We start from the raw sequence: 144,179 nt of genomic DNA on the forward strand, positions 1-144,179 counted from the left end.
CATCTTTGGTGTTTTTTTTCAACTAGCACATGACACCTTACAAGGGCTTGACAGTGATTGCTGTGTCTCAGCATCACCCCCTCCGCCCCCCACTCAGCTCAGCCCAGCTTGCTTACCTTCCTTTCCATCGACGTTGCTTTATCTCTACAGTGCTTGAGGTCCCCAACCAGAATCTTTTCGTCTCAACCAGGGCCAGTTGCTGCTCCTCTGCTACTCTAGATAAGTTCTTCACTATGCGTCGCAACTCTTGACCACTGAATCCAATGTCTTGGAGAAATCGGGGTGTGGAGTGTGCCACAAATCCTCGACAACCTACCTCCACTGGGTTTTGCATTTTATAGGAAACACGTATATACCAATAATTGCAAAGGTAACAGCTTTGTATAAACAATTTTTAAAACTATATGGGGCATTAAACCTTGAAATGGATTGAGGATGCCCTGTCTAAAGATACCAGCCAAGTATCTACTGGAGTCAATTTGGGTTAAATAGACAGGGCAAGGTCACATGGCAGTCACACATTAATAACAGGAATTCCTGTTCGCTTACACTGATCCATTAAATTAGGTGTACTTATCGTGTGCTGCTTAATTTCATTTATATATTCTTTATACAGCACAGCTCTGCTTTATTTCTCCATTATTATTATATATACGATACACTGTAGGTTGGTTATCTGAATATGACTTTTACCTAGAACCAAAGCTGGGTTAATATCCTTAGGTTAATTAAATACACAAAGTAGAAAGAAGCACCTTGACACACAAGCAGAATAACAAAGAAACTACTGACAGACAAAAATGTAGCATTTCAAATTAAAACGTTATTTAAAAATAAATAAATAAAATTGATTTAAAAAAAAAAAAACTCAATAAAACCAATCACAACAACCACTAGAGCTATTTTTTTTCTTTCTTTTAATAGACAAAAAAATGACATCAGACCCCAGTCCCTTCTGTGATCTGATTAGACTGGTTGTTTGATTAATTTCTGACTTAGCAGCACAACAGCTGTTTTATATCAAGCCAGGTTTGAGGAAGTTAGGAATCTAGAGTTGTGCTAATTTGCATATTGTTAATAAAAAGTGTTGGAAAAGATGGAACACCCTTCTGGCACTTCTGGCAGATGGAACAAAATCCTAACATTGAAGCACACATTTTCTCTATTATGGAATCCACCAACATATGTCATGAATGTATTGAGTTTTAACAATTTGTGCCCTGCACATTTTATTTTCAGACCACAATTGTTTCCCTTAGAAGTCTCAAGAGACATCGCTCCAGGCACATTATATAGATGGGATTATTAATTTTGTAGACCTACACTTAGCAATGCTTTTGCATCCAAAAATCAAAATCATTTATTATTAGGAGAGAAGTAATTTGATTTATAGCTCTATGAATTATTTAGATACACACGTGAATCCTATATCTGATTTCATTTAGTAGACCCTAAATATTAATGCAAAAGACTGGCTGGATGTCTGAGGCATCTCAGACAAGCAAGGGTGAGACATGCCCTCTTTCTGCTCTGTGCTCAACCTGCTCACAATTTCAATGTGCCTGCGGTCGCCATTGAAAAACTTACATACTTCTTAAAGGAATTCTGAATTTGACGCCCCCCTTATACTTTATTTGGATCCCCATCATGACTGCTGCAAAATTAAAATGTTTTTACAACAATTGCAACAATGTTGCTCTTTACTTTACTTTGAGCTTTCCAGGATTGTGTTTGATCAGTCTTCTCAATTTTCCAGATTTAAAGTTGCTCCTGTCAATAACACACAATTTTCACGTATCCTATATTTGTCAGTGAGAGGAGGGGGTTAGCTTTCTGTTGCATTTAAAGAGTGATTTCCAGAAGGTGGATGTTAACATTTGATAATGTATTTGAAACCTTTGAGGATAGAAATCTGTCATTGACAAAATGGTGAATGAACCATTGATCTTAATAACCTTTCTTCACCGTTTTTAAAACCTAGAGTTAATTCCCATGTTCCAAAACACATTTTAGCCTCTTAACAGGATCGAAGATTAGTGTCCTGGCTGTGTGAAGTTGCAGATCTTCGATGGGGATCCCACATTGACTGGCGCTGCTGCGGGTTAGAGAAATCGAATCATCAGGAACTGTTTTCTCATCACATTTCTCACTCAAACGGCCAGGTGTCTGGTGAGCTCAAACAGCGAGAAACTCAACATAAAGTTCAATCTACTGGGGAAAAAAAATAAATAAATCACAACTCACACCACCACAGACCCAGTACAAATACCACTGCCTTCCAATAATGCCCACAGGATACTGATAATCCTATTACTAAGAAAACCTTTGGTTAAACAAGGTCAAGTACACAACACACAGGATTTGCTTTTTTTCTGCTTGTTTCACAGATCATATTGTGTAGAACTTGGTAGGCCAAATGAAAAATTAAAATGATATTCCTACAAATCTGTAACCATTTAAAGTTACAAACTTTACGATATCGATACGGCATTTACGACACGGCGAGACACAAGCCACGCGTCACATGCGCACGCTCGGTGTCCGAACTTCAGTACCTGTTGTGGTCACCCTGACTCAGTATAGCGTTTGTTGGGTTTTTTTTTTTGGTTTTTTTATGCAGGTAACTGTTTTTTTTTTAGAATTTATTTGCCCTTAACAATGTCTGATAAGAGCAATTGACTCAAAATGAAACCTAAGCTGTGAACTCTGCCACATGATGAGGGGTTTAACTTCAGGTGGTCGTAGTTCCGGCTATGAGTACCACATACACACACTGAATACGTCATTGGAAAGCCCCTAGTCTGTTCTTTTACACAAGCCATATAGATGCCTGAGTAATATGCGTGTAATCACCATGCTAGGTGTAAAGATTTAAAAAAATATTTGCATGAGTACAATATAACAGGTTATTTTTGTAAAAAGATATTATCTGACCAGAGAATCAGGAATGTAACCCCAATTTATAACATTGTTCCTATGGGAAAATGTGCTTCGACTTACAACGCGACTTTCAGGAACCAATTGTGTCGTAAGTGCGAGGACTGCCTGTATCCCTTTAGTCCTCTCCTCCTTCTCTTATTAATGCAATTTATAAAACTGTAAAAATTCAGCGGCTATAATCCTGTTAGATAATACCTTGTTACGTTCAGTGATCAACATTGGTTTATTAATACAGTGACTGCCCGGTAAAGCCCCGCACTTGTGCACTCAGGGTAGTGTTCATGTTAAGATAAGCCAGTAGGACTGCCGCTACTGAACTTAGTAAATAATATTGGAGTGGGTAAGGTGACGAGTCCATCTCCCGCAAAAAATCTGACATGAGCAGAAAATTAAGCTACTCCTTTGGCTTCATATTTATGCATCTGTCAGAATATAACTGAAGGTCAGTGCAAACGGATTTGTAAAAGATTCTCCTTATGAAGTGCCATTTTCCCTACAGTTAACCTCCAGTTACTTTCGACCAAAAAGTTTAAAGAAAACACAAATGAACAACAGTTGTAAACTTATCTTAAACACTTTATGCTTTTTAAAGATTTCCACAGGTTTGATTATTTTAAATGCTGTCAAAATTAGACATAAATACAATGTTCCAAATAAAAATATATATATAAAAAAAATAATAATAAAAAAGCACATAAAGCATAATGTGCAATAAATCCACACAGAGCAAAAGCCTCTGATGAAAGCGGAGTCGTGGAGCAGGGAGCTCCACAATGTTTGAAATCAGTCAGTCTCTGCACTGCACAAAGAATCACGTCTCCTGCAAGTTTTTCTAAAGGAGTTTTCCCCCATTTCTTTTGTTCGAGGGCTCAACAAGTTGCCTGTTAGACTCTGACTTTCTCAACGTCCATTTCTGCTATGTGAACCTCTTCTCCCTGGACAGCCACTGCTGTTGTTGCTGTTGTTGTTTGCTGGCAGCAAATATGCTGGTGATCCTTCCAGTCCTATTGGTAACGAAAAAGGAGACACCATTTCAGAAAGGAGACGTCTACAAGTAGTTGAATGCTCTGTTTATTAGATGCTGTGATACTGTCACGTGGCATGAATACATTACTGCATTTTGACCCACGGCCTCCACTGAAGCGCAGTGGCTGCCTCTCTTATAAATTATGTTGTCATTACAAGCCAACCACAGCATTTCTATGCAACAGAAAAATTGTATACAAGTGTTGCATCATGATACTGTAGAATCCAAATAAATGGCGCTGCAGCAGAGTAAAAGTACTGTGAAACAGCATCTGGACTATACCAAACTAGTCAGAAGGCTATTGTGTGAAAACTGTATTACATCCGGCAGTACACAGAACAGAGACAGCACTGTAAAACCCACTAGAATTACAGACACGGACAAATAAAGGAATGAGCAAAGATTGAAAATGTAAAAATAAGTTTGGATTTTGAGGGTCTATTTATATAAAAATCTAGATTAGTAGAATCTCAGGAAAGAACAACCTTGTTTATTTATTTTTAAAAAAAGAAAATGTTTAAAGGTTATGTATCCTGAACTGCTTGTTGCCAATGATGCAAGAGTCAGATAATGAGACAGTTGCACTGGAATTTCACTGTGAGACCAGCAAAATGGCCAACATTACACTAGAATAATATTATGGTAAAACAAAGGCATTAGGTACATATTTATCTCATTTATTATTTAATTTAGATGATGTAAAAATACTCCTAATTTGTAGTTTTCTTTCTCATTATTTATGCAAGTGTCTTTGCTTGTTGTATTAATTAGTTGTTTCGAGTTTTCAAAAGGCATCACTGTTTTTCTTTTGATTATAGGAGGCTGTGTGGTCCCGTGGTTAAAGAAACAGGTTCAAATCCCAGCTCAGCCACTGAATCACTGTGTGACCCTGAGTCACTTAACCTCCTTGTGCTCCGTCTTTCGGGTGAGACGTTGTTGTAAATGAGCAGCTGATGCACAGTTCACACACCCTAGCCTCTTATCTTGTAAAGCGCTTCGTGATGGTGGTCCACTATGAAAGGTGCAATATAAAAATAAAGATTATTATTATTATCATCATCATCAGGCGTGAAGTACCAGTTGTTGTTCTTCAGGGTCTGTTCTAGTGGAGGTGTTGGCTTGAGATAGTGATCAACAGACTGCATCTCTCTCTCAGCATATGGGCTTTTATCGCATCCTAAGTTGTACAGAGGGCATTCTCTATTAGTTAAAAGGCACTTAGAGGTGTACAAATATATTTTTGCTAAATAAAGCTGTATGATGTACAAGGCTGTCTTTGAGGACCAATTAAGAATCAACAGCCAATATCCACATGTGACAGAGACGGGGGATTTGCATGTGTTTATTTTTGTAAATGATCTGAGAGCCAGGTGCGCTTCCAGGCGATTTCTGTGTCTCTCCATCTGTCAGTACATCACCCACACCTCAATCACACCACTGAAGAAAGGTAGTTAATTAATGGCATCATCCACACAGTCTGTATGCAATAATTGCATACTGAAACCTCACAAAGGCTCCAATTTATACACCCATTAGGCAGACTAACACAGACCAAAATCATCCATCATTTTTTCCCCAGCTACATACCCTGCTTGTCCCTGTACACATCAGCGAACCTGCATTCAGAATGTAAAACATGCCACTTTTAGAAAAAAACTAATTTAAATCCATATGGTCACCTTAAAGGTTTATTATTATTATTATTATTATTATTATTATTATTATTATATTATTAATTATTATAATATAAACAAGAGGGAACATCTACTTTTTTTTTTCTCTAATTCCACCCACCACCTGAGCTTCTATTTTTTAATAATGTGTACATTTTTATGAACTACACCTGATTGGGGTTTACATATTCATGAAATAACAACAGGTAATTTCAGTCGCAAGCAAAATGCTCACGATAACTAACACTCCATATCAAACAAAAAATATATAATAAAAGTAAAACATCATTTTGGACAATAGTAAAACATAATTTTGGAAAGAAAATCTGTTCCCTAGTTTCAGACACCACAGGGCATCAAATAGCTTTAAATAGAAAATCAAAACGCAGGCTCCTTTTTTCTGTTGAGATTGAGTTTATTCATGGTGACCCTATCCTACTGCATGACACTGCATGATACTGAAAAACCTACGAAACAGAGTTCAACCTTGTCTCCCAAACAGTGCTACTGTACAGGGCCAACCTGGGCACAGCGTTAAAGGAGACATTTCAGTACAACAACAGAACCAAACTGCACTATAATGTGTCACTCTACACACAGTAGAAGAGGGTCATCCTGAATAGAAATACTTTATTACACTCGTAACACTTGAAATCACAGTTCAACTGAATCCTTTTAAATAAATTATAATTTGTGGATATCCTGCTGCATTGTGTACGGAATTTGCTAGCCCCTAAAACGAGGCGAGTTAACAAGCAGAAGTAGAATCTGTAAGTACCTTGCGCTGGCAAAAAGTTGAGCAGTAATTGACCTTGTGGCAGCCGGTACACTCATTCATTGCTTCTCGACCACAGTTAACACACATTTGCTGCAAGATCAATGAACAGAAAGAACACAATTAGTTAAACACAGTGGGGGGGGAGACCACAGGTTAGAGCAACACTTCCCCTATTAGTCTTGGAGGACCTGCAGTTTAACTGCAATTACAGTTACAGTTAATTATTTCATGATTCAATAATTAATTTAATCCTGTTAATTTAAGGTGTGGCTGTGTTGACAGTAAATTGTACCTGGACTATCCTTACTGTGTAGACCATTCACTAATTCACTGCCCTTAATATTTCACTTTTTTTTTTTTTTAGGTACAAGGAAATAGTACTTTTCTAGATAGCAGCTTCTTTACAAAAGGTAACTTTTGTAAAGAAAAACCTACAGTAACTGGAAGAAAGACCATGCACCTATACAGGATTGCCACCCCCCTAATGGTGATCCAAGCTATCTAACACCCATTAGGTTACTATCGGAAAATCGTGCAACTAGGCAGATGGGTTTATACATGGGTATACACATTGTTATCTGAGGAAATGTATACAGCCATGCTTTTGTCTCAGCACAGTAAGTTGTGTGAATGAAATTGATAAAAAGCCGGATGGGTGTATTTCTAATATAGTCTTACTTTTTTTCTTTCTCTTCAACACTTCTCAAAAACAGTTCCAAATACAAGAGGCTGCAGATCGGAAATCATTCCATTAAGAAATCGAAATCAAATCAACATGTACACATTGTACTTTGATTTAATATAATGTGCCAAAACAAGACATTACCAGTGTTTAACAAGACATGACATCCCCCCAGGTGTCTTGCTAGAGAGAATCTGTTCTCACACACAGTCCCTGGAACAAACAACCTGCTAAAAAACTAGCCAGACACTGCATATGACCCCCACGCGCAGCACATTAGGAGCAATTCTCCTGTCAATTAGTTATAAATGAATGACGGCAGTGTGGGAGTTCACTGTTTTGAAGCCAGACAATGTTTGTTAAAGATGCAGTGCCCCTCACTCTTGCATTGTATTCAATAGCGCTAGAGTTTGAGCCACTTGTGATGCGACCTTGAAAAGTAGCCATGACAAGACACTGATAAAGACTTAATGGTGAAACAGTTGTTAAAGACTTTTTTCTAATCAGTACTCCTAGCTACAAACCTGGATAGTCAGTTAAATGTGATATTTGGATTGTTTCTAGTGACCTGAAAGTGTTGTACGCTGTGTTGATGGACCCAGAATTCTATAGTACAAGCAGCATTTTTTTTTTTTTTTTTTTACACAATTGTTTATGTCTATGAACAGTATTTGACTTGTGTGCAACTGCCATTGACATACATTCCCCCTCAAATACAAAATGAAGCGATATCAGCAAGATGAACAAATAAAATGGACCACAACCTACATACACTGTATGTAGTTGCAACAATGCAAGTTTGACATAGAGGCACCTCCATACACCCCCAAATGCTGATACACTCAGTCATGTGCTATAGAATGTCCTTACCAAGTTTCATTCCAATTGCACAAGCAGTTAAATGTACAGATGGCTGCCTGCTCTATACACTGTCTCAGGAATATGCATCTCTGGCAGGGGATTGTGTGTTTGTATGCACTTACAGTGCCTATAGAAAGAGTTTTTCTTTTTATTTATTTTTTATCTACACATCCTACCCCACAACTTCCAATATTCTAGAAATGTATAGAAAATTAATTAAAAATAAAAACGGAAATAGCTTGGTTGGATAAGTGTCCAACCCCACACCTTGTAATAGCAATCCTAAATTAGCTCAGGTGTAACCAATCGCCTTCAAAATCACACACCAAGTTAAGTGGCCTCCATCTGTGTTGTAGTGATTCACATGATTTCAGGATAAATTCAGAAGTTCCTGTAGGTTCCCTCTGCTGGGTAGTGCATTTCAAAGCAAAGACACAACCATGAGCACCAAGGTGCTTTCAAAAAAACTCTGGGACAACGCTGTTGAAAAGCACAGATCAGGGGATGGGTATAAAAAAATATCAAAGGCCTTGAATATCCCTTGGAGCACGGTCAAGACGATTATTAAGAAGTGAAAGGTGTATTGCACCACCAAGACCCTGCCTAGATCAGGCCGTCCCTCCAAACTGGATGACCAAGCAAGAAGGAGACTGATCAGAGAGGCTACCTAGAGGCCAATGGCAACTCTGCAAGAGCTACAGGCTTTTATGACCAAGACTGGTCAAAGTGTGCATGTGACAACAATATCCCAAGCACTCCACAAATCTGGCCTGTATGGTAGGGTGGCAAGAAGGAAGCCATTACTCAAGAAATCCCACATTGAATCCTGTTTGAAGTATGCAAAAAAAACACTGTAAAAAAAAATTCTATAGCCATGTGCAAAGCACTATGTTTTGCGCAAACCCAACACAGCGCATGTCCCAAAGAACACCATCCCTACTGTGAAGCATGGTGGTGACAGCATCATGTTATGGCGATGTTTCTCATTGGCAGGGACTGGGGCACTTGTCAGGATAGAAGGGAAAATGAATGGAGCCAAGTACAGAGAAGTCCTTGAGGAATACCTGCTGCCCTCTGCAAGAAAACTGAAACTGGGACGGAAGTTCACCTTTCAGTATGACAATGACCCAAAGCACACAGCCAAAGCTACACTGGAGTGGCTAAGGAACAAAAAGGTAAATGTCCTTGAGTGGCCCAGTCAGAGTCCCGACTTAAATATTGAAAATTTGTGGCATGACTTGAAGATTGCTGTCCATCAACACTTCAGGGAGCTTGACAGAGCATGGATAGTTTTGTAAAGAAGAATGGTCAAATATTGCCAAATCTAGGTGTGCAAAGTTGGTAGAGACCTATCCCAACAGACTCATAGCTGTAATTGCTGCCAAAGGTGCTTCCACCAAGTATTAACTCAGGGAGTGGAGACTTAACCAATTATGATCTTTCAATTTTGTATTTTTAATATATAATTTTTTTCAATAAAAACTTTTTCCCCCTTAACAGTGTGGAGTATGGTGTGTAGATAAGTGGAAAAAAATCCTCATTTAAAAGCATGAAACTGAGGCACTGACACAACAAAATGTGAAAAAAGTTCAAGGGGGTGTAGACTTTCTATAGGCACTGTACATGCTCACTGCAATGCAGAAAATGCTGAGAAGATGAAAGCGCTTCTAGTTACATCAGCCCTGTTTCTTCATTTCCTGTACTGTATCTCCACTGCTCCTTATGCAACACTTCTATGATGGATGGCAACTTAATGTATTTTTGCTGCAGTCATCTATAACAGCTACTATTTCCTGTATCGCCCGACAATACAGTAAAAGCACTCCCACAAGCTAACTCTTCTATTAACACAGTATCTATTAGGGTCAAGATTTATCTACCATTAATGCCTCATGCGCAAATCACAGTTAGAATGACTTACTTATTCTCCATATGGAGAATTAATACAACCAAGAAGGATACTTCCATAGCTTCAAGAATACCCAAGTATAGGAATTATTTGGTCAATTTTCCCCCATTCTGTTCTGTAATGATAAGGCATGACTTACTTAATTTAAGCAAGTTTTAAAAAATTAATGAAATTGTAAATCACACTTTCTGCAATTACACCTGAATTACATTTTCCTTTTACCGCTTCATTTATTTCCATACTGCATGAGTTAAAAACGAAAAGGCATTTTCAACACAACTTATGAGGGAAAAGTGGAAAATCCAAGCCACTACTACCATAAAGTTGTGTAAGGTTTTGCAACTGGTCAGATTTTTTGCTGAAACTATGTTACCTTACTACATTTCATTCTAGTCCTGCTGTATTAAGCACTGCATTCTTTATGCACCCAATATCACAAACAGCTATTGCCAAACGTTTGGCATCACCTAGAATTTTACGGTCAAGATGTAATTTAATAAATAAATAAATAATAAATAACATCATTTACATATTTTATTTTAAATCATGTAATCAAACAAACTCCAAAATGATATTGCAAACGTCTACGAGAAGCCATAATAGTAGTACAATATTTCATGTTAGATTTTGAAATGTCACATTTTTCAAATGTTATCGCTTTTTTTTGTTAAGTATATGGAAAAATACAAAGCAGTACGTAATTCAACATGTTAACGTAACATTATTCAGCAGGTTTCATTCGACTTCATGAAGCAAAATGAGTTAATTCTATAGGGTGATGGAAAACCTTTGGCCATAGTTGTAGATTAAACACAGAGAGACTTGTCTTCTCTTTTTTCTTTTTTTTTTTTTTTTTTTTTTTTTTTTTTTTTTACTCATTTTTGTTTAAGAGCTTGCTGCCTACTTGCCTTAATAATGATTTCCGTTTTCCCATCTGCATCTTCTGTGTGTTGAAATGAGATTTGATTCTGAAAGGGCTGCAATGAGAAAAGCCAGGTAAAGGAAGGGGTTAATGGACAAATCCGCGTACTTTAAGCACCTATAGAAATCAAAACACTAGAAACCAATTAGATGGCAACGGCTATTTTTAAAAAGTAGTAAAGCGGGTTTATCTGCTATTTGAATCAATTTTAAAATGAAATCCAATTTGAAGCTTAGCGCTCACTCAAATCCAGCTTTAAACATCTGGTGTCAAGCCCTGCTTTCCTGTAAACCTGCATCATTAAAAGAAGCATGAATCATACAGTGTAATCCCTCTGAATGGGATAAGCTAAACTCTCAATGAAAGCAGCTAGGCTATAATTTTCTTTCCATTTCCCCTTTGGCTATCTGGTAAAGAGCCATCTTGGTTTAAGTAATCAATAACAACAACTAAAACTTTACTTTGTATTGGGGCTTTGGTTCCACTGAACTCCACAGCAGAACTTCACAAAATAATTCAAAAAGCAGTAATCATGAAAATAACATTATTCAAAAGTAAGCGAATCATAGTCGACATTTAGACTTTGAAGCTACATCTCCCTGTTGCCATAGTGGTCCTACACTATTGACAATTATATGGTGAGTGTTTCTATGATAAGGGTACTGTCCAAATAGTTGGTCTACATGCAAGTTTTACCACAGAATGTGACTGAGTGTTTATGAAGTCCTGTATTGCTGTATATATGTAAGAATAGCATAATAGCCTGGCCAGAGGTCAAGAGCTGAACTCTTGAAATATCTCCTTCTATCCTCAAAAGGGAATGATAAAGCCAGCAAACTGAATGACCCTTCTCACTAAATCCTTGTCTTATAATTTCTAGAGGAGATTAAAGCTGGAATTACAACATGAAAGTAACAAAAAAAAAGAAGTGTCTAAAAGCATAAGCACTTCCAAAGTTCTAGTAACTGTCCTTAAAAAACAATCCTGCTGCTTAAATCACCTTCACAAGCAGCCACCTTAAAATAAAACTTAACTTATACTTAATAGGACTTGACCACATTGTTTGCTGTTCCATTAACAAAAAAAAAAAAATACACCAATACACCATTGGAGTGCATAGCTGTTAGTTCAAATCTTATTGAAGGCCTCTGATACTGTTTAGTGTCCAGACACAGGTAGAAGGCTTTATTATAATGTGCCCTCGCTTTCCAGAACCAGCCCTCGCTTTCCAGAACCAGCATGGGACAGCTTGCCAGAATAGCATGCCTACAGGTGGGCACAGCAAAAGGCCTCCCCCGTGCAATACTGGAGATAGGGGCACTTTGCGCCAAATAGCACAGATGCTTGATAAGCCCAATTGCCACCTTTGGAACCAGTATTTAAAAGGGAAAAAAATCACAAGGAAACAGCTTTTTAAAATGCGTTTGATTCATGGAATATTGCACTGTACCCAATTAATCACCGAGAACTCTCCCATTCCTCAACTGGTCTCCAGATGTCCTTAATCAAAGGAGCAATCTCAATACAGGTCCCAGCTAAAAATATATGAAATCCCAGGAGTTTCCCCCTCCTCTTTTTCACCAGCTATATTAAACAGAAAATCACCACATTGTTCTAGTTCCCTCTCCTAATTGTGAGGTAGTTAACGTGTGGCTTTTAGAAAATGCAATTAATGTGAATTAATCAAGCATTTATATTTTATACTGTATACAGTAATTCTCCAAAGGTCTAAAACTGGGTAATGACTTAAACCAGATACAGCAAACTAACATTTTGCAGTGCAAAGCAAATGCGGAAGATTGCATAATGTATGCTTTTTGGGGGGTTTTTGGTCTGGAAACACTAAGAGATCAGGCAGTACAATTTAATGGAAATGAAGAATTCTAAATACTAAGGAAAGGGATCCATTATTGTGGTTGGGCATTAAAATCAAGTTAAAATGCATTTTAATGAACAGTATTGTAAAGTTGGAGAGCAATCAAAGTCACATCTGAATCTTTCCACTCCGCTAATGCAGAGGTACGGCATAACTGAACAGGGCATTAGCCTAAACATTCACCTTCATGACTTGCTATAGTTTTATAGAGGAGTATCAAATGCACCCCAAGAGCACTTCACAAATTGGTATTCATAAGTACAATGAAGCAAGACCATTTTTTTAAATCATCTGTTTAAATGTCTTTGCAACAGCATCAGGTAAGCAGTAAACATGACTTTCAGCAGTACTAAGTCACATTCTAACATGCTTATTTTACCTGGATATCACCGCAGTGGTTTTGAAATTACTCTCCGATAAGACTCTGTTCACACTGTAATTCTAAACCTTGTCTATCTGTAGTTCCGCACTAACAGAGTTCTACTGAAGACATCAAGCCAACTTCAACCATAGTGGTACCCAGACTAAAAAGGGTTAAACGCTCTCTAATATCCCATATCCCAAATGACACTACAGCCAGTGACTGCACTCTTGCACCAACAGAATGGTACTGAATCATTAGAATATAGGAATATGCAGATGGCTTGCGGTGCTAAATTCAACATGCTTCATCTGATAGCTAATTTCCCTTTATTATTATTATAATTTTTTTTTTTTTTGAGCAGTATGATATTTGTAACGTGTATATCAAATCTTAGAGGTAAAGTCATAATGCTACTGTTCAAAAGCATGTATTTAATTACATTCATGATAACACTGTATATTGTATTGTGGTAAAAAACTTCCAATTTACTGGCTGGTTATGTTTATTTCCATTAACTATATTAAATATTCCCACAGCCATGCTTTAAAAAAAATGTCCTTTTTAAATTTCAGCTACTGAATCATAGATTTGCCTTGAAGTGATAGAGGTAACAACACATGATCAAACTTCACTGCATTATGCTCTAGTGTACTTTTAACACAGCCTTTATTTTATTATATAATATATATATATATATATATATATATATATATATGTGTGTGTGTGTGTGTGTGTGTGTGTGTGTGTGTGTGTGTGTGTGTGTGTATGTATATATATGTATATAAAACAACAACAACAGACAACAGCTGCTTCAGTAAAGAGCACTGTCATTAAGTATTGCAGACATTTCAGGTACCTACAGTCTTCACATAGACTGGCATTGAGTGGGCAAGCACAGCTCCCTTGTACTTCTAATGAGATCAGCACTGAAGCATGCTGGTTTGTGGGGAAGCCCTGTATGCCTCATTGGGCAGGGCTTACTCTATTCAGGGTAGGAAATGTGTTTCCTCCTTAGGGTTTTCCATCTTTCCTAAAGCAAATCTGTGTTTGATGGAAGCAAACATGCAAAATGGACAGAGTTATAAAATCAGAGAGCGTCAGCACAGAGCTGAGTGAACACCAGGTCACAGTTCAGGAAGTATGGTAAAGAGTTCCCATTTTATATTGCTGCATTTAAGTGTTAGGTAATGGAAGATTTTTGCTTTCTCAGTTAAAATGACCATCCCTGTCAGTAAAACTGCTTTTTAAGTGGCTGGCAACCTGCTGTGCTGTCAGTTTACACAAGCACAACATTTATCACCAACAACAAACTAATGGACTAAAAACACCATCTACATTATTTACACCATCAGTAATGGACCGCTATCCCAAACTGATCCACCATCAATTGTGGCCCAAGTATTCAAACCCTGGCTTCTAAAAGATTAATTCTTTAAAATATTGTAAAAAGGTGCATAACCATTACTTGGTCATCTGTTTTTTAAAACCTTGAACCACTAACTCTGTAATATTCAAGAGGGACATTCAAATGTTTTTGGTTACCATTTTTAAAATATGCATCAAGTAAAAAAAAAAAAAAAAACTTGGAAGCAAGATTTGTATTTGCATGCCTCCCTTATTCATTTTCTTACATCTTTCCTTTCTGAATCACACTTGGCCTGCATGAGAGTAGCTTCCCGGGACGCCAGGCTGGATTGCTTGGCTTGTTCAATGAGAGTCTTGAGCTGCTGGGCCATGTTGATCAGGGTGTTGGCCATCTCTTCCAGATACAGCCAGTTTCTCTGCTCAGTCACTTCCAGCCCATTCACTAAGCTGGGTGACACTACCTTGGACAGGATAGAAGGATTCACTGCCAGAGCCGGAAGAGATGTCAGCACTGAAACACAACAAAGAAACACAGTAAGATCACATTAAAGAAACAATTTTCCAAAACCTTATTAAAAAAGAAATACTTTACCAAAGATCCAAATAAATAAATAAATAGATAAATAAATAAATAAATGGATTTACATTAAATGTTTAATCGCTATATAATATAAACTCTAAAAATAAACATGCTGTCCCTCTTTATCAGTGTCCTTAATTGTTAAAAACAGTGCGTTAAAAATGTTTGATCAGAGACTGTCACAGGACAGCGACCCCCTCCCTCCTTGGTCTTCAAGGTCACCCACCCCAGAGCTCTTTTGCAGCGTCTCAGAAATATGCTGACCTCTGGGACAATTCGGCCCACTTTCTCCGCTCTCGGACAGCTCTGTCTTGTCACAGCACTTCAAGTCTCACTAAATATGTAAACAAATACCAGCACTTCAATCCGACTGAAGCAGCTCAAATACGATACACATGGAGCACGACTGGAAAACAATTAGAGGCAAAGAATTGCGAAAAATCAACACCAGGTAACTCAGCTGCAGTGATATTACTGGCTTCCATACTTGCTTATTTTCACAACCTGCTTTTATTTTATAATGTTTTGCCAGGAAAGCCATGTTGCGGTGGAACTTCAAGGTTTTAAGAAGTTCCAGGAAGAGGAATTAAAGGTATTGTAGAGGCACACAGCCAATCATATCATAAACTGTTACCTTCAACTGTTAAGGAATACATTTCGAACAGAGATACAAATCTGCACAGTGTGGCAGAAAGAGACAGACACCACAATGCAATGTGCAGTTCCAGTTCTTGCATGTTTGTCTTCTCTGTACAGTTAAATTCCCATCCATCACATTGCACATAACATCATGCATCTAATTTAAAGTTTTATATAGCAAAGCACTTCATCTCACAGAAGAGCTTTCATCACTGAATTATTAATTTGCAATTAAGAAGAGTTTCAGGTCTCACATTAATTAAAGAAATTAGTAAATTAAAATAACACTCAAACACTAACCTGAGCTTCACCCAATGTACTACCTTAAGGGGAAATTTTGAATTAAAAATTAGTACTTTGAGGATTTTGGTGCCTTTGATAACAACAAACATAATCCACTGATGTCAAAAGGATACATGCAGACCCAGATGCATTGCATAAACCAGTGCTATTAAGAATGACTTCTGGAACCAGGGTAACCAAAAGGCTACAAAACACAAAGAACCACAGTTCCTTTGTGCCTTTAAAAATGGTATATATTCAGCAATGCAAACCAACATCTATCTCAGCTTCTATCGACAACTATAGAACTGAATATATTATATTAAGCCCAGAGCACTGTTGCAATAAATATACGCCAAACTAATCTGCCTTCTTTTGTCTCCACGCTGAAGTACCAGGGATTCATGATTCACATGGCTTGCTGTTCCTTCAAAGGTATTTTACACAAATAACCTATGTGGTATTAATACTGGAATCAGGCAGGATCAGGTAATGCAGTACAGTGTGCTCATGTCAGTTCTCTTCAATCGACATTCTTAAATTTGCAGTGGGCAGACTAACATTGAAATAGTGCAGCTGTATGAGCAGTAAAGAGAGGCTCATAATGCAAGCTAGTCTGCCTCACTACTTTTGTGAATTGTATATTTGCTTTAAAATGGACTGTGGGAGATGACAATCTGTCGCTGGGGATATTAATCTCCAGGGGTGGACACAAAGGGAAAAGTAGCAGCAAAATGTTCACCAAGCACAAAGGCCACTGCAACAATGAAAACTGCTCTGTGACCTCTACTAAGGCTCTCTGCGAATCGGTATCATTGCAATTATAAGTCAATAAACATACTGAACTTGCTTGTTGTGTGGTGTGATGTTGTCTCTAACAACCATTTTTAGACAACAAGTTTTCTGGCCATTGACTTTGACTAATTATAGTAAAATGTCGATCTGTTGTTTATTTCCCATATCTACATATGACACTAATGGCTATTTTTGACGCAGGGCAATAAACTATTCAGAAAACTCAAAATGAGGCAAAACGGGCAACAAATGTCCCATCCCACGACAATTTACCTTCTAGTTTGTATTAGAACTTTTAAGATTGCGACCTTCCAGAGCAAACTTCAAAGCCCTAAAAACATTTGGTGTTTAAAAATAAAACCCTGCAATATAATACCATATACATTGAAAGTGTGCAATTCATAGCAAGCAGAACAAAGAGTAAATAACACTATTAAACACTCTCTGTGCTCTTCTTCAATAATTCTAATATTATCGGCTATTATTTTGTCCTTCTCATGCCCTCTAAAAAGTTATATGACAAGTTTTATATAGATAGATAGTCAGATCTATCTATCTAAAGTGTTAGAACTTAATTACAAACAAAATTCTCAGATAGAAGTTGCTGAGAAAACCATGTGAATTGAGCCCTGCTGACTCTGTGACAATTAAAAAGGTGTTCATTTCTAATATAAAATGTGAAAAATGAAGTGGCAAAATTAAGCAATGAGACAGATGGCTTCAAAAGGTATAGTGTGATAAGAATGCAGCTTAAGATCCAGAGCTATCTCAGGACTGCTGCTGTAAATATGAGATGTTTGTGAAAGTCTTCCCTTTAGAACAGAAGCAATCAGTTTGTGGAACAATAGCTTAATAATAATAATAATAATAATAATAACAACTAGAACTGCCAGGCAGTTTTACGGCTCCCAAGCCCCAGTATCAGTATCCGTCTAAGCGTGTTTAGTTCTCAATGTGCCAAGTTTAAAATCAGCAACTTCAACAGTTCCACAGAAGAAGATTTTGAAAGGTTTTTTTTTTCCAAAAATGCGTCAGGCAGCCATCTTGTTTTTAATGCAAGTTTCTTAAAAGTCAGTTGTATTTCTACAATGTTAAGGATGATGCTTGTGAAGTTTTGAGTTAGTCAAGTAAATTGTTTGTCAACTGAGGCAGTTTAAAATTTCAGACGTAAACATACACCTGGTGGCCATCTTGTTTTATAAAACATAACCACTTTGACATATTTTTACTCCATTGTTACTGGGGAAATAACTACCATGTTTGGAGATTGTTGGTGAAACAGTTTTCAAATAGCAGCAGTTTGCTGTTAAGGGCACGTTTCGATAAGATTTGTGGCAGCCATTTTGACATTAAAATTTATCGCACAAACTTGTGCTTCACAATCTTGATGCAGGTTTGGATGCTGATGATATATGCCAATTGTCAGATCAATCGCTTTACTGGTTCCCAAGAAGAAGATTTCGAAAGGTTTCTAAAAAAATGTGTCAAACGGCCATTTTCGTTTCCGCTCAACACAATTTTAAGTCAGCTGTACTGATACAGTATCAGGGAAGATGCTTATGAAGTTTGGAGTTAGTCAAGTAAATCGTTTGTCAACTGACGCAGGTTTAAATTTCAAATGTAAACGTGTAAGTGGCATGCATCTTGTTTTATAAAACATCACCATTTTCACATATTTGTATCCCATTGTTACTGGGACGATAACTACCAAATTTGGAGTTTGCTGGACAAACGGTTTTCAAACAGCAGCAGTTTGTTGTTAGGGATGTGTTTTCGATAAGATTTGTGGCATTAAAAAATTTTGACATTAAAATTTATCACAGCAACTTCTGCTTTGCAAACTTGATGCGGGTTTGGATGCTGATGATATATGCCAAGTTTCAGATCAATCGCTTCACCGGTTCCCAAGAAGATTTTGAAAGGTTTTATTAAAAAATGCGTCACTGCGCCAATTGCAATGACGCAGCAGCAAAGGTTTTTGAGCATCTGACAGCCAATGTATCCAGCTTGTTACCCGTCAAGTCAGAACACGATCAGTCACACAGCTTCGAAGCAGCAGCAGTTTAAAGTTTTGGGAAGAAAAAAAATAAATTTAACAATAGGCTTCCCAGCCTTTGGCATTATCTTTTAATTAACACTCAGAGTTCTTTACCAGTATCTGAATTCCCAACATTCCCCAAAATTATGTTCCACCAAGATATAGATAGCTATTTTGTGCCAGACAGAATCAGGGGTTATGTAGATAAGGCCGTTGAGATTTCAATTTAATTCAGCAACCGATACATACATTGACAGACTATCACTGGCCAACCACTTAATTGCTGTCCTTGTTATGGTACTTACGCCAATGCCAAGTTCAGGGTTTGACTTTGCTTAATTTATCAGTCACAGGTATTGGAAGTGAAAAAAGCATGACAGAAAATCAACAGCAGCTTAATTGACACTTCTTTCTCTGGCTTACACATATGAATTCTGGAGAGGGTTACATCAGTCAAAGTTTTCACAGTTTATAAAACAGTGGTAAGGACCGCAGGTCTATGTTCATAACGCCCCTGAATGTGCTGCTTTTTCAGGAATTATTTAGCAGAAGGGAACGGGGAGCAGTCACAACTAATTTTATTTAAAATCACTATGTTTGCTGGGTATCTCCATAAACACACATATTGATACCACATATTGATAGGCATTATACAGATAGAGACAAACACATTCATGAACCTAGAACTAACTCACGGTTATTGATTAAAGAACTAAAGCTACAGTACTGGCTGTCTAGTCCCAGAAGGGACCATTATACTGTATCACCTGATACACGAAATGCATTACTCCCATAAAGGTCAAAGTGTCTGTATTTGGAAGCCAAAAGCTGAATTTAAGTGACTGATCCTAGTGTTCTTTTCATGCAATAAATAAACTTGATTTGGGGCTGGAGACTGTATGATAGAATTGACACTGGTCTTGTATAATGAACTGGCAAATATCAGAATCCTCACAAAGTAAGTAAACAATCAGGGCTATATTATATTCATGCAGTCAAGTTCTTCAAAAAGCTATTTTAGCAAAGGAGGAATAACATAAATGTTGTGATTGTTTTTGGATTATTTATAAACCTGTAACGCTGGTACAATAAAATGGGCTTTACAGCTACAAAGTATTTTAACACCATGAAAATGTGTGCAATTTTTATACTGTATATAATTTAAATAATTTTTTATTCACACATTTTAATTATTGTTGGAACTAAACATACCCACTTTTCACTTCTAGTTTGCCTTTAAAACATTTTTGAAGCAGAAAATGCAATGGTAAATGCACATTTTCTGAGAGGAATAATACAAAGTGATATAAACCCAGCAATTTGATTGCAGGAAATTATTTGACACCATGTTATCGCACTCTGAAAATACGCTTTTGCCTTTGCACTGAAAATAGAACCCAATAAGATAAGTCGATGCTAGAGTTTTTACTGATGAATGTCAGGGCATGTTAATCACAAACACCTGCATTTATTTCTGCCTAGACACAACTAAGGCAAAAAAAGGAGGAACAATATTATAGTCAGTTCTCTTTGTTTTTGGCTTATTTCAAAATCCACGCTTATCCAACCTGTATATGAATATATTATTCTGTTTGTGAATGCCTCTGTTCCCATTATCCCTTTTACGCCTTCCGTGTATTTCTGCACAAACCACGCAATGCATAAATTAAAATGTAAGGCCAGCAAGTGCCCAAGATGACGGGCAATACTGAGCATGAGTGGAGGCAGCCTCCACATACAATTACAACATACTCAATAACTTGAGTTACAGAACGTCCTGGGCAAGTTTAATCAGGATTGGGTTTCTTTAGATAGGTGTAATCAATGTCAGACAGGTAGCCCCTGACAGGTAAGATGTATACAAATCCCATTCATTCCAGAAGGTAACACCTGACAACCAGTTAAGCACTTGTCCAGTACAAGCATTCTCGTTTGCTTTACTATTTTTCACAAGGATTTGGCTATGGATTTTCAAGATCAGATTTACAGGGACCTCTAGTGGCTGATGCTAATAGTTACTGAGCACAGACTACACCAGTAACATTGCTATCATTCATCTGGGATTATACAGCAGTAAATTTAATTAGAATTGTTTTTTTTGGGGGAGGGGGGGGTTGGGTTGTGAAAAGGGCCCAGAATTATTTGTATTCAGGGTTGAGGTTAACTCCTGTTTTTTAATTCCAATTCTATTTCCTTTTTTTAATCAATTCACAATTTAAATTCCCTTTTAATCAATTTCAACACGCTGATCAAAACTGCAATTAGCAGTATTCTGTTAAAATGAGCTTCTTACAATGGCAACAAATTACTTCAATTAAAGTCACATTTAATCAATTCAATTGGCTTCAAATGAAAGCAGCTGAACAAATCACAACCACTAACGTCTCTAAAATACCAATTCCATTGAAGGAATTGGAATTGTAAACCGACTGTCAAAATGAATTACAAAGGATTATAAACAACAGGAATTAACATCAACGCTATTGGTGTTCCACTTTATGATGTTACCAGCTGTGTCTTGTCCCTGTCAGCAATATCCCTGAATAAAGAAAATCAACAAAATACTCAAATACTCATTTTAAAAAACAAAATGAAATCTCTCTCATCTTACCAGTTGTTCCAGTGAAAACACCCGTCTGAGCTGGACTCTCAGAAAGGACGGTAGTGGTTTCACCTGTCGTTGAGCGACTGAAGGTCAAGGTGCCAGAGGTAGTGATTTGCCCAGATGGTGATACTGTAACTAAAAAAAAAAACAGAAATCATTACCTGCACTGTAATTATGCTCTGCAAAATGTTTTTATAGCTTATACATCCTTCACACTGCTACTAGAGTTTGTCACCAGAATATCATTCTACAGTAAATAGACTCTGTTACCCTGCACAAGGTAATTTGCATTGTAATTGTATACAGAGTATGTGAGTCTTACTAAATGTATTTTTTATAATGAATGTATAATAACCACCAGGAAACCCTGTAATGCTAGGCTAGTGTGGTCCGCCAATAACTAAACTAAATTATATCGAACAAGGACAGAAAATCTAAATCTAAATAACTTGCTACTGTGCCACCAGGAGGCGGTCAAGAACTTCCAGACTAAATTGGAGATTGCTCTATTTATAGTGGCACAGCTACATAGCTCTCTGGGAACAGTAGTTCCTGTTGGTCTAACAGGGCTTCTCTTTGAATAACTAATATGGAGACAGGCGAGCACTGCCAACTGAACTCCAAACCAGGCGCAGCTTTGTTTTGTCAACACAGATTTGCTAGCTCAAGGATCTTTCCACAAGGCCATTGATGAAGGAAATGAAAGTGCAGAATGTCGTGGAAGCATTTAAGCTGTAATCGAAATACAACTGCAGAAATGGACTTGTTAAGCGAGTTGCGGATCAACAGGAAAACCCGGACCGTTAGTGGTCCAAGAGGACTGGGTTTGAGAATCCAAGCTCTCAAGCATTGCCAAGGACAAGTTTACGCAGGTTGTGTTTGTCTATGAAGGCCTTAGACTTTGATCCAAAGCTGGCACTGTAATCAGAGGCATAATTAATCATAACAGAAAGCCAGCAGACCTTCACTTCCTCCATACCATAATGGGAAGAGCACGGTGCATTTTCTGCTCTGACGGTTGCTTATAAACTGCCTTTCAAAAGGGCATGAAAATCATTCAGTTACACCAAAGACTCGGTTCAGCAATTCGACAAAATGCCAGCTTTCTTTTTTTATTATTACAAATTATAACTATTACAATCTAAAAAAACATATTGCAAAGACCAGTTCTAATAATTACTACATGGTGTATGCTGTGGAATTCTAAATACAAAAACAGCTAGTCCTGGTTCTAGCGTGCACTATATCCACAATTAAAAATAATGCCACAAAAGCCAAAAGTTATCGATACGTTTTAATTCTCTACCCCTATAAACTCTTCTTGGTCGTCTGATTTAACTAAATCTTGTGATTTCCATCCAGCAGTAATTAATGGGCACCCAGCAGCATGGTCTGCAATGGCATCACAATGTACTGTGAGAACACTTGTATGTCAAAACACATGTATGAAAACATTATACTGCCTAGCCTTCAAGCACTACCTTCAAATGGTTGTCATGTCATGCTGTCTTCATATCTATTCGATAAAGTGGGGTCTATTCAATTGATCTAAACAATGGCTGATCTAAATACCACCCTCCAATAAATCTTTAATCATAATCAAATAGTATTTTTACATATCGCATTAAATATTTCCATAGAAGCCGATTCTTAAAATAGAAACACAGTTTTAATCTGAGTGGTATTTCATATACTAAATCAGTTCAAAAGCACCGGGCACAATGCATTATTGTCAATTACTCCCTGTACAACAGTTGATAAGGTAATTGGTTGGTTATGGGCACCATATGAAAATGATCCCATAAGGCTGAAATAAAACGTCATACCAGACCAGAGATCATGTCAACACACTTACAGGTCATCCCGTCTGAGGCAGGTAGCAGTGTGATGTTTTTAGATGACTGAGAGCCCTTCTTCTCTGGCATAGTGGGCTGTTCGTTATCCTTCTTGCGTCTTTTATAGGGCACGAAAAGCCTTACTGGGCCAGTCTAATGAAAAGAATATTTGGACTGGGTAAGTATGCCATTGGACTCTCTCCCCCAGAGCAATCCATTGGAGCACATCAGCAGCTTCATCGTGTATCAATTCATGTGGCACTAAACAGTTATCTTAGTTAAATGTTTGTATAGCTCTTAAAGTAAGCCTTGTAGAAGGGTCTAGATCAACCCCAATATAGATATTCATTTTTCCTATAGATATACATGTATCATAACCTGTGATGGATTGACAGCTCTATTTGAAACCAAACCAGTCTGAACAATGTAGAACAGAATGTCTACCATTATGAACTTAAGACAACTGGCCTCAGCAGAGATTATCCAGAAATGTCGGAGCTACACAGATTTCCTACTGTGGCTTTCCTATCATTCATGTTTTACTTTCCCAGAAAAAAAGATTAAAGATGCTTGCAAAAGATTGCACTGTGTATAGCTGTGTGAGAATTTACATGCAACCTGTTGCAAGAGTCTAATCTTCAAGTGTGGGAGGCTTAAGTCATTTTACCCCTATAGATGTTATTTACCCTTTGTATGTTTGACTTTTTCTTTGAAAAGCACATATAATCCAATTACCAGATGTATGTTCTCCCCTCTGACAGATGCCCCGTCCCCATTTTTGTGGCACTGAAAAAATATTAAACAAGGCAGATAAGGAGAAAAAGTGACTTGCAAATTTAAATCCACACATTAGTTTTTAAAATATGAAAATCTAAAACTCACATAGTTGTATAAATACGTCAGAAATTAAAAAGGATCCCAAAAATATACAAGCCTATTGCATAAAACTGAAGCTGTTTAGCTACTAAATGGGTTCTACAAACCATTCTGGAACTGGTTTTTATTCAATGTTGTACCAGGCTAGTGCGACGTCGCGAGCAAAACAGACGATGAAGTAGCGTTTCTACATAACATTGCTCACACAACCTGGTCGTATTACCACCTACACCAATTTACCTGCCGAATAAATACAACTTGACCAGTCATTTCCCTCATTGTACTTTGAGAAACATGGCTGCTCTAATTTATGCTGTGCATTTAAGATACAGGCTGAGACTATTACAGCGACAGAGGACATTGGAAGATGTGTGTGCAGTATCTTTGACATGGTTTCTGATCAAGAAATTAAGGCGAACCTGGGTGAGGGTGGTTCTGGTAGGGTCATGCTAATATAACCTTTCACCGTTTTTTGTTTTTTTTTAGCTTGATCCTTGTATAATGTTTTCTTTTTGTTGATGTATGGGTAGATGCCATCACAAATTTTCCTGTCTGGTTTGTCTCCTAACATAACCCACAACTTCCTTTAATAATTAGATTTAGTTTTTTAAATGTATCGCATGTGTTCTAACATATTTAGTTAAATATTAAATTAGACTTATTGAATAGCTATTTATTAGTATGTAACACAATGCTGTGTTTATGGTGCAGTTCCAAACTTGTACATTACATGGGAATCTATAAAATTACATATACAGCACAAATTAGACAGAAAATAGGGTGTTAGGTCACTTAAACCTATATTTGCTGTCTTGCATATGACTAATGATTATGCAAGTGTGATTTCCAAGACTTTAAAAATGCATTTCTTGTGTTGCATGGTTTACGTATTTTCAGACATGGGGGGTACAATTTGCTAGCCCACCTGTCGTATTGAAAGATGACACCAGCTACGATTCGACTGGAATATAGAAACAGGTGATAACTGATCGAAATAGCATCCCAAAATCATGGAACAGCTGCATTGCAATTTAAAGCCAGACATTCCTTATAAAAGTTTCCCCTGGTAAATTTGCACAGTATTTTTGCAATTTTCCCATGCCTATACTATTCATATAGTTTGTCATCATTTGAGGCATGCCTACAGTTCTCCTTACCAATGACAGGTCATCACAGCAGGCTGCACATGTACAGGAGGCAGCATGGGGGTTTAGGATGCCTTCCTGCAAAAGTAATAGACTCGTCAGTTGCCTGAACAGTAAAACATACACATTTTCTATTATCTTCCATGCTAACAACTAAGTCTTTCGGCTTTGTGCTGCATCAGATCAGACAGACGGACCAGTCAGTGGTGGAAAACAGCCTTGTCCAGTCATGCAAAATCCCTTTTGTTTGTGAAATGTTCTCCTTAAATATATACATTCATAAAAAATGTTGCTATGCAAGCCCAGACTTCCCACGGCTCTCTCCCATACCTGGATCAGACACTGTACTGGTCTCCCAGCATATCGGATGCTCCTTTTCCAGTCCTTGCTACTGGCTCGCCCTGACATGCCTTCAAACTCGGTGGGGGTGTACCAGTTACCGCCATGCTTAATACAGCGTCCTTTCCCACCTGCATTCAATAAAATGAAAAACATTTTTACAATACGTAGGCAATGCGCCTATATTTATTAATCCCACTAGATGGCGGTATAATCTAAAAAGACATGACCTTTCGAAAGCAAATGCCCCCTTGTGTGCTCAGGTATAAACTCCACCATATAAATACAAATAAAATAAGCATGCTGTATGCTTTTTACAAGTTATATACAAAACAGAGACACATTCTCAAATGAAAAGGGAGTATGCTTGGAGTAAACATCCCAGTTAGCAGTCAACAATCTTTAAAAAAAAAAAAAAAAAACTTACCAGAGCCAAGTCTGTTTTTATACAGCATCCCAGTGGTGTTTCTGCAGCGGACAGGCAGTTCATTATCAAATACAGAAGGGTCCCAGTTGTACTTGGTTCCATCTTTGCCTGGACCAGGAGTTAATGGAGTTGACAACCTCTGTGGACCTGTCAAAATACATTTACAGGGCTATGATATGGCAAATGGCCAGCAGTTACTTACTGCACACATAACAAAATGCCAATAGCCACAGCACTTGAAAGCGATCCTTGCATGATCTGTGTGAGTAGACCACTGGATCACTTATTTCTGCAGTACCAAAGCACCACCTATAGTACTTATTGAAAAGTTACTACGCTGCTGTAATATTGATAATGGAATTTGGCTTTACAACACTTACTTTTCCCCTGGGCCTATCTCAAAATAAATAAAGGTTTCTAAAGCACCAAACACTATCCCCCACATGCAAAAGCACATCGGATTCCATCAATGACAGTAGCTCGTTTGTTTTTGCATGCCAAGAAACAGACTTGTATACCTGGGATAATTGGTGCGACAGGCCCCTTTAGCCCTGTAGTGTCCACAACGCTGCCATCTGTGTGCACCACAATCAGAGTCGCTTTCTGGGTGTTCAAGCTGTCTCCGATCTGAAGGGTGGTTCTTCCAGTCTGACAAAGGCAAAGGACCGTATATATTGAACCGGTAGACTTGTTAAGGCAGTGGGTTACATCAAAAAGCCTTATCTGTTTTAGGTAGGTCATAAGAATCTCAGGAATTTCAATACTGCTGCCTTAAACCTCAGAAACTGTCTGCTGCTGCTGCTGCCTTCCCCCACTTAAGAAACCTTGGTGTACTTCTGGATAGTAACCTCTCCTTTGATGTCCAAAACTCCTCTGTAGTCAAGTCTTCCTTCTACCGCCTCCGAAACATTTCAAAGGTCCATCTCTACCTCTGCCTCCCTCCTCTGTCATGCATTCATCTCCTCTCAACTCGACTACTGCAACTCTCTCTGTTGGTCTTCCGTCATGCACCATAAACCAATTGCAGCTGGTTAAAAAATGCTGCTGCTAGGATCTTTACCAGATGTTAAAAACATGATTGCATTACCCCGTCTTGCCCAGCTTCACTGACTACCTGTAAAGTTCAGGATTACTTTCAAAATTCTCCTGTTTGCCTACAAAGCCCTTCATCACACAGGTCCAGAGTCCAGCCTGCTGACCCATTATGTCCCTGCACGCAAGCTGAGGTCCTCTGACTCTGGATTGCTTGTCATACCCAAGCAAAAGCACGCCACACTCAGAGCGCTCTTTTAGCTTCATGGCCCCGACTCTCTGGAACTCTCTCCCAGATTTAGCGCGTGTAGCTCCCACAGCCTCTCTCTTCAAATCAAATCCGAAAACCCATTTGTTCTCTCTTGCTTTCAATGCTCTTTAGCCTATATCTGTTATTAGCTGCTGTCTAAATGTTTTCACTGCATCTTCTTCGTATGATTCTGTATGACACACGCATCCACAATGTTTAAAATTCACATCTTAGCCTTGTATTTAATGTAATATGCCTGTATAATGTATTTGCATTGTTTTTACTGTTTGTATTTAATGTACTATGTCGTGTATTTCGCTGTATTTAATGTATTATGCACTGTTCCTCACTATTTTGTAAAGCGCTTTGTGATGGTGGTCCACTATGAAAGGTGCTATATAAAATAAATATTGATTGAGTGAGTGATTGATTAGGAATAAATAGCACTGAAGAGTTGTTTGGCACAATAGTCACTGGGCACCCATGCAGCCAAGGACTGATGCGGCTTTCAGACTGAAGTGCTAAACTGGAGTGAAGGGGTGGTCCTTCCAAGACAAGATTGAGGCAAGCTCATAGCGGGGGACGCTCAGATTTCCTTGTTCTATCCCTTCATGGTGGCCAATTAGACAAGACTGCAGTCTTCGAGGCTGTCAATCCAGGACCTTTTACATTATAACAAAAATGTTTACGAAAAAAATCAATATTACTCACAAGGACATGTTCCGAAATGGATGTAGCATTGGCGACAGACGTTGTAAATACACTGTCTTCAGTTCCTGGTACACTTGCGACAGTCACTGTAGTAACTTCTGCACAACAAAAAAGGATATAAAAGTGATCATTATGATAAATAACTTGGCGATTAATACAATCTTCTCAATCCATGAGCATACCATTGAGCATAAATGTCCCTATCTCAGTTTTAAATTACTGACTAAGGAGTGCAGGTTTGGTGCTCATATAGCTCCAGCTAAATTAAATTCTGTCTTTCTTTTTTTTTCAAAATATAAAGCAGGTGAGGGTGATTACAACTATGGGTGTGAGTAAATAAGGAATACAATGTTAAAAATATTTACTGTAACACAACGCACTAAAAACTCATTGAAGAGTGTGGGGAGGGGGCTTGATTCCATCATTTAGCACCAGTAGGCGCTCTCGTGCTAATCTTTCAAATCAGTTCAGCAACAATTTTCAAAACGATTTGCACACCTGAAAAAGGTGCAAAACATCTCAAGTAGATTGTTATAAAATGAAAGAATGTGATGCCAGTAAACGTGAGCACACAGTATTTTAAAAAGAAAATTATTTGGTGTTCTGTTCAGCGGTTTGAATCAAATATTAATTGACCCTATTGCAGACTCAAGTGAGTCTCACTCATTTTGCCGCACACACACGCATAAATGCCATTATTAATAGCGATACACAATATATATATATATATATTATATATATATCTATATATATATATGATATATATTATATATATATATATATCTATAATTATAGTCTTTGGTTTTCACCATGTTCTTTTATAAAGGGTAAAACATGCCCTCTATATTTCCTTTAGTTTTGTACGGGAGATACAAATGAAATGATTTTTTTTGTATGCGCAACAAAACCCCGCGTGTTTTATGTAAAGTTGTTTTGGCGCAAAATAAAGTTCGAATTTTAATTTTATGCATAAAATTGAAAAAACATTTTTCTTACAGTGGTCAATCTACTAGATGATTAATAATAATAATCTTAACAATAATAATAATTATTTTATTTATATTGTAAGAAAAGTGATTGAAACTTTTGGTGACTGACCATGTTCATCAAAGTGCAAGTTTTTGTCGGAAGTGCAATTCCACTTCTTTTTAACGTATTTCCCATGTTATTATTATAGTTTATAAACTTGCCTGCGAATGCAGTTTCGTCTGGGTTCGGCATGGACTCGGTTGCAATGTCGATGTGCTCCGGTTCCCCCATTACCGTCATCGTTGTAACTTCGGCCTCCGACTCGGTATTCTCGTTCTCCCCCTCCCCCGGCACAAAAGCAACTGAATCGGGCGCCTCCTCCAAGCCGAGTCCCTTCGTTGCCGATTCAGACTCATCCATTTCGTTCGTCCAGAGCCGGGATAGGCCGAACGTGTCCGAGCGAATCCGGCCGGTGTAGTCTGATCGTTCCAGCACCACCAGGATGGTCGGAACCTTATCATGCAAAACCCGCAGTGTTTCACAAAAGCTGCAGCTAATTCCAAACGATCAAGAAAAAAAAAAAAAAAACTCGATCGGAAAATGGCTCTCTTTACAACCAAAACACAGGGAGGAGACCAAACGGAAACTAACGAAAAAAACCGAGTGTATACGATAGGGCACATCCGAAGCAGGATTGAATGACAACAGACTTCGAAGTACCTAAAATACTGTTGTGTTGCCAAAAATTAATTACAAAAGGAAGTCAAAAATACTATTTACTACTAAAAGTATTTTGTGCTACACTAATTATGCTGATACCAGAACTTATTTCATATCATTTTAAATAATATTAAATACACATTTTGCAGACATTGTCATCATTTTTTTTTAAGTACAATTACCAAAACAATTACAGTATTTTTAAATTAATAATGATGTATTTGACAACGTATTTTTAATAAGAACAATTAATGGCAGTTAAGGAAAAAAAAGGGTTCTTTATAACATCTACATTTTTCTAATACTATTTTAAATTCTTATGTGTTCAACACCCCACAATTCTCTATTGTTGTTTCTGCACAGATAATTGTTGAAATTTCGTTCTGTTTGATTTTTTTTTTTTTAAATGTGTTCGCCTATGAAAATTTGTTATGTGAGATTTATTATAATATATATATATATATATATATAATATATATTTATATTATATATATCTATATATTATATATATCGTATATATTCTATACTATATATTTATATATATATATGTGTGTGTGTGTTGTGGTATGATACAGTGCCTTGCAAAAGTATTCAGACCCCTGACCAATTCTCTCATATTACTGAATTACAAATGGTACATTGAAATTTCGTTCTGTTTGATTTTTTTTTTTTTTTTTTAAGACTTAAACTCAGAATCAATTATTGTAAGGTGACATTGGTTTTATGTTGGGAAATATTTTTAAGAAAATTAAAAAACTGAAATATCTTGCTTGCATAAGTATTCAACCCCCACACATTAATATTTGGTAGAGCCACCTTTCCTTGCAATAACAGCTTTAAGTCTTTTGGGGTAAGTATGTACCAGCTTTGCACACAGTGTCGGAGTGATTTTGGCCCATTCTTCTTGGCAGATTTGCTCCAGGTTGTTCAGGTTGGTTGGACGACGCTTGTGGACCGCAATTTTCAAATAGTGCCACAGATTCTCAATGGGATTGAGATCAGGACTTTGACTGGACCACTGTAGGACATTCACCTTTTTGTTCTTGAGCCACTACAATGTTGCTTTGGCCTTGTGCTCGGGATCATTGTCCTGCTGAAAGGTAAATTTCCTCCCAAGCTTCAGTTTTTTAGCGGACTGAAGCAGATTCTCTTGTAGTATTTTCCTGTATTTTGCTCCATCCATTCTTCCTTCAATTGTAACAAGATGCCCAGTCCCTGCTGATGAGAAGCATCCCCACAGCATGATGCTGCCACCACCATACTTCACTGTAGGGATGGTGTGTCTTGAGGCATTGGCAGTGTTAGGTTTGCGCCACACATAGCGCTTTGAGTTTTGGCCAAAAAGCTCTATCTTGGTCTCATCTGACCACAAAACCTTTTCCCACATCACAGCTGGGTCACTCTCATGCTTTCTGGCAAACTCCAGACGTGCTTTCAGATGGTACTTTTTGAGTAACGGCTTCTTTCTTGCCACCCTCCCATACAGGCCAGTGTTATGCAGAGCTCTTGATATGGTTGACTGATGCACCATTACTCCACTCCCAGCCACTAAACTCTGTAGCTACTTCAAAGTGATTGTTGGCCTCTCTGTGGCTTCTCTCACAAGTCTCCTTCTTGTCTGAGCGTTGAGTTTTGAGGGACGGCCTTTTCTTGGTAGTGCCTGGGTGGTGTAATGCAGCTTCCACTTCTTGATTATTGATCCGACTGTGCTCACTGGGATAGCCAAACATTTGGATATTATTTTGTACCTTTTCCCTAATCTATGCATTTGTATTACTTTATCTCTAACTTCTGTAGAATGCTCTTTGGTCTTCATTTTCCTTCAGATTCACAGCCTTACCAATGATCCTTCAACAGTGGGGTTTTTGTCTAGAAAATGTGACAGCAACTTTAATGGTTCACAGTTAGAGGCCAATGGTAAGGTAATTGTGTCCTCGTTAGGGCAATTTCTTTCATCAGTGCAAACTGGGAGCTTCCACAGCACAGGGGTTGAATACTTGTGCAAGCAAGATATTTCAGTTTTTTATTTTTCTTAAAAAATATTTCCCAACATAAAACCAATGTCACCTTACAATAATTGATTCTGAGTTTCAGTGTTTAAAAATAAAATATCAAACAGAACAAAATTTCAGTGTACCATTTGTAATTCAGTAATATGAGAGAATTGGTCAGGGGTCTGAATACTTTTGCAAGGCACTGTATATCAGTACCTACATCTACCCACCCTATCCCACAGGAATGAAGAATGTCGTACAGGGCCTATTTAAAAAAAAAAAAAATGTATTGCAGTTGACCAATTAGATTTGTTGTATGCACTACTAAAACCGTTCTTTAAAGCAATTCCAAAAGCCCTAATTAATACCCAAACGAGCACCCATTCTTCCATACTTTAAGTATCTTAAGGCAAAGTGCTTAATGGTTCGGAAATATTTCTATGGAACCCTTTGCATTCAACATGAAATAATTGACATATTGTTCTGATGCACTGTGGACTGCATAAAACCTTTTGCAAACAGAGATGAAGATTCCAGCTCTGTGCAGGTGTGTATTTGCTTAGCATTGTTTACACTGTCGATGCTAGCAACTTGTTGTACATTGAGAAGCCTTATTCTTGAATGTTTTTTTTATTCCTCATTAAAACGCGTGGTAGGAGCTTTTGCTCGATGCAGTTGGAATGTATTGTTTCTACTGAATTCTTTCAGCCTCTTTTCTCATGAGCTCACTTTCCCTCAGCTGCAGTTTAAATTTAATTTCCTCTCTTGAACTTTCAAACAAGTACTAATTTGTTTTAAAGATTGTGAGAATAAACCTGGACCAAACACTTGGTAGAAGACCCCCTTTCCATCACCATTCATTTTCTTGTTGGCTGACAGGTGCAGAGTGGTTTCAGAGGATCTCATTTCTGTCATGTAGAGCGAATTTCATATTCACATGATCTATATATTAGCTGTAACACTGTGGAAGAAGCAAAGAAAGCAATGTTCCTAAATTAATATCAGAGATCTGCAATCCACAAAATATCAATCTGAACAGTAAGCAGTAGGATAAAATCTTTTTTTTTTTTTAAATGTATTTACTTTTGTTCATCATGGACAAACTTTAAAATGTTTTTAAAAGTTTACAAAATGACTTTGAAAAAACATACAAATTCACAAAAACAACCTACTGTGTATTATTTTAAAAGGGTGAACAAAATGAAATCACACTGGGAAAGGAAATGGCTGTGTTAAACATTATTAAGTATACACTGTAAAAAATCTCTAAATGTGAAGGTTAAATAACTATAAAAATTAAGGTTTTATATATATATATATATATATATATATATATATATATATATATATATATATATATATATATATATATATAAAACTGGAAAAAATTAAGAGACCACTGCAAAATTATCAGTTTCTCTGGTTTTACTATTTATGTGTATGTGTTTGGGTAAAATGAACATTTTTGTTTTATTCTAGCGTTTCACTTCGCGGAGAAGTTGGATAGGACAGTAAATTCCCCCATTGAGATGCTACGTGGATAGAATGAGAGCGCTGCATCATTCTGAATTCAACGTACCAGAGTAGGCTGGATGTGGAACCAGATTTAAAGCTAAACCTGTCACCACTCCAACCTGACATTCAGGCTGTGACATTGCTGAAACAACACCAGCCATCATTAGGTATCAATTTCCCATATGGCATCTTTATCAATTGCAGCACTATACTCAGTGGTGTAGTCGAGATGGAACACGTCTGAACAGTGTTCCGCTACTTTTTTCAATAGGCAGAACCCTGACTTGAGTTAACTTTAGAATCAATTTAAGAATAATTTTGATGCATGTGCACCGATGAAGCGATCTCTTTTCCATGTGGAAATCAAATTTACAATAATAATAATAATAATCTTTATATAGCACCTTTCATAGTCAACCACCATCACAAAGCACTTAACAGAGATAGGCTGTGAACTGTGCATTATATGCAGTCACTAACAATAGGACATTGATTTAACATCTCATTGAAGTGATTTGCTGAGGGTCACGCAGTGAGTCAGTCAGTGGCAGAGGTGGGATTTGAACCAGTGACCTTCTGGTCACAAGCCCTGGACTATAACCACTGGACCACACTGACTCTTTTTGTATGTATGTATGTATGTATGTATGTATGTATGTATGTATGTATGTATGTATGTATGTATGTATGTATGTATGTATGTATGTATGTATGTATGTATGTATGTATGTAATCAATTAATTAATTAATCAATCTGATGAGATCAGATGTGGTTGGTCCAGGAAAAACCAGTATACATAATGTCGTGTAAAAATAAATTGTCAAAAACTGTCAGTGGATACCATTGGTTTAGATAGTCCACTAAAAGGTATCACATCTCCTTATTTGTCTATCATCTCTGGACTAATATGGCTACCATTTCAGTGACATCACTAGTTTCATCATAATTGGAAGAAAACTATCCAGCTTAGTTACATACTGATCACCATTTTCTCATTCAGGTAATTTTAGTGACAGGTTGGCTAACAAACTGAAAGAATAAATTGAAATTCAAAATTTGAACTGTTAAAAGTTATAATGTATATGCAGTAAATAGTCATTTTGTGTTACCTCTTTGTGTCATTGTTCAATGTATTTGGATAATTTGTGAGCAGAAAAACATTGGTGTTTCAGTTTTGTCAGAATACTAAAACACTCTAAATAATAGTGTTTTGTTCCTATGGTGATGAAATTTCAATCCCTCCTGCTCAAGAGGCATCCTAATAAATGTCTCAATACGAGGCACCCGTAGTTTGAACCTCACATATCAAAGAGATTGCACTGCAGGAGGAGCATCAGGAGAACACTTATTGGGTATGCTATTTATTTTCTTATTGTTACAATAATGTAATATATTGCTGTTCAATTTTTCCAAATTCAAATAATATTTCTAGTTCTTAAGCTTTTACACTGTAAATGTTCTGTGCATAAGCCAACATATATTTGTGTTTAATTTATTTATCAGTTATTGTTCTGCTGTTCCTATTAAACATTGCAGTGTATCTGTAGCTCAATTAAATGGATTATGCTGTATACATAGATAGACAGACAGATAGGTAGATGGCGAAAACACACTTTGAAATGTGTTTTAGTGTAAAACCTGAATTACCAGTCACCATAGGGACAGTTTAAGATAGGTGGCTGTTTATCCTGGTCATTCCCAAAAATGAAATTAGCTCTGGGGTTAACTGGCTAGTAACAGCAGGTTGACGGTTAGTTTTGGGGACTTGACGTGAATAACTATATGGTAATGTGGATGTACATTTTAATGCAATGGTTATAGTGAACTTAAATGCACCTAATAATTAAAACTTTATTATGATTCCCAAAAGAACACCATCACAAATCAATAAATGTTTCTATTTTGGGGTGAACTGGGTTTTGATTGGATTTAGTCTCTGGCACACAGATGACTAACTGCATACGTTCTGTTCCTATGAAGGTTTTGTATCCAGAGCTGATCATGACTACTGATCCATGGGTGGGAACCTGGAGACCCCAAAAGCCTCGAAGACCCATTGGAGCACAGTACTTCGGTCCAGGACCAAAGTATGGACTCCCTTCTGCAATAGGTTAGTCTGCAGTATTGATATTCATGAGATTATGTAATATTGTAATAAACCAATGTTCCCCACTGGTTACAGTGCAGGGGCAAGTACAACAGTCTAAACTACAGACTCGCTGGATTTTTGGGTATGTGAATCCAAAAGCATGTGAGATGCCACCACCTTTGACAACCAGGAAGGTCTGGTAATAAGTCCCTAATCAGAGCTACACAGGAATGACCACAGTAGAGTGGAAGAAAATAGACCAGGTTATGTTTCATCATTAAGTTGTACGAAATTATCCTCTTACCTGTCTTCAGTTGTTGACTGAGCTTTCTGTAACCAGAAAATCATACACACCTATAAAGCGTTTTAAATAAATAAAGAATCCTGCATTGTAAGACCTTATAAGTTTACACTAACTGGTTTGTTATTATATTATAATTTTGAAGAAATTAACTAAGTAGTAATAAGGGATATCAACCAAGATTTAAAAAACGTAAGGTTGCGGATGCAACCCCGGTTCTCTGAAAGAGAAAATAGCCATCAACTAATGGGTATCGCCGTCAGGTGATAGGGTTATGCTGAGCTTAAAATAAAAACTGCCTTTCGGCACTGAGGCGCTGTTCCGTGTATATTTTTTACATGTAGACCGATCCTGTGCTACTGCTGCGACTGCTTTTGTACACAGTACCCATTAGTTGATGGCTATTTTCGAATTGAAAGAGAACACTGGGTTCTTTTTATTAAACAGCGACATTAGTTAGCTATGTGTGTAAGATATAGTTTGATGGTGCAATATAAATAGCTGAAAGGCAGCTGCACATACATGTTGAAAGCTTACCTATGTTAAAAAATACAATGCATTTTCTGAAAAGTATTAATAATATAAAAGGTTAAAGTTCCACAGAATACCGTTTTTTTTAACATGGATGTAAAATCCCTGCACCCCAGTGTTCCCAGGCATGACACTTTAGAAGCATGTGAAGAGGCTCTGGAAAATAGAGTAGATAAGAACATGATACCTACAAAAGGAATATTAAAAATGTTGATCATCATAGTTTTAGAAAAGTCATTTTACATTTGGAAATAGACGTTACAGCAATAGGCTCAGAATTATATGAACAAACTAGACAAGAAACCATAAGAATACATAAGATGTGGCTGTTGTATTTGGAATATGGACACATGAAGAAGAATCTCTTGTAAACTTTCATAAATTAGCTAATGATATCCGCCCTAACATTATGGTGGATTTAAGGTGGCCAAAATCTGAAATTGAATTCTTAAATATCTTGGCTAAACTTCATCAAAGATTATAGAATGAAAAGATAAATTAATGCACCTCAAGACTGTATGTAGTCCGTACTGATAAAACAAGGAAGCTGTTACTTGGATCATGGTAACATTATAGCTGTTTTTTTTATTGTTTTGTTTTATTTTTCATAGTCAGAATTGATGAAGTAACAATTATCTACCTATTATCTGTTCATTTTTAGCATGGGTGAAACCAGGGTTAACATAACAAAACCAGAGCCGAAATTATCCAAGGCAAGATTAAATTAGCATTTTAGAGACACTGAATATACTTAAAATATCCTGTTAGTTCACTGCTTGTTGTCAAAAAAAATAATGGTTTCCTGCTTTATGAAAGCTAATGCACCTGTTTTTTTTTTGTTTTTTTTAAACTAATACATGTCTAGTGTTAGAAAGTGGTACATGTAGCAAAATATGACCTGTGTAATGTCAGCAAGTGGTACTTTGTCAGATTTTGGTACATGGGTAATGTGAAAAGGAAGTACATGTTTCACTTTCTAATGAGTGTTTTACAGCTGTGCATACGTGGTACATGCTTATTTAACCCTTTCCAGATCAAGCATTTCACTGGGATGCTCCCCCAGGAACAGGCATTTTTTGGATGTATTTGACTTGCTATAAAAAAAATTTACAGTAGCATCTTGGAAACGTTGTCTTTTTTTCAGAACACTCTGGGGAACATTATAAAGTACTTCAGAAACCGCACAAACTTTGCCTTTTTGTAACACAATATTTTGGTTGTGTATTTTTTTTTATTATGTATTCTGCTTAGAGATACAGGGATGCGGTAAAAGCCAGAAGGAGACGGAACGGCCCGGAACTGTACGGCCGGGAACGGTAGTTTAATGAAAACCAGCATAGAAAGTTACACACTTGAGGAGACTATCACTATCAGACCAATCAGAACCGATTCATAATGCGCTGTCATTAACCCGTTCCGGCCCAGAACCTTATTTTTATCACCAAAAAGCTCCCGGAAGACAGGGTTCCGAAGTTGCACAGGGTATGAAATTAATACACACAACACAACTAAGTGAGGACATCATAACACAATTAAAAAAAAACCCACCGAACCGACCCTTGATTTCTCATTCCACGCAAAAAACAGCTGTATAAACAAAACCGCCCGGAACACAGGGTTCCTAAACTGCACGGAATTAAAATGATACACGCAATACAACTAAGTGGGAACAACATAACACTATCGAAAAAAAACCACTGAACCGACCGTTAACTGCCCATTCCGGGTAAAAAAAAACTGTGTATTTATTTTGTTTGTATATGATCTTCAGAACCCCGTGTTCTGACCGGTTTTGTTTATACAGCTGTTTATTGCACAGAACGGGAAATCAAAGGTCGGTTCAGTGGGTTTTTTCAATAGTATGTTATTCCCACTTAGTTGTATTGTGTGCATAATTTTCATACTCTGTGCAGCTTCGGAACCCGTTGTTCCGGGCGGTTGTGTTTATACAGCTGTTTATTGCACGGAATCATGGGCAATGAAAGGTCGGTTCGGTGGGTTTTTTTCAGTAGTGTTATGTTGTTCTCACTTAGTTTTATTATGTGTGTAACACTTGTCTCACTTACCCCTACACAAATAGGCCTTCACCTAACAGTAAGGGCCTGGATTCTTATCTATTATCCCAGAACCAATGGTCCTTTTGTTTTTGCACACTGATACCAAACAAACTATACACTATGTAACACATGTTTTGTTCCTGGGTAGTAAATATTATTTCCTAATTGCTTATGCCTCAAAAGTATGGAAAATGGCTATTATTCCCCACACACTTTGCTTTTGTGACCAGGACAGTGATATTTCAAAATATCACTATTTCCAATGGGAAAATGTGTGTCTTTTCGTTCACATAAAGTCAGAAAAAAACAACATATAAATCCAAATTAACATGTATTTATACTAAAGTAATACAAAGATGACTATAAAAGATTTAGAAGCGAGTAGTTTTTCCAGATTTACAATTATACTTTAAATACAGTATAACTGTAAATCTCGAAAAACTACTCACTTCTAATATCTTTTGAAATATCACTGTCCTGGTCACAAAAGCAAAGTTTGTGGGGAATAATAGCCATTTTCTATACTTTTGAGGCATAAGCAATTAGGAAATAACACTTACTACCCAGGAACAATTTTTTTTTTTGTTACACAGCGCTATCGCACTTTTCTTCTTTAGCGATGCCTCCACCTGATGGTCACGTGGTTCCCCTATTATTGGCACGCGTCCACAGGAATTTATATTCAACATATAACAAATGCAAATCGAGCAAGAGCAATATACAACTAATAAAATCACACTCACACACAGTACTGCATTTTATATAAAACTAATGTTTATAAAGGGGATTCAAGTTAAACTAATACAATGAACTGCAGGTAAGTAAATTGTACATACAATATAAACAATGCCAACAACAAAATACTTTCCCCAAAATGTAACTTATTTTAAGTCACTAAACAGTAACTAAAAGCTCTATGCTTCAGTTGTATTTAACTCAAAGGTACTCTTCTGATATATTCAATTCAAAATAAACGCTAGTGGAGTGCACTCCAGCCCCACGTGTAACACACATGTAGACAGACGAACAAACAAACACTGTTGCAGGCCTGAATCGTGGCTCGGGTACGCTGTGGCCTAAAAATAAAACAATATGGCCCCTTCACAAGCTTTATTGACAACACACAGTTACGCTTGCTATTCCGAAAGGCTTCTCCCAGTTGCAGCTCTCGATTGTTTGCGGTCTCTGGACCACGGCAAACCTCTGTCGCTGAAGTCTACAGACTTCTCAAACACTGTCCAGCCGCTTCTCAATTGCTTCGTTTATTTTACGATCTAGTCACTGTCTCTTTACTTTCATTTCAAGCACGTATTAACGGTGCTTGAACTTAAATTTTGCAATACAATATGCTGTTTTAACAATACTGTATATACCAATGCCTAAAGAAAGTAACTCGTAATGACAAACCTACGCTGCTTAAAATAAAACACGAGCTTGGTATGTGAACTCAAAAGAAATAAAAGCAGAAGTAACAGAATACTCTTCTGAAACTGGTTTAAACTAAAGTACTGTCTACTAAAGTTTATAGGAATTTCCTGACTTAAGAAATCCTCACTTCTGCTCTGCTGAATCACTTACTCTATACCGCTCTATTCTAGCTCCCGTTTTTATTTCTTCAGACTCCCTTATATTCTTTTTTTTTTTTTTTTTTTTTTTTTTTTTTTTTTTTTTTTCCCTGAGACTCCCTCCTACTCTTGCAGGGACGATTTCTATTGTCTCTCGGGAGATCAGTTTAACACACGACGCCTCATTGGCCATGAGAAACACCTCTTCTCCCTCTGAGTCTACTCTGCTGCAAAACAGGTCCTAAAGCCATCCAATATAGTCTATACGGAATTTCTGTATATACGTTAGTAGCATTTTACCACTGGGCTACATCTGTATAATTTTCGTCGTCTTTGCACCTTCAGAACCCAGTGTTCCGGGAGCTTTTGGGTGATAAAAAGAAGGTTCTGGGTCGGAACGGGTTAATGACATGACATTTAACTAAATATTTAACTGGCCAGCTAAATCCCTAAAAACGATCTAACATTTAGTTAATTCTTGTTAAGAGATTAAAGCTTTAGTTATATACTTAAATGTTAAATCTTCTGACTAGATTTCTAAATTATATCTGAATGTACACACACATATATATATATATATATATATATATATATATATATATATATATATATAGGGAATAGATTATACTATAGATTTAAGTTTTCTTTAATGATTCTAAATTCGATTTCTCGGTAGTAAGATCATTTTTGTTGTTTTGTAATAAAAGAAAAATAAAATCCTTTCTTTTCAAGCATGACCCAACAAAAAACAAAGCCCCTGCTTATTCTTTCGGTATTCAACATGTCAGGTATAACACTGACAGTTCTCCAGGTCCAAAGTATTTTGTGTCATGCAAAATGACAAGAATGGGCAAGGATGTTTCCCCCGCCTATTCCATGTGTTTCCGGAGCAAGGAGCCCAAGAAAGCAAAAGCACCTGGTCCAGGTAACTATGCTTCTGCAGCAAAGCAGATATGTAACAGTATTCTTGAATAAAAAAAAGGACAAGAAAAATTACTTTAGGTTGAATTTAACCATTAAGCCTGTGGGTGATACATAGGGTAACATCTATTTGGCATTTCCATGTTCAAGAATCAGTTAAACTGATATAAAAAGTGTTGTATTTATTTACTGGCATACAATGCATTAAAAAAAAATATTAACCTTCCTGATTTTTTTTTTTTAATTTATTATTATATTGGTATTAATTCTGACAGAATTACACTTAATTCACTAACATGCACTGTTTGATGCTTGGATTTCATAACTGTCGGACTCTTATTGAACATTTAAACAATTTCTGTGTTTAGATAAATTTAATATATTCTTTTGTATAGCATTTGTTATATAATATATCAATTTAATAAGTGCTGGGCAAACAATAAAGTAAAAGTAATTCACATTGAGAAACTTGTTCTGGGAATGTTTTAAAAAGTCTTTGGCTGACATTATTAATATTATATGAGTAGCTACAGAAATATGTGTACCCATAATTAGTTCCCCAACATTATTTGGCTATACTGCCGATCGCAATTGTGGTCAAACTTTAACTAAACGTCCACTAAAATTTAGATTTGCCTATTCCTATTTTCCTTTGGAAAATAACTAATTATGTTAAAAAAATTAAATTAATTAATAATAATAATAATAATAATAATAATAATAATAATGGTGAAAGCTTTGTAAAGGTTGGTAGATTATACTATATTCTTTAGTTGCCAGTGGTACATCCACTTCTTTTCGCCTAGTTATTACTACATTCTTTTTTCCAACAGCAACCTATTTTCCAGAAAAAGCTACAAAGTGTTCCTATAATATGCCACCTGCTTACACCATGGGCAGCAAGACAAAACACTTTAAAATGGACAGTGTGCCAGGTAAGTTTTTGAGGTTTTCATGCTGGGATTTTATATTCCTCTGTGCAGCAATGTTTTCGATTCTGAGATTGAATATAATCTGCTTCCACAACCACAAATACCTAAATTTACTTGGCTATTTTCTACCGTAACAACTTTTGAGATTGAGTGAATTTACAGGAACTAAATGTGCTATTTATTTGATTCAGTTATATCCGCCAGAACAAGTATAACTAACACAAACAGCACATTATTTATACTCTGTTCAGCATTCACCAGGCATTGAAGATGCACAGTTAGTTGAGCTAGAGAAGCTAGAAAAGTCTCATGAATATCAAACTTGTGACCCAATACCATTATTACAAATGTTACATATATTTGTCTTACACCAACATTAAGGATAATTGCTGATTTCATATTGGATCATTTGTATCAATATTAAAAGCATGTCATGCCTGTTGCATGAGGTAAAACATACCATAAATACTGTGTTCTTGTTTTTTGAATGACAGGGCCAGCTGATTATAAAATACCCACAACGCTGGGAAGAAATTCACAAGTCAAGTCCTCGGCACCCTGTTATTCATTGGGAATTAAAAGCAATTTACATGTTCTGCACGAGGTAGTATCTCTGAGTAAAGTACTGGTTCAAAAACCTTGCACAGGACATTAAGGGTTGTTACAAGTTCACAAGATAGAGTATCGTGTCTCATCCTCTGTAAAAATTAAAAGCAATTTACATGTTCTGCACGAGGTAGTATCTCTGAGTAAAGTACTGGTTCAAAAACCTTGCACAGGACATTAAGGGTTGTTACAAATTGACAAGATAGAATATCGGGTCTCATCCTCTGTAAAAATGTAAAATACAATCATCTTAATTCATTACTTTACATACTGAATCACTGTAATCGATTTTAAACGTTTTAAATTAACCAATTCAGTTACATTAGCTTCAACCTTTTGTAGATAACCTGTTATAGGAGACTAGCATGGGAAGAAATTCACAAGTCAAGTCCTCGGCACCCTGTTATTCATTGGGAATTAAAAGCAATTTACATGTTCTGCACGAGGTAGTATCTCTGAGTAAAGTACTGGTTCAAAAACCTTGCACAGGACATTAAGGGTTGTTACAAGTTCACAAGATAGAGTATCGTGTCTCATCCTCTGTAAAAATTTTAAAGATTTTTACTCTAGAGATAAATGCGTAATTTTCTGGAAGTTACATCTTTACAACGAATGCATGGTGGCATCAGTAAATATTTACCTAACTCAATTGCATCTATAACCGTATTCAGGTATTATTTTACTTTGCCATACTGCAGGAGGTTTAACTGTTAGAATGAGAACATTCATCCAATTGTGAGCATGCTCATGATGTCCTACCATCAATTTCCTATGATAATTTTGGACGAATCAATTATGTCAGACAACTATCTTGCTTCTTAAAACTGACATTATCCAAATATAAAAGCTTTTTTTTTTCATTTCTTCTCAGGGTCCATCACCTAACACTTATAAGACTACAAACCTTAATGTCTATAAGTGTACAGCTCCTCAGTACAGCATGTCAACCAAAGCTGGGATGCCTAGTGGTTCAGGAAATACACCTGGACCCGCTGACTACAAAACAGAAAAGGCAAGCTGCTTTTGAAGAGTACAGTGAATAATACTGGTCAAATTACTGCTGCTACTAATAATATTAACAATAATAATAATAATAATAATAATAATAATAATAATAATAATAATAATAATAATAATAATGTCTATTTGTATCTGTAATGCAAATGGTTTACACTTTCTGATCTTTGTCTTGTTTTGTTTCCTTTCCTAGGTGTCCTGCAATAAGTATACTCATCCTTCATTTACATTTGGTGTTAAACACTCCAAATATATGACACCATTAGTTATTGCTATTTGAACCTGTAAATGTGTTTACACAGTACAGGATATTTTGTTACAAAAGATTATTAAATACCATGTTATAAATGTGTTAAACTGTGTTTCTAATGAATTTTCATTGTGAAGTGTTTAAACTGTAATTGTAACCAAGTTACACATTAAATGTTTTGTCTGGTAGAACTTTATTGTGTTAAAATATACACAGACTTTCTGTGAATAGTATGTATAATGTAATAAAGGTGATCAATACTAGTATCTCAAGTATGATAATTACCACACACACATTTTAAGTAAGCAGAAACACATTCACAAACATCACAGATGTACTATCATTAAATAAACAAGCACATTTGATCTGCCTGCATTATTACAGCACTGTGTTTATTGTACACAATTAAAAGCAAAGGCAGATAAATAATTATTTATCTGATTTATCTAATATAAATCTGTTTATTTGTTGGTGCAAAATCCAATGAAAATGGATACCCAAAAACTGGTTACTGCATTAAATCATAAACACAATATTCAGTTTCACTGCTTTTATACATTTTATGCTATGGCATAGCATTTTGGTCAGATGCAAAAACAATATTTAAAGAAAACACATTGGAAAAAAAACACCTTAAGAAAAATCTTTGCAATGCAAAAATATTTATACTTATATTCATTATAGAATTAGTAATTTGTATTCAGTTTCATATTTCCACATCATAACTAAGTGTACACACAGTACAGCATTATGCTTATGAAGCTTTATGGAAAAAATATGCTAAAGAACCATCTTTATAAATAAGAATTCAAGAGGTACAATCCCCGGAACTGGAATGAAATATTGGCATCTAAGGATCGATCTCATTGATGAATTGGATCTTTCATTCTTAAAAAAAGACATTGGTCTTTTCTCTATTTTGTGATGTTTATATGGGGATAACTGAAAACAATTATGTGATGAATAAACAGTTAAAGAATGGTGTTATTTTTATTCATCACTGTTTACAAAATTAAAACAGACTACCGCGTCGCACCAATACAGCTGAGCTGTAACAATGCACTTTTTTCTGAACTGAAACACATAATTAGTGCACAGCATCTAAAAAGTAATTTACCAAAGTTCTCTTTGTTTAAGTGTGTCAGTTGTTTAATACATTAAGACTGTCTGACCAGGTTTACCATAACCCACCCCTTCACTAAGCTATTGACATTAAGCACCAGTGCAGAAACACCAGGGAGAAGCAAAACCAGCGCAGTTTCCTGTGTCTGTTTCTGTCCATCCTCTGCAGTGTAGAACACAGTAAAGGACTCTGAATCCTCCATGAGACGTTCCATTCGTCCATTTGGTAATATGGTTTATAATAACCTCTCAAGAATTATCACTAAATAGTTAGTCTTACGAGGAGAAAACAGTTGCTCGGTGCACAGTAATACCTGTGGCGTATCAATATATTGAGTCACCACTAGTCAAAACCTCCCTCTGCATCTGTGTTTCCCAAAATGGCTATAAACTTGGTTTGCTTCATAGGGATGACTGTTTAATAAGTCTCATTTAAATCAGTAAATTGAAAGAGATCTAATTGCCTTTAAATATATCTTTAAAAAAGAAGAAAAAAAGTAATCCTAACTCTGCACCCTGGTGACAAGGTAGTAAAGCAGAAAGAAAATTAAGACCAGTCCAATTGAAATATAGCACAGCAGCTTTCGGTTGTCCCTGCTAGACTGCACCATGGTGGAAAACCTTTTTACACTCCCCGTCAATAGACCTGTGGCACTCATAAACCTGAAAACTTCGTATGACGCCCCACGTCGTTTCAGCAGCGTGGCAAGGACAAAGATGAATTGGAGTCCTAAGGAAGACAATGAGAAAGAAGTGTGTGCGTGTGTGTATATTTTATATATATATATATATATATATATATATATATATATATATATATATATATATAATATATATATAAGAATTGTAATACAAGTAGGTGTTAATTTTTTTGTTTAATAGTTTATTTATTTCTTCGTCCAAATAATACTGCATATTATATACACCTAATAATCTTGAGAATGAGGTTGCACCCAACATTCTCTTTTCTGTCCTCAAAACTGTTTTTATTATCTTGGTTTACACTTACCATGCTGTCAAGATATACATTTTGGTCCTCTGCATCTTGGTCTATGTCCAGTGCCAACTGTTAAGCACAACGATGGCACAAGTATGTTACAGTGATTTCAAAATGTTTATATTTTTAACAACCAGAAACTTTTACCAATTAATATAAGGTGAGATGGGGGCGCACATTAGCATTACAAAAGCTTCAATGTACAAAGCAATGCTTTCCCATGTCACTTCCTCACAACCAGCCTATATTCAGATTCAGTTTTTGCTACAATAGATAATAATCACGATAATTGTTAAATAATAGACTCATGCAGAATTGAACATTAACAGGCAAGAAATTAAACATTAGATAAAAGTAGATTATATAAATTCCCAAACAAATAAATGAACCTGCCACTATGAACAGCTGTAAATGTTAATTAAATATTGCCTTAACAATCTCAGGGTTTTGGGCACAAAAAATGACAACTACCAACCGATTTTAATCTGGACACTTTACTGGCCAGATTTTCGGCCAAACGTTTGTTTTCCGCATCCAACATGTCATCCACTGCACCACGTCCTGCAATAATAAAGATGTCATACAATTAGAAAAAAAACAAAACAAAACAAAAAAAAACATGTACAGCAGTCTGTAAATTCAAATATTGAGGCTATGTATTTACACTGACCCAAGACATGACACAATGTTTCACAATTTTAACTTAATGCCAATAGAATGTGTTCTATAATAATAATAATAATAATAATAATAATAATAATAATAATAATAATAATAATAATAACAGTCACATACATCTACAACGTTATTAAGACGTGTCAAGTTTACTTAAGCGCCATAGCAAAACAGTAACCGGTACAATCAGTGTTACGTCAAAAAGATGGACATTTTGCGTTCGTGTGTAAACCACACATTCCCCTCACAAGTCAGAATGTCATGATAACAAATACATTTAAAAAATAACTTGCTGTACAATGTGTAAGTATTACAAGTGCTAACAGCGTTTAAGAATAGTCAGTATTGTCACAAACGGAATTCGATTCAATTGTATTTATTTATGTGAAAACAAACAAAACAGGTTTATACATTATTTACAGTTGGGGTTCTATAATGAAAAAGAAGCCACTTCACACTGCCAAAATAATGGCACAGTTATTTAAACTTATCAGGCGTGGCTACGTGTCCATTTCATATACCTCTGTTCCAGTCAGCCATCTCTGTTGACTTCCTGGTAGTCGCAAGGTCAAAGGTGAAATCTTTATTGCACAGCTGACATCAGCTTCTATATCAGCTGCAGATCTGGACGCTTTCAACAGCGGTGCATGCTGATTTTTTTTTTTTATGGTGTTACCCATGCATGCCATCGACAGAGATATTTAAGTTGTCAAATTCCTCGTGAATAATGTGTATTACATTTAACTAAATAAAACTCCACGACGTTGGGACTGTGAGCTAAACCATGACATAGTTATGCAATGCATTTATTGGAGAAGACAGTACCTACATTGAATTCAACTACAGCATATATAACAAAAACTGTATTAATAGAAGAAAAAAATGCAAACAACCGAACTGAGTACGGTACACTTACTGTTTTATTTGCATACGTACCTGTGTCTAGTATTGAATTTTCATTGTGTTTCCCAACTGTTCAAACAATTACTTTGTTATGCGTCCCCTTCGGAGTTGCACTTACACATATTACCAGCTAAAGGTAATTTTAACTCTATATATATTTCCATATCTATTAGAGTAATTTATATATATATATAATATATATATATATATATATATATATATATATATATATATATATATATATATATATATATATATATATATATATATATATATATATATATATATATATATATATATATATACATATATATATATATATACACACACATTATTTTAAAATTAAGTCAAAAATTAATATTTGCAGTTTTCATTGTTGTTTTTATTTCAAGAACAATAGATTAATGGTTATTTAATAGAACATTTTACGCACGAAATTTTCGACATGTGGAAATATAAATATAAAGTCTGGCATTTTAAGGGGCCGTAGCTATAAATGTAAATTCTAGTTCAATACGGATTCAGGGTGTTTTTTTCCGCTTCTTCCCCTCAGCATCAAAGCAGTTATTTTAATAAAATAAAACTACAACTCCCACAAGCAGGTGGCAGGCGAGTCTCTGTTACTCTTATCATTCCGTGGTTTTTGAGTCCCAGTGAAGCCGTGAGTCATATCAGTAAATTACAATCCAGCGCGGACTGTGTATGGTTGTCAGGTTCACTGTACAAAACATTGTATTCCCAGTAACAAGCAGTGAAAATGGATCTGAGCGCAGTCATTAAAACTGTCGAAGCAGGGTACCAGAATGCTGCTATGAAGGCACTACAAGTGTTCAATAAAGACGTGAGTAAATGTCAGATTTGTATTTGTATTTAACTTGTCGATGTTTTTATTATTTTGTATGTATTTCCTAATAAAAACGAATGACTATATGTGATAATAATAATAACAATAATAATAATAATAATAAGAAGAAGAAGAAGAAGAAGAAGAAAGAAGAAGAAGAAGAAGAAGAAGAAGAAGAAGAAGAAGAAGAAAGACTTTGCTATTACTGCAGAATTGCACTCTATGCATATAATAATAATAATAATAATAATAATAATAATAATAATAATAATAATAATAATAATAATAAATGTAGACATGCTTTTTGTCAGGCAACTTTTATTTTGAATGGAAATTGTAGATATTGGAAATAATATCGACTAATATAACATCTAATGCTTAGCAAAAGTCATTTTTATTAGTCAACAATTAGATATTAAACCCATACATTACTTTGTACAGTTTTTTAAACAAAAAAACAAGTCTGATTTCCATTTAACTGTTCTGTTGTTTAAGAAGCAAACATCCTATGCGTACAGCAACGTAAACAAGTAAAACAACATTCACTTCTCTTTCTGTTTCTGACAAACAAGTAGATGAATAGGGGGTATAATCGTGTTTTTTACTGGATGCCCCCTCCCCCCATTAAGTGCATTAAAACAACTTTTAGATCAGAATCAATGCATTTATTAACAAATTGTTAATATGGGTACCCATATTTAAAATCATTATACTATATCTCCCAATTATATTAGAATAATAGAAAAGTGCAACACAAATTATTATTATTATTATTATTATTATTATTATTATTATTATTATTATTATTATTATTATTATATAGCTGAAACCAGACCATGTCAGTAAAGTAACAGTAAGAAATGAACAATAAAGATATTTTCTCTAATAGCAAGATTTAACCAGCAGGCGAAACACTAGAATAAAAGAGCCAGTCTTTTTATCCAGGAAGCTGTCAGACTTTTGCAGTATCCTGCAGTATCTTCACAATTGGATTAAGTATTCAGGTCTTTCATTAGACGTCAGCAAATCCAAGCTTTTCCATTACATCTCTGTAAATTACATGGTGTATCCCAAATACTATCAATAAATACTATCAATCTCTGTATTCCCATTTGACATTTGACCTCTGGGTCAGGAACTTAACAACACTGTTGCCTCACTCATCGTAGAAGCTGCAATTTCTCACAATAAGTGATTTTAAGGGCCTACTGTTTTTATAACCAGAATGTACACACTTACTACAAGCTAATTCCCTTATGAACCTATTCACCAGCTTTTTATTCCTATGCAACAGCTTTTCTTATGCCTTTTGTGCCAAGTTCCATCAGAGCTTTCAGGCACCCATCTGCATGTGTCCCATACTGTAGTGGATGTGTGTGTGTGGCTCTTCCGATCTCTAATACATCACACCATTTACTGTGTGTATGTTCTTTTTTTTTTATTAAGAAATGCCAGTGTTTCACTTTCGATGGTGATGGAAGAGTAGAAAGGCAGGTAAGTGACTACATTCCTCATTTGATTTAAAAGTCTTCCCACACATTTTGTTAATGGAATACAATAAACAAATCTGAGTGCTTTACCTTTGGATATGTACCAACCCAGAAAAAAACAAAACAAACAAAAGCCCTCTGCTCCTACTCCCACTTGGCAGGTTACCATGGAAACCATTGTTGCTGTCCTGTTAGAAACTACTGTATATAGGTTTACCAAAATCCAGGCCTGGACACCATAGAGTATTTGAATTCAAAAAGGTTTACTTTTTCAAAAGTGACAAGAAAACACCACAATGTAACTGCCTCTATGCTGAAATATGTCTTCCAGAAGAAGGTATAGGTCCTAACTTTTTTGTTTCTTTTTTGCATGCTTTTGTATTAGGAAGATAAATTAAAAAGGTATTGTAGTTTCCATGAACTAAGTGTTTATGAAAACAAGATTCATTTGTGAAAAAATACCTGCAATAGCCAAATACATGGGCCAAGGAAAAATGAACGAGAAAGCATAACAAATTAGTCCGCTAATTGCAATTGCAAGATCTCAGTTCATTCACTTTTCTAATAGTGTTTTACCTTAACTTGAAAGCATTGATGAATTGTAGATTTGCATCTTATAAGCCCGCAGAAAGCCAAGTCAAAAGGTAATGGCTTTTGAGTCTCAATCTATGAATATCCATTTAAAAATGAAATTTTAAAGACTGTGTTCAATTCTCTATGATCAGTTGGTAAGAATGAGTTTGGGAGTCTAGATTGTTCCACCTCTGTGGTACATAAGATCATAACATGACAAATATGTCTCAGTTCATTTCAGTAGACATCCTTGCCATGTAGGCATTTATCAATATTGCAGTAGCATTTGGCTATTGGTTAAATAAGCTCTATTGCAGTAGTATGCTTCCCAAAAAGGTTGGTCAGTCAGTCGATCAATATAAAAACCCTGACATTGTATTTCTTTTTACTGTAATTAACACCTTTAAACAGAATATGACAGTTTTATTTAATTGTAATTCTACACAGTAAATGTGTTCTCTGAGTAATCTTAAAGTTCTGTACACAGCCAGTATAGTCATGTACTGCACACACGTTTTTAAATAGGCGACAGACTGACTGGTACAAGCTGTTGTCCAAATTGCCCTGAAGCCCCTGTAGAATTCTTAAGTAGTTTTGTGCATTAAGGCCATGTGTTAGTAATAGATTTAATGAAGCCACAGCATTAGTTGACACCTTAAATCCACTTTTTGCTTTTGTTTTAGGCTTCACGGCAACATTAGAAAGAGCTGTCAAGGTTGCAATGTGTGTATGGTATGGAAGTGTGTTCATTAATAGTATTAGTCTGATTATACAGTGTCATTTGGGATTTATCCAAAACCTTTGATGTTTACTAGATCAAAAACATTTCTAAAAAAAAAAAAAACAATAAAACAATGAAAGTAAAAGTAAATACAAGTTTCCATAGAAACTCCATTTGCAATTTCTGCAGCTGGACGCTGTTCCCCAGTCTGTCTGATTTGGGAAAGTGACAGCTCCTGCAGCTCTTGAATATGTTTTCTCGAGAAAGCCTTGCAGCCTCCATAACAGGAATTTTGTAGTCGATAACACTTTGTAAACATTTACGTTTGCTCAAAAGCAACCTTTATGAGTATCTTGACCCAAAGTGCTAAATTCCCTGATTTCAAACGGTACATGTGGTCAAGATACTCTAGCGTTGAGAAGAACTTACCTTTTGAATTGATTCAGTTATCATTCTCATTGCTTCTTCCTTCTTCACACCACCAGTGTAGTTTTTAGCATGGGATGCCGCACAAGGAATAAACCAATGCTGGTAGGCGTAGGCTAATGCCAGGTACCTCATAGATGCTGAAATGTCTCGTGAATTGTGTTCCCGGGAGATACTGTATCATCTGGGAGACAGTGCAACGCATTATCTGCTTTCGTTAGGCTGGAACACAGATGTGTCTGCATATGTGTGAATCCTGAGGGTCAACGTTGTAAACAGCTAGTCTATACAGCCTCAGTGAGGTGACAGGCTTGCCCGCTTATTTGTTTTGTCTTTCGGAGGCTTGCTGTGCTCAGTGGCATGCTATTAACATGGGTGCGCAACGGAGCCCAATTTCCCGACCTGTTAAGCAATGTGCCGTGCTGTGTGGCCTGGTTTCATTACAAAGATCTGTACAGACAAAACCGCAGACTCAACCCCCGGGTAGTCGTCCTTTGATATATAACACAGAGACAATCTGCAACTAGAAGGTGCTGTTTTGAATTGGCTAGAGTTGTCCCTGTACTTGTCCCTGCTGAATTTATAATTGAAAGTTTCATTTGTTAAAGTGTATTGTATGTGCATAGACTTTAAGAAGACTTAGGAAACCCGAGTTTTTTTTTTTTTTTTATCTTTTAGCCTTCATCAGGTCCCTTGATGTCCCATGTATTTTAAGCACTGGCAGCCTTTATTTCCTACATTATATGTGAAACAATTACAGTAGAACCTGACATATCCGACTTAATTGGCTCCATCGAATATGTGAAAATATTGTATCTCAGAGGGAGTCGTTCTACTACAATGTAGTTGCATTATTATCCAAGACAAAGTAATCTGACAGTTTTTATTTGTTTATTTATTTTTACTTTTTTGCACCGCAGATGTGTGTTAATCCAGAACAATAACAACAGCAAAGCACAGAGCTTTGGAGGGTGTAAAAAAAAATGTCTTTCAGCTTTGTAATGGTACAGTAATTATATTATTCACCTGCTTTCTTGTTTTCTTTTATTGAACATGGTTAAACTGGGCCACTTGTTATAAAGAAAACTCAATCCCCCTGTGATGAGTCAAAGGGATTTCGGTCTGTGATTCAGCCTCCCGACAGTAGATGGCATCAAACCAACTCGGGACTTCCCTTACCAAGATCTCGTGACCATGGCAAAAGTCATCTTTTTGAGGGGCGGCACCTTGGTGAGGGGCGGAAGTACGAGTATGTAAATTCCAATTTAATCGTCTTCGTGGCGAACCATACATAAACAAAAAAAAGATAAAAGAAATGTTAGTGTTTTCAAAAAATCCCGCTGCACTAAACTAGTCTCTCCCTCCACCCATTACTCCGCCTATTTTACTTTCGGACGGAGTAATGGGTGGAGGGAGAGACTAGTTTGGTGCAGCGGGATTTTTTGAAAACACTAACATTTCTTTTGTCTTTTTTTTGTTTATGTATGGTTCGCCACGAAGACGATTAAATTGGAATTTACATACTCGTACTTCCGCCCCTCACCAAGGTGCCGCCCCTCAAAAAGATGACTTTTGCCATGGTCACGAGATCTTGGTAAGGGAAGTCCCGAGTTGGTTTGATGCCATCTACTGTCGGGAGGCTGAATCACAGACCGAAATCCCTTTGACTCATCACTAGGGGTTCGAGGAAAAAATTAAAAATATATTAACTAGGTAAGACAGGACTTATTCTAGACTTACTGGAGGAAGAAATTCTGATTATAATGCAGTTTTAGACTAATATTAAAATGAGCATTGATCAGTTTCCATCTGTAGGTAGCAGCATGTGTAAATGATACTTCCCAGAGCTCCATCGGTTAATAGAGGGTATCCTATCTTACAGGATCAGATGTGATAGGTTCTACTGTAGTCTCTTTTTGTGTCTTTTTTAATGCTGAATTGTCATTCATATGGAAGTCGAATAAATGTATGTTCTTCACTTGATTGCTCAAACTGGCTATGTTCTGCTCATTTGCATTTATAATTAGCAATACTAATATGAGGTAAGTGTATACCTAATGAGACAAACAACATGAGCTTTACCATTGGGGCGTGGTGAAGATTGACATGCACAACTGGATGTCAGAGGTATATTTAAAAGGTGAACTGTGTTTTTAGGGTTACCAAATTCTGCACTTGGCTGCTTTTTATTAAAAAGGTTTGGAAGGAATTGAAAGATAATTGGGAAATGGGCACACAAAGTCTCTGGCTTGTATAAATCATTATGCTAATCAATGTATAACTCCCTGCTAAGACTCACTTAGCTGGCATGCAAAGGAAGGTATTAGAAGGTTTTCCACAATAGAATAGAAAGAAGTGGAATGAAAGAATTACTGTTTTTTTTTTTGTCATTAAAGTGTTTTTGTTCTGATAGTAAATCTGATGCATTGTGAGGTAATCCTTTAAGACTGTGTAGCTTAAAATAAAAATGCATTTTTTTTTTGTTTGTTTTGTTTACATTTTGATGTTGTTTAAGGTGCTTTGACTGGAAGTTCTGGAGCTCCTCTTAACTTCTAGTTGCCTGCCATAGACATGTGATGTTGGCAAGATCAGCCAAAATCTCTGAGTAAGCACCAGCACCATGTTGTACACAGATATGTTTTGACAGCAAGCCGCTGGCTCATACTTCTGAAAAGATACTTTGGCTGTGTGACTGGGTGGCATGTCCGAGCCACATGACCACCTCGCATGTCAGGATCACGGAGACACTTTTCTTCTTTTTGTTTATTTATTTTTTTTGGTACAAGCATTTATTTTCTTTTAAGTAATATTAAGCACTGGTTCACATACTGGTCGGTCCTCTCAATTGATTCTCCCCCCGTTACAGACAGACAGCCTTTTAAAAAGCTAACCACGTCCACATTTTAACAGCCTTAATAAAACAATTTAGTATTGTTTCTTTTTATAACAAAAATATGTATCTTTTGAATAGTTACATATATAAAACATCACATATAAAACCTTATCATTTAAGTTATTTGTTTATTTTTCTTTATCCTGTGTACTTGCGCAAACAGCATTTTTAACATTGCATAACATGCATGTGTTCCATTTATTTTCTCGACGTTAAATATTTAGGGTTTTAATCATTAGTGTTATTATGCAATATACCGTTACTGATTTAAAACACCGTGGCTAAGCTGCACACAGAAATAAACTAGCTCAGCTTCATATTGCAACAATAAAACCACCACCTCAGAATCAGTTATATATAGTATAGTACAAAAAGGACTAATTTTAAAAAGTCATGGCCACATGAGGGTGCTCACTCACAGGCTGGTCAAGCCTTTGTTACATGCATCTATGGCATGCAGCTAGTATTTAAACTCAGAATGATTGCAAACATCATGAAACAGTAAGGAGACAATAAGAAAAAAATATGTATATTTTTAAATGGAGCAGCTTAATACCGTGAAAGACACAGTACAGACATTTCCAAGTACTGAATTCTGTCTCGCCTGTTTGTGTTTGTTTAAATTTGAATCTGTGTTTATGGCGCTTGTGATGGAACAGTTTAAATCAATTTCAGTTATAAAATGTCCTGTATTTTCAGAGGCTTGGATTATTCATATTCCCTGTAGTGCTTTGCCATCTGATGCAGACCTCAAATGAAGGAGAGAGAGCAGTAAGGCGATTGGGGGCTTACAAATACAATTTTTATGCAGAAGACTGCACTGGCTGCTTGTTTTGAAGGGCAGGGTATATTACAAAACCTTCAGTATTACTGTTTGTACACAATTTGACATATCAGATAAACAGAATAGAAAAATTAGAGTATTGCTAGTTATGTTTAAAACAATTCTGGGGATACAAGTTCTGTAACACATACATATTAGATTAAACACTAGAGGAAGATAGATTATAGTCTTGTCCCCACTAGTTTTCATAAAATTAACGAAATGTACTTATGTAGTATTACTGTATGTTAAACGTATTGAAAGATTATTAACTATTGAACTGTGAGGCTGACACATGGTCAGTTGCTGTGAGATTATTATGTTCTAAATTTATTTCTGTATACAATATACTGATCAGACAAACAGACATGTTCATGCAGAATTTGCATTCCATGTGATGTATAGGACGGTCAAGTATTTACAGGGACTCTTCGTAGGCTTTATGAATGTAGTCCGCAATGTTGAAAACCATTTGGGAAGGTATTAATAAAATAAAAAAAATGAAGCTAACCTACATTGTTTGTTTCTTAAAATCACAAAGCTTTAGCAAGGTAGAAAATTATTATCTCATGTAGGTCTGGTGGCAAATCTGCAGCTTCTGTGCGCCCACACTATGTCATATTCAGCCAGGTCCAGTGCTCCCAAAAGACACTGCTCCTTCTACTACAGTTAGAAAGATTTGCAGTTAATTCTTAAACTTGAATCATCTCTTTCCCCACCTTTGATTGATGAAGAAGCAGTCAAGATTACTTTTGATTTTAGTTCCAGGATTTCAGTTCCAGATTTTAGTACCGTGTACAAGGACTTTATCTGAAATACCAGGAGATTGAGCAGTATGATATACAGTAGTACTAAATGCCTGGTGATAACCCCTGGAAGCATACAGTACTGAAAAAATTGAAACTCTAGAAACCATACTGGCAGCATGGTATAGTCGTTGTTACCCTAAACAATAATGCATGAAATGTGTTCTCAAGGACTAAACTTAAAATACAGATTGCATGTAGACAGTAACATTGAGGAATCATAAAGGGAACAAAACAGTTATTTTTTTGGCATTTACTATGCACAATTTTATAGGTCACTATAGCCAGACACTAGCAGGTTCTGATCTAACACAATCATTTCACACTAGCCTTACCATTCAGATACCATCATGGGATATCAGAAACTAAGCAGATCTGGGCCAGGAGAGCCAACCTCAATGAAACACCATTAAACTTCTTGAAGTGCATCAGTTAAAACTGCCAGCATTGCTAAACTGTTTAAAAGTATTTTATTCTCCGATGGATACACTATCCCTGGACACAGCTTTGTCGATTGATCCTGAATAAATAGACCTGACACATGATAGAAACATCTGCATATCATTAAAAGCCCTTTTACATCAATGGGTACCTACTTAAACGTAACTGTGAGTAAAGAGGGTAATCAGCTGCGTCTGCCAAGTGTTTACAGCATCTCTTTCTTCTGTGAGTAGCTTGCACCCTTCCAACAGGGTATTCCAGAACAGGTATTTACATTCCTTACCCATTCAGATACACTGAAGGGACAAAAAATTACACACTGGCCTTAATAGTGGGTAGGATAGTGTAGCGCCTGGTGCATCGCTCGAATAGAAACAGACTACGAAACAGATCCAGCATTGATTTTCTGTAATTTGTGCAAAGCAAGGCCCTGAGGAAGAAGCAGGTGCGCAACCTTTGTAATGCCCCTTGAGATCCTTCTGCTTCCCAGTGATTGTTGCATAAAGCTCTTACCAGCTTACATAAGTATAGTGTAGGATGTGAAAACACATATTTGCAAACTAGGTTTTTTTTCTGATTTTACAACTATGTCAGGTAGACAAACCTTTAAAAAGCCTTCTTTAGTATACAGCACACTGTTTATAGAAGGAACCAGCTGAAACATTTGTCTTAACTTTTTTATAATTGAACCTAGACCTGTTTTGAAGTTGTGGGTGGCTTTACGGTGTGTTGGCTCATGATTGAGCGTTTTGAAGTTGTGGATGGCTTTAGAGTGTGTTGGTTTCTGATCCCTAGCAGTTGGGGAAGCTGGTGATCCATTTCTTAGAGAGGGACCTGCAGCCGTCCTGCCAGCTAGCCTGCCTGGAAACCATCCGGATTCTGTCCCGGGACAAAAACTGCTTGGAGCCGTTCGCCACCCAGCAGGCCATTCAGACCCTGGGCCGGCACGCGGGCATTGAGCACAGCGAAGGCGTCACCTCTGAGATCCCGGACCTGGAGGTGATCGTGGAGGCCCTCAAGTGCCTGTGCAACATCATCTTCAACAGCCCGAGAGCGCAGGAGGTGGGGGCCGAGCAGCGGCTCATCGTGGGCCTCACCGAGCGACTCAAGCTCTACAACGACCGGCACTGGAGCCACGAGGTGCGCTTCTTCGACCTGCGGCTGACCTTCCTGTTCACGGCACTGAGGGTGGACGTGCGCGGGCAGATGGCTCACGAGCTGCGGGGGGTCAGTCTGCTGTCTGATGCCCTAGAGAGCACCCTGGGCCTGCGCTGGCTCGACACCTTCGAGGTGGCACGAGCAGACAAAGGAGACGAGGGTCTGCCCTTGCCCCGCCAGGAGACAGAGCGCACCATGGAGATCCTCAAGATCCTCTTCAACATCACCTACGACACCAGCCGTCGCGACGTGGACGAGGTGAGGAGAGGGTAGTGAAGGGTAGGGTAGGGTAGGGTATGCTTAAGATAAAGCATATTACTTGCGTGATCAAATGGAAATTTGCCAAGGAAAACTCCTTGTTGGTTGAATAAAAAACTAACTGAAACATCCCTTTTTATTTGCAGGAAGAAGCTGCTCTTTACAGGCATCTCTGTGCCATCCTTCGCTTCTGCCTAATGACCAAAGCAGATGGAGAAGATAGGACAGAGGAGTTCCACAGGTAACAGATGTTTGAACTGAAATGAAACTTCACTGTATAATTCCCTTTAATATTAAGTCTCTGATACATTTAAGCAACTGTCAAATAATTTGTAATTTAAAATTGCATCACTTTGTCTGTATGAAGTATTACAGTACATAAGTCCTAAGAGACATTTGTGTTTTTGCTTGCTGCACAACGCTGAATTTGCAAGCTGTCTGAATGGGAGAGGGGACGACCAAATAATCACTAAATGCATTCATCATTTCTAAACTTGTATAACCTGTCTACAGGTCTAGGAAAGATAACTCCTCTCTAACCTGCACACTACTATTGTAGTACAGGAAAGGCAACTCAAAAAAAAAAAAAAGATAGTAAGAATATTCCACTATAGGCTTTTCAGACACATTTCAAAGTCAGATTATGGAAATTATGAGAAAACACTTGAGAAAGCCCCTGAGAGTTTGTGGGGAACGTTGTCTACCTGTGTGCTAAGCCAGTCTCCTCCTGCCCCTGTTGTATGTTGGAAATGTGAAGCCAGACGTGTGCCTTTGTTGTTTCAGTCACACGGTGAATTTGCTGGGGAACCTGCCTCTGATGTGTCTGGACGTGCTCCTAGCCCCGAGGGTCCAGCAGGGCTCTGTCGAGTACATGGGAGTGAATATGGACGTGGTCAGCATGCTGCTAGACTTCTTGGACCGGAGGCTCGACCGTGTGAGTGCTATCTCTGAGAAAATCAAAATGTAAATGAGATATAATTGTATACCATTGATTATTGTATAGTATGGTATGGTATACACCTAGTAACAATGAATGGTTGAGTTTTGTATTTAATTCTATACCATTTGAACACTACATCTTTGTACCACTGAAATTCTTTACTATAACCTGCCATTACTGACCAGTCGTTGCACACAGAAATGTAATGAAACAAATAGTATTGTGTGCTTTCTTGTGAGGTCTGTTTGGCCAAAATAACACTGCATTTATGGGGCATTTATAAAACCAGTGCTGCTGCTGAATTAGCTTTGTTTCTTCAGGCTGCTGGGGAGTCAACCCTTTAAAGCATGCTAACTGTTCTGTAGTCTGCATCTACAAGAACAGAAGGTTATTTCTAGAAAATGAAACATGCATACATTATACTTGTGTGTGTATAGTTACCACTGCTTAGCGCTGTTTAGAACAATTCTGGAGGAAATGATAAACTACATGCATTCCTTTTGTGAATCCCAGGAGCACAAGCTGAAAGAGACCCTGACTCCCTCCCTGAACCTGCTGACTGAGAGCGCCCGGGTCCACAGGGAGACCAGGAAGTTCCTGCGGATGAAGGTGACTTCTCTTTCATGGGACTGATAGATACATGTGTGTAATTACAGCCACAGAGGGAGATGTATCTAACTAACATGCTTATTCAATCTCAGACCTAGGGGCAATTCCAATTGTAACTGCAATTCGGAATGAATTGCAATGATAATGACATTGTAATTGTTCTTGTAGTTGAACCTTGGCATGCCTGCATAATTGTAATTGGAATCATACCATATAATTGATCCATTACAGTTCCATTATTTTTATTATAATTGTAGTTAGTTCAGCATAATTGTGACTAACTGTAATTGAACAAAGTAGCATTGTAATTGTAAGTGCAATTTCAGCAAACAAATCTGAAACAACTGAAAATCGTGTCAAAGATGCAGGGTTCCTGTCTATGACCTGGGGCCCTGGTGCAGTTCACATTGGCTTTGTGTCCCTTCAGATCCTTCCACCTCTGCGGGACGTGAAGAATCGCCCTGAAGTGGGGAGCTCCCTGCGGAACAAGCTGGTGCGCCTCATGACTCACATCGACACAGACGTCAAGCACTGCGCTGCCGAGCTGCTCTTCGTCCTCTGCAAGGAGAGCGGTGAGTGGAGCCCCATGCCAGGTTACACATTTTTTTTATTGTCGAAACACTAGTTTGACAATACATCCATTATGAGAAGTGTGCCGTTCTAAGTTTGCATTATCCAACGATCAACAGCTCACAGTGCAAGTTTATTCCCAAAGACAGTAATAAGTATGCAACTGTGCAGAGCCTAAATTGTGAGGCCACCTACTGTATTCCCAGCTACTGACAGAGGAAAATAACCACAGGAGTCGAAACAACATGCCATTTTATTAACGTGGTTGCTTTTCTAGTGCCTTGCAGCGTTATCCGAAATGAAGCTACCTTTTCAAGAACTTGTCAGATTAAGTTCAGCTGTTGTGCAGGTGGCTGGTGAGCAGTGTGTGAAGCGCTCTGTCTGTCGGTTACGCCCAGTATCCAGGTTTGTGAAGTACACCGGGTACGGAAACGCGGCTGGCTTGCTGGCGGCGAGGGGCCTCATGTGCAGCGGGAGAGGGAAGGGCAGGTACTCAGAGGATGAGGACACGGACACAGAGGAGTACAGAGAAGCCAAACCAAAGTAAGTGGCCACCGATCCCTTTCACTGGCCATCTAAAAAACTAGGCTTGTGTGTGCAGGATTGCATTAGCATAACCAACCTTATTTTTTTCAGTCATTCATATTTGTGTTGACATAACATTAACAATTTTTGAAGTATTTGACATTTAGCTAGTAAGATGGTAAACCTCCAGACTGATTTAAGAAAGACATCTTGAACTAAGAAGAGAACATACATGCTCATATTGTTCACAGCAGCGACCAAGACCAACTAAAGCAATGTGTCAGATAAAAAATAATGTTGTTGTCCATTGTTGGACTGTATTTAAGGTGTTTTTTCTTAATGTTTAAGTGCATGATAAATATATTAAAATAAATGGATCCTAATATTCTTTATTCATATTATAGGGTTCAATCGTATTTTGATGATAAAACCTTTTTCTATTAATGGCTGAACATTGTAAGGAGAGGCTACAGTAGTTATTGCACTACTGCACAGGGGCCAGACACACGAGAGAAAGTGGCTTTTCTTGTTGTCTTTGTAGCATTAACCCTGTAACGGGGCGTGTGGAGGAGAAGCTGTCTAATCCGATGGAGGGGATGACAGAAGAACAGAAGGAGAACGAAGCAATGAAATTAGTGAATATGTTCGACAAAATGTCCAGGTAGGTGGCAGCACTTTTATTGTTTTGTTGTTGTGCTAAAATGACAGGTGGGTAAATGGCGTCCACCTTAGTGATCTGAAATGAGGTTCAGCAAAATTTAAAAATGTTAAGATATTACTCACTTTATAAGATTAAAAAAAGACTCAAAATCAACCTCTAGATATATGGTTTTCATGTTTGCAGTCTTTTGTTTCTGATTTCTGCTGTTCAGACGTTGAGATTTTTCTCTGTACTGTTGCTCTCTTGTTGTGTCTGTTGTTGACTCCTGATCTAGTCCTATCTCAAAAAATAAAGAAAATGCAAAGAATTGTTTGAAAAGGTTTGTGATGTGCCTGAGGTGATGGTGCTATGAAGCTTGCTCTGAGGGATGCTCTGAGGGATGTGTGGCTGCAAATGTGAAGCACTGCTCTGGTGTTTCCTGCCAGCTGCAGCTCATTGCAAGTCTCAGCTTACTGCCAGGCTCTACTTCAGTGGAAGAGAGACTAGCAAGAACAATCCATCTATCGATGAATCTGTCGTCACCTTAGAAACACACGCCATTGATTACCCGTAATGTAGGCCCCAGTTACGCAGGCCCTCACTTTACAACCTGTCTCAGACTGACTGGAAGTTTTTTTATAACATTATGCTAACAGTTGTGATGTATTTACTGATGATGTACAGTATAACACACTTTAGTAGTATTTTTGCGGTTCTGGTGAAAGCTGTTGAATTCACAGAGCAGGAATAACAAATGTGAACTTCTCCAAAATGTCCCCAAGGCCTCAATCCTGCCCAATAGGGACCACTGTTTCTGTTAAGAAACAGGTAAGACTGCTGAGCAAAGATGCCTAGTGCCAAGACTAGGCATTTGTTTTTGTTTTTGTGGCTATGAACTGCTCAGGGCTACTGTCACCAAGCACCCTCTCTTAAGATTTAATCATTTTAATATTAATGTTTCCCAGCATGGGTCAAGTTGAACTGAGAGATAGCCGTCAGCCTGTAACTGACAGCATGTGTGAAAGATAGGGAGCGCTGGTTGATTAGAGCTCTTGAAGTTATAATACCCCTGCTGTCCCAGCCTAATACATCATTAATGTTAAAGCTGCAGTGGGAAGCTGCAGGATGGAAATTAACTGGGGGTGGGGTTGAGAAATTGGGGGCCTGAATCTGACAGCTAAGTAAACAGCACAAAGTCCCTTGAAACACACACTGGCTCTAATGATATTCGTATAAAGAACCAAATGTTATAACAGTTATTGTGATCAGACAGACAGACGTACACGATCAGCGCAAATGGCTCCCCATTGTTTGAATGAGCACCCTAAGAACTTTTTTCCACTCTGAGCTCCAGTACAGTATATATGTATAAAATATAAAAAATAATTGACCCTAAAAAGATGCTGCAGAGATCCATACAGCACTATGGTGAGGACAAGGGGTTCTTCAGGATGTTTTCACTTTATATGCTTCTTTGAAACTAACAGAAGGCTTCATGGCATAACCAATTTGTTGACACATTGCAACAGAAGACCTTTGAGCAGTCTGTTTATTTATGGGCTAAATTTCTTTCTGATCTCCAGAAGGGTCATCCCTGAGGAGTACCCAGCCCTGCTGTGAAATGGTTTCGAATAGCGAGGCTTCCTGAATCACAATAGGGATTCTCCATATGGCAGCTTCCTAAACTCTTCAAACAGGTGGCTTGTTTTTACATGGATATGCGTTCACTAAACAGGAACAGAGCTGTGGGAATCACCTGCAGTAACTGGTTAGCACTGGACTGATGATTGCAGCCCATTTTACACAAAAGTTTGTATCTTAGGTGTTTCCATTTATTTGTCATCCTTAGCCAACTGATCATATCAAACCTAGACATATTTTCAATGGAAAACTATAGCTCTGCAGGTTTCCATTTCTTTCATGCAGAAACAAATATGCAAAGAATTGTACCGCTCTCTCCTATTGGTTGATTATTTTTTGCATGATGAGTCTACCTGGTCCTTCAGTAACCTGTTTCCATTTCTCATTATAGGGATCAAGTGATTCAGCCCATGGCAGTGGGCTCTGATGGGAAAGTAGCGAGTTTGGAATCAGCTATGCAAAGACTTTCAGAACAGAGGTCGTCTTCTGGCTCTGACTCGGGCCCTGACTAAAAGAACGGCAAGAGTGTTTAGTTTGTTTCTATTTAGGAAGGGTGCTGTGTACAGTTGACAGTGGTTGCATAAAGACTCTTTTCTCAGTTAGTTTACTTGCTGTTTTGTCTGGTACAATCTCTGTACAGCTGTACAGTTTGGAAACCATTCCGGCAAGAGAGAGAAAAAAAAAAAAGAAATTATCCTGATTAGTGGTAAAATTCAGTGTTCCCATCAACCTCTAATCCATAGGGCACATACTTCCAGAGTCTGCTGGGTGGATCAGTTGCTGGAGAGGTGGAGCTTTGCATTTTTTTAAGGCAACATCTTCTTCCTCTACACCGCAAGGCTTTAATAAATGGAAATCCAACTCTTTTTTTATAGATAATCATCCTGACCAACTTTAGTGCACTGCATGTCAATTCCCAACTCATCCTCCCAGCAATGGCTTCAGCTGTAAGGGAGTTGCTCGCTGCTTGAGTGTCCACAGTTTTGACTGGTTGTGCTGCGTGCCATTTTTGTGCAGGTTTCAGTAGAATTTTGTCACTATGTTGCACATTTGTAGTGGTTTATCTGAATGTTACCAAGTACAGAACTGTAGTACAGTGTACTCAAGGAGCCTTGCAAGACTGGTGGAGAGACTGACCAACCTAAAATGTGAACTCCTAGGCTGCTGGAATTAGACAGTAGTCTCATCTCTGCAGTGAGCTATAGCTGGGGGAGGTTGTTGGCAACCAGCTTCCATGCATTGTTTTTGTCATAGGGGATGTGGCATTATTCATATGGAAAGTATATATAGAAGTATATATAGTCATTTAATTTATTATTAATATTAATTTTAATTCAGTTATACTCAAAATTAAATGTGATGTTGTTGTTATTATTATTATTATTATTATTATTATTATTATTATTATTATTATTAATAAAAAAATTAAATCATTTAAAACTTGTTTTCCTGTTTTATCATGTTATTGTACAGACTGCTTTTTTATGCTCCTTTCTTTAGTTCCACATAATCAGTTATATATTATGGGCCCACTTTCATGTAGAATTCAATTGGAGATGCATGAGATAAGGGTCACTAAGTTAACAGAACTAAATTAAAAAGACTGCGAATGTATTCATAGGGTAATAAAACACAAGGCACTGGATTTATATATGGCCTTTGTTTTTTGGTTTTTATTAATTACATTTTTCTGTGCTTATTTTTAACTTTTTTTTTTCTGGGGCATTTGCTTTTTGCATACTGTATGAAATTTTTGTGTTTGGTTACTTTCCAAATTGCTTGGGTGTTTTTTTTATTTCTTCTGCCACAATATGTATAGCAACTTGGCAGTACTTGCACACTTAAGTTGTACCTTTTTTCTTTGCTGTCTTCTTCAACTAAATCCTTATGGTCACTGGAACATTCTTCTGTTTTTTTTTTGTGTGTCAAGGCATTTCTTTTACATTTGCAATTTGCAATTTTGTTTCTGTAAGGGTCTGCCAGTTGGGGTCTGATTAACCTGGTTATACAGTAACAGCTGTGATTCACATTGTTACAAGTCTAGGTGGTGTTGGAAAGTGACATTAATTAAGGCACCATCATTTAAGGATATCATTGGTTGTATCTTATTTAAATAGCAAGCCTCCTCTATTTTAAGGAGTAAGCGCAAGAAGGTACAATAGCCTGGTCTACTTTTAAAAGATTCAAGCAACTCTATGAAGTAACATTTATTTACAAAAGGCTTGGAAAACATCATCATTCTTAGACTTCTGAGACACCTTGGGTTTTCAGCTTAAAAATGATTCCCTATTGTTTTTAGTTCCCAAAGTATAGTTTGAAATTTCACTGATTTCTGCATGTTATAATTGTACTTAACTTTCAAACATTCATCACAATGTGTATGTTTAAGTTGTAGGGCAAAATGTTTGAGCCCAAATCTAACTAAACTTGCAAAAACATCATGCGTTAAAACCAGGCTTTACAGACAAGCCTGATCTGTTATCCTAAACACATTTTAAAAACAACAACACAGATAAGACTTGGCTCTTGAAATTGGAAAGGACCATTGTCAATCATGTAACTGTCTTGCTTTAATAATAATCATTCAAAGTATTTATTTATTTATGCATATATTTACTTATTTATTTTTATTAAAATAATGTATTTTTAATTCTTAAATAAACAATGTAATCTGACAGTTTATCAAACCGTGGCTCTGAACAGTTGCCACACAGGTTTTTGATGTATGTATTTAGTTGGTACCTCCTGGTTTACTTTAGTGTTAATCCAGGTGAGTTTGGGATATTTTCTTATGACGTAAAAATCCAAACATTTCACATATACCAAATATTCGCTATGCAGAAAAGGTGTTCATTCTTCCTTCTTATTACTCTCCAGCTGTAAAAGAAAAAGCAGCATCTAAGTGCTAACTCAAAGCCACTGAACAGCCTGTGGAAAAAGCATTCCCATCACCAAAATGATTGAATGTTTCTGCATTCATGTTGGTACTTAGAGTATGAATCACATAGTCTGGTGATACTACTGGCTCTCACAGTGTACTGCCTAACATTACAGTTGTTGGAAAGAGCAACACAGTCTAAAAGCTGTGACAAAACCATACCTTTCCAGTTTCCACTGCAATGAGTTTGTTCAGCTCCTCTTTCCAGCCCAGTTTCTCAACAAACCTCTCCACTCCACTCACCACGTCGCCTAGCTCCAACACATCGTTGTGTCTGGGGGCTCGATAGACAAAGGGTCCCACCAGGTCTCGATTGATGAGAACCCGGGACACGGAGTCCCGCACAGCGCCTGCCAAGCTGGCAAAGGGTTCAACCTGAACAAAAAAGGAGCCTGGACATTTTATAACAGCTGTGCTCAACACCAATCAACAGTTTAAACATGAACTACCCCGACTGAAGCCTGACACTGTAACACCTTCATCTTTAGGTCAATAACTTACAATCTGGCAGTGATACGACATTAACTACAGTTGTTATTGTACTGAATTACTTCTGAAACGCGCCACACGACCGACTGGGATCTCTAATACTTGTGAACCAGTATGGTGGAGAGATCTGTTTGAACCTGGCTATGAAAAAGGAAAGCTTAAAATATTTAATATTTAATTAAATAGTAGGTGAATTCATTTTAAACCCTTGGTTACTAAAACTACTTGCCCTGCCAGTACTAGTAAATCATGCTCTTCCATAGCCCCCTTACCTCCAGGGAGGTTCCCATGACGACAAGCAGGTCAGCCACAGGGAAATCTGTTAGATACAGGAAGAAGCACTGTGGGAGCTCCTCTCCAAAGAACACAACGTCTGGTTTGATGACACCTTTACAGGTGAGACATTTGGGGACTTTACTCTCAAGAATATCAGCCTGCAGAAGAAAAAAATACAGTATGAAGTCAAGAACAGGGGCACCGGGCTATGTTCACAAAACCCAATATAAAAGAAATGCACAGTTTTCTGAGAGTTTACAGCCTTTACTATAAGCCGTCTTAGATAGCAAACAATAATAAAACTGTTACAGACTGTTACCTTGATATTCAAATAAGAGTTTACTATACGTTATTATAATAATAATACAAATAACAACTGCTTTATTGCAGCAAGCAATCGTAGGTTGACAAATCACCTACTCTTAAGTCTTCTCCGGGGTATGATGTTCGGCACACAGTGCAGGTCGCTGTAGCAAATGTTCCATGGGCCTCCACAAGTTTAGAGGAAGGAATACCTGCCACTGCAAAAAAATGAGCATTTTCAAGGCATTCAAATATAAGAGGCTTGGTGGGCCAGTGGTTAAAGAAGGGGCTTGTTACCTGGAGGTTCCAGGTCCAATCCGAGTTCAGCCACTGTCTCAATGTGTGTGACTGAGCAAGTGGCTTAACCTCCTTGTGCTCTGTCCTTCAGATGAGACGTAAAACCGAGGTTCTATTGTAAGTGACTCTGCAGTTGTGAGACATCGTTCACCCTCTAGTCTCTGTAAGTTGCTTTGGATAAAAGCATCTGCTAAATGACTAATTATTATTATTATTATTATTATTATTATTATTATTATTATTATTATTATTAATAATAATAATAATAATAATAATAATAATAATAAAGACAATATAAAGACTGACATTCTCTTTCTGACCTTAATAAACATTGATCTGTTCTTGTAGAAATATTGGTGGTATTTTGCAATCCACAAAATCTCTTCACACGAGAAGTGAAAACTGGAGGCAAGTACATATTCAGCTGACCCTATTAACACGTATCACCAAAATAAACTTATTTAATAAACCCTATTCTTACAATTCCACTGAAATACTACTTGATACACTGTTTTAAATCCCCTGGGGTTATAAATTGGGTTCGTGGTGGAAAAGGGTCTATGATAGGAATAAGAATTAACACAGGTCTGAATTTACTCTGGGTCAAATTTGGTGGAGGGTAGTTGGCATTTCCAGTATCTAAGTCTATATTAACCAAAGACCAATTAACACTCTCTTCCACAAGTGAATGCAGAATGCTTACATCTCTCCAGTCCATCAATGTTCTGAGTGTAGATGCGGTGCAGCAGCCCCTTGTCGTGCAGGAGTCGAATGAAGTAGTGGGCGTAATTGGGTTTGTAATTGCCAGGGTAAAGCTCTTTAGCCAGGGCGAAAAATGGCTTTGGGTTATGGTGGAAATAGTTAATCTCAAATATGGCTTCAGGATAGGGGATATCATACTGCTGGAGATTATCATATAAACCACTTCCAGGTGACCTATGTAAACAAAAACAATATATTTAAAGCAGTCTTACCATATAAATAACTTCATTGCGTGCACTTCTTGATTATCTGAGCCCTTAACAGACTGTACTAGTCTGATCATTCATATTCTGCTTTAATACAAAAGCGCCCCCTACTGACCCACCTACACCACTTTCTACAGCACCTGATTTGCTTTGAGGTCTCCCAGCTAAGTCCTGCCCTGACAGCTTGCAATGTTGAAATCCAAGCAGTGCGACCTGTGCAGTTTTACCTGAAGTCAGGGATTCCACTGGGTGTGCTTATTCCAGCCCCAGCCATTACTACAATCCTCCTGTACTCATTGTGTTTTATCAGCCTGGCAACATCCTCCAATGTCTGCTGCTTCTGGTCACCATCTTTCCCCCCAAACAACCCCCATACTGGGTGGCTGGTGGAAAAGCATCTTCTGAGAGAAGAAGAATCATAAGAATGAAATGGTTCAAACAAAAATAATCTTTCACTGGGGCTTGTACAAGCAATTCAAAAACCCAAATACTGATTTCTGGAAGTATAGGAGGCCGTGTGGTCCAGTAGTTAAAGCCCAGGGTTTGTAACCACTAAGTCACCGGTTCATATCCTATTGCTGACAACTTACTGTGTGACACTGAGCAAGTCACTTAACCTCCTTGTGCTCCATCCTGCGGATGAGATGTTAAATCAGTGTCCTATTGTAAGTGACAGCCTACCTCTATAAAGCGCTTTGTGATGGTGGTCCACTATGAAAGGCACTATATAAAAATGAAGATATTATTGTTGTTGTTGTTATTATGAAGTGAGCAGGCTGTATCCTCCAGCAGTGTGCTGTGGGAGTTTTGAAAAAGAATAATGTAGCAAGTACTGGTCAGAAATACCATATTTTTTATTATTTAGCCACAATGTGTTCAGTACATGCACATAGAATGTTCCCATAGGCAAATGTATTCGGAATTTCTCGATCCACATCACAAAGAGGTCAAGGCTGTCACATCAAAAAGTGTCAGGAAGAAACCTACTTACCTACTGTGCCATAACTTCTGTTGCAGGCCTACATATTCCTCTTTACCTTTCTGGAGGGAGCCTGGTCCTTTTGGTGTGACATAGGCAACTTCAGAATATAATGGAGCATTACAAACTGAAGAAAATAAAACATTTCACATAATTTTTAATTTCTGTTTATACCATTCAACGTAATGCGTTATTTAACACACTTGTCCTCTGTGTGAATCATATTAAAAGTTGACTTCCACTTGAATAACTGGGTCTAGTAATAGACATACAAAGTATATACAGTAATTTGATAGTATTATTTCCACTGCACATAACATGATTTAAATATCCAGTAGATGAGTTTACATTATTTCAAAGATTTACTTATTGCATACGTTGTTCTATGACCTTGGTTATATCAGATAATTTGCATACAGTCTGCTTGACGACACATCCTTCTGCTACGTAACTGGATTAACACACTATGTAAGAAATATCAACAACAACAACAAATGCATTTTTTTTTCAAGGCACGGAAAAAAACAAGCACATAAAAAAACACTACCTTTTAATTTTTTTACACTTAATAATTTTGTAGTTGATTTAAATTTACGATGGAGTAACATTCGAAACTGGTCGGATATGACAGAGGTCATCATCTTCACTCGTAATAATACACACACACATACACAGTTATAAGTGAAGCTCTCTACAACTTGTATTATTTGCCAAGTCGAAAACAACTAAATAACCTATGAATGTTTTATATACAGCATCACGGACAAACTAGTAGTCCAGCAATTTTTAATTTCATCGTGTAGATGTCAACGTCAACATACAGAAAGAAAACAAATCCGTTTTACCATAAACCCTACAGTATGTGCGTATTTAAACGTTCGTAGTATAACGTGGGGTCAAATTAAATTTAAAATAAATGCTATAATCGACCTATCTATATTTATAGATAGATATATAGATCTATAGAGATATAGTTAGATAGATAGATAGATAGATAGATAGATAGATAGATAGATAGATAGATAGATAGATAGATATGCATAACCATTAATGTATCGTTGGGATACAGTTAGTTGACATGTATCATATACTGCGTTTATTATATGTAAGCCTTTTGAATATGATCATCTAGAATAACATTCTAAATAAAGGTTTTTATTTTTATTTTTTATTACTACTTACTGTAGGGATATTGCAAGTGTATATCGAGGAATATGGTAGAAATGGCTGTCAGGTCAGTTCCCAGCAAGCTTTGCTTCAGTAGTGTGTGTTTGAGGCTGTGATACAATTGTCTTGTACATTTCATACAGTTAGAAACATTGTCACGAACGCTGTGGTCTCACAATGAAGGATGTTACAGGATTTCTCAAACAGCAGCAGAGTAAAAGCAGCACTCCCGAACTGGCTACAGAATGGCACACGTTGGAGGAACTCTACAACAAGAAGTAAGCAAGAGAAAAGATGCAGAACACATACAGCTAGAAGCAGACATGAGCTGAGTCATGTAGAGGGTGGAAAGAAAAAGAGTCAAATAGGCCCCGTGTTTTAGAGCCCAGTGTAGAACGAGACGCGCTTGTTAAGAATAACATAGTGGTGTATTAGTGAGACATCCTTATGAACGCTGTTTTATAATAAATGAGTCACTCGTTCAGTTAACAAAAATGACATTTAGGGTTTTGAATGGAGTATGCATTGTAATCTCTAGGAGTTCCGCTGGGTCCTAAAAACATAGAGTAGGCTTGACCTATCATCTAACACAGTAGTGCACGTACCATGTTGTCTAATGTGTTGTGTTTGTCCTCTTAAAATGTTTGTGTATGTTATTTTTCAAAGGAGAAAGTAAACATTTAAATTCACATGCCATTTACAAATCCACTGTTGGATATGGGGTGTCCTCTAATATCTAGGAGATATTATATATATATAATATATATATAGATTATAGATATATATCTATAGATATTATCTATATACATAGAGAGAGAGAGAGAGAGAGAGAGAGAGAGAGAGAGAGAGAGAGAGATAGATAGATATAAAAATATAAATAAAATCACACATACATACAACACAATTTTTGAAAAACAGATGTTAGTGTGCTGGAAGATCCCATTGATATATAATCACCAATGGTCTATCTTTCATGTTTTAAGGCACAATGAATCTTGTGTCCCTGCAAGTAAAACCAATGTAAACACACTGAACTGTCAACAAAGTATCCAGTAGGGCACAGAGGAAAGCTAATCTGTGGGGGAATGTAGCACATAGACACCAAATTAATGATATTGTTGATTTAAAACTGAAACCAAGTAATCGGATGGTAAAAGAAAAAAGTCTGACCCACTTGTATTTCTCTGCTTTCACATTGCAAGGCTGTGGCACCAGCTGACCCTCAAACTCACAGATTTTGTTCAGGAGCCCTGTTTTGCTGCAGGAGAAGGCCTTATCAAGGTGAGACTTTACTAACAACTGCTTGTGGACATCATTTCACAATTATGCAAATGTGCTGTAGCTCAGATGAGACCATTAATGTTCTAGTTACAAATACAGCACCTTATACAGCTACCGAAACTTCAAATTAGCCAATATGAAAATAAGACCTTCACCAAAGAAGTTTGTCTCTACACTTAGAGGCATTCGCCTGATTTTCTCTTCTCATCCAATGGGTGGCCATCCAAGTTAATGAAGTTTAAGGAGCACCCAAAGGAATTAGGGCATTGGTCTCTACAGAACACCTACTCAGGTAGATTACTGTTCATGTAGAACAGTATTACATTGCTCGCCCTGAAACAGAATCTAAATATTAGCGCTTGAAACTGGTACTAGTCCTGTACCCGGCAATCGGTTTCAGAACTTCCCTTGTTGATATGTTACTGAAATGACCAGGTGCCAAGTGTTTAAACAAGGATCTCCTTGCTTAATCTGCTCTCAACTAATCACAGCATGAGTATGTCAAACCCAAGTCTAGGTTACTAAATAGGAGTTGTTCAAGCATGTGTAAATAATATACTTAATTTAAAGATTCTTTTTAAAACTAGTATTGGGTGCAGGGCTAGTGCAAGTAAAAAGCTCTGAAATAAGTTATTTTAGAATTGTCTATAATTCTAATTTCACTGTGAAGTACACTGTGTGTATGATTGCTTCTTCTGCTCTTTAATTTTAATGTCCTAGTTTGCATGTTAAGGATAATTGACTGTGACAGGTTAATTTTTATTTTATTTTTTCTTGCAGCTGTATGAAAACTTTCTTAGTGACTTTGAGCACAGGTAAGGAATATAATTTAAAGTTCCTTATCATGCACCAGATGTCTGGTTTGATAGCTTTCTGGATAGGTGTGCTTCTGCTGGAGGCTGCTGCTTCTTGAGTTGTGTATAATAGATTTACTTTGTTCTTCTAGAATCAATCCACTATCCCTTATGGAAATTATTCTCCATGTAGCAAGACAAATGACAGGTGAGAATTTTCAAATAATTCTTTACAGATTGTAAACAGTGTTCAGAAATTATGGGGGGAGTATTTTCAGCTCAAATAATAAGCTAGATGCTCCATATAATGTAACTGCATACAGTTGTGAATAACATTATGAAAATGCACCTACGCCATTATCAGGAATACTGTGGGCTTGCTGTATTAAAGTGCCATTAATAGGATTCTAATGTTCTTAATACTTAAGTTTATTTAACCAAGTATTATTATTTATTTATTTATTTTTATAAAGATCCAAATGTTGCCATATCATTTCTTGAAAAGACCAGGGAAAAGGTAAATACATTTAAATATACATTTTATTCATTCTGTCGATTTCTTGGGGGGGGGGGTATTGGCAATATATGAAACCTTCTTGATCACTAGTTATTTGCTTTATGGCCAGAATATCTGTAAACCCCTGTGTGACCAGTGCTGTATACAATGTTATCAGACATTCCCAAGTTTGTCAGGCACTAATAATGTATAATACAGGGCATTTTATTTGTTTTTAAAAAACAGACAACTTGCTTAGTGTCCGTAAGACACAGATTAATACATTTATTAATTTTAAAATGTGATAGTAAATCAGAAATATTAAATAATTGTAAATTCAGCAGTTGTATTTTCTTAGCATTTCAAATATGTGACTTTTGTTTCAGGTTAAGAGCAGTGATGAAGCAGTGATTCTCTGCAAGACGACCATTGGCAGCCTGAAGTTAGAAATAAACGACCTTCCGGCAACAAAGGTGAACGCACAACTACATTTTGATTAAAGATGAAGGTTTAGAATTAGTTTATACATTTTAGTTGGGTTAATTTCCTAAAATATGCCAAACAAAAACTTCTAGTTAGCATTATTAATCTCCCACTGCATCAAAAAGCTGCCACTTTTACAATTTGTACCTAGTTTCATAGTTCTAAGTGCAGTAAACTTGACTCATTTTAAAAAATATGTACAGATGTGACAAAATGACAAATAATTCCAATAAAATGTCATTAGGAACCATCACAGCCCATGACAGGTACTAATCACATTCAAGAAAGCCATTAAAAATGATATGCTGCAAGAACAGCACTCCACATTTAGTATTAGGAAGCGATAACTTTTCATCAAAGGAAAATAAAAAAATGCAGTATCTCTTTAAAATTGTTCTCTACTGCCATTAAAGATGTGCAGCTGTGGGCTGTTGTAGTGAGTGCTGTTGTTTGTTTGAATATAGAAATTGATTGAAGAGGTTGAGGAGATGCTCAATAACCTTCCTGGGGTGACGTCAGTCCATGGGCGATTCTATGATCTCTCCAGCAAATATTACCGCATCATAGGAAACCACGCCTCCTACTACAAAGACGCTTTGCGCTACCTGGGCTGTGTGGATGCAAAAGACATACCAGGTAACACATGCCTATCATTTTCCTTATTGACTTATTTGACAAGAGCGGTATAGCAGTTTAAGTCCCTCGGCATCAAATAGAGATTGGTGGCATAATATAACACTTTAAAACAGCAGTGTTGTTAAGCCTTCATGCGTTCTTAAATGTGTTCTTTACCCCCTAATTGGGTATACATCCTTCTCATTTCTAGTCGTCTGCCAGCTAAATTGCCGTCTACTTTGCCAAATGACCCACCTAAAAATAGTTATGGACCAATCGCCATGAATGGACCAGTTAGTTTTGAGATTACAAGCGATGCTGGTGATGAAGGCCAAACTGTACAATCATACAGAGTTATGACATTGTATAACTTTTTTTTTTTTTAAACAAGCAACCTATGTTTCCTATGTAAGATCGTCGTTTTTACTCAAAGTGTACGAAATAGAGTGAGTATGTTATAGCATTGTAAAATATCTTATGTGTTGACTTAGAAAATCGATCTGAAACCTAGCATGTATAATTAATTCAGGCAACGATACTCACATTCTGCAGTTAATGAATATGACTATTTTATTTGTATGTGCTTTGTTTGTTTTGCTGATGCAGATAGGCACACACATACACAAATGATCTATCTATCTGTTTAAACAGGCACAGTACTTAAGTTTGTTATTTTTAGAAGACTTTTTAAATCTAAATTCCCTTTTAAAAAAGTTTAAGTCAAATGGAAATGTATGTTCAAACTTTTACGTTAATAACTTTTACCCTTGTCCAGGGTCCTACATAAATGTAATTTCTACAGATTTAAGCTAGTAAACCGTCTACTGCAGTGTTTTCAGGCAGACTGTAAGCACCAGCCAAAAAGGGAAGCTGCTCCATATTTCCTATAGTAGCTCATGCTAATCTCTTAAAGAAGTGGTATGTCGGTTTGTGCTAATGTGTGCTAATGTGTACTAATAAAATGAATACAAAATATCCCAAACCATTTGTATATGTAGTTTGTACACCAAAGTGATTTTCCATTTCAACATTACTCTTTTCCATTTGAAGTAGTTTCCATGTTTTTCCATTTCATATACCTATAACTTGATATTTATGTAGTGGACTTGTATTTTCAAGTAAATACCAATACATTATAGTTAGTTGTGTTTATTTGAATGAAGCGACAGTTAACAGAATTTTTATATATATAATGTGTGTGTGTGTGTGTGTGTGTGTGTGTGTATATATATATATATATATATATATATATATATAACAAAAAAGAATCCTACAACTTACTGTAGAAACTGATTTAATGTTTACAGAAAATGCAACAGAAACAAACTTCTGAAAACTAAAATCAACAGTGTTCGAAATGGCAGTTCTCGCAAGCGCATTTAAAAATTAAAAAAAAAATTAAAAATTAATTTATTAATGTACGTGTACATTCTTGGACTTGGTAGTTAATGGGAAAGTATGTATACTCAATCTCAGAAGACTAAAAATAAATGTAAGGACTGGTTGGTTCCATGAATATTTTTAGAAACTCAGTCTTTTTTTTTTATTGTATAAAATGCAAAGGAAAAAATGGAATACACGAAAAAATGGAACATAATACAGCTTATGGCTTATCTTTTCTGTATTCAGATTTACTACCAATTAATACTGCTTCTTATCTTTAATTTAGAAACTGCTTCACATTGTTCTCTTCTGTCTTACGTGGTATTATGGTATCTATATAATGTGACTGTTTGTTTTTGTGCCTGAAATATAATTTCTCTGGTTCTGTATAATATGTGGAATTTACTGTGTGATAAGACAAGTTTGTGGTTTTAAAATTCTAATAGAAATACATTATTTTGTAATTACTTTTCACACACAAGTAACTTTTACTTCCTAAATCTTTTACTTCCTAAATCCTAAATGCCTAAAATCATAAAAAATACAAATTTATACACTTATTTTGGGTCCCTGTTAAGGCACATATTTAGGCCCAGCATATGCAGGATTTAGACCCATGCAAAACCCTGAAATTCGATTTCGGTGGGGGGCGTTGGCCCCGCTCAGGTTCTTGCTAACAGTATTGTTAGGGGAAGGAAGTCTGTTAATCGCACTACAATCTGCTGACCTTGACAATCCACTATCCTCTTCCAGAGGCAGAGCAGCAGGAAAGAGCCTTCACTCTGGGACTGGCTGGCCTGTTAGGGGAGGGTGTTTACAATTTCGGAGAGCTTGTAAGTTATTTTCATATCCTGAATTTTTTTTTTTTTTTTTTTTTTTTTTTTATGCATTGATTTAAGGAGTTACTCACTGAGACTGGTCACAAACTAGAATAAATCTACTTCATGTTATCTTATGTAAGGTATCCTGAGATTAGTACCAGTTAGTGCAGTGGTGGGCAACCAGCGGCCCATTGGGGGTACTATAATGGCCCTCGCCACCTAGCCAAGCTTACTGTATAACGAAACTGAGCATTGATGTTCTAATATAGAGCCGTGTAACTCTGAGATGGAACAAATCTGTGCAGTAAAACAAGCTGTTGATGGTAAGCAGGAATTAAACATTGTAACCTTACAGTAGAAGAACATTCTCCTGTTCACATGTTTGTGACCTAGACCTATGATAATTTATGCAGTAGAGGAAGGATCTCTTTTCATCTATATGATTTCAGGTGATAACTTTACTATACCAAACCAGTGTTAAAATAAATAAATTAATAAATAAAAATGTATTTAAAATTTTAAGACACTTGTCAACACACAGAGCATATTATGAACAGCTGTAACTAGAAATTATAAAAACATAACTACAAGAGCACTGCTCCTGCAATATGCTTTTTAAATCAACACACAAATGTCCTGGATGATATGTTTGCTTAATTTAATTTCCACCAAAAAAAGTTATAATATTCTGCTTTTTTATCAATTGGTGCAAGTGGCGGTCAGATTATTAAATTATAATAATATCATACAAAGTGGTGTCTTTCCTTTACCCAGTCCCTTATTTTACAAAGCATTTCAAACAATTCTATCACAAAAATGTGATTTTCACTATATTTTGTAAATGTTTATTACTTAAAGTTATTCAACAAAAAAAAAAAAAAAAAAATTTTTGTAAGAAGGTTAAACCTTGAAGATATTATGTTTTTTAGCGATAGCATTTGTGATGAGTAAGTGGAACGGGTGGCAAACACACCAGCTGCTTCTAAAAGTGGTGAGGACAGTGGAATAATTAAGCGAAAAATTAGCAAAAGACTGACTAATTGAAATCTCTCTGCTAAAGCTACTGAGTGTTCAAAAAGCTGGTGGAAACTAAAGTCACATTAATTATATTTGTTATTCAGCTGAAATGGTAACATTGCTTATATTTTAGTCTGTGAATGTATTTTTGATTACATTTGCTATCGGATAATTGGTTGTTCCTTTAAATCTGAATCAGAGTGCAGTGAACCCCACAGGATCCTCAGAAGGTTAAAACAACCACACACTACCTGTAACACTTTAGCATGTTCTTGAACCAAAATCAAGCCCCTCGTAGCCCCTCACAATTTGTATTGATGTAATATTGCACTTTGCTGAAATGTGTTTTGTATTCCCATTCTGCTCCTGTCATCTAACCTGCTGCTGTTGTGTTTATTTCTTGTGCAGTTAATGCATCCAGTGTTGGAATCCCTGAGGAGCACAGATAAACAATGGTTAATAGACACTCTTTATGCTTTCAATAGTGGAAACGTGGAAACGTTTCAGTCTTTCAAGGCTGCATGGGGACAACAGGTAAGACAATTTTAAACCATATTCACTTAAATTAAGGAAGCAATAGAAGAGACACTGATTTGTCTGTACCTGCAGTGTACTAAATTAGATTACACCCACCCCCAATTGCTTGCCCAAATATATAAGATTTTGGGGGATAATGTCTAGGTGTTTTTTTTTTTTTTTTTTTTTCCCTAACAGCCTGACCTTGCAGCCAAAGAGTCGAGTCTGATGCAAAAGATCCAACTTCTCTGCCTCATGGAGGTAAGGGATATAGTTTCCAAACAATCCTACTATAAGGCTAAGTTTATAACAGGATAACTTGGCTAACAGAGTGCAAGCAAGAGTGTGGCTTTGTTTCCACCAGGTGTAGTACTGGAATTTGTTATTATGGAATGTTGCATGCATAAGAGAAGTTGTTTATTTCTTTACTTTATTTTTTTTATTTTTTTTCATTAATATTATTAGATGACTTTTACTCGTCCAGCCAACCACAGGCAACTAACCTTTCAAGAAATTGCCTTGAGTGCTAAGGTTCCAGTAAATGAGGTGAGTTTATTTGCTTGTGTCCCTGTTACATGGTATATGTAAGAGAGTTCAGATTCCTGGGGCCCGTTTCACAAAAGCAATTTGCCACGTTTCACAATCCTAAACACCTCGCAAATAAAAAAAAAAAAAAAAAAAAAAAAAATTGGGTTTCAGAAAACTTTCACAGGGCTGTGACGTCACCGATCTTCACCAGAAACCTGCAGCAGTCAGACAGCAGCCGCAAGTAGCATTTTTCATCGCAGGTCCTGTTTTAGGACATACCATGGGGCTCATACTGCTACCTTGCTGTGAAACTGTGCATTTTACTGAACAGATTTCTCGTTCATTTTGATGACAATATGAACTTGTCTCGATCTTATAACCCCCCCCCCCCCCACGCATGCACACAGATACACACACACAATGGAGGTATAACTGCAGTATACAAAAATGTTTTTTTTTTTGATAGGTTTCAATAATTACAAAACTAAATTGTAACGTGTAATCCAAAGTTATGTGGGTGAAAAATAACAGTAACTGAGGCAAGATCAAGTTGTAAAAACAAACACGGTTTATTTATTAAATACAGTCATATACCAAAGTACTGATTTATTCAGTATGATAATAGCAGTATTGGGCAGATTGCCTTGCTTTAAATTGGTGACAATGCCGTGCAACAATTATTACATGAATGATAATAATAATACAAACAAAATTAAATGTGTACAATAAATAAGTTATGTAACACACTAACCTGATACAAGTAAATAAAATGGACCAAACTCAAGTGACAAAAATAGTGACGGCCTACTTCTCACTTCTAGATAAAAACTATCTAAAAGAAACCCACCAGATCCCCAAATCATGGAAACAAAAGGCTACAGTTCACGACAGCAATAACACAGCTGTGTTGCAGCAGCCACGGCCATGTTATTACCTGCCCCACACATTTAAATAATGACGCTAAATGCAGCTTGATTATCAGGCATGCCCCCTGATAATTATAAAGACTAATAAAAGATTCAAGGTAGCAAGTGTGCTTAGCTGCCTGCATACTTTTCAACCAAAAGCCCCTTTTCAGTGGTGTAGAAACAAAAGTAAACACAGATCTGTAAACTTATCTTTTAAATACGTTTGCTGCACAGCGTTGACTTTTTTTCTACACAGGGCATTCTTTATATATGTATAGAACTTCAAAGTACAGCCTGTCACTCAGCTCAGGATCTCTTGTCAACAGTGAGGTATTTTGGTTTTCTTCAATCAACTTTAAAGCTTTTTCATCTCCCATGTTTTGTCTGTAACTTCTGTTTTCTTTGACTAAAACGTCCAGAAAACTTGCCAAATCGAACCGATTTGTGTCGACTGTATCTTATTTTTATAATTACAATTAATAATTGTATCTTTTTTCTTTAAAAAAACAACAAACAGCTTTCCTTTGCAATCTTGCCATTGCGTATTTACCTAATCAGTCACTGTGCCTTAAAATTGATTACAGTTAGTGATTTCACCCATCGCAGATTGCAAGAGTAAGCGCAAGCAGCGGCACATAGCGCATACCTCTGCGTCCTCGCAACCTCATCGCAAGAACATCGCAATCGCAGGACTTTTGTGAAACGGGCCCGAGCACCATACTACATGCTTAATCTTTCTTGTTTTGTCAATGGAGACACAGATTATGATCTATTTCAAGATGATGATCCTTTCCTGAATTTCATCACTTTAGAATTGTTTGAAATGCTGTTCATACAGTAAACCCATCGAAACTCAGTCCTTGTGTCCTGTGTGTTTGCAGGTGGAGTTATTGGTGATGAAGGCCCTGTCCGTTGGTCTGATAAAGGGCAACATTGATGAGGTAGACCAGAGAGTTCACATGTCCTGGGTACAGCCAAGGGTACTGGATCTACAACAGGTAAGTTTATTTCTCGTCTTGCTCTGTATCATTTATTGGATTATTCCACCTTATTTCTTTGTCTATTAAACCATTTTTATTTAGTTGACTTACTGATTATCAGTCTTTTTATACTTTAGTCACTCAGTCAAGTATAATAAATGCTTTACAAAGCACCCTTGCATTAAATATAGACTGCTGATACAACAGCTATTTGCACATACAGAGCCTGTTAAAAAAAACAAAAAAAAAACTAAATTCAGGATTAGTGGAATATGGATTGGTAGGCAAAACCTGCAGGCACATGACACATAGAAACACTAATCCTATCTAATGCATGTTTTTAAATGAGTGCATTCATTATCTGAAGCAGTATGCTAATGCCTTCTGATGTGTTTCAGATTAAGGGAATGAATGATCGCTTGGACCTCTGGTGTGGAGATGTTAAAAATACAGCCATGCTGGTAGAACATCAAGCACACGACATCCTGACATAAACCTGCTGTCAACTGTGTAAAGATCTATTGTGTTATTGTTAACACAAAATGTTGCATAATGGAACTTGGGGGATGTTTTTAAACTGTCTGAAATTGTAATACTGGTGACTCCCATATATGTTTCAGAACAGCAACTGTAAAACACACACACACAACAGCGTCGGACGACATATGATGAAATAATAGAAATTCTTCCTTTTTTATATATACTGTTTGAGGTGCCATACGTTTTTATGGTTGTTTTTAAAATATGTTTTAAATTTCAGCTTTTTTATTTTATTTTATTTTTTTTAATTACTAGCTTTTATTATTTCTCTTATTTGTATAAAGCACGTTTCCAGTAATACTGTACTTTGGTCATCATAGTCAAGCACAATGCCACGAACTAAAGTAAGAGTTGGAATGTTTTAATAAACAGGTAGCCCAAAATAAGGGATTTTCAGAAATTGTATTGATGTTTCTACACCATGTAGACTAAAGCTAGCTTACTGTTAAGACTGAAATTTTTTCAATAAAATAAGCCCTTTTAAAATAAGAAAGAAGAATTTTTTTTTTTTTTCTTAAAACAGTATGGTACCTAAATTTATTTTATGAGGCTAGTTTTTGTTCAACCCACAAATGAGACTAGCTTTATTACAAGCTATAAGATTTTTATAAACCAAATGATATGTTTGTATGACAGACAGCCCATTTGTTTTCAACCCCACTGAAAGCATTGATTCCACTGTCGACTCTCTGAGTTGTCTCATACAGGTCTACAGTGTAGAGATCTCTTCCTACAGAAGCAGTTTGTTTGGAAAAATGTCTTGGGTGATGCACACATTGTTCAGAAATGGCAGGAGAAAATAAATAGATTTCTAATTTTTTTTTTTTCTAATCTAGAAATCAGCCATTGGTGATAAGAAGCTTTTCTTCCATGCTGTAGAAGAATACATTTTTTATGGTTTTAAATGTAAGCAACAAACAGAATGAAACAGTCAGATACTGGTCTTCTGACGTTAGCTGATTTTTTTTTTTTTTTTTTTTTTTTTCTCCTACTGATATCTTGACAAGTGTTGCCAGTGGTTTGATGGAAACAGGTCTGTGACTATATGTGTGCTACCTTTCTGTCTTTGGACAACAAACTGTCACCCTCAATTAACGCTTTCGAAATGCAAATAAAAGACACAAGTGTGTTGGTAATCTCTGTGTGTTGTACCTTTGTTCAATCTGGATTTGGGAGCTTTGTTTCCAGGTGCAGCTATACAGCAGTAGACGTGCTGTCTGTATTTAAATCTACTAATGATAAAAATCATTTGAAATTGGGATAGGGGAAATATGAACTATTACTGTAATACATCTGTAACTTAACACTCAAATCAAAAATAGTTAAACTTATGTACTATACTGAAACATTTGCCTACTTATATGTTGTACCTTACTGTAGTGTACTGTACGCCCCATTTATAAAGCTGTCATCAGGAGCCATAGTTAGTGTTTGTGCTCTTTGGTTTCCTCCATATAAATGAATAGTGGCATTGAAATGACATTATTGGGCAAATGGAAGCCATGGCCAGAACTTTCCCCAAAGTTAATTTACCCTTAAATGAACTTGCTTTAATGAACAAAAATCTATGTATTTTGTAATGCAATAATACAGTCTTGTTACAGGCTTCAGCATAACGAGCACACCAAAGATCTTAACTGTTGGCTGTTCTTATTTTCTAAGGTTTTATTTATTTATTTCTGCCAAACATTTGTATACAAAGGGTTGTGATAAATAGGCTACTCTCCACAGAAACCAAAACTGTATTAATGCACCTGTTTTCAATTTGTAATGGAAGGACATTTAAACTGGAGCAAAATCAAAAGTCTGTAACTTCGAAAACTAAATGAAATTACAATTTTGGAGCTGGTTTGATAAAAGACAGTACAATCTGTTCCACCACTTCATTTCATAATATTGCATGGTTTGCACTCAATCAATGGATTTTTAATAATAATAAAACATTTATAGCAATACAAGTTCCTTGCAGAATGTTGTCAAATAAAATGAAAAACAAGCACATTAAGTATGGTTACAGTTTAATGATAAAAGGGTATTGAGAGCAAAGACAGGTAAATTCACGTCTCGGTGGACTTGTTTCTGTTTGGGAAATGTTGAGAGACAGTCGCTCTGGGTTTCTTACGCCTTGGTCTTCAGCTTGAGTTCTTGTTCAGGGTCTGCGTTTGTAATCCTCCAGGTGAGCCAGGATCCAGCCCGCGGGAAGCAAGATGGTCATGAACATCGTGCCCATGGCGAAAGCTTGTTGCTGGAATGCAGTTATTATATTCACATACCGCTGAAACAGCACATTCTAACTACATATTGATTAGAATTTGGTTTCGGGGTTTAGGTGTTTAGCTTTACTGACACTCAACTACATAACATGTTGCGTCATTGCCTTCACTAAATGTTAAAAAGGGATCATATAATACAGACTTTATCATTTTTAGTAACAAGGTGGTGACACTGATGTATGAGATGGTTTCACTGTAATATATAGCTGACTTCACAGGATACATTCTATATATATATATAGAGAGAGAGAGAGAGAGAGAGAGAGTCCCTCTAACGAATGCACTTCTGGTTTTTTTTATGTTTTGTTTTTGTTTTCAGCTGCTTTCCCTCATTTACAAAGTGCATGATATCTATATTAAGCAAATAAACTATTTATTTTAAACAGCTGATGTTTCTTTGTGTTAACTGCTACGGTATTATGCAAAGAAGACAACAAATTTAGTTTTAGGGCAATAAGAAACAGTTTGCATACTTTATACTAGGCTGTATAACATTAAATTATCGAATAATGTTACAGTAGCTTATTAGATACAATAAACTACAATTTGGACAATCTCCATTTTATTAACAATAATATATTGATTTGCTGTGTGTGCTGAATTAACTTGGAGACTGTTAACTGAATTAACTTGCATTCTTGGCTACAAGCTAACAAGAATTCATATCAAAGCAGTAACGACGCGAAACTGAATCTATTTGCAACACATTTGAGGTGACCTTTTTCCTTGAGCAGTCGGCTACGTGAACTAACTAATGAACAATTGCGTAAATAGCATGGGTTATAAAGTTGGATTTATTACAATTTACAAGGCATGTGCAAACGAAAAGGTTTAACCACACAAAAAAAACTATTGAAACAAACTGACCCTATTATATTGAACTATTTAACCCTTATAGTTGTATACACAAAACAGCGTCCACTTAGTCACACATTTATTAGTAATTGACAACATTAAGCTCTTAGCCTATACACATTTGGTCGAGCAGTTGTCAGTACCAGATTTTTCTTCAATATCAATAAATTATGTAAACAATTATTAACAAAGAAATACTTACAGCCGGGGTGATAACATCTTTTGAAGGTTTAGGCGGTAATGATTGCTTTTGGAATAATCTGTTGTCTCAAAGAGGCATTCAGCAGCCGAAAGATGCGACAGAACACCGAAATATCGTTATCTTGAAAATTCTTTTTTTTTTTAAGTTTATTATTATTAGTCCTATTTAAAGCCCATAAATGGGACCATCCAATGTACAGGACATCTCCAACCGTCAAATGATTAGCATCCTCAATTTGAGGATGCCAAAAGGAATGGGCTTTTAACTCATTTAAAGAAAACCGGTCAAAAAACGACTGCAAATTAAATGTTTAGACAAAATGGGGAGGTGGTACAGAGCACGCCCCCTAGAGTCCACTGGTCGATAAACGATGCCATGTCCCCAGCAGACTCCGCCCGAATATGAGGAGGGTGGGGGAGAAGTGCAGCCAGAACTGCAGCAGAAGGTTCTTCAGCAGCAGGAAGAACAGCTGCAGTCTGGCGCATAAAAAATAAATATGAGCCACCAACTCGGACTGACCGCAGAAAGGGCATGCGGCGTCCGAGTCGGTAAAGTGACGCAGGATCTCTCCTGACACTAGCGCTCCGTCCCAGGTCCCTCCATCCCAGGTCCCCAGCTCCTCTGGAGACCAGCGGGGGGAGTACAGGGCCTCCCACTGGGGACTGACGCCCGCCGCTGGTCGGAGGGTCTCCCGCCATGCGGTGTCTCGGCGGGAGACGACGGCGGGGAAGTGGAGGGTGTGGAGTGTCATTGCGTACATGGTCCTCCATTATTATTATTATTATTATTATTATTATTATTATTATTATTATTCTAAGCCAAAGGCAGCCATTTTCGATAAAACCTTTCGAAATCTTCTTGGGAACTGGTCAAGCAATTGATCTGAAACTTAACAGATATCATCAGCATCCAAACCCGCATCAAGTTTGCGAAGCATAAGTTTCTGCGATAAATTTTAATGTCGAAATGGCTGCCACAAACTCTATCGAAACGCGCCCTTAACAGCAAACTGCTACTATTTGAACAACGTTTGACCAACAAACTCCAAACTTGGTAGTTACTGTCCCAGTACCAATGGAATACAAATATGTCAAAATGGTTATATTTTATAAAACAAGATGGCCGCCAGGTGTACTTTTACGTCTGAAATTTAAAACTGCTGCAGTTGACAAAAGGTTGGTTTACTTGACTAACTCGAAACTTCACGAGCATCATCCTTGACACTGTAGCAATACAACTGACTTTTAAGAAACTCGCGTTAAATAAAATGGCTGCCTGACGCATTTTTGAAAAAAAAAAAAAAAAAACTTTCAAAATCTTCTTCTGTGGAGCAGTTGAAGTTGCTGATTTTAAACTTGGCACACTGAGAACTAAACACGCTTAGACGGGTACTGATACTGGGACTTGGGAGCCTTAAAACTGCCTGGCAGTTCTTCTTCTTCTTCTTCTTCTTCTTCTTCTTCTTCTTCTTCTTCTTCTTCTTCTTAAGTCACTCTCCCGCAGTAAAGGCTGGTCGGAAAGTTTTTTAATGCCTTTCAACAGCAAACAGTTTGCAAGTTTTTGTTATTTTGCCAAGTGTGGTATAAGATGGACATAAAACTTGTGTGCACATTCAATTCCCCTCGACTAATATGGGCTTACTGCATTTTATTTGGTTAGCAGTTTCTGGGCTAGACCAGAGATAAAACTTTAACCCAGGACGTGAATCCACTCTACCAGAGCAAAACTAGAAATTAAACTAGTGACATGACATGACCCTTATCCTATGTGGTTATCAGTAAATTTAATATTGTCTGATTATCCATATAAAGCACTTGTGTCATTATGATTATGTTTGTGGGTAATTTGCATACAAGATAATGTGGGTGTTAGTTTGAGATTGTGTATTTATATTTAAAAAAAAACTGTATAACTGTTCAACTGGGGACAACTTATATACACAAGACCCATCTTGAACCAGGAAAAGGATGTGGAAGGAGAATCACATAGAAGTGTTGTAAAGAACAATCAGTGCATTGATGTGGTTAAATGATTGAAAGAACGTTAGGCTTCTGTGCAAACTGAATATCAATCCAAGAGCAGTGCAGATATATTGTAGTACCTTAACCATTATAATACATGTACTTACATACATACATACATGCATACATACATACCAGCAGACTTTACTACTTAAAATGTAACTTGCATTACATTTATTTCCAGAATTTGAACTAATGATTAAAATATTGTAATCAAGAAATACCTTTGAGAAGCATATTCAAGTTATTCGCATCAAATTTGTAAAACTGATCCTCTTCATCATAATCTGACGCATATCTCCTGCCGTCTGTAAGAAATAAAACTACTTCAGTGCAAAAACACCCCACCGCCTATGAATAGGTTTGTTTCCGTTAGGAAAAAAAGTTTTTGTTACTATTCTCCCCTCACATTTCATGTCGTATTTACCCATAATGCTTAATATTTTCCTACTAATTCATATAGTAAGTAGGCCTGTTCTTTACTGTTAGTTGTCCCTGTCCCTATATCATACAGCCTTAAACATATTTGCTTATAAAACTGTGCATCTAAATACTGTAAAACGCCCAATAACACGCTAATGGAATAATAAATTAAATCTGTATCACATATTGGTTCGGATGAGGTCATATATGCATATCTTTTAATAAAAGGTTTAGTTATTCAGAAATCTATTAGTTTAAATGTTCCAATAATTCATATTCTTAGTTTTTAAACTCACATCGTCCTTTAAGGTACATCATTGCTTGTGTACTCCAGTTTCTTGCATTGACTCTGCTCTACAAGACACAAAAAGTTAAAGTTAAGTACATTCAGTGGCACTGGAACAATTTTTATAGTGGGGGTGCTGAAAGCCATTGAACAAAACTGTAACCCTGGATAAAATGAAAGCCATTCAAAGCCAGGAGTGCTACTGCACCCCCAGCACCCTTGAGTACACTGTTACTGGAGAAAAAAAAAAAAAGAAATAGTAGTATAACTATACATGTGCACATAAAAGCAGGTCTGTTGTTCTGCAAACAAATAAAAAAAATTATAATAACAAAGTGTGCGTTTATTTTTTTTTTCAATTTTAAAATATATCAGAACAGTTTATTGCTCTTACCTTTTCTGTGAAAATTGGTGATGTTCCTTAGTAGCTGATAGAGACCCACTGTACCCACCCAGCAACACTGGTAGCGAACCCAAACAACTCAGATACAATGGGAGCTCTGATTCAATACCGCCTTTCTGCCAGTCACATCTCCAAGCAAGCAGTTTGCAACAGGGGTGTATAGAAGGGATTTATATGACCCTGAATAGGAGTGGTTAAGTCAAGCCTCTTCCTAACACTAACACTGTAATTAAAATAAATAACTGATCGATGTGGAACGAACACTAACACATTATATTTAGTTTTCTTCTTTTTAATTGTTTCCCGAATTAATTTCTTCACATTCCATAGTTTAACCTTCTGGGCATTGTATTTTGTTATAAAACAGAACTTGTTAACAATCCATGTTGTTTACATTCTCCAAAGGTAACTTTAACTGTAGGGGCACATAAGTGTGCCAATATTATGCTTGCAATCTTTTTACATTGACAAGCTCTGTTGTAGCAAAAATATTGTTTTGCACATTTGACAGGAAACTAGAGGTAATATTTTCAATAGGCTTGTAAAGTAAATGCTGTCTTTAGATCAGTTTCAATATTATGGGGCTCTATACCATTCAATAAACACCTTGTCCATGGTTGAGGTTTATAGTGCAACTGTAGCACGTCTACAGCTTGTTACAGTAGATTGCACAGGTCTGCAGACTCAATCCATCATGACCTGCTTGCGACCAGAGTTTTCGGTGGTGATTTTCAGGAACGTTGTTTTGAGGGAAAGGTTGATCAATGCAACCACTTATGGGCATCATGCCCTTTGTGAAGCCAAAAAGATCCTTCTGCTTTCCCATCATTGTTGCTGAACAGTTACACACAAATCTCACACAGCCTATAAAAAGTCTAGTAGATCACACGCCAATTAATGTTTGCATACATTGCAGAGTTTTTATAATTTGACTTATATTACATGATTGTTTGGCCATCAGTACAGTCGGAAAAATATTACAAATGTTCTTGATGGCCATTGATTCTTGGTTTGTGTATGAAGTTACCATAAAAACAGATTTTAAATGAACCATAGCGGCATACTATTAATTTTGTTGACTGGCAATGAAGCAGCAATTCAAATCTCTACTTTTACGTAGATAGGCATGTAACAATGCTTCACATTTGCTTTCACAAAAAAATGTACTCTTTAGAATCACAAAGCTAAACCATTGGATTGGATTGCATCAGCAGAAAGATCCAGTGGAATTAGCATGGTCCAGGTACAGCATTGAGAGTGAACAGTTCCTTTTCCGTGCCCATTTTTGGCTGTGCTTGGTGGCAGTTGGATTCTTCGCAGCGGTGGTCTTGTGATGAGATGTGCACTCCAGTAACTTAGTAAAAATCTTAAAGGTTTTGACTGCAAATCTTTATCCATGTCTTCCATTGAAGAAAATGTTTACAAGTCATGTTAAATTACGCTCCTGGGACATTCTGTGCTGTTTACAAAAAAGTTGTTAGCAGGTAGTTCCATCATTCTTTGGTGTTTTTCTGCTCTTCACTGTAGCCATGGTGATGATGTGAATTACTTAAGGTAATTTTCTTCCTCTGTCACTGTAATTTAACACAAACTTTAGTCATTAATATGGTTCTCATTATGATGACATTGACATAATACTACTACCCCACTGTATTCCTGCTAAATACATTAATTATATTAATTTAGATTTAATGGAGGTAAAAAGCAATTACTAAGATAATTATCTCAACAAAAACAGAAAATGAGCCTAATGCTAATATGTACGTATGTGCATAGAGTAGGTTTATCACTTCTTTTATTGTCTAATTTAGAACTGCAGGATGCTAATTTGCCAAAATGCCTGCAAAAGTACAAGTATTAATGGATTTTATGAATATTCTTCTCTTTATGACCTTTGAGATTAATTGGTAAATACAGAACTCCTAAACTACAAGCTTTGATTAATTTTTTTTTTTTTTTTTTTTTAAATCAGCACGGTCCTATAAGGTTGTCAAAATCTTGTGAATCAGTAAACTGTTCTAGTTTGGTGTATATAGAAAACTATGAAATGAAAGGGTAAATCTCTGAAATGGAATTGAAATCGAATTGACTTCTTATAGTTTTATATAGTGCAAGGGTCACCAACCCTGGTCCTGGAGAGCCCCAATCCTGCAGGTTTTATAGGTGTTTTTTTACATCATCAGTGGCTAAAGATCTGAACACGTATTAATCTTGACTAATTAAGCCAGTAATTGGTTCAATTAAGTAACTGAGAGCTTGGTTGAAATGAAAACCAGGAGACCATGCATCTCTCAAAGACCAGGGTTGGAAACTCTTGATATAGTGCCTAGAGCAGCAGATCAAAATCCAGCTCTCGCTTAGGTAATTAAAATAGGTCTTATAAACCAATTGAGTTATACAAATATTAAAAGACATCTTTTCGAATGGAGTACTAAATAAATGTACACCAAGGTTATATAAAGGATTAAAAGCATCACCTCTAATGGTGTTATCAGCAATTATGAATGAAGCTTATTACATGTGTTCTATAGTTAAATGTATTAGAAACTCAAACATTTAGACAGTTTCTTATCAGTTTAACCATAGAATTATGATTGAGTATTTTTAAGTTATTGATCAATACATGTTGATTGTGCATTATTTTTGGGTAGTAGGAATAGGGTTATTAGTGTATTTATATCTTTGAATATCGGTAAAAAAAAAAAAAACAACAAAAAAAAATAAAAAACTTCAGAACCTGTAGAGAAGACATCTTTTGGAGGATTGTGTCAGCCATTTTGTGTATGTACACCCAACCAAATGAATTTCACATTCTGAACTGTAGGTGTCCCAGTTCCGATTGTGAAGGGAAGTAAGCATGATGTGTCTTTCATCTGCTGCAGTAAGTTTCCTTGGCCGACCACTGTGTCTACGGTCCTCAATGTTGCCCGTTTCTTTGTGCTTCTTCAAAAGAGCTTGGACAGCACATCTGGAAACCCCTGTCTGCCTTGAAATTTCTGCCTGGGAGAGACCTTGCTGATGCAGTATAACTACCTTGTGTCTTGTTGCTGTCCTCAGTCTTGCCATGGTGTATGACTTTTGACAGTAAACTGTCTTCAGCAACCTCACCTTGTTAGCTGAGTTTGGTTGTTCCTCACACAGTTTTATTCCTCCTACACAGCTGTTTCTGTTTCAATTAATGATTGTGTTTCAACCTACATATTGAATTGATGATCATTAGCACCTGTTAGGTATAATTGTTTAATCATACACCTGACTATATGCCTACAAAATCCCAGACTTTGTGCAAGTGTACCTAGAAGAATTGATGCTGTTTTGAAGGCAAAGGGTGGTCACACCAAATATGGATTTGATTTAGATTTTTCTTCTGTTCACGCACTTTGCATTTAGTTAATTGATAAATATAATCTATTAACATGTCTATTTTTGAAAGCATTCTTATTTTACAGCATTTTTTCACACCTGCCTAAAACTTTTGCACAGTACTGTATATATATATATATATATATATATATATATATATATATATATATATATATATATATATAGTATTTGAGTCCCCACAACACTGCGGTCTTGTGGGCTAAACTTTGAGAACCACTGTTCCAGTTTAAATCAAATGAAAGGACACCCTGCAATATCAGACAATGAAACGAATCACCTCAGGATCAACATAATCTTAACAGATCAGACCTTAACATACCTTTCTTTAACTGGCCCTACACCAGCCTAGGGGGGTCAGTCTATCTAGCTCAACGAGATGCAAATTTTAAGGTTTCATGTTCAGGTAACTGATTTTTAAAAACATCTCCGACAATGTGACTCCAAAGGGTACCTCTATTTGAACTCACCCTGCCCATACATTGGTTACTAGAGTAATATGTTCCAGGATCTGCATACCTGTGGTATAGTCATGCAAGCTGCTTGTGTTGTTGTGGTTGGTATGCTTCCTATTTATGTGAAGCCATTGGATGAGCTAAATCTCCAGTTCAAACAGCGGGAATAAACACCAAAAAGTCACATCATCACAAATTGAAAACAACATTTTAGTTTTAGTTAAAAATATAAATCCACAATAATATTATCAATTGCACACACATCAATTGTGTAAAACTACCTGTAAAATTACTATGGTTGATAGTATTCTGAATTAACAATTCAAAAGCAGACTAATTTTAGTGTTGGTGAATGACAATATAAATAAAGTTTTTTTTTTTTTTTTTTTTTTTTTTTTTTTTTTTCTCCAGCAAATTATCACTTCAAAATATAAATTATTTTTATTTAATTTTGTCACGACCGCTTCTACATTATATAACACTGTCAGATTTTTCTAACACTTTTATGTCCCTAGAAATAAAATATTTGAAAAGTATTACATCTCTGTAATTGACTGCCAGTTAGAACACCTAAATGGAGTTACTGTGAATGTGTTTACTGTGGATTCTTGGACAACTTCAGTTTTCAGCATGGTATAAATAATCAATTGGAAGATGAATGAATAACCTGCATTCATCACTGTGGTCACTCTACAGGTGATCTTTAAACAGGTTTGGTTGTAGTAGGAAAACAAACATTTGATAATACTTTTTTTAAACCACTAGATGTCGCTCTTACCATGTGCAGAATTGTCTTTTTAAAAAGCTACTTGCAATTCAGATTTGATGACATTCTGAATTTGGATTGCCTTGTGTTTTGTGCTGTTGAAGGTAATCCCCAAAATGTTCAATTGTATTGAGATTCGGGGATTGTGCTGGTCAAGGAAGGTGAATTAAATGTCATAAGCGCTTCAAACCAATCATGGCCAAGATCTTCATGGTTTTCTTTTTAACAGTAGCAGTGTAAAATAGCAAAACTGACTTAAATATACTATGCTGTAGTGTAAAATAGTGTGCTAGATATAAGTTATTGTCAACATCACTACAAATAAAATCGGTATCAATTCAAAATGTACCACTAACCCCATCCTCTCCTACTCCCTCCCTTGGCATCTTCTGTCCACTAGGATCAAATATTGAAGCATTTAAATGGTGGTTCTTACCAGCTGGCTGCTGTCAATTCCAGTTCGAGATCTTTGTTCATTTGAAAGTTCTTGAGAAGGAAAAACATTTTCATGTATTTGTGAATCCTGAATAAAAGTGTCTTCTGTGATGTCAGTTGTTATACTGGCAACAGCTTCTTTCACTTCTGCCTTCATTAAACAAGCAACACAGCACAGTGAAAACACATTTGCATTACACTCAAAATATCACAGATTTGTTCAGATTAGGAAATAACAAATCCACGTAAATACCAGAAATATGTAAGAAGTCTCTTTTCCAATAAATGTGAATAGATCTTTTTTTTTGTATATATACATAGGGCCTTATTTATAAAAAATTACAGCTTGTATTAAGCAATGTTGTTTTTATTATTATTATTATTATTATTTCATTATTTTAATCAAGTTTGGCAGTTCATGAAGCCTTTTTCAACTGTTCCAACTGAAGTGTTGTACATGTATTGGAAAAGCATAATAAACTCCTAATTACCATGATTATTTTACATCAGAGACTTTTCAGTAAAGAGGTCAAAATAAACTAATTGCTCTTTATATGTAACTAGCTTTTTGTACAGTCATTATTATATAACAAAACAACATTGAGACAACAGTGAAGCTAAATACCAACTTATTTAACATGAATAGCTAAATGCAAGTCATCAGCAATCTAAAAATACCCAAGATTGCAAGAAAAGACCCACATTGTAACATGTGACTTTTGTTTCCTGTGAAATTCTATTAATTCAATATCGAGATAATCACGATGAAAGGGTTAGCATATTTGCTTCCTCACTCTTTATTGTTCCAGCAGTTGAGTTTAAAAAGAACACTGCATGCCATTCATAGGACAGGGTGTGAACTGGTCTAACAGGCTGCTACATTGCACAATCCATTTGAGAAAGAATTCAGCACTGGAAAATGCATATACTGTACTAGTGGACATATGCTCTATTTTATACTTTTGTAGAAATGTGATACAAAGAATATCAGAAAATGTTGTACTGCATTGTCATTTGATGAGGTTGACTGTCATTTTATATTGTTCAGTTTTGCTAACAAATCTGAATAAAACCTTTTCCCTTTAAGTTTCTGAATCTGCACAATACATATCTACGGTAGCTGGGCTACTTTATTTGATGTCATTAATGATGAAGTGTTGCTAATAGGCAACAGATAAATGGTATAAGGGCAGCAACTACACATTTGTCAATAAAATAACCCAGGTGTAGCTAAAGCTAAAACATGTAAAATAGTCATTTGAAACAAGTCAGATGGCTTGATGTATTTTAACCTTACCGATTTATCGTATATTATGGTATATCATATATTGAGTAAGGCCTTCTGGAGTCCGGAATCCCAAAGATGGTGAACTTGTAGTATGTCCTTGATGCACCATGGGAGAAATAGGGATTATGAGACTGCGACTGCAGGTAACCTGTACAAGAAAGGAGGTGCTGTTTGGAGACAAGACTAGACTGCAGTGTGCTTTGCGATTCGTAATGAACATGTATGTCTTCATTTTTGTCTGATTTTTGCAAGCCAAAGTCTCAACATCCATTGGACTGCCACTGAATGTGAAGAATGATGAACCTCATTTTTTAAATACAAATTTAGTTTAGCATCACTTTCCATAGCGGGCCGGGACGCCACTGAAATTGACATGACAGTCTACAAAGGAGGGGTGTTCTGGAGTGATTCATGGCCAATCCTGTACCATTCCTCATTTGGTATTCTTTTGAGACTGTAATGGGAAGCACTTACCAGCCAATCGCCTATCATTTGTCAGATGTGATGTCTTGCCATCTTAACTGAAACTAACTTGCCACAGGGAGGAAGCATCTTTAATTTATCACAAAGTGTAAAAGTATCTGCTACATATGGCACTTGTCATTTTTCTTCAACACCCATATTTACCACGGTGGCCCAGTTTAAACTGTTTTCTATGACATGACTGCATGCCAGGTAAAATCAGCGATCGATTAAGTGTAGGCAGAGGGAAAGTAATACCTTAAAATGCGACCCCAATGATTTACATTGTCGCTGTTCTACAACAAAACAAGTGATTACAGTGAAACTGACAAACACTAACAAACGTAACAAATGCATACATGCGTTTGTTAATTGCCATTTAGTCATATCAAAACATCAGTGCGTTTTGGTGCAAGAGTTCACCTTCACCAGAGGGGATAAAGACCCTACCTGCCCATCCAAGCCATGCAAAATGACCGATACAATGCTAAAGAAAGCATATGCTTCAGTGGCATTGTTGGTGAGAGCAGCCAACGCCATGTCCGTCTTGGTGCTCTACTAGTCTCAGCTAGCGGCAAGACTGAAAGAGCGGGCAACAGAGACAGACCCTGGGGAGCTTCAGGCGGTGACGGGAGCGATAACTGACCTGATGGGGGAGCTGGGTCAGGCATCACGGAGGTCTCTGGTGGTGCTGGTGGCCGCTTGCCGACATTTTTGGCTGACCCAAGCCAAGGTGGTGGAGAAGGAGAAGACTGCGCTGCTGGATGCCCCTATAACACTGGGGCAGACGTTCGGAGTGACTGTTGATGTGAGCCTTGAGATTTCCCACATGGCCACAGAGGTCGCTTCAAAGTTTCCATGCCTTCTTGCCTATCAGCAGCGCCCTAGGTGGCCTTCCCAGCATGCCGGGGTAGCTGGGCCTGAACACCGCCCTCCACCACAGGCCAAACAAGCAGGCAGAGGAAAAGCCGACCAGGGGTACCTGATTCTCCAGCTGGAGACCGAGGTAGGGGCCTAAGAAAGATATACCCCCTCCCAAGCCCAAGGAAGACCGCCCCTGAAGGGCTCTGACTGCCACCTTCCCCCCTCACAACCGGACTGACCACTGGACACGACCCATGGCAAGGCTGCAGACAGGACTCCTGGGTGCTAACAACTATGAGACATGGTTACGCTCTGCAATTTCGCTTAGGCCCTCCACCCTTCAAGGGTGTGCTCTTTATCACCGTCGGACTAGCATGTGCGATTCTCCTTCAACAGGAGTTCGCCAGTCTTCAACAGAAGCACACTGTGTGCTTGGTAAACCCAAGCGATGCCCTCAGCAGGTTCTACTCCAGGTACTTTCTGGTGCCCAAGAGGGATGGCGGTTTCCTACCTATTCTGGACCTCAGGGTCCTCAACATATTCCTCAAACAAAAGAAGTTCAACATGCTGACCGCATAATGATTTTCCAGTCCATCCAGCTGGGCGACTGGTTCACATCGATCAACCTGGAAGACGCCTATTTCCATGTCCCAATCCGTCCCACGCACAGAAAATATCTACGCTTTGCCTTTCAAGGCAACGTGTACGAATTCTGTATGCTGCCGTTTGGCCTCTCGCTAGCGCCCCACAGTGCATGGATGCAGCACTGGCTCCACTCAGGATGCAGGGTATTCAGATCTTGAACTACCTGGACGATTGGCTAGTTTGCACGCGTACCAAAGCACGCGTTGAGGCACACACCAGAAGGGTCATAGATCATGTGAATAAGTTAGGGCTCTCTGTACATCAACAGAAGAGAAACTTTGTACCGTCTCAGACCACAGTGTTCCTGGGGATCAAATTGAACTCTGTGAGCATGCTTGCCTCACTGTCGGAAGACAGGATTCGGTCATTGGAAGTCACACTCTCCCAATTCAGGGATGGTACTCTTCTACAGGTCAGAATGTTTCAAAGGTTGTTGGGGCTGATGGCAGCCACCTCGAGAATCCTTCCCCTAGGACTGCTGAGAATGCGCCCGCTTCAAGTCTGGATAAAAACACTCAAGTTGCACCCGGTCCGCGATTGATACCGGCTGATGCGAGTGTCCAGACAATGCCAGAAGACATTGGAGTGGTGGCTCCGCCCCGGCAATCTGCACCTTGGATCTCCCCTCGGCTCCCTTCACAGAAGGGAAGTTGTCACTACGGATGCCTCCAGTCTGGGCTGGGGAGCAGTCTGGAATGGGAGGGGAATACAAGTTCATTGGAGGCGGCCTTGACAGCCAGCGCATATAAATGCTCAAGAACTGCAAGCAGTAGCCCTGGCGTTATCTGATTTTCACCAGAAATTAGTGCACAAACACGTACTGGTCTGGACGTGCTGGTCCAAGTTGACCTGTGCTCACCTGGCCTTCACAGATTCCCTTCTTGGACGTACAGAAACTTGCATTCCATCAGGGCGGTTCACCTCCCCATTCTGGACAACAGAGCAGCAGACCTCCTGTCCAGAGGAGCTCCAGACAGCTTGGTGGAGACTGTACTCTCAGGTTGTGAAACAAATTTGAGAGAGGTTTCGTACAGCACAAGTCGACCTCTTCGTCACAGCCCAGTCCCCTCGTTGCCCCCTATGGTTCTCTATGGAGAGAGAAGGGGGCCCTCTGGGAGTAGACGCACTATCTCACCCCTGGCCACAGGAGCTCTTGGATGCATTCCCTCTGTTACCGCTATTACCCCTGACACTAGAGAGGATCAGGGTGGAGAAAGCCCAGGTTTTGCTGGTTGCACCCAGATGGCCGAGGCACCCCTGGTTTGCTCTCCTCTCCAACATGTTGTTGGGCCAACCGCGACAACTCCCGCTCCACAAGGACCTCCTGAGCCAAGCAGAGGGGTTATTATGGCACCAGAACCCAGCCCAGCTCCAACTCTGGGTCTGGCCATTGAACGGAGCCGTCTATCCAGATGTGGTTTGCCAGGCGCAATGGTAGAGACACTGTAGTCTGCTAGGGTGCCTAGCACTAGAGCCCAGTATTCATATAAATGCAAGGTTTTCCAAGACTGGAGCATTGCTGGGGGTCACGATCCTGTGACCTGCCCTATTGAGACAATTCTAACCTTATAACATCTGTTTGATGCAGGAAAATCTGCATCTACCCTGAAAGTCTACTTGGCAGCAATATCAGTGTGCCTCGATAAAATTGACTCTGTGTCAGCTGGGACACACTTCCTGGCAGTGCAATTTCTTCTCCGGCTCTGTCCTCTGATAAAAAGCATGGTCCCTAAGTGGGATCTGGAGATGGTGCTGGGGGTCCTTACGGATCCACCATTTGAGCCCATGGCCTCAGCAGGGCTGTGCCCTGTTTCCCTCAAAGTGGCGTTTTTATTAGCCATTACATCTGCCAGAAGAGTAAGTGAGCTTCATGCGCTGTCCATCGGTGAAACATGTATGGCTTTCACTGGAAATGACTCGCGGGTAACATTAAGAATGAACCCATTCTTTTTGCCAAAGGTGGTCTCCTCATTCCATATTAACCAACCAGTGATTTTGGAAGCTTTCAGACCTCCCCCGCATGAGTCAAAGGAGGACTGTAGACAGCACACGCTTTGCCTGGTTCAGGCTCTGCGCTGTTACCTGGATAGGACAGTGTCCTGGAGACAGTCCAACCAGCTGTTTGTCTGTTTTGGGTCCCGTTCTAGATGTCAAGCCCTGTCGAAGCAGCGTCTAGTGCACTGGGTGGCAGATGCCATACGCTTGGTGTATGAACAGATGGACTCCCCCATGTCGGGGGACATTACGGTTTATTCTACCAGGGGCCAAGTGACTTTGTGGGCTCTCTTTCATGGCACCCCCTTGGATGAGCTTTGCAATGCTGCTACATGGACAGGTAGTCAGACATTTGTGCGTTTTTACCGCCTTGATGTTGCAAACCGAGTGAGGCCCTGTATGGGCTCTAGGGTGCTGCAGGCAGCATGACCTTAGGCATCATGAGGGCTCTGATAGTATCGCCGTGGGGCTGTACTGTCAGTAATCTGGAGCTTGCAGCTTTGGTACAGCTTCCCATTTGGTAATGGTTGCCATTCAACTTGAAAGGGAACGTTAGGTTATTACCTAACCTCTGATTTCGAAAGAAAATGGCAATATGCTACTGTGAAGACGCCCCTCTTCAGCAGGAGGTGGGAGGGACTCCTCCTCACAGCAGAGCCTTGGTAGGGCAGATTTTTATATATATGCTCGGGTCAGAGATTTTTTTTAATTATATCGCACTCCCTTTAATTTTCTATCATTCCTCAGAATTTGGCACTGCACTAATATTGCCGTTTTACACAATACTTACCTGTGCTCTATCTTGCTTTCACGGCTTTAGTACATAACCTTCAGTTTTTATAATTAATAAAATAGAGGCAGATCTAAACATTACAGCCAGAATTGTATTTCTGTCATAATTTTAAATTAGATTATAATCATTTAAATTTAAATTAAGTTTTTATCCACTGAAACATAGCGAAGTCATGAGTTAAAATGGCATCATTATACAATTGACCGATATGAACACGTTAATCTGTTTTGTGTTCACATTTTTGGGATATTTTATAACTGCATCCTGTAGATTCTTCACTGTCTTCTTCCCATTTAACAGCCCTCGCAAGAAATGGGTAAAACGTGGATCTGACAGACAGAATATTGCGCTTTAAAATTACTCATTTTATTTCTGATGGCAGTATTTCGATATTTATTAAATAAGTACTGTAGTTCATTTAAATATGTCATCAAATTATTAAGGACCTATAGCCTAATCTAATTAAATGCTATTTTGGAATACCCTGGTCATACATAATTGAAACTTTGTTACCGCATACATACCTACTATATATATATATAGTATATACTTCAATATACAATGTTGTATTTACGCATATGTATATATATTTCCCCCCTCATCATATATATTATATATATATATATAATATATATATTTCAATTCATTATTGTTCAGGACTATGCAATAATAGCCTTATTAATATGAGAGGTTATGTAGGCTGCAACAATATGCAATCCAATTGGTTTCGGAAGTTTAAACCTTTAGCAATGCTTTACATACCTCTCGTCATATTCTGATTTTGAATGCTCACATGACCTGACAAGCACATTCATCATGACGGGCAGCAGCAGCGGAAGCCTGTGTAATTCAATTCTGTTTCTGATAGTGGATGGAAATGGTTAGGTTTTTCAACAGGTATTGCACAAAGACACAATCAGTTTTATATTATCAAAAATAAATGCATAAATAAAGAGGCACAACTTTGAACTTAGTGAACGCATTAAATAATTATCTATTTCCAGTCATGCGAAGACAGACTCCACCTATACTGTAAGTTGTATAACAACTGTAACCGCGCCTATTTTCTGTAACATAAATACCAGAATCACAGTACTCGACAATCCAACAACTAGGGTTAGAAAATAAATCGTTCAATACCAGACCCTTGTAACACTGTAAACATGAGCAGTGGGTTTCAAAAGTGCCACACATTGATGATTACCGGAGCTAATCGCGGCCTCGGTCTGCAGATGGTCGAAACTCTGGTGAATAGCAGCCACTGTCCGAGGAAAGTGATTGCTACAACCCGAGATAAAAGCAGGGCCATGGTAAGTGGCATGGTATCTTCTGATAACCTAGTTTCAATTAGCTATTTTGGGTTAGCGTGTTTTCAGTTTCTTAAGTGTGTGTGTGTGTGTTGAACTTGTTGACACAGGCGTGAGAAATGTATACTGCCTTGCATGGGCGTCTAACTTTCTTTAAGTGGAGTGGAATGGGGGATGGGCAAGAAAGACCTGCCGAGAGTAACCACGTTTAAATGCAAGTATGGTCCGTGTGCCGAACGTGGAGAAAAAAAGACATGTAGAGGCTACAATTATATTATGAATATAAGTGTACTTTTACTGAAATGTGTTTGCCTGAATCACGCCTTATAAAAACGTTTTTAACTTTTTTTTTATCATTAATATATTAATTATTCGCTTTTTTCATACCGTTTCATATTTATGACTTTTTTTTTTTTTTTTTGCCGGTTCAGTATCTTCAATGCAGTTTATTTAATTTTTTAACAAATGCTAGTAATGTACACCTAAATGTCCGAGTTTGTCGTTACACTAAATTGTGAATTTTCATTCGCATTTGTAATGGCTTATTAGTTAGTCGGTCAAACTTCCTCCACATGTTCAGGTCAGCTAAACCAATTTTCAGGATTAGCATTTTGGTACGGTGCAATCAGGACTAAGAGGTGCAGAATTTGCTAAATCACAGTTTCGCTGCAATCGATCCAGACAGTTCACTGCCAGGTAGGATTGCCACCTGGCCGCATAATTCCGCAACACTTTGGGACGGGACATGGTTTTTAAGTTGCCCTTAAACTGAAAGCAGTAAACACGTGAATTGAGCACAAAGCAGTTCCATAATTTATACTGCTTTTTAATTATCCGAATCATTGTGATAATACAAATCTAACAAAATAAAAAATGCATCTTGAATAAACGTGTGTAGGTTTATTCAAGATATTTATTTTTATTTTGTACAAAATTATATTTCAGCTCTCAATATTTAAAATATGCTATTTATATCCTATTAATTAGTTATATAGCCCTAATTTACATTGACTCTCCCAATTAAATAACAACACTGATCCGGTGTTCACGCTGTCTGCTGTCAGGAATAGTGAACAGCTGCTCAGTATTAATGATTTCAGTGGGAGAAGGTGATATACTATTAGAAACTATAAAGAAACTTTTTATATATATATATATATATATATATATATATATATATATATATATATATATATATATATATATATATATATATATATTTAAAACTATTAATAAAATAAATAAATATGGATGATGTACTTATTTATTTATTTTATTTGTTAAACGCTATTATTGTATTGTCTTGCTGCCTCAAGATAATTAATCACCAGAATCAATTTAGCAAAGCTTTAGGGCTCAATTTACATGTTGATTTCCTTCAGTTTAAAGGCAACTTCAAAATCCTGTTCTGTCTCACAGTGTTCCAGAATTGTGGGGCCAGGTGGCAACCCTACTGCCAGGGGCATTTAATTACTTTAACATTTACATGCCATAAACATGACACTGACTGCGACTCTATTGTCGTTTTTTATACACAAATTAAATAAGTTTACTTGATTTGAAAAACATCTTGAACGATACAAGCAAATTCCTACTGCACTACTTGGTTTGATTGAATAGTACACAACAAGGTTAAATATGAAAGCTGAACATTAATTTCAATAAACAACACGTTTTGTTTTTAATCAAATATTGTAGCCTACTTCATTAAAATGAAAACTGGCTTCCGATTATACTACTGCTTATAGGAAAATCATTTTATTTAGGGGTGATGTTGAACGTGTGCATGCCTGCCTGTAACCCTACCTCCACGCAAGCAATTATTTTTCCAGCGCAGCAGTTATTTTGAATCACACTCAGAAGCACTACTTTTTTTTTTCGCAAAAAGGACTTGCAGAAACAAATCTCTACAACTCCCCTGGCGACACACAAGGTGTTTGAACATTTGGGCCCAAATTTTTACTGTTAAATATTTTTCAAGTTACTGCTTTTGTAATAGTAAACCCAAAAATTGCCAAGGTGTTTCAGTATAAAATGGTGTTGGTTTTATGGTTATAATCTATTTCTAGCAAGTTCAGCTTTTAGTTTTTTTTGTCTGAAACATTTTTGTGTTTTTTTGTGTCCCCCCTAGGTATATTCGTAATGTGCAAGTCCTACATTTTACTAAGTTGGAAGATGCTCTGTGAATTTCTCCACTTTAGATTTACTTTAACTGCTACAACATTATAAGATCACTTTATGTGCAACAGGTGATCTGTTCTGAATATAATTTGAGTGAGGGGCATGCGTGAGGACCTAGTATTTGTTTCTGAGAACGTTCTTTAGTTTAATGGTAGTTTTTGCTAGTTACTGAATATGCATTCTAGAAAATGAAGAAAAAAAAACTTATTTTGCTACTTGTCGGTGTTGTTTTTCTAGCTTGTTTTTGTGCCAATTGTTTTCTAATTTAGCCAGTGTGTGCCATTAGGTTAATTTAGCAGTTTAAAAATTATACAAGTCTGTGTATTCCAACTGTTAATGTTTTTAGGTTTTATAAACATGTGTTTTTCTTTAGGCACTGCTAGATTTGGCAAAGAAACACCCTAGCATTCATGTGGTGACTCTTGGTAAGTATATTTTCTGTGCTGTACAGTCAAACTTATACAGACTTCACAACTTTGAAGAGTTACAGCACTTGGGACCTACCTGAAGCTGGACATGCATTATGCATTTAGCCTTGAAGTTCATTAGTATGGAAAAACATTCTTTCACTATGAGATCTATTCATACTTGATGTCAAGTAGAAAACTTGTTTATGTAATGCTAATAAATATTATAACCCTAATGGAGCATTGGCCACTGCCTGCCAGGCAAATTAGGGGTTTCCTAGCAAAAATTATTATTTTCTGTGTCACATGAGGAAGACCCATATTTAAACTTATGTTTTCCATGTAGATGCTATAAATCAAGATAGCATAGAACAGGCCTCCAAAGAAGTCGAGTCATTGTTGGGCGATGAAGGACTGAACTGTCTGATCAACAACGCTGGAATTAATATATCTGGTACTCTGGAGACTGTTGAGGCAGAACAGATGATGAAAAATTATGAAACCAATGCAGTTTCTCCCCTTATGATCACCAAGGTAATGGCAGCATTGTCTTTGCTAATCTAAGGACTTAAGAAAGTTATTTTATTGTTATTATGTCTATAGCTTAGCCACATCACCTGATAAGCATGCTTTATGAATACAGTTTCAGTGTTTTAAAACAATACAGTAAATGCCTTCCTATATAACCTTTTTGACAGGCGTTTCTGCCCCTGTTGAAGAAAGCAGCGAAGCAGGGCACTGGCATGGGGATTCACAGAGCCGCAGTGATCAATGTGTCCTCCTTGCTGGGATCCATTGAACTGAACTGGGGTCCTGGAGGCGAGTTTAAAACCTACCCATACAGGACATCAAAAGTATGTAAGAGCTGATTTTGTTTTGCACACCCAGTGCCACTGGTTACTGTTTAGTTACATGTCTAATACTTTAAAGGAGAGCAAACCAATGTTTTGAAGTAAATCTGCTTTGGTTCTATTTTGCTCTATTTTGGTTCATCACATTTTTGTTAGGATATGCAAATATTTAAAATACAACTCTTTAGAAACTTAAATATCTTAGTAACTTTCTTGTAGGTCATGTTTGTATAGCAGTATGAATATCCTCATTACACTGGGGAGATACAGTATGAAATTAACGTTCTTGTTTTTTCTAGGCAGCCCTGAATATGTTGACAAGATGTCTAGCAGTTGATTTAACCCCTGAGGGAATTCTGGTCATGGCTGTCCACCCAGGATGGGTGCAAACTGATATGGGGGGTCCAGACGTAAGTGCTTTCTGGCCATTTACAAACCATTTTACCTACAGATCGCAACACATACCTCTTTTTTTTCCTCTCATGAATAATGAACCACCTGTGTCTGGTAAGGTTCTCCTTTTAAAATAACCATAACTAATGCATGCATAACTCTATGCAGTGGCTTTAAATTGAAAATGTTTTAAAAATTGATTACAGTAGTCCTTCGCTTGTCCGACTGCAGAGGGACCAGAGTAAGGGTGGATATGTAAAAAAGTGAATAAATGAATCCTGTTTTAAATCCCATAATACACAGCTGGAACAATTACTACAATCACACAATTATTGTGTTGAGCTTCAGCTTTTATTAGGGAGCACCCATAAATCCCTTGTTTGAAAGATACAGGGTATTAATGTGGGTGTGTGCATTCGCTGCTGAGTGACAGGCAGGAGGTTGAAGTTGATACACTCCACAGGCGAACAGGATTTATTTACATATTAACACACTGAACAGCTCATGTTACACCACCAGCAATGGTAATGCACAGAGTACATACAACACAGTGTGTGAAAACTTTGGTGGGATCTACAATCTCTGAACTAATCTTCTTTCTTTAATAATAAATGAAATCGGGCTACTTGCCCAGCTTTCGGCGGTTTTGACTTGCTTATTCACTCTGCGGTAACCAATCCTGGTTCTCACTCACTCACACACACACACACACACACACACACACACACACACACACTGTGCTGAAGAGGTTGATCATGGCAGATATGTGACAGGTGGATACATAATGGATTACTGTACTGCCTTATATCCAGCTTGTAACTTCAACTTCAAATGCATTTTTATTTATAATTTTTGGTTTGTTTGTTTTGAAGGCTCTTTTAAGTAAGGAAGAGAGTATTAATGGAGTTCTCTCCGTGATTGGCAGTTTGTCTGAAAAGAACAATGGGGGATTTCTTGACTACACAGGAAAGACTCTGCCTTGGTGAAGATTCTTTTATGAGTCCCACGCCATCAAAATACATTAGAACATGCAAATCTGTTAGATGAGACATGCTTACATGTTACTAGGTATATTTCTTTGTTTGATTAAGAGCACTTTGATCTGCCACGTTTTTTAGACTTTGGAAACTTTGGTTAATATGTTAAGATCTTATTAGGTATTGATGTTGTTTGTGTAACACAGTCTTTTCAAATTAACTTTATCAATAAATGGAGTTTGGAATTGGAAGGATTTGTATGCATTAAAACACAACAATAAAATTATTTTCCACATTTTGCAACTCTTGGGACTTTTTTTTTTTTTTACACAGTTTTGTGCATAATAAGTTAACCTAACCAGTAATTTGAGCAAAACTGAGACACAAGGACTAGAGGACAGTTAACTTAGGACTGAGGGTAGCAGACCCTTTTGTGAAGATATAGAAATAGGTTTGCAAGTCACATTGCTGCAGCTGAGTTAGTAGGATCCTGTAAAAGCCTACTGACCTTTATTTTTACAAAGACATAAAGCACAGTTCACGGGGCGTGAGCTTTGGGTGTAAGGATAGGGCAGAGGAAGCAGAAGGGAGCGGTAAGTAGGGCATAGTGTCGGCTAGGAAGGACCGGACCTAAGATAGAAGAGCGGGCGAGGCCCACTCTAGTAGCAGACCAGCGAAGCTGGACATGGAAGCTAGGATAGAAGGTGGTCACTGACTGAGGGTGGCGATGCCGACACATCCCAGAGGCAGAGGACTGAGCAACCGAAACCGGATAGAAGGATGGTCGCTGACTGAGGGCGGCGATGCCGACACGACCCAGGGGCGAAGGACCCAGCAACCAAAGACAGGATACAGAAAGTGGTCACTGACTGAGGGCGGCGATGCCGACACAACCCAGGGACGAAGGACCCAGCAACCAAAAACACATATGAGGGTTATGACTCGGGGAGCTGCCCCTTGGGAGGAAGATGGTCCCGGAAGACCGGGACACGAAAGGAGATAGAGAGAGAGAGGTACCCAGCGTCTGAGACTTCTGTAAAGGGTCACTCGTTAGACCCCCAATTGACTGAGACTTCACGCTGCCTGGGACCTGAGATAAGAACAAGGCATAGAGGTTAGTATGGGACTCGAGCACAGAGTAGCCACGTCCCGAATTGAGGCAGAGTATGGAACAGAGCCTTGAGTGAGGCAAGATAAGCGCAGGAGCTGCGAAAGAACAGAGTGTGGCCGGGGGTCCACTCTGACTCACATGGTGAGAACCCCCCTGAAGGTAAAGGGAGGCTGATGCCTGGCCCTGAGGACGGGGAAGTGAGACTCACTTGCCCCCCAGAGACGACCGATGCGAAGGCATGTATAAGAAGGTGGAGGAGGGGAGGAGAAGGAAAACGAAACACTAGACAGCAAAGGTGCAAGTATAGGTACTAATTGACAGGAGATTGGAAGCCCCCTGCTGCACACCCCCTGAACTATGCAGGCTAAAAAAAAAAAAAAAAAAAGTTGAACAAGTAATACAAAAGGAAATCTTTGAGAACATGTAGCATTGTGCAGTTATCTAGTTTTATTGAGTAAGATGTTTTTCAAACAAAAAAAAACCTCATTGATATTCAACAGTAGTACAGAAAGACGTAAACACTAACACATGGCATATTAGGAAAAGTATCAACAGAAGTCTGCTAGATCGGCTTTGCTGCTGACAATATCTCAGCTCCCTTTAAAGCATGTTGAAGTTCCTGCATCCCAGAATCACGGCTATTGAATCCATGCACACTTTGGTTATGGTTGAGTTCCTTCTTCTGATGTGGGTAGATCATCTAGTGCTCCAATTTCTAAAGAAAATGAAAGACCATTTACATAATGTGTTGTATAGTATTCCAAGTGGCCTTTTAAAGTCCTTAATCATATACAAGGTAAGCAAGTATTGTAGCATGACTTACCTTTCAGCCGCAAGTAGGACAAAAAGTCCATCACGGTCCGTATTACATTTTCATCTGCTATTCTTAGAGCACCTAGAAAATAAGGAGATCAGTTACATTACTGGTATGATTCTCATATATATTATTACTGTGCCAGGTGTTCCAGGTAAACATTATTTTCATGGCATCTCCAAGTGGATCAAAGACAGGTGGATAATTAATGTTACAGTATGTACCCTGGCTGTAGATAGACATGTATTATAGTTTAACTGAAAAACAAGCTGTAGCCCCCTGTGCTAAATGTATACTTTTATATCATCTACATTTTCATAATATTTAATTCATGTTTAATCTCCCATTACATGTGTTCTCTGAAGGTAGGTACAGTAGACTCACTAATTCAAACCAGTTGGGACCACACCTTGTTCAGGTTAGTGACTGGTGCTGATCCTACTCTGTACCATGTTATAATGCCTTAGTCTGGTTAACAAATACAGAGACGGATGTAAACGTTTTACACATTCGTCATAGATTAATGATATTGAAGTTAGGTTTCTGCTGTCGGTATGCATTTAATTATGATAGCTTGGCTCTGATTTCTAGGTTAATTCAGACTAGCAGAATCAGATTAGCGAGTCTGCTGTGTGATCTTTATATGCTTCTACTGGATAGTGCATAAAACCATGTGTAGTAACAACTTGGGAAATAAAACAAAACAAGAAAATATATTACATGTATCTACAATAAGTAATACAATACCTGATTTAATGTCATCGTCAATCTGCTGCTCACGCTTGCCTGGCAGACCATGCTTATCACTTAAAGATCTGTGATTGTCAACAGCATCTGTCAATAAAATGCAGCAGTGTTTTGTATCGTACAAATGATCAGTGTATAGCACTGCACACAGAAAGCATCTTCATATCGCTGCCACGCTATGCTGGTACTGATATTGGGCATTCCATAAACTAATAACATTTTGCATGGCCACTTTCACCAAGGTGTAAAAGATTTTAGAATGCTTCCAACTTGGTAAAAGCTACTCTTTCCATTCCACTGTGGTTTGAAATGCCACTGCTGTTTTATATTAATAATATTATATTGTAAACAATTAATACATTTCAATATTTTTTTAAAGTAAAATACAGCCACCTACATAACAGTTACCCTCTCTTACCAGACAGTACACCTATGCAGTAAGCATATTGCTAACAAAACAGCAAGCCTAACCAAAAGCACATAGAACAACCAAAAGAAAAGAAAAAACATAAAAATGAAAGAAAACTAATAAAATAAAATGTATTAAAGCTGTACTTCTCAAACATCTGAAAAAAACAAAACAAAACACAAAAAGCATTCCCAAGCTTCACAATTGTGCGATACAGTTTCTTAAAGCTGCAGTGTCCCATTTTCAATTTTACACTTAAATATGACACATCATAGTCTGTTTACCATCAAAACTTAGCCGTTTGTGCATTGCGCTTTATCAGAAAGCAGACCTTGTTGATTGTCTGGTTCACTTTAGCTGTAGCGACACTTTTGAAACGTGCTCATCAATATGTCTGTGAGCCAAATAAGCATGGTTGTGCTACAGCTTGCAGCAGTTGGAGGTTACAATTGACTTCCATCTGTGTTATAGCTCAGTAATAAAACCATTTAGAGCTGAAAAATTCAATGTCAGCTCCTAAGGTAACAACCACCGTAACCTCATTTTAACTGTATGGGAGATTGCATCTTTAACATTTTACAGGGGAGCTTTGTCTGTATGTAATCCATAACAAAGACCTTTTGAAACGATTCCAATTTAAAACAAAAAAAACCTGGGTTACTCTGAAGTATGTTCTGTATATTTCTCATTACTGGACACGAAGTGTAGCCTAAGACAGATAGCACCTTATCAAAATGTTGGGATTCCTCAATTGAATTACATAACCTGCAGAAACTATCTTACAGCTCCCTTGTGGCTCTTCTTTCCCCCTTGCACTGGGCATATCCTTTATCAGTAAAAGCTGATCAATACGACCTGAAACAAAGGATGATGGCCATTATCTAGTCTTAGAGAAACTGACAACTGGCGATGATTCATGTGACCCCAACAGAAAAACAAAAGAGGTCTACAACAAAAAAATGACATATTTCGCTTTCCTTTTAGAAAAAAATGAAGCACAGTTTTAAGTGCATTCTTAATACGGCTCTACGTAAGTCTTCATTTCACTTTTTTTTGTATTGTCCAACAAGTTCTTATCAGGCTTGAGCCACTGAAAACATAAACTGTGTTTTAACTGCCCAATCTCAGTTCTGGAGCCAGTTCTCTATGATCTGAGAAAACTTCCTTGTCAGACATTGATAGTCAAATAATAAGAGCATCGTTTAGTCTGGGACAATAACCCACACACAAGGCATCATTCTAAATACTTTGTAGATGCTTAATAGTATAGGTTACAATACAGTAGTTGTAAAATGCATGAACAATTAATGACTACCAATTCAAATACATTTTGCAGTGGTTTGGATCCCATAACCCCAAATTACTAGTGTTTGTGTTCAGGTTTCCATCAGGGAAGTATATCTATATGTATACAATACATACTGTATATGTATGCACATGGTGCATAGCCAATCTACTATGTATGGAAATGAATAGCAAGTTAATTTTCCTATTTTAGAGAAGGATGATGCCTTATATTTGTTGTTGATGCTGGTCTGTTTTAAACAGTGCTCCATTATGATATAAGATTATTTAGTTTACTGTGAGAATTCTGTTTACTTACGCGGTCCCAGTAGATAGCCCGCACTATTAAGTGTCCAGCCCCTCTTTTCTTTTGCCTAGAAGGGAAAATGTAGAGTACACGTTAATATTGCTTAATATAACCCTATTTCATACTGTCCATCTCTTCAGTATGCAATGTCTATTTGTTGAACGACTAGACAAACTGTAAAACAGTAAACTGTCTTATTGAAAGTAACAAGTCGCCTTGCACTGTTGCTGCGGAAAAAATGAAAGGTTCTAGTGACACAATTGATGATGAAATCCCTCCTCTGTTAAAACAACACTGGGTTGTCGTTATACTGGTGCCATTGGTATACAATATCGACTAGCACTGCGCTCATCAGATTCATCATAGAGGAACTAGACAGACGATAGTTCTAGGTGCCAGTTACATACGGTTTGCTGATATGTTATAATTCAAGTAGATATTTTAAGGCATCTATATCCATACGACACAGTGGAAATGAAAATTGCAACATACCGAAAGAACCCGTCCGAAAGTCTCAGAAAGGGTGGAACAGAGGACTAAAGAGATACACAGAAACCCGACACACTTCTGAAGCATCTGAAACACCAAACACACAAATACCGCTATGTCAACCGTAATAAACGGCTAGTCATTAAACCATCTACTCCCACTAACAATTGCATGCATTTCTGCAGGTACTGTGCGTTCTAAAATACAATACATATTGCAGGTACCAATTCTCTTCTAGTTATATTATAAAATATATCATGCGTTTCATTTATATCATATATAATTGTAAAATATAAGTATATAAGGATGATCTGTTATTTATACATGCTATAATCACAGTATAAACTAAACGTGCCTATAATCTCAGTAATACAAGCTAAACTTGTTGTCCAGTAGAGAAACGATCTAAAACGATGTTAACATTTTATAAACATACGTTTGAATTTGTCTGAATTCACCTTTTACTCAAAATAGCTATAATCATATAACTTTATTGAAGTTTACAAAGTGGCAAACCACCGCAAACATAATTCTCGCAGAACCCTACCAGTATCATTATATTCTAGCATTGCTTGTAAATTAATATTTCCATTTAGGTTTTAATAATAATAATAATAATAATAATAATAATAATAATAATGCATGCTTACCTTGAATAGCAGGTGGCTTCTTCGAAAAAAAGTAAGTTTTAAAAGGAATGAATCGAGTTGTAGAGGTCTATACTGATTCTTTTGAAAGCTATTATTGCATATTTACTAGAGAGAAAGTTTCCATTCTGTGTTTGTGTTCAGTGTGTCTGGAATTATGTAGACTGGTGAACTCTCTCTCTGTATTTATCTCTCAAAAAGAAAAAAAAAAAATCTGACGTCACTCATCTTCTTCCCGTTTAACAGCCCTCGCAAGAAACGTGTAAAACGTGGATCTGACAGACAGAATATTGCGCTTTGAAATTACTCATTTTCGTACGTATTTCTGGCAATATTTCGATATTTATTAAATAAGTACTGTAGTTCATTTAAATATGCCATCAAATTATTAAGGACCTGTAGCCTAATCTATTTAAATGTTCTTTTGGAATACCCAGGTCATATATAATTGAAACAATGGCGTGTGTGTAATATATATATCTATATATATATATCTATATTATTATATATATATATAATATATATATATATATACATTATATATATAAACACACAACAACATTCAGTTTCCATAAGACCTAGCCAGATATGTGTATTGTTACTAGGTTTGCTTAAATCACATCTACTAGTTGGGTGAACATTTAAGTCAACATCCTTTAACTGGGATACATGGACACTGGGAAAATGCAAAAACTATGACATTTATCAACGTCATAATATCTTTGTGGGAATCATTATCATTTATAAGGTTATATTTTATTACATGAAATTACTATTTTAGCAGGTTTTACTGTTACTTCAATATATGGAGAGAAATACTCAGATCCTCTCTCTTATTAAATGGGTAATCACCAAATTCATTGTTTTGTTCTTTTGTAGATCTACTGGTTCATTTTGTTCTGTAAAAACATGAAACATTAGCTTTGTTATATAACAGGTAAAGGGACCCTATCTCAGCATGGAACTTGCATTCTATGATGTGTCAGGTGGGTGACTAATACCTGTAACTACAGGAAGTAAACCAGGAGGAAACCTACTGCTATCACATTTACACTGTTTCATCAACAAATGGAGGAACAGCAGAATTATGAAAGAAATGGGGATATTTTATAAGAAATATTTTCCATAGCATGAACGTTTCTCCAACATTTGGCTGTACAATGCATGTTTCAATGCATGTACACTGATCATGTGCTACCACCTAAACAGAGCATGGTCTGACTATGTACAAGTAAATGACCCTTTCACAGAAATCAGCTCCTTGTTATTAACCCTAATGCTGAGCATTTTCACTGCAATTTCCCAGATTGCTATTTGTTACATGTTAAGTGTTTTTTCTGTTGTTCCTTTTGTTTGTAATTGATATTATTAGATTTATGGAGAGTCATTCAACGGTTAACATGTGCTTTGCGCATTCTAAAGATGACTTGGCATTTGGTTTATATTATCCCCAGGCTGTTTGTTCCATTAGAAGGTGTATATTTTCATTATTCACTTATCGTGACACATGGTCAAGCACAGAAAATCTCAGTAAATGAAAGTCAAGCAGAAAAATGTTTCAGCTAATGACTTTATCCATGTTAGTTGGTTGTTGTCAACTTTGCCCCTTAATGCAATCACTTGGGATATGGAATACCTATTTGTTACTCTCACAGAAGTTGTAGGAAACAGTAAACACATTTGGCCAGTGTGAAATATGGTCGCATTTATGTTTCTCGTTTCCAATATTATACTGATGAAGGCACTAGCTGAAACGTTCATCAACTCCACTTAGTTTGACTTGGTTTCTTTATAAGTTTTGTTACAGACTTTTTTATAATTACTTTTGGAAACTCTGTAGTTCCGATACTGCTGTTTAAGTAGCATGACGCCCAAACTCCAACTAAAGACACATCTTGTTTTTCTTTCACATTCTTTTCAGCAAGCAATTTAACCTAGGTGAAATATCCCAGGAAATCTAAGAATAACCGACTTGCTGAAAGCAAGTCAAGCAATCTGAAAGTGCTCAGTATGATACCAGATACTATTTTTCAGATGCTCCATTAAACCCTTTAAGAAATTGAATCCATGGTTGACTAAGCTTACTTATTAAAAACTTTCCTCAGTTCAGCCCAACCAAGTCAAATCATTTAAGCGTTGTTTCAATTATGTTCACTTATTCCACGGTTTAAGCATTTTCTCCTACAGGGGTTTTCCTCGTAAATAGTACATATATTCTGTTTGTTTTTGTGACTGTAGAAGCAGGTGTTACCAATAACTTTAAACAATGAGACAATGGTTGTTCTCTTCTGGTGTAAATGTTAGGTAAGCAGTCCATTCCTTATTGACACTGTCAAAATACTAATCACTTACAACATAATGAACATTCAAGATTCTTTATAGCATACTTCATTCAGAGTCTTCTACCTGTCCCACAGATCCAAGTTAATAAAACATGGGATTGTTTAGGCTTTTTTTATAGAAATACTGGATAATCAGTGCAACCTTTGCAATATTCTTTTAAGAATTTGTCTTATTGTAGGTTTGTTTGATACATTCTGAAACTCTTGTTTAACTTAATTTGCACAATGAAAATGATTCTAGTCAGTTTTACAAAGAAAATGCAACAAAACTGTAAGAAATTGGATCAAAGGATACTTGTACCTATTCTAGAGCATTGGGATGCAGTGTACAGCCCTTTAAAACAAAACTGAACTCAATTAAAACAAGACCTCAGTATCACTGATATCCATTATTATTAGACCACAGGCCCTGTGATTCTCATTTTATTTTATTTTGCACATATTTAAACAGGTTTTTTGCCACTGCTGGTAGTTAAATGATATGACCTGTAGTAGGCATTGCCCTTTACGGCCCCGCAGTCCTGGAGAACCTGTGTGAATACAGATCTATAAACAAAAAAGACAAGAGCCAGCAACACGGCACCGAACAGAATGAAAGGATAAGTTAGGGATTTATACTGTCCTTGCTGTGCTCCTCCTGCATCTGACGAGGGCTTTGTCTGCTGAATGGGTTGTCTTTTGAAACCTAAATCAACCATTTGAGTTATTTTATGAGCCATCTTCTCCTCCGTATTATTTACAACTGCTACTGGTCTTACAAACGCAGAGGCTGTAGAAAGATCTTTTTCAGTTCTTTCGGTGGGGGAGCCATCGTCTTCCATCCCTTCCATCCCTATCCTTACACTCAGATGAACCTGGATGTTTTCGGGACTGTTTGATTTACAAAACAACAGGTCATCATTACAGCTTAAATGATGGCCACTACAGATACAATATCAAATACATTCCTTTGAGTTTTTGACTTGATAAGACAGATAGCACATATACAGTAGTTCTCAATACACTAACTTGTAAGTACCACTATTGGAACATATGATTTGAACAACTAGGGGAGGGGACTTTCTGGAATATTTTACCCAATTTAGAATATGCTGAATGTGTCTGAAAAGTATAGAAATATCTATTCATTCACGCCAATATATTTAGTAAGCAAGGAGGCTGGAAAATGGGGCAAAACGTGCTAAATCCCTGTTGCTTAGCTTTTTTCCCCAATACCTTTTGCATTTGTCTTTACACTATATCAATAATAGTATAGCAATATGTATAAAATCTTAGCTAAAACATATTTACCTATATGGTCCCTTTGTGTTAGTTACATGCGTTGTGTTAGGTACATAGTTATTAGATATAAGCTAGCCAGCTTTGATTTTCTTGGCTATTCTGTCTTTTAGAAGGAAAAGCGTAACTTCCGCATCTTTGCAAACAGCTGCAATCCACAGCTCTCCCTTGTGCATGTCACTGTCATGACAGGCATCGTGCTCGTACAACTGTTCGCTTTCATATCGGCACACACGTGACGCTTCTGGTTTGGCTTTCTGGCTCCCTCTGCCTGAATCTCCGATCTGCACAAAGCGCCAGGTGTTCAGAAAAGTGAACAACGCCGTCGTCGAGCATGCCCGCAGTTCTTTTAATCTCTCCATCAATACTCGACAGCACTTTGCCCAGCTCCTAAGCATAAAATATAACATTGCACGTTAAAATTACAAGTTGGTTCTCTATTTTTATTTGACACACACTATTTAACACATGGCCATCTCCATTTATCCCCCAAAACGAATCTGCCGTTTCAGATGTATCTGTGGGTGTTGAATAAGCCCAGCAGTGAAAGTGCCCCCAAATCCCTTCAAATGCATTCAAATGCGTGTTTCTTACCCTCAGTTTCCAATGAGCGCTCCCAAACCGGCTAGGCTTAACAGGGTTGTAAACACCTCCCTTTATTCTCTTCTCAAGAATCTGCATGTTAGAACCCGTCCAATCCCTATTGACAGCCTTTTGGGCCAGCTCAATTCCAAACGTCTATGCCCATAAACTTAATTCATGACAAGTTATTTTTTGTAAACAGCAGTGAGTTAAAAAGGTTTGTTTTAAAATTAAGGTGTTTTTTTTTTTTTTTTTGCTGCAGGTGCTATAAAACTGGCGATAACGTACCCTTGCATGTGCAATAATATATATTTAAATACACGTTTCAGTCTGAGACGTCAGTGTTAATCTGTCAGCTGCATGCAGTTGCGTTTGTGTGTGATGTCAAAAACGTAGAAAAAAGAAAAAAACAATATTTTGCTTGGTCGTATGATCTTGAAGCATAAACACAATGAAGTTCAAATAGTTGTATGCGTTATTTGCTTTTCTGTTTTAAGTTAATATAACTTTTTAAAAAAATGCACTTAAACAATATAAAAAATAAACAAGAGCAAGGTTTTTAAAGTGGCATATAACCTACCACAGAAAATCGACTGGGGTATGATTTTTTCCAAAATTATAAAATTAATATACATTTTACAGAATGACTGTTTACTTTTGTTCGTGCTTCGACTCGCTTCCACTGCATTTTCTGATGAAGACCAGGTGAGTGAGGTGACAGTTGGCATCAGTTTTAAACAAAAGTTCTGATGACGTTTTCAGCAAGACGAAACGAAGGTAGAAGGGGTGTTCGTAACATTTAGAAAGTATTACTGTATGTATTTATTTACATTCTACTATTCGCGATTGTTTTCTTTAAAAAAACGCACACACACACTGGTAGCTGTATCAGCATTTTGACGAAATATGTTAAAATGAACGTAAATCTACAGGCGATACAGTTGGTATCGTAGATTTAATTGAGTTTCACTGGTGCGGTGGGCGCTGTTAATCAGAGTTCTGTTTCGCTGAAGTAACTGTAAAATTAGCCCAACATTTGATTTAGTAGGAAACCGTGTTGTATTTATTTTCTAGGGTGAAAAGATGAGTTTAAGACTATACGAAGTTTTCCTGGAAAGTCAACCGTTTCCAAGGGTTGGTAATAATGTTAGCGAATATTCAAGGGAGCTTGTTATTCTTGGACACAATCTTCCACATATCATTCTTTTTATATTCGGATCCTGTGTCATTGGAGGTATGTTTTGTTACATTATTTTATGCTGCAGATGTATGTCAAACTGAGTATAAACGGCTTTTTAACATTACATTGAATAAAAAGGACATATTAATGTAAACTAATTTATAAAGCATCTTGCCTTTTGAGGCAGGTGTCTACTGCAACAGTTAAGGTTGTTTATAAATCTTGTTTTATCTACATAAGGATATTTAAAACAATAGGTAAATAACAAAGCAAATTAAAACCTAGCAGATCTTGGTTGCTTGTACAGGGTTGGACTCAATATTATGTACACATGATCTACACTTGTTTTTAACAAAAACAAAGAAAATCACTTTATAAAAAGCAACCTAAACTTTAAAAAATCTGTTCTATTTGATGTGTCTTTTTTTCCTTCCTAGCTCTCTTCAGGTCCCTTGAAAAGAAAGTTAAACTACCTTACACCGTTCTTGTGTCAATGTTTGGAATCATACTGGGCAGTATTAAATATGATGAGGTATGTTCCGTTATTAAAATAGGTTTTAGCAGGGTTGAGTTCAAGACCAGGTTTAGGATATTCCTGGTTAAGGCCAATTTCAAGGCTGGAAGTCATAGTGGGTGGCAGTTTAAAAAGAAAGTAATTAGATATAGTAAATTGTTTACAAATACTCAAATATGATTCCCTAAGTGACTACTATATTTGTCCATACTGTAACTCTATAACTCAGAGCAAAACTAAAATGTTAACTTTGCTTTGTTTCCAAATAGAGTGATACTGATAACGTTTTGTAGGACAAAAACTTAAAAAGCTGTACAACTTGAAAATTTAATATATATATATATATATATATATATAATATATAATATATATATATATATATATATATATTAATATTAATACATATGTAAAATTAATTTATTAACTCCAAAAGCAGAGACTTGCCACTTTGTAGAGCATCCTATACGGCTAATGCTTAAGTCCATGTATCACTTAGTGCGGTAACATATGTAGAGTTGCCAGTTTGGATTGATTCCTATTCGTTATACTACTTTGACACAAGTTAGCTGATCGTCGACGAATAGGTTATTTGTCATATTTAATAAGAAATTAAATTGAATCAGCCATTATTTACTACCTATTAAATGTCAAACTAAAATGTAAATAAAGGTTGTGACATTTATGACCATTCATGAAATTGCCTGTAATTATCAAAAGAGGTGGATGATGGGATGTATCCATTCATTTAACCAGCATTTTGTTGGTTCAAAAGTCAAGGGCACTATGACTAACTAGGTGGCTGATTTTCCAAAAAAACACATGCTTTAATTAGATTGAAAAAAATATGTTTAGGGAAATGATCATGCCTTGTGAGTGATATGATCTGTTCCCTTAATGTTATAAATACCTTTGTATGCAAGCAAATGTAGCAACATTTTTCAGAATACCTTAGAAGCTGCCATACAAAACTTTTGAAATAAATTAACTCTAGCGGTAGATATTGCTATACTATAACAAGTATTTACTGGCTGAATAATTATTAAAAGGGTTGAAATCTAGGGCCTGTTTCTATATACACAAACAAATGTGTATCTGGCCGATAAGATATCGTAAGCTGCAACTATAAAAAGAGTTGCGTTTCCATATACCAACACTCTCCCCACTCACTCGTAAAACCACTTGCAATTTATCACCACCACATTTGTCCTCGTATAAACTTGAAAGGCCAATATCACCTAGTTTTCTCACGTTTCTTGCGTATGGATGATAAACAAATGGTGTCTCTGATGCATGCTGTATATCCACGAGACACAGCGAGAGAATTGTAAAGACTTACAACATCAGCGCACATAGATTACAGTAACAGACAGGCGCGTATCATCTTTGACAAGATATCTAATATGGAAATAATTGCAAAGTACCGTTTAAAGAGGGAGGACATCCAGGAACTTTTTACCTCACTTGAGCCGCATGTAAGAAAACAGACAACGAGACGTCATGCCCTGTCTTCAGAAATGCAAGTGTGGTTTTATACTATGTTTTCTTGCCAGCGGTTCCTTCCAGAATGTATTGGGCGATACGTTGGCACTGAGCAAGGCATCAGTATGTTGTTCCATTGGATTCTACTGCTCTGACAAATCTTACTTCCGACTACATTACTTGGCCCACTGTACGGGAATTACAGTCAATCAAGGAAGGATTTAATTCTAACTGTGGTTTTCCCAATTTCATTGGAGCTATGGATGGCACACATATTCAAATAAAAACGCCCAGTGTGGATGAATATCATTATGTGTGTCAGAAGGGGTACCATTCTGTGAAAATGCAGATTATTTGCAACAGTGATCTATGAGACATGCTGTTGCTAAATGACCAGCTGTATGCATGATGCATTTACATGAACAAACCGTGCTGTTAAAACCAAAGGAGAGGATGGTGACTTCCACAATGGATGGCTGTTGGGGGACAGCAGGTATCCCCTGTCCCCTTATCTCCTAACACCTGAAACCACCCCATCATCAAGGGCAGAGGAGAAGTACAACACAGACCACGGAAGAACAAGGCAGGTCATAGAGAGATGCATAGGCATGCTTAAAATGCGATTTCGAGTGCCGGATAAATCTGGGAGTGCTCTACAGTATGTTCCAGAAAAATGTGTTAAACTCATCATTGCTGCAGGTGTACTACATCACATTGCGAAGCGTGCCAGTTCACTAATTTTAGATGAACAGCAAGAATACCCTGAAGACAACGAGCTACCTCAAGGAGAAAAACAACCGACCCACAGTGCTGCAGGATGCCAAGTGATGGATTCTCTCATTCTGATAAAACATGCCTAAGTGGTAGCCTATGCCCCAAATAAGTTATGATATTTATGTTAGACCTACATTTAGTTTACATTGAGATTAATGCAAATGGCATTAAAAACAGCAGTTTGTGCTGTGAACACATTCTTTAGTTTATGTTGTTGGTATACATCTCCTGTGTTAGGGGTTGAGTTATACTGCTGCCTGGCTGTAATTGTTTAGGTGGTGGAGTGGGGAGCAGAATGCTTGCGCTGAGAGATATGGAGATTAAAAAAAAAGGCACATGTGTAGTATTTTGGTAATGTGCAAAATAAATCACTCAAAAAAATTACTGCCTGTGTGGAAGCTGCTTTATTTATCGCAAGCCTTTACACAAGCCTCTCCACTGTACGTATTTTCTTCTTGTGAGGCTCCTGTAATCAGATTGTTCTTTTTTTAGCCTGTTCCCAGGACATGGCCCTCCTGTCACTTGTAGCACTCATTTGAGCAGCAGTTTCAGTCAATCAAACCCTCTTTGCAGTACACGTTACACGGCCGGCAAGTTTTGCCAACAGTAGGTCCTTGTAGCATTCTACTTATTCGAATAAAATAAATAAACTTGCTCTCTAACGGTATCTCTTAGACAAGGCCTTAGCCACTGTTCACAAACAGTTAGAACCACTGATCCTCCTATTTCAACCCACAATGGCCCTTACTTATTGGCATCCTCATATAATGTCTTACAAAATGTGTTGTAGGTGTGCAGGTTGTTGCCTGTCGTTGCAGTCCATTCTTTGATAGTTTAATTAATAAATAGTTTTAAGGTTAGCAATCTATAATAAGAAACACTCTACTCAAGTAATTGACCTTTATTTTACCTTTGGCAAAATTCTATGTGAATTATAAATGATTTGTATGCAAAATGCAAATCAAATTGTTCAAATGGTTTTGTTACCGTTAAGTGCAATTATGATAATGAAAAGATAATGAAAAGATAATAAGCCTTTTACAGTATATTCTCACCTTTTTGTCCATTCAGTTTCACGTCTAGAATGAGTTAGGTATCCAAGTCTAACTTTCGTATTTCAATTTCAATAGGAGGTTATAACTTGTTGTAAGACCTTTCATATTACCACTTACACAATTGGTTTGGGATATAGAAACAGACCCCTGGTCATTTAAAATGTGTTATTATTATTATTATTATTATTATTATTATTATTATTATTATTATTATTATTATTATTATAATAATAATAATAATAATAATAATAATAATAATAATAATAATAATAATAAATGATCACAGTGAGTGGTCCACAAGAGCTAGCTATCTAAGAGTAGTGGATTTCAGTTTGTTTAAAGTTTTTAAAAGTTAATTATTAAATAAATCATTTTAGTAACATTAATAAAAGGAAGTGCAATTTAAATTTGAAGTGTCTGTTTTTTTGTTAAGAGCAAGATAAGCAAATAATTACATTTCTACCTACTTTTCACTTGCAAAGATTGTATGTGCAAAAATAGAGATTAAACCAGAGTTACTTGAATGCAAAAAGAGTAAAGAAAAAATTCTAAATCAGAGGACCCTTAGAATACATATGCATTCAAATTCCTCTTGTGCTTGTAAAATGCAAGGCATTTTCAGCATTGGATAAGAAGTCCAGTGTTTATTGTAGATTACAAGATAAGGTAGTGACAAGGTAGTAAGGTAGAGAGAACCACATATCATTCAGCTCCCTTATTTATTGATCATTTGATTCCTTTAAAACATCTGCAAGTTATACTTATGCTATATGGTTTCATATTTATTAATGCTATTTATTTATTTATTTTCAGGTTAAACAATACACTAAGCAAATGGCCAATATTGACCCTGTCCTACTAATCCATGCATTTATGCCTGTGTTAATATTTAGTACAGCTTTTGAAATCGAATCTCATATCTTTTGGAAATCGCTGTTACAGGTAAGGTACAGTGCCTAACATACTATCTACTACATATTCTTAAAGATTGCAGTGTAGCTTCAACTGCCATCGCAGTGGTATTGCTCCCTAAGGCTGTGGATCGTGAAGTGCTTGCCCTGTCTTCCATTTCCTCATTCCAAAATGTCATGTGATGCTTTTAACTTTAACTCTGTCTACTTTCTCTACACTTAACGCTGCCCTCCAACAAGGACTGGGTCAGGTGAATAAAACCACAATGAGAAATGCAGCATTTGCTGCCCATTTTACCTCTAACGGTTATACCTTGGTTTGTCACAATAGTTCTTCATTTTACTCCAAACCATTTTTGCAACAGTAACTGCCAAGATTGCTTTAATGTACAAGTTCTAACAAGTTTTTCTGTTTGAGTGACAGGTGTCATTGCTGTCTATCCCAGGATTTTTGATTAACTGTACTTTAACTGCAGTGTTAGCTGTTAAAGTTTACACCTACGACTGGGACTGGTATACTGCCATGATGTTTGCAGCCATAGTCAGTCCCACAGACCCAATCATATCTGTGTCTTTACTAAGAAACATAGGTAAGTACCCTTGTCAAACACAAAACACCAGTGGTAGCCAAGAAAAGAAAACCTCTTTTAAGAAAGTGCATTCCAGTATTAAATGTAGAACTATGTTTTCTCCACCCTGCACAACACATTTTAATATAAAACTAAGGCGTCTCATATAAAAATGTTTAAATAATTCTGTTTTTCTATATAAACCTAGCATTAGTAGCTTGCACTACTTGACCATGGTCATGTGATGAAGCTACTTTTCATTAATCCGAATTTGTACTAATAAAGTGACCAAACCATATATATGCTGATGAAAGACTATAGTCCTAAGCAGTAGGAATGACCATGTTTCCTTGGAGCATTCTTTTTTATCTGATATATCAGTTATTTATATGAATAACCATTTTCCCTAACAATTTAGGCTCTGCAAAAGCCCTAACTCTTTTAATTGAAGGAGAATCTCTGTTTAATGATGGCACATCTATCATTATGTTTGAAATCTTCCGAGATCTTGCTATTGATTCTTATGATATTATAGGTAGGACATTTATAGTATCTATTTTCAATGTTTAAATCAGTATAAATCATGAAGGATTTCTTTGATTCATTTCTTGTTTTTTTTTCTCTTCTTCAATAGCATCTGAACTTGCAATAAAACTGGTTTTAAAAATTTTCGTGAGTCCTCTGTTTGGATTTCTAATGTCAAAGGTTGTAATGTTTTGGCTGTCATATATCTTCAATGATGGGCTGATTGAAATAACCATAAGTCTAGCAATGACTTATATTACCTTTTATGTAGGTGAGATCTTTTGTATTGAGCTTTGGTGTGGTGTTTAAGCAGCTGCATGCATTCTATTTTATTCTTCAATACTATATATACTACATAGCATTAAAAATAGTCATACTAATAATTCCTTAAAATATTTGATCAATATGGGATTTTTTTTTTTTTTTAATAACAAATCTAAAGTAAGGTTACTGGACATTTTGCGTCAATTAAACTATTAGTGTCAATTGAATAATTGAACTGGCTATTTGGAAGGCAAGGTGTCTCATTATTGGCAAAGGCTAAAAAAACAGTACACTTTAATACAGTAGTCAGATCATTGCAACCTTTGTTAATGATGCCCCATTCCATTTTACCAGGAGTGAAAATCTGCACTGAACCCTGTCCTCCAGAATCATTCTGACACTTAACATCAGTCCTTGCTATGAAAGTGTCTGCCAACCAAGCCTTCTGCCAGTCTATCTGTGCAGTTTATTGTAAATTATAGAATACGTTTCATGGATGTCATGAGCATAACAAATGAGTCAGTAGTGTATGTGTGCTGCATATCCCTTTATATTGTGTAGTGTGCTTATATGTGTTCCCTTTCTGATGTTATTTTCCTTTTTTCATTTATGTTTTTAAATCGAATTAATTGATTTTTTTTTTCTTTAGCTGAGTGGCTTGGGATGTCTGGTGTCATTTCTGTTACTATGTTGGGACTTCTCTTGGATACAGTAAACTTCAGCCCAGAAATTGAAGTATTCTTATTACGGTTAGTATTTCATTTGCCCTCACAATGCATGGATATGTGTGCTGGTGGATATTTTTTTTTAATCTCTCAGTTAAGTTTCATTATGGGTATTTAATAAAAACATTCTGTTTTATTGCCATGTTGGTTTATCCACTGGCCATATCATTAGAGAGACTAGTTTAAGATGGTGTCCTAACAGTCGGTATTGTCTATGGTGAACATCAGTTTCAGAAGTATAATTATACAAGGGTAATGGGACTAGTTTTTTTAGGAGGTTTATCTTAAAATGTAATAAAATGGTTTATTATGTCTTCATAGCTTCTGGGAGATGCTGACTTACCTGGCAAACACTCTGATCTTTATCATTGTTGGAGTAGTAATTGCTGAAAGATCATTTGAACACTTGGCAATTAACGATGGCTTTTACATAGTGGTGCTCTACTTTGCATTAAATATTATAAGGTAAGCTGTTGTGTTTTTTTATTTTTATACTGTATAATAGCCATTATAGATCAGATACATGAATCAACTGTTAAGGATTTGTTAAAATTCCAGTTAGTATGATGTAATTCTGTGCATAGAACATTACAGCAAAATTGTCAAGTAAAAAAAAAAAAGAATAACTTTCATATACCTAGGGCAGAATTACAACACCAACAAATCAATTAATACTCAAGGAAACAAAACAAAACAAAAAAACCCCACCCTTTACTGTGGGTTTAAGTAGACTTAATAATTTTTAGACTTATAAATGAATTACACCGTGTAACAATTTTTTTTTTTTTTTTTTTTTTGTTCCTGGGTAGTAAGTGTTATTTCCTAATTGCTTATGCCTCAAAAGTATAGAAAATGGCTATTATTCCCCACAAACTTTGCTTTTGTGACCAGGACAGTGATATTTCAAAATATCACTATTTCCAATGGGAAAACTGGCAAATGTGTGTCTTTTCGTTCACATAAAGTCAGAAAAAAACAACATATGAATCCAAATTAACATGTATTTATACTAAAGTAATACAAAAATGACTACAAAAGATTTAGAAGTGAGTAGTTTTTCGAGATTTACGATTATACTGTAAATAACACTTACTACCCAGGAACAAAAATTGTGTTACATAGTGTTATTCATTATCCTTTTAGACTTATAAATTAATTATTCATTATCCTTTTAGACTTTTAAGTGAATTATTCATTTACAATTACATTTTTTGTAATAGTTTTTTATTATTATTATTATTATAGGCTTGTAATGATAATAGTGTTGTCCCCATTATTGTCACGTATTGGTTATGGATTCAATTGGCGTTGGGCATCAGTATCTATCTGGAGTGGAATCAGAGGAGCTTTCAGCTTAAATTTAGCACTCATGGCGTTTCAATCTGAAGGGTTAGATAAAGTGACTGTTAAAAACAAGGTAAGACAATGCCTTCACAAATGCAGGCCTCACAGAAATTTGTAGTTTTTTTTTTTTTTTTTTGAATAGGGATATAGAAATGCTGAAATTGTTTATTGGCTCAAGGCTGCCTAAACATGAAAAAGTCATTTATTTTACAAGGACACTTCTTCTTTTTGTTTACTTAAAGAAACTAACAAGGTCACAAGACAAAAGTGCACCCTAGAATTTCTTCTAAGAACCTAAATGGTTTACAGTGTATTTGTGGGAGGGGGGACCCCCCCCTGCCCCCCCCCTGGCCCCCCGTCGGTTCAATACATAGCAACAGGAAGCAGCAACAGCAGTGAGAACATTTACAAGCAGACTAATGAATGCTTTTTTTTTTAGATTCTGCTGCATACATCAGGGATGGTAGTGCTCACTCTGCTAATTAATGCTACTACAATGACATGGTTACTCAAACGTTTAGGTAAGCACTTTAGTTATAAGTTATGTGTAATATTGTTATATTAATATTGTTCACAACCCAACATAAAGTATGTGTCCATGTGGCTTTCATGATATAGCCTACCAAGTTAAAGTAAAATGGCAAGTAAAAGCTATTTCACTGTGCCAAGGTCATCTGATTGCTGATGATTTTCTTGTTTTTCCAGGTCTGTGTGATATTTCTGCACCAAAGCGCATGGCAATGTACAGTGCAGTCCAGCGAGTGCGCGACAGTGAAGAGAACACCTTTTCCATGCTGAAAATCGATCGATTTCTTGCCGACGCAAATTGGAACATGGCAGAAAAAATAGTTGAGATTGCAGACCCTTACAAAACAACAGATGAAAAGGTAAATGTCATTTTTCATGCATTAATTTACAGTCTGATTTAGTATAAACTTATTAACTTATTATTATTTTTTTTTAATAAGGTCAGCGTGGAAGAATTTTCCCCAATAGCTCGAACAAGCAAATGCCCTGACTGTGAAAAGAGCATCCCATGTGAACCATCCCCACGTGAAATGGAAGATATGTTGGAGGAGGCCCGGATGCGCATTCTAAAGGCACAAAAGGTGGTCAATGGCTCTTTATCTTACTTTATTTAACATGGGGCATGTCTTGTTTTCCTATTTAAAATCATGAGGGAGATTGTACTTTAATACCTCATGTATATATTCAGTCTTTGCATCTTGATCATATTTTTCATATTTGAAAACTAGATGCATGATATTTGCAAAGTTTTGTTATTTGCCATCATATTCATCATATCCCATTGTGACTCGTCATTTGGCAGTCCCTTTGAAGAACTAAGTAAAGCACAGAGTTTTACTATTTTCTAACTTCCTGCCTTTTTTAGACTAGTTACTGGAGGCAGTACAGCTCTGGGATGTTAAATAGACATGCTGCAAGAACTCTAATTAGCACCACTGAGAGCATAACCGATTGCAAAGGGAAGTAAGTGATTCTTTAAAATGGCTGTATTGTTGCTTTGTTAACATGCTACAAAGGTGTTTATATTTTGACATTCCTGGTTTATGGGGCTGGTGGTTTACAGCAAAAAACATGGATTATTCAGTGGTGCCTACCTAAACTGGTATTGCACTGTTTCACAACATATATATATATATATATATATATATATATATATATTTAAAATGTTACTGTAGCAATGTCAGCTGACAGTGAACAACTCTGAGCTGTTCAACTTGCTGGTGTTCTCTGGAGAACCACTACCAGCTCTTGAACCGGCTTTACAGTATTGAACCAATATGACCATCTGGAAACCCACACAAACAAAAACAGTAGGGAAAAAGCCGCAGCATCATCTTCACAACTTACTTTTCTGTAGAGGGCAGATTTACGTGTACATTTTTACTAGTTCAGGATTGAAGGACATTGACCTATTTTACCGTTCTCTGAAACAATTGAAACCTTACCAATTAAACTGCCCACGTAATTAAATCCGGTTTAGTTTGTAGTACACTTGATAACATAAATTACATCTCCAAACAAAGGTTTAGATGTTCATTTTCCATGATGTGTATTATAAAAAAGGTATATTTTTAAATATGTGTTTTATTCTCATCATTTTACGATAAAAACTATAGGTACAGGTGGTCAGTTGCAGAAAAACAAATGTTCATATGAAGCCTGCATGAACTTTACATGTATTTAACCTCTAATGTTGTTACCCAAATGTCTTTGTGTAAATTTAACAATATTGTACCCCTGTGTTTTTTTTTTTTATATCAGTCCTGGAATAACTTTTGTTAAATTGGTTTGAAGTCATTAGTACATCTACTTTTGTAATGTGGGCAAATTCAAAGCATTTAACAACTTTTACCATCACTGAGTCATCTTGTAAATGTATTTGAAGAAAAACAGATTATATATACTTTGGAGGCCTTGGAGATTTGCAGTATCACTAATGTGCAGAAATATACACTATTGGATCAGATGGTGTTGATATTGATTGTTAATGCTAAAACTTAAAGTAATCTTTTAAAAACATTCACTATAAATGTTTACACCAATACTGTCTTTCTGCTCTAGATTTATGACTGTCAAGGATGTGAAGAAATACTGGGAATTAAAAGGTGTTTTTGTCTTGCTAAGAAGGAAGCTGGAGGACTGGATGTATGATGTTAAAGTGGACAAGTTGAAACCATCAAAGTAATTAAGGTTCAGTTAAACGTATAAGCTGTGATTCAGTGAGCACACAATCACATTTCTAGCATGCCCTAAAGGTCTCCAGTGTATAGAAATATATTTTGATTGTGTATTTGCTTATGTATTTTAACAAGACTGGTTTCCAGTTGAGGTGTTTGTAATTCAGGTCTGATGTTATTTTTGAGCGGTAACACACACTAGAGTCGAGAGGAATTTTACATCAATTTTATCCATACTTGAATTGTTCTTTCTTGATTGCAGAAACTTCATCTTGAAGAGGTGCTACCAAATTGTGTTTAGTAATACATTTGAATATTTCATCTATACATTAATATTGCTGAATCTGTTCCCCATTGTCCTGGAGTATATTCCTGAACAAAGTTTGGAACTTGACCAAGAGCTCAGAGTTACGAACTACATTTTTTTTACATCTTATTTAATGGAGGCTTCAATTAAGGTAAGTTATCTGTTTAACATGTACAATGCTTATTTAATGATTTGATGACTCAGGATTTTTGTAATTCACAGTGTTGACAGTAGATGAACCATGCTGTGTAAAGACCTTCTTCAATTCACTATCTTTAGTGTTCACAATTATTTTATGTCAGATCATGAAAATAAATGTGAACACGTGTGGCCACCCCTGTCATATTTTGTGTTTTTCTGTTTTATGATTTAAATGTATGTATATAATGGTGCATGGGGTGTGGTTTTATTAGTGTTGAAAATGTATATTTGGTGTGAATGAGTGTTTTATGTTGGCAGGGAAGGAGTAGTTACCTTCCCTGCCAAGTCACTTCAAGTGGAGGCTGTGCCTGATTGAATGATTTAATAAGCAATCGAGCCCAGGCACAGCTGCATAGAGGCACGGCTCGCTCACTCGGGGATGGGTGTTCAGAGGTGGAATGAGGACGAGAGATATGAGGTTAAAGATATAAACAATTGCTTCCCGTTCTGGATTTTAAACTAGCTCGATACTTGTTTGTTTTGGTTTACTGTTTTGTTTTGTTTGTTTGTTTTGGCCGTCGTGCAATTTTGTTTTTGTAGAAGTGTTTATTTTCTGTTCAGCCTTTTTATTTATAAAAAACATGCAGTAGCACGTCATACCTCGTCGTACTGAGTCTGTCTTCTTCCTGGTTTAATATCACCACAGCCATACCTGTCACATCAGGCTATGGACAAAAAGACAACAAAAAAAATTACACAGCAACACTGTAATTGACCTGTAGGATTTGGGTATTTTACACTACAATCAAATTTAAGATCAGAAATGAGTAAAGTATTAAACTTACATTTTATTTGTTACAACAACCAATGATGACTATCAATTTAAATTGTTGTGAGAAATTTAAATAATATTTAGCTGTAGTGTCTATAGCGGAAAATTAGTAGAGATCTATGAATAATAAGTAATATATCTCATTATTATATTAATTATAATTATTATTAATAATAATAATAATAATAATAATAATAATAATAAAATGTTGGATTTTAGATATTTCTAACCACTGAATAGTGAAGTATAAATGTTGTTCTTTTGTGTATCTAACACTTTTCTATAACTTTTATTTCCCCGCAAAGGCCCTAGCCATGAGGAGAGCATATCTTTTCAACCACTGGAACCAGTTTGACCTGTTTATCATTGCAATGGCTGCTGTAGACATCATTTTTGATCAGCTCTTTGGATTTTCAGACCTTAACATACACATGATTAAAATTGTAAGAGTGTTTCGAATGTTTCGCCTTACTAGGGCCCTGCGTTTGGTTAAGGTCAGTGGCAGTTTTAAGATAATATTTTAGGATATCTGTAGAATATGTGCTTGTATGTAGTGCATGCTTCCCTACCTATCTACAGTTCAAATAGAGCTATACATACAGTACAAAGAAATACACCCAGTATGCATGATATTATTACCTACAGTTATGTTTTAATCCTTGGTGTAACCCAGGCTTATTACTGTATATCATGTATTCAATTACTGGCATTTGATCTGTTCTCAATATTTTTCAATAGTTTGTATTTATTGTTCTGATGTTTATAATAGACTCAAATATATAACTGTTTTAATAATGCCCACACCTACTGTACTTTCAGATTATGATACCCAGACTTATTGAGCTGCTCAACAAGCAAATAAACAAACAGCTAAGCTTTGGTTATGACATTGGAAAAGGATATGTTGTTGGAGAAGAAGATATAAGCAAGATTGTTGACCATATTTCTGATGAAAAGTCTATTGCCCAGGTAAGACTATATACAGGTTTTATAAGTTCTGGTACCAGTGTGTTGATCATTATTGTCAAATGGAATGAGAACACACCAACGGGCATGTCAAGCAACAGGTTCAAAGGGAAAGGCAGATTTTCTGAAAGAAAAAAAGCAGCATAACACTGTCAACGAGAAAGACAACTCTGTTGAGGATTTATACTTCTGATATGACCTCTAAATGTATGATACGAGAAGGAAAACCAAAAATCCACTATTATATTGTTTACTGGTACTTAGACAGACATGCAGTGTATATGCAGATATGTTATTATTTATTTAGTTATTTGTACACTGTACTTTTTCTGGGCTGTTGTTCACATAAACAGAGAAGTTCAAAGTAATCACTAACAAATGTGTCTTTTAGAAACTTAGAAATATACTGGAGAAAAACAGACAAGAAGCTGTCAGAGAACTTGGTAAGTTTTTACAACAGATTTACCAAAAATGATAAATACAGTATGATATAAAATGCAGTCATTTTGTCTGTTTTGTCAATACTATTTTAAAGGCTTATTTAAATGTATTAATATGTTCATATATTCACAGGGCAATACATTGATTTCAGTGATGCCAGGTAACTGTCAGTGCCTCTGTGTGCTGTCTTTTGTACCCAGGTTTTAACAAACAAACAAAAAAAAAAAAGAGAAACAAAATGTCTGTATTTTAGTTCTTTTAAAGTAATCATTCCATGTACTTCCATCAAGAAAAGTAGGATACTGATTGCAGAATGCTAACAATTAGAGCTGAAAGGAGTGGAAAATAAGGCAGAAAAGTAATGGAGACTGGAAGTACACTATTGTACCTCTGTTCTGTAGCTGGAAGCCTCATCTTTGCACTGTCCTTGAAAGAGTTTTTGTAATTAAGCTATTGTGAACCCGTAAAAGACTGAGCAAACAGTCACATTTCAACATGTGGAATAAAATGTCTTCTCTCTGAATACAAGAGACGAACAGTTGGATACAATTTTGCTATCATGATAGATGTACTCACCTGAAACTAACTACCTCATCTGAAAGACATTTAAAATGTTGCTAAGTTGACCTAAAAAGAAAAACCTTAAGACGTATAACAGGACAACCCTTGTTCACAATAGCAAGTTCTGGTCTTTTAAAATTGTGAAACCCAAGAATATCTGACAAAGGCATGACAAACAAATTACATTTCTAAGATATATGAAGTAATCCTGTAATAAAATGTACCTATTACACTTAAATGGCCCCCAAACTCAAAACCACACCTTTACGTATCAAACTGGTCCTTCAGTGTTTTTTCCTTAGTTGTTTTACTTATGTAAAGTACAACTATGGCCAAATGTTTTGCATCACCTAGAATTTTAGGATTGAGACATAATGATATAAAAATAAATTATATGAGCATAATTTAGTTCTTTTAACATAATGTAATCAAAGAAACTACCAAATGATATCGCAAGAATCTACTGTATATCATGTTAGATTTCAAAATGTCACATTTTTCAATTTTGGTCAGTTTCTTAAGTAGATTATAAAATGCAAAGCGATATGTAATTCAATATGTTAACATAATGTTATTCATCAGGTTTCATTCGACTTTATGAAGCAAAATGAGTTCATTCTACAGGGTGATGTAAAACTTTTGGCTGTAGCTGTACATTAAAATTGATTCCAGTGTAGCATTTGAGTAGCATGTGTTGCTGGAACACATGAAGTGTATGGCTCAAATACCATGCAGTTTGTTTTCTACAGCACAGCTGAATTTACAGTATAAATCCACCAATGTCCCTTTAATATATTACAAGGGTTACAAATAACAGCTGATTAGAGGAAATCAGGGTACGTTTTGCTTTTAAAAATGGTTATTCTTTATTTTCTAGGGTTGTTGCAGCGAGACCATCCAGCAATTGCCATCTCTGTTAAAACCAGGCAGGCAATTAGAACAGTTCTGAACAGCGAGAGAGACACTATACATGCTCTCATGTCTGGCGGGCTCCTTGATGACAACGAGGCTTTAAAGCTTGAAAAGGTACAGCGCGCTCTACATTACTTTGCTTTTGTTCCAGAACAGGGCCTGGTATGAAGTCAAAATGCATTCCTTTGTTAGAACAACTAGACATTTTTTGTGGTTTAATCAGTCTCTGAACACAATTAAACCAATTAAAGTAATTAGGTACAAAACATCACGTAACTATTGAAGTATTATTACATATGTATTTTTAGTCTTTGAGGCTGTAAAATTGTAAAACCCAGGTTTGTCAAAGAATGCTGTAGGTAAACCTGTGCTTTTTGATAAGGAGAAATACATGACCTCAGTAAGCAAAAACAGATTTTTATCCATCATCTTTTCACTCTCCTCTTATTGAGTTCTTAGCAATATTTAATACTTAATAAACCATGTGGGTTTAGAAGAATGGCCAAAGGTAAAAGTGCACACATATAATAATATCAACAGCCCAAGTTATTGTTTCAATATTTAAATTAAAGTTAAGCTTACAAAAAACAATAGTAGCAGTTTGGTCCTGTCTCTACCCAGCACCTTGCTGCACAGAGGAATCTAGCGACTGGCAAGTTCAGTTTTGATTGATTCTTCCTGTGCAAATTACCTCTCCTGGCCATTTTCTTGTAATTCATTGTATTTCTATTGTAGTGAGGACATTCTAAAGATTGTGGTAATTAGTGTGAATTCCAGGAAAATAGTTTTATTTTTATTTGTTATAGCTCGTCAGTAATGTTGGTGTTGTTTAATATCTGCAGTATGTTCTTCCTCGAACAGATGATTGAAATAAAAATGAAGCAGCTGATAAAGTTTCCACCAGCGATACCACCACCAACTGCTGAAGAGCTTTTAGTGAATGTGCCTTGGTTAGAGAAAGGGAAGCTCCAAATTCAGTTTATAAAGGTATTATGAGAGAAAAATAGATGACAGTGATTGTATTATTACACTTCAGAAAACTTGAAAATCAGTTGTAGTGTTTTTTTTGTTTTTGTTTTTTTTTAAATAATATATATTATTCACCTTTTAAATTATTATTTTTACTAAATTAAACAGTGTTGCATATGTATCAGAGTTACAAATATATATTTGAATTTAGGAAGTTAAAAACTAAATATAAAATTGCCTTCTTGTAAAATGTAGAGTTAAGGTATTATACAACATTTGTTGTTTTAAATTTAATTCTAGTTAAGAGGTATGTAATTCATCCAAGGTCACAAACTACAGAATGAACATAAAATTTAAAAAAAAATATATATATATATATATTTTCATAGATGAAAGTGCAATGATTGCACTTTAATAGTTTGAAACAAATCAATTCAAATTGTATACTTTTATATTCCAGAGCAGAGGGAAGCTTCTTTATTTTGACTATGGAGATACCATCATTCGTGAAGGAGACGAACCTCAAGGAATTCACCTGGTTGTTTCGGGCATGGTGAAGGTAAGCATGAGAAAGGCAATGTTATAAAGTAGATTATTTTGTGTCTGCAGATGTGTCACACCTTTTAGCTATGTAAAACAAGGACAATGAAGATATTTAAGTGTTTGTGAAAAAAAATAAACCATTGTTTCTTTAGGCCAAAAATAAAGCATGTAGCTAAAGTTTATAATCCCACTTTTCTGTTAACCCTCTTGTGGACTATGGTAAGAAGGAAGGGATATATAAGTGCATTAAATATGTCTGACGTGACTTTGGTTCCAAAGCGGGTATTATTATTGACAATACACACACCCATAATGCTGCCTGAATGGTGCCAGGGCCTGAGGTGGAATACCTGTCTTTACCAACGCTGTGTGATTTAAGCTGGACCTCGATATAATACCTGTCCCTCTATCTGTCAATACCTTTTCTGTAATCTCTTTTTCCTGCCCACTGGTTCCCATAATGCACATTACAAGCTATAATTCCTTTAAGAATTTGGACTGGCATCCTTCAATGCTGAGTTGTACCATTGTATACCCTGTATAACCTAAATATGGGCCACAATTTTATCCAATTAGAGCCTGCATGACAGCACATGGTTTTTAATGCAATTTATCTGAAGTTATTGTAAACTGATATTACTTGGTGGATATAAGCCAATCACTTACAATATCTCTAATTAAGCTGAAGTCAATCCCATTTGTAGCACAATAAGATCACATAATCAAGAGACTGAGCTATTTGTGTTCTTCCATAGAATAAAAATACCAGTGGCAGTTGAATGGGAGTCACCTTAAAACAGGTTCTGTGGTTTAGAGCTGCCTTAATGTACTGTATAGTGGCAGGACATTAGTAAGGTAATATCTTAGTTTAATAATACAACACTTCACACAGATGTGGATCCCCGCCACTGAGAGCAGTGAGAGAGTAAAGGCTGGTTCACACTGGGCATACGATTCAGATGAGCGCTACGAACGGACGCAGGCTGTAGCTCACACTGAGCGATCTTCTCCCTGCGTTCGTTCATTCTGATTGGCTTAAAAAAAGACAACACTCTTCTTGAGGTTGGGGGAGTCGTGCACACAGTGGTACATTGTATTTTACTAAAATTCTAAAGGAAATAGAGGTGTATGATTGGTTGACAACAAGTGACGTCACCAACTTGACTGAGAAGTTGAAGTCTACCAACTCGTCCGCAGGGTCTACGATTTGAACGCAAGGTGATGCATTTGTATGAATCGTATGCCCAGTGGAACCAGCCTTTAAAGTCTCATAGCAGCGGTCAAGATCAAATGCAAATCCAGTAAAACCGGTTGCACTGGGAGATCTCTGAATTCTCTCTGAAGGTGAAATCACAACCAACAAAACTTTAGATGCCAGTTTAGACTTATTTGACGAGGAAGTGCATCCGCACAAGTGTGTGTTTAACAAGGGATTATGCTGTAGATTTAGTAACCAGGAAAGGGGGTGCCTTGCTCTGCCCTGCCCTGCTTAATAATCAGCAAGTGTCTGTTTAAAAATGTTCAATTATTTGTTCAATACAAACACAAACTTTACTCAATATTTTAGAAATTAAAAAGTGACCGCTAAACCTGTTTCAATAAATTTGCAAGCAAAACTTTTTTTCCCCCCAAAAAATCCAGTAACTTTTGATTAGATTCATTTTTTTTAAGAGATTAATTATAATACAGATAAAGCTACTGATCCACCTTTACTCTCCCCATACTGTCATTTTGTGTAATTTAATAAGTTTGAAATCAGATTACGCCCATTGCTAATCAAATAAGAATACCTACATCAGCTGATCTGTTTTTTGTCCAAGCAGCCTTTTCAATTATTATTTTGAACAGTAAATGCTATTCAGTGTTTTCTGTTTTCTATATATTAGGAATTTCAAAAGTAAAAGGTCAAAGCTTAGTTTTAATATGCAGCATCCCATAGTCATCGCTAACATTTGACTGTTGTGACACACACTTAATTTGGTTGTGTAAAGTGCCTGTTGTGTTATAGCTTGTAAAATAAAGAACAGGACGGCTTTATTAAATTAAAATATAATTCATAACTAATGTATTTATTTAGCCTCACAATATGTTCTTGTCACATTTTAAAATATATATTTATATTTTTTACACCTGCAGTGTTTTTACTGTACCTTACAGTAAAAAGGTGTAAATGTCACATTTAAGTTCACAGAATACCAGTCTTTCATTTTCATTTGACCAATCATGGGACAAGCTAAACCTCTTTAACAATGCTATTGATTTTAAAATACAGATGATCCCAAAACAACTTTCAGTTAGATAACAGAAATCTGGAATGCTGCAGAAATTCAGCTGTCAAAGACTATACCCCAGACTACTTTCAGTGCAAATATATTGTTAGCAAATAATGTATTTTCTTATATCTAAGCATAGACAAAAAACACCTTAAAAAACAGTAAGAGATTTATGATTAAACTACACACTAGCTGGGAAATGCAGTTCTGTAGTTCAACAGTACAGGTAGTAGTAATGACAATGAAAAATGATTTTGTCCCATTTATGAGGTATTGCTAGAAAGCCTGTAACTCTTAACAGTAGATTCAGAGCACTCTGCTCTTGTGCATTAGTGACATATTCAATTAAAAGAAAAACGTGCAACACAATGTCAACCTGGCAATTAACATAACAACCATTAACGTTTAACTTTCTTCCTAATGGGCATTGCCAACACCATAAATATCAATAGAGAAATCCCGTCCCGTACGAGTTTGCCTGTACGCTAAACAAAATCAAATAAATTATGCATGTAGTGCCAATTTACATTCTAGTTATTAAACAGTTTTAACAAAGTGGTGACATGGACGTGATGTCACAGTTATCCATTTGACATCATCAGTGATTGTTGTTTCCTGATAGTAAACAAACCTATTTCTTTATTTCGAAAAACTTACCTCTGGATCTGGAACAAATACTTATGAATCAACTAAAATAGGCATATGTAAGACATTATTATTCTGAATGCCAATAAACATGTGTAAACAATCCCCATTGAAAACGTGGTGAAATAACATTCGTAAAAGCAGTATCAACTGGATCACTAAAGCAATTGTAACATTAAAAGTAATGTTCAAGAAAACATGGTTGTTTTACAGATCTGATGTAAAGTGTCAATATATCTATCTGTATGTCTGTTGCAGAAATATACGTGTATTTTATTTGTAATGACCGCAGCTGCTTCTGATTTACCTAGACTCAAGTACATACCTGTAATTATTAAATTCATATTCCAGCATTAAGCATGTTCCACATTGACACTCCAAGGCCTTTGCAAAAGATTACCCCACTACTAAGCCTTTAGTCACCCTTATTAATACGGGCAAATTGCATTTGATAAGCCACTTGAACGTTCTTTATAATAGAACTTTAAAAGGCCTATTTACGCTGGAACACTATGAGCAATTTCAGTACATTACAACATGACACTATAATTATGAATTCTTTTCTAATGTAGGGAGAAAATAACCTCTGTCGTCACATTTTCCTTGCTTTTTGAGCTGACACTTTAATCACAGTATTTGTAAGTTAATTTGCTTTTTCTTTACTTTGACTTCTGCAAGCATTGTGAAACCATACACACTGTAGTGTAAGTACAGGTACTTGGTAATGTAGTTAAAGTTTTGGTTTATGTCAAATTTTGCTGTGTAATTTGGGTGAAAAATGGTGCACATATATTTTTATGTTAAGCTAAACAATATATATATATATATATATATATATATATATATATATATATATATATATATATATATATATATATATATATATATATATATATATATATATATAAGCAAATGAGAGTGCCCCTATGATGCATGTCAGTAAGATCTTAGCAACAAAAAAAATAAAGTAAAAAGGCTGTCTTTGTGAGATCAGAATTACTATAAAAGGTTTCTTATCTTCTTGTGTAGCCACATAAAATAGGTTTTGTAGTAATACATTTTACTTTTTTTTTTTTTTTTCTAGAAACAGCTCTTACAAATATCAAACCAATTTTGTGAACTATAAGTCATAAACCAATTTTGTGAGCTATAAGTCTTAGCTCTATTATCAAAGTTTGGTCTTCAAATGTGTCCCCACTTCAAAGCTATACTAGGACTCTTTCTATTAAGATCAAAGGAATCTCATCACAAGCGGGAAAATAATACTACTGTCATCCAGATATTTTTGTTCTGTAACTAAGCTTGAAGCATGACTAATCATTTACTGTAATAACTAGACATTACATACATTTCTCCAAACTATTCTGATCCTGGATCAGAACTGAAGCCTGAACCCAGTTCGGCCTTCAGGGGAAGCAATGTGTGTCTTGACATGTGCTTTGGTAAATGCATTATTGGACATCATAGCGCCAAAGTATAGAAGATTAGAAGTTTTTAGTCCAGGGCTTGATTTAAATCAGTCTACTGAACAAACTTTGAATTTCTGTGAATGACTCTCAGGGATGTGGAAAAAGTCCTGATTCAATTAAGTATCACGGCAAACTTTTCTAGGATTTAATCATGGATATGCCTGGATTTTGTTAAGAAGCATATTTTATAGGATGTTAAAAATAAAAACATTTCCATAAAACCTGTTTTAAGAAAAGGTATACTTAAAAGACTTTTATATGGGTTTTCATCAATCATAAAAAAACATAAAAAAACCCTCACCAATTAATCACTTATGCCTTTAGGTTTTAATAATTAGATATGAAAAATTCACATTTCCTTTCTCTAATGACTAAGTGTTTCAGAGAGGGATGATTAAGCAAAGGTGGGTTATATTGCACTGAATTGTACTCCCTGTTTCAAATATAGCATACTTGTTCTGTGAAGAAGCTGCTTATATTAATTAACAGAATACCATCTGGAAATCGGGTTGCTTGAACTAATAAGGCTAATTGACAGTCAGGATTTCAAGTGATTAGTCATACAGTATGCTACTAATGTCATCACCAATGCTGATCATTATTTAAAGAGGCTCATGTCTGTTTAAAATCACTGCAATCTTTTTTTCGAGATAATCTCTCCAAAGAATTCCTATTTGTTTTAAGCAACTCTCAGTCCTGATTTCAACCCCCCTTTGTTAGCGCTCTTTGAAACTAATTACCTTTCTCAGATGCAAGATAATCTAACGTTATTGTGGTAACTTGATAGGACTGTATTTCAGGTACCTTTTCTGACCTTCATTTTAAAAGCGGACTAATTGGCTCTTTACTCCCAATTATTTTGTACAAAACTAATTATTTTCAGATAATCACTCATTACAATGCTGGTTGGTCTGTACAAGAGCACTCTGTATTTAGATGATTAGCCACGTAGATGCTTGTCATCAGTCCAGCCTTGATTTCTCAGCATCAGAGATCTGGGGCCATAATCACAAAGCATTCACTGCCATTTTGTGAAGGGAACTGCTAATGTTACAGAACTAACAAGAAGCAAGATTAATGCTGAAGCCCCTAATTTAAATTATTTATTTGAAGCTTTTTAACTTCAATGTTTTGTTCAACTCATACGGCCACTAGACTCATAGGCTACTATATGTGAATAGGATTGAAGTGCTTTTTTTTAAACACAGAAGGTAATGACTAAAGTTAAGGTTTACAATTTTAGAAAGGCAAACTATGAAGGTATGAAACAGAGACTAACAGAAGTAGATTGGAGAAAAATAGAGAAAACATCCACAGAAAAAGGATGGCTGTTCTTCAGAAATGTAGTACTAGAGGTGCAAAACAATTACATCCCAGAAGTAGACAAATCTAAATCCAAAACAAAATGACCCAAATGTTTTAACAGATCAATTAAAAAAATATTCCTCGAAAAAAGGCACTTTACAGAACGTTTAAAAGGGACCAAAAACTAAGTACACAAAAGAGTTCTTAGAACAGAAAGGCCAAGAGAGAGATAGAAATGAATATTGCCAAGGGGGCTAAAACCAATTCCAAAAAGGTTTTTTTTCCAATATTCTAACAGCAAGAGAACATTCAAAGAGAAAGTTAAATGTCTAAGAGATACAAATGGCAAAATCATAGACAAAGAGAAAAAAATAGCAAATACATTAAATGATTACTTCTCACAAGATTTTACAAAGGAGGATATGGACAACATGCCCCACATGTCAACTTGTAACTGTCTTGTTTTAAATAACTTTAGCATAACTGAGGCAGAAGTGTTAAAAGGACTAAGAGCTCTTAAAATAAACAAATCCCCGGGACCAGATAAGATCCTCCCAATAGTACTCAAAGAAATTAAAGAAGCTATTTACAAACAGCTAACCAAGATCATGCAACTTGATAAAGGGGTTGTACCGACAGACTGGAGAATTGCAAATGTAATACCGATCCACAAAAAGGGAAACAAAACCGAACCAGATAACTACAGACCAATAAGCCTGACTTCTATTACATGTAAACTTATGGAAACTATAATAAGATCCAAAATGGAAAACTACCTATATGATAACAATATCCTGGGAGACAGCCTTTAGGATTGCTTGATTTTTTTGAGGATGCAACATCGACAATGGATAATTGCAAAGCATATGACATGGTTTATTTAGATATCCAGAAAGCTTTTGGCAAAGTCCTGCATACAAGATTAATTCTCAAACTGAACACAGTAGGTATTCAAGGAAATGCATGCTCATGGATTAGGGAGTGGTTAACATGTAGAAAACAGAAAGTGTTGATTAGAAGAGCAACCTCAAAATGGAGTGATGTAACCAGTGGTGAACCACAGGGATCATCATCAGTATTAGGTCCTCTGCTATTCTTAATCTACATTAATGATTTAGATTCCTGTATAGTAAGCAAACTTATTAAATTTGTATACAACACAAAAATAGGAGGAGTGGCAAACACTGATGCAGCAGCAAAGGTCATCCAAAATGATCTAGACAACATTCAGAACTGGGCAGACACATGGCAAATGACATTTAATAGAGAAAAGTGTACGGTACTGCATGCAGGCAATAAAAATGTGCATTATAAATAACATATGGGAGATACTGAAATTGAAGAAGGAATCTATGAAAAAGACCTAGGAGTTTATGTTGACTTATGTTGTTGAAATGTCTTCATTTAGACAATGTAGGGAAGCTAGAAAAAAAGGCCAACAAGATGCTCAGATATACAATGAAACATGTTGAATTTAAATCAAAGGAAGTAATGTTAAAACTTTACAATGCATTAGTAAGACCTCATCTAGAATACTGTGTTCAGTTCTGGTCACCTCACTACAAAAAGGTTATTGCTGCTCTAGAAAGAGTGCAAAGAAGAGCGACCAGAATTATTCTGGGTTTAAGACGCATGTCATATGCAGACAAGCTAGAAGAATTGAATCTATTCAGTCTTAAAAAAAGAAGACTACACGTTGATCTGATTCAAGCATTCAAAATCCTAAAAGGTATTGACAGTGTCGACCCAAGGGACTTTTTTGACATGAAAAAAGAAACAAGGACCAGGATTACAAGTGGAGATTAGATAAAGTGGCATTCAGAACAGAAAATGGGAGGCACTGGGATACTTCAAGAAGCTGCTTGATGAGATTCTGGGATCAATAAGCTACTAACAACCAAACGAGCAAGATGGGTCGAATGGCCTCTTCTCATTTGTAAACTTTCTTATGTTATTAAATAAATTAAACGCAAACATTTTCTTTATCATTAGTACCAAAAGAGACATGGTCAATCTTGCATAATTACGTAATTTAATTAACATAAATATAATATTAAAAGTAGAAAATTTACTGCCCTCCAATACTGCGTTACTGTGCTTGTTAAGGAGTAGTGTCTGTATTTTATTAACAATAAAACTTAATTCCACAAGAATTTTAATATCATTCATTATTTAAAAATATATATATATTTGTGCCAGTTATACATTTTTGTCAGTTGATTTTCAGTACAGGAGACAACAAACACAGCAAAATAAAATGTTCATGTTTGTGAATCTGGTCATTGGATTGGTTTATAAAGGATTATAAGAAAAGAAAATAGCTATGGCTAACACATGCAGTTGTAGTGAAAAGTTTACGTACTAGAAATGTCTCAAAAACAAAGAATTTTTAGGAAAACTCTTTTGTAGCAAAAGTTTTGCTTTTGTGGATGAGGAAAGAAAGTTCCAAGAGATAGATGTTTTCAATTATTTATTTCAGCAATTGGTTTGCAAAACTCCAAAAATGCTAATTCCAAAGTATTCATACCCATTGATGCTATGATAGTATTGTCTACAAGGTGCTAGAAATTTCAATATGATAATGCAGAACATAATTCTAGAAAATGCTGGATTGTGGGTGAACATTTTTAGAGAGTATAAAAGGGTTAGGCATATGTTGATTGCTGTCTTTACCAATAAGTCAATATAGGAAAAAGTAAAGAGCTACCTGAAGACCTTATGCAGAAAATTATTATCGTCATAAAGCTGGATAATGATACAAAAAGATTTCCAGGCATTTGAGAATCCCAATTTCAACTATTGTTTCTATTATCAAGAAGTACAATACCCATAATACTATCACAATGCTCCCTCAGTCTGGAAGAAAGAAGGTTCTTTCACCAATAACAAGTAGAAGAATTGTGAGGAAGGTCAATAACAATCTGAGATTGACTGCCAATGATATTCAAAGTGAACTGGCTGCAAGTGCGACTGGGGTTTCCATTTCAACCACAGGGTGAGTATTGCATGGAGAAGGTCTCAATGGTAACAGGCCAAGGAAAAAGCCACTCACATGGACAAATCGCTTAAAGTTTGCAAAACGGCATATGAATGATAGATATACATTCTGGTCAACGGTTTTGTGGAGTGATGAAACAAAAATCGGCTGTTTGGTCACGCCGATAGTCGTTATGTTTGGAGAAAATCTGGTGAGGCGTACAAAGAAAAGAACACCAGACCTACTGTCAAGCATGGAGGTGGTAATGTTTTACATGTTTTTCCTCTAATGGCACTAGAAATTTAGTTTCAATACATGGTAAAATGGATTCCATAGCAGACCAAAAGATATTGGTCAATTATCTGAAACCCTCCGCTACAAAACTTGGTTTAAATCACAACTGGACTTTTCAACACAACAACAATCCAAAGCACACATCAAAATCTGCTTCAGAATGGTTAAAGAAGAATAAAATCAAGGTTCTGGAATGGCCCAGTCAAAGTCCCTGTGTAAACCCGACTGAGAATCTTTGGTGTGAGTTGAGGAAGGCTGGCCACAAGAGAAGTCCTCAAAATTTGAATGAACTGAAACAATTTTGCATTGAACAATGGAAAAAAAAAACACTAAAGATAAAGATGCCAAAAGCTCATTGACAAATATCCTAATCATTTAAGAGGTTATTATTGCTAAAGGTGCCTCAATTAGCTGTACTTTTGCAAACAAATTGCTGAAATAAATAGCTTGTAGCTTTTTTTTTCTCATCCACAAAAGCAAAGCTTTTGCTACAAAAGATTTTTCCTAAAATTCTTTATTTTCGACAACTGTATACCCATAGTTAATGATCATGTTCAATTGTTGTGCATGATTTATTATATAGGTTCATGGCACTAGCCCATACCTTGGGACAAAGAAGCTAGCCCTGGCCTCTGATTCAGCAGAGATGTCTAGACTTACTGATTACAGGAGCAGTGGTGCCATTCTTGGAGATCTGAACTGCTTGACGCAACAGAGAATGGAAATCACAGTCACATGTGAAACTGCCACTCAGGTGAGAGGCCTTTCAACCGAGAACTCTTCACCCAAGTATAACTGTGCTAGTCTGGTTGGGCTACACTTTGTAAATATATAGTCAAATTTACTTCTGTCTGTTTAGTATTTAAATGTTGTATTATTTTACACAGTATTCATAGTCATGTATTGTACATCCTAAAGAGGGAAACAGGTTTACAGAGCAGATGATTCATGTTTAAATGGTCATATCACAAAACTATTTTTTGTTAGTTGTGATGTCCTTGCTCACAACCAGTGAAATACAGGTACCAATGCATATAAACACCCAAAACTGCTATACAGTGTGTGTGTGTGTGTGTGTGTGTGTGTGTGTGTGTATATATATATATATATATATATATATATATATATATATATATATATAGGTAAAATATTTTGCTATGACTTCAGCTAATATTGATTTCTTTTCTTTAGACCTGTTTTATTTCAACTGATACCCTGTTTGAAGCTTTTGATGTGTTTTCTGAATTTCCTTCACTGGAAAATAAAATTTGGCATTCTCTGGCAGTGAAAATCAGTGTTAGTACTTTCATGGAAAACATCATCTATCAGGTAAATATAGAAGTTGTTTCTTTGAGTAAAAACTTATATAACACACTTGCATCTCAGAAATCTCCAAAATAGTAGCAGTGCACAACAGTATGCTGTGTGTCCAGTATACAGTCTTGACGAATGCTTAGGGGCACATATGAAGCAATCAGTGAGAATTCAAAAAAGCAAATGTGTTTACACAAGGAGTATGTGCCTGTTAGAAGGGCAACATTCTTTATCATATTCATTTTGTAAAAATTATAATTTGGTTTATTTACTATGTATCTGCTCTGTACCATTTCAGAAGGAACATGCTGTCCTGTTATTGGTGTAATTCCAAATGTAATGAAAAGTATTATTTGTAGCCTGGCAGGTGATAGGCAGTTTTAGGGTCATTTTAATTTGGAGCTGGTGATTTGCAGCAGTACAACCTCTGAGTTCAGATAATATTTGTTCACTTATTACATTAATCCATAACAAAGTCATCAATATATTTTGGAAAGTCTCCAGTTTAGGGTGCAGTTCAGGGTAACAGATTTAGACAAGAAATAGACTATCACAGGAGGGACTGACAGAGCTTATGTGCTGACAATCTCTTTCACTCACCCTTACCCAGTCAAAGTGGGAGCGTGGGCTTTTTTCTCACTCACTGTTTTGCTTAACTTTGTCAAGGTGCAAGACACTGCCTGGGATTGCTCTATACAGTATATTCATTTCAAATTAAATTGTGTCGGTGAATTATGTAACCAAAAGATTCCATTTCATTTTGGAAAAAAAAGGTGGTTTAATAATTTAGAAATTAAAATAAAGGTTTGAGGGATAACCGTTCATAAAACAATGTTAGATTTTACAATATATTAGGCATTTGTATTGTTTAAGCTTTTCGCCAAGCACTGGCAAATAAGGGGATCAAAGTAGGGGAATGAAAATCTGTGCAAGTACTTTTTAATGGAAAACATCAAGTATCTGGTAAACAAATGTGTAACACACCCGTTTCTCAGAAATAGCGTACATAACATACAGTAGCAAAGAGTGGAGTTCAAATTAACCATTTTTTACTGTTTCTCTAAAGAAAATAAGAATATATGCTGTACTGGTCTGTGTATCTGTTTTAGGGTTGGACCTACAATAAGATTTGTGCATACCTGGCACATGCCTTTTTAGTCGATGTGGACATGAACAGCAAATTCAATACCTACGATGGAAGCATGGAGGAGGTGGTTCTTGTGTATGGAAGCTGTGATGATACTCAAAACCAAAAATCGTACGACGCACCTGCTGTTATATCAAAAATAACTCGTCAGGTGGGGCAAAAAAGCCAAAAAACATTCTTTTGGATTGTATTCAGTTATTCAAATGTACTATGTGAACAGCACTATGTTTTGATGTGTATGTGTCAATGCAAAACACTAACGTATGTTAAACCAAAAGTGGATAATACAAAGACGTTAATATTTGTTAAAATGAGGACAACTAAAAGGATTGCTCAGCAGTCTCTCAGTGATCACACATTTCAATATTTCACTGCTGTATCAATGCCTTCGATTTGGACTCTTCCAAAAAAAATTTTCATGACAAAAACTGAATTTGATAACCATGCATAAAAAGCAAATATAGGTTTACCCTTACAGGGGAAGTAGTAGGTAACACTTGAATATGGCAAAACAGTTTACTTATATGGGACATAAACCACATGGTTATAATTTTAGAAAAAGAAAGAGAGATCTTATAGTTCCTTAGTTAATTAATTGCCAGGCCTTGATTACATTTGTAGAATCATGGAAATATCGTTCATTAATTTCTTATCTTGAAAATTATTTTTCGTACATATCAAATTGTGAAGTAACAAAAGGAGCACTGAATGTACATTCATAAACTAAATTAGAAAGCATTGCTTCTGTTTGAGCCTGTTCCTTATACCGCTAGATTACGAGTACCACCAATTTAACGAAGGTATTCATTGTGCCAAGTACGGGTGCAGAACTGAAGGGGCGGCCTCCCAGTGCACAGCTTCATGATGGAGGGAGTGCTCCTTGTCTAAGACACGCAGCTGCACATCGAAGAGGTAAACCATGCAGATTCAGAAAAAAAAAAAGAAGATACTAAAATTAAGGCATTTGAAACTTTGTTCAGAAGTATTTCTTACTTAAGTATTAACATAATGAAAATATAACAAAACTGTGCATTAGTCTTGAACCTGACAATGGTCTTACACTGTGATATTAGTGAGAGTAAAAGGGTGAGCATGTTTAGTAAGGGATTTCA

General features: G+C 36.5%; 9 protein-coding genes and 1 pseudogene across 15 annotated transcripts in view; 5 read left to right on the forward strand and 5 right to left on the reverse strand.

The window, feature by feature from the left end:
- Nucleotides 1-975: 975 nt before the first annotated feature.
- LOC121329519 (deformed epidermal autoregulatory factor 1 homolog) lies at nt 976-29,738 on the reverse strand. Of its 3 annotated transcripts, none has more exons than XM_041275115.1 (13): nt 29,142-29,738; nt 27,952-28,049; nt 26,477-26,606; nt 25,959-26,105; nt 25,523-25,662; nt 25,205-25,270; nt 23,907-23,957; nt 23,192-23,324; nt 21,343-21,471; nt 14,664-14,908; nt 10,779-10,847; nt 6,419-6,508; nt 976-2,211 (listed from the first exon to the last, which is right to left on the reverse strand). In XM_041275115.1, the coding sequence occupies exons 1-13, from the start codon at nt 29,338-29,340 to the stop codon at nt 2,209-2,211; spliced, it is 1,500 nt and encodes a 499-aa protein (XP_041131049.1). In that variant the 5' UTR covers nt 29,341-29,738; the 3' UTR covers nt 976-2,208. The 3 variants fall into 3 exon arrangements, with proteins under 3 accessions (XP_041131049.1, XP_041131047.1, XP_041131048.1); XM_041275113.1 differs by lacking the exon at nt 976-2,211 and adding an exon at nt 3,187-3,944 and having other exon boundaries at nt 29,142-29,737; XM_041275114.1 differs by lacking the exon at nt 976-2,211 and adding an exon at nt 4,967-5,583.
- A 4,340-nt stretch (nt 29,739-34,078) lies between these two features.
- On the forward strand, nt 34,079-42,213 carry LOC121330108 (outer dense fiber protein 3-B-like). The gene is made up of 5 exons (XM_041276381.1): nt 34,079-35,260; nt 37,323-37,387; nt 40,426-40,618; nt 41,448-41,549; nt 42,041-42,213. Exons 1-5 carry the CDS (start codon nt 35,098-35,100, stop codon nt 42,199-42,201), a joined length of 684 nt encoding a protein of 227 aa, XP_041132315.1. The 5' UTR covers nt 34,079-35,097; the 3' UTR covers nt 42,202-42,213.
- Nucleotides 42,214-43,860: 1,647 nt separating this feature from the next.
- Nucleotides 43,861-46,774, reverse strand: LOC121330215 (BET1-like protein). Its single transcript, XM_041276558.1, has 5 exons — nt 46,735-46,774; nt 46,014-46,099; nt 45,551-45,607; nt 45,264-45,271; nt 43,861-45,204 (listed from the first exon to the last, which is right to left on the reverse strand). Exons 1-5 carry the CDS (start codon nt 46,751-46,753, stop codon nt 45,045-45,047), a joined length of 330 nt encoding a protein of 109 aa, XP_041132492.1. The 5' UTR covers nt 46,754-46,774; the 3' UTR covers nt 43,861-45,044.
- A 1,030-nt stretch (nt 46,775-47,804) lies between these two features.
- On the forward strand, nt 47,805-63,732 carry LOC121329635 (synembryn-A-like). Of its 2 annotated transcripts, none has more exons than XM_041275328.1 (10): nt 47,805-47,957; nt 49,407-49,454; nt 56,929-57,549; nt 57,696-57,790; nt 58,333-58,483; nt 59,003-59,098; nt 59,526-59,670; nt 60,067-60,211; nt 60,735-60,854; nt 62,866-63,732. In XM_041275328.1, exons 1-10 carry the CDS (start codon nt 47,874-47,876, stop codon nt 62,984-62,986), a joined length of 1,626 nt encoding a protein of 541 aa, XP_041131262.1. In that variant the 5' UTR covers nt 47,805-47,873; the 3' UTR covers nt 62,987-63,732. The 2 variants fall into 2 exon arrangements, with proteins under 2 accessions (XP_041131262.1, XP_041131263.1); XM_041275329.1 differs by having other exon boundaries at nt 56,932-57,549.
- A 717-nt stretch (nt 63,733-64,449) lies between these two features.
- LOC121329928 (NAD-dependent protein deacetylase sirtuin-3-like) lies at nt 64,450-70,030 on the reverse strand. Of its 3 annotated transcripts, none has more exons than XM_041276010.1 (8): nt 69,907-70,030; nt 68,737-68,851; nt 67,973-68,143; nt 67,481-67,713; nt 66,598-66,698; nt 66,174-66,335; nt 65,575-65,787; nt 64,450-65,351 (listed from the first exon to the last, which is right to left on the reverse strand). In XM_041276010.1, the coding sequence occupies exons 1-8, from the start codon at nt 70,028-70,030 to the stop codon at nt 65,325-65,327; spliced, it is 1,146 nt and encodes a 381-aa protein (XP_041131944.1). In that variant the 3' UTR covers nt 64,450-65,324. The 3 variants fall into 3 exon arrangements, with proteins under 3 accessions (XP_041131944.1, XP_041131943.1, XP_041131945.1); XM_041276009.1 differs by having other exon boundaries at nt 67,973-68,146; XM_041276011.1 differs by lacking the exon at nt 69,907-70,030 and adding an exon at nt 69,272-69,572 and having other exon boundaries at nt 67,973-68,146.
- A 38-nt stretch (nt 70,031-70,068) lies between these two features.
- LOC121329929 (26S proteasome non-ATPase regulatory subunit 13-like) lies at nt 70,069-81,389 on the forward strand. The gene is made up of 13 exons (XM_041276012.1): nt 70,069-70,169; nt 71,094-71,172; nt 71,953-71,987; nt 72,119-72,174; nt 72,440-72,483; nt 72,849-72,935; nt 73,410-73,581; nt 75,697-75,776; nt 77,190-77,315; nt 77,496-77,558; nt 77,763-77,843; nt 79,615-79,731; nt 80,112-81,389. Exons 1-13 carry the CDS (start codon nt 70,069-70,071, stop codon nt 80,205-80,207), a joined length of 1,137 nt encoding a protein of 378 aa, XP_041131946.1. The 3' UTR covers nt 80,208-81,389.
- Nucleotides 81,203-94,043, reverse strand: LOC121330110 (annotated as a pseudogene).
- A 4,582-nt stretch (nt 94,044-98,625) lies between these two features.
- Nucleotides 98,626-104,211, forward strand: si:dkey-12e7.4 (uncharacterized protein LOC558132 homolog). Its single transcript, XM_041275084.1, has 6 exons — nt 98,626-99,110; nt 101,662-101,713; nt 102,042-102,229; nt 102,394-102,549; nt 102,846-102,956; nt 103,812-104,211. The coding sequence occupies exons 1-6, from the start codon at nt 98,964-98,966 to the stop codon at nt 103,923-103,925; spliced, it is 768 nt and encodes a 255-aa protein (XP_041131018.1). The 5' UTR covers nt 98,626-98,963; the 3' UTR covers nt 103,926-104,211.
- A 1,249-nt stretch (nt 104,212-105,460) lies between these two features.
- Nucleotides 105,461-109,889, reverse strand: LOC121330361 (galanin peptides-like). 2 transcript variants are annotated; one of them, XM_041276828.1, is made up of 7 exons: nt 109,728-109,889; nt 109,081-109,164; nt 108,601-108,655; nt 107,781-107,852; nt 106,589-106,675; nt 105,851-105,922; nt 105,461-105,742 (listed from the first exon to the last, which is right to left on the reverse strand). In XM_041276828.1, exons 2-7 carry the CDS (start codon nt 109,162-109,164, stop codon nt 105,690-105,692), a joined length of 423 nt encoding a protein of 140 aa, XP_041132762.1. In that variant the 5' UTR covers nt 109,728-109,889; the 3' UTR covers nt 105,461-105,689. The 2 variants fall into 2 exon arrangements, with proteins under 2 accessions (XP_041132762.1, XP_041132763.1); XM_041276829.1 differs by lacking the exon at nt 107,781-107,852 and having other exon boundaries at nt 109,728-109,888.
- Nucleotides 109,890-126,847: 16,958 nt separating this feature from the next.
- Nucleotides 126,848-144,179, forward strand: part of LOC121329782 (sodium/hydrogen exchanger 10-like) — a 22,422-nt gene continuing 5,090 nt past the window's right edge. Inside the window, exons 1-11 of the mRNA XM_041275569.1 lie at nt 126,848-126,897; nt 127,557-127,745; nt 128,071-128,220; nt 128,609-128,660; nt 130,097-130,245; nt 130,993-131,118; nt 131,561-131,659; nt 141,190-141,360; nt 141,798-141,935; nt 143,030-143,218; nt 143,841-143,979. Of these exons, the coding sequence (XP_041131503.1) occupies nt 126,859-126,897; nt 127,557-127,745; nt 128,071-128,220; nt 128,609-128,660; nt 130,097-130,245; nt 130,993-131,118; nt 131,561-131,659; nt 141,190-141,360; nt 141,798-141,935; nt 143,030-143,218; nt 143,841-143,979 (1,441 nt within the window). The 5' untranslated portion in view covers nt 126,848-126,858. The remainder of the gene's footprint in view (nt 126,898-127,556; nt 127,746-128,070; nt 128,221-128,608; nt 128,661-130,096; nt 130,246-130,992; nt 131,119-131,560; nt 131,660-141,189; nt 141,361-141,797; nt 141,936-143,029; nt 143,219-143,840; nt 143,980-144,179) is intronic.

This window comes from Polyodon spathula, chromosome 17 (genome assembly GCF_017654505.1).
Source record: "Polyodon spathula isolate WHYD16114869_AA chromosome 17, ASM1765450v1, whole genome shotgun sequence".
Classification (NCBI taxonomy): Eukaryota; Metazoa; Chordata; class Actinopteri; order Acipenseriformes; family Polyodontidae; genus Polyodon; species Polyodon spathula.

What these genes read in the sequence shown, in the direction of transcription:
- LOC121329929 (XM_041276012.1), top strand. Translation starts at nt 70,069, where the DNA reads ATGAAGGATGTTACAGGATTTCTCAAACAGCAGCAGAGTAAAAGCAGC. An exon ending in CAGGAGAAGGCCTTATCAAG is followed by an intron (nt 71,173 to 71,952) that starts GTGAGACTTTAC and finishes TTTTTCTTGCAG; the next exon opens with CTGTATGAAAACTTTCTTAG. An exon ending in TGTAGCAAGACAAATGACAG is followed by an intron (nt 72,175 to 72,439) that starts GTGAGAATTTTC and finishes ATTTTTATAAAG; the next exon opens with ATCCAAATGTTGCCATATCA.
- LOC121329519 (XM_041275113.1), bottom strand. Translation starts at nt 29,340, where the DNA reads ATGGATGAGTCTGAATCGGCAACGAAGGGACTCGGCTTGGAGGAGGCG. An exon ending in CAGTACAGTGTCTGATCCAG is followed by an intron (nt 25,271 to 25,522) that starts GTATGGGAGAGA and finishes TTACTTTTGCAG; the next exon opens with GAAGGCATCCTAAACCCCCA. An exon ending in TGCCTCAGACGGGATGACCT is followed by an intron (nt 21,472 to 23,191) that starts GTAAGTGTGTTG and finishes TTTTTTTTTTAG; the next exon opens with TTACAGTATCACCATCTGGG.
- LOC121330361 (XM_041276828.1), bottom strand. Translation starts at nt 109,164, where the DNA reads ATGCTTCAGAAGTGTGTCGGGTTTCTGTGTATCTCTTTAGTCCTCTGT. An exon ending in CTTTCGGACGGGTTCTTTCG is followed by an intron (nt 108,656 to 109,080) that starts GTATGTTGCAAT and finishes TTTCCCTTCTAG; the next exon opens with GCAAAAGAAAAGAGGGGCTG. An exon ending in AGAAGAGCCACAAGGGAGCT is followed by an intron (nt 106,676 to 107,780) that starts GTAAGATAGTTT and finishes TTTTATTGACAG; the next exon opens with ATGCTGTTGACAATCACAGA.
- LOC121330108 (XM_041276381.1), top strand. Translation starts at nt 35,098, where the DNA reads ATGACTAACTGCATACGTTCTGTTCCTATGAAGGTTTTGTATCCAGAG. An exon ending in TGGACTCCCTTCTGCAATAG is followed by an intron (nt 35,261 to 37,322) that starts GTTAGTCTGCAG and finishes TATTCTGCTTAG; the next exon opens with AGATACAGGGATGCGGTAAA. An exon ending in TAAAATGGACAGTGTGCCAG is followed by an intron (nt 41,550 to 42,040) that starts GTAAGTTTTTGA and finishes TTTGAATGACAG; the next exon opens with GGCCAGCTGATTATAAAATA.
- si:dkey-12e7.4 (XM_041275084.1), top strand. Translation starts at nt 98,964, where the DNA reads ATGAGCAGTGGGTTTCAAAAGTGCCACACATTGATGATTACCGGAGCT. An exon ending in CTCCCCTTATGATCACCAAG is followed by an intron (nt 102,230 to 102,393) that starts GTAATGGCAGCA and finishes CCTTTTTGACAG; the next exon opens with GCGTTTCTGCCCCTGTTGAA. An exon ending in CTGATATGGGGGGTCCAGAC is followed by an intron (nt 102,957 to 103,811) that starts GTAAGTGCTTTC and finishes TTTGTTTTGAAG; the next exon opens with GCTCTTTTAAGTAAGGAAGA.
- LOC121330215 (XM_041276558.1), bottom strand. An exon ending in AAGTGTCCAGATTAAAATCG is followed by an intron (nt 45,608 to 46,013) that starts GTTGGTAGTTGT and finishes TGTGCTTAACAG; the next exon opens with TTGGCACTGGACATAGACCA.
- LOC121329635 (XM_041275328.1), top strand. Translation starts at nt 47,874, where the DNA reads ATGGATCTGAGCGCAGTCATTAAAACTGTCGAAGCAGGGTACCAGAAT. An exon ending in TACAAGTGTTCAATAAAGAC is followed by an intron (nt 47,958 to 49,406) that starts GTGAGTAAATGT and finishes TTTTTTATTAAG; the next exon opens with AAATGCCAGTGTTTCACTTT. An exon ending in AGGACAGAGGAGTTCCACAG is followed by an intron (nt 57,791 to 58,332) that starts GTAACAGATGTT and finishes TTGTTGTTTCAG; the next exon opens with TCACACGGTGAATTTGCTGG.
- LOC121329928 (XM_041276009.1), bottom strand. Translation starts at nt 70,030, where the DNA reads ATGAAATGTACAAGACAATTGTATCACAGCCTCAAACACACACTACTG. An exon ending in ACACTTGCAATATCCCTACA is followed by an intron (nt 68,852 to 69,906) that starts GTAAGTAGTAAT and finishes TATTTTCTTCAG; the next exon opens with TTTGTAATGCTCCATTATAT. An exon ending in CATTGATGGACTGGAGAGAT is followed by an intron (nt 66,699 to 67,480) that starts GTAAGCATTCTG and finishes ATTTTTTTGCAG; the next exon opens with TGGCAGGTATTCCTTCCTCT.